The following is a 127,078-nucleotide window of genomic DNA, read 5'->3' as shown; positions in this document are numbered from 1 at the left end:
TGAAAATCAGCAGTAAGGGCCAATCACCAGGATGTGCCAGACACCAAGGATCAGGGAGGCTTCTGTTGGCTTAGTGAGGTAAATCTAGCTAAGACTCCTAGAGATGAAGGAGATGGATCCTGAAGTAGCCAATTCATGTAGACAAGAAGGACTCCCATTGGGGGGGATAAAGACAGCAACCGACCCACAGAACCTGTGTCCTGTCTACAAGATATGCAGGGATGGAGAAAATTCCCACCCAATGAATGGCCCAAATTGAGACCGATTCCACAGCCAAGAATCAATCAATGCCAGTGTGGTTTGTCGAATACGCTTGGCTTAGGGAGTGGCAATGTAAGGTGGTGTTGCTTCATTGGAGTAGTTGTGGCCTTGTTGGAATATGCGTGACCATGTTGTAGGAAGTGTGTTACTATGGGGGTGGGCTTGGAAACCTTCTTCCTAGCTTCCTGGAAGTCAGTCTACTGAACAAAAGGTAGAACTTTCAGCTCTTCCAGTGTCATGTCTGTCCGGGTGCTGCCATGCTTCCAGCAATGATGATAATGGACTGAACCTCTGAACCTGTGAGCCAGCTTCATTTAAATGTCAGTTACAAGAGGAGACATGGTCAGGGAATGTCTCCACAGCAATGAAACCCTAAGATGAAAGGAAAATTATACAGATTTAAGGTTTAAAAATATGAAGTTAAAAGAAAATTCAGACTCAGGACTAAACACTGTGAAAAGCAAGTCCAGGCAGCCCTGCCCTGCCACTAAGACTAACAGACCATAAAGATAAAGAAAAGGAATGCAGGAACCAGCCCGAGTTATCAGGACTGACTCAAACCATCTGGCAGAAGGGCACCTCCCCCAGCTTACTAGAGTCACACCTTAACCAGATGTCCTTCAAACCCTGATACGCCCCTAGCTCCTAAGATCCTGTACGCTCTAGTCAATACGTACTCTCCTGCTGTGCTGTAATCTCACTGCCATGTTTAAATGAGCCAATCACTTATAGCCGCGCCAGAAATTAGCCAAGTGTGTGTAACCGCACCAACCCCCCTAGCCTTCCCTATATAAACCCCCGAGTTTGGAAGCTCGGGGTCGATTCCTCTGTCTCCTGTGTGAGATACGTGTCGACCCGGGATCCTGCTAAGACCCGGGATCTCGTTAATAAAGCTACCTCTTGCTGTTACATCAAAAAAAAAAAAAAAAAGAAAGAAAGAAAGAAAGAAAGAAAGAAAGAAAGAAAGAAAGAAAGAAAGAAAGAAATTAGGAGGAGGAATGGGGTACTGCTGTGATAGGCCTGACTAAGCTTTTGATTGGAGGAATGTGGATGGGAAGCCTTGGTAAAGTAGCACAATGCTTCAAATGGGGCTAATTGGACATAGTAGTAGAAGCATGGAAGTCAGCTTTCCTGAGTCACTTTTGAACTGAGGACCTAGCTCAAGAGGTTTCAGAGAAGAAAACTTTAGTATGTGGCCTATGGGTGTTGTGATTATTTTCAAGAATGTGGCTGTGGTTTCCTATTGTCTGAAGAGGCTATCTGAGGCTATCTGAGGTGAAGACATTTAGATTAATTGCTTTGAGAAAGAAAGTCTCAAAACAGCCTGGAATAACTACTATTTTGTGATTACTCATGTTCACTTTTATAAGGATCATTTTAATGAAAAGTAGCAAGCATAGAAAGGAAAAACTACAAAATGTACAGTTCAGATAGTAAAGGGGCACCAGAAAGAATGAAGCTTAATTCTGTTTTTGAGAAAATTAAATAGAATTAGGGGAGTGGTGACCTTGGAGCAAGAACCCACACAGCTAAATATATGCTCTTTCAGTTGAAGAATGGATAGTTGTATCTGAGCCTTATTATGACCTGGTTATTGTTTTGAATATGGACTTTAAGTCTGGAATGAATTATAATCCAGAAATGTGATCCAGATCTTAAGGCAGAGAGACACAGGCTTTTTTGATCCAGATCTTGATGCCTCCATCTCGGTGAGGCATGTCCCCAAGGACCATGTGTAGTGAACACTTAAGGCTTTTACAGAGATTTGCTCTGCCTGTTGCCCTCTTATCTTTCTTTCTGTTTTTAAAGATTTATTTATTTATTATGCATAAGTACACTATAGCTGTCTTCAGACACACCAGAAGAGGGCATGTGGTTGATGGGATTTGAACTCAGGACTCTGGAAGAGCAGTCAGTGCTCTTAAATGCTGAGCCATCTCTCCAGCCCCCTCTTATCTTTCTTAATCTAAGAAGTGTATGAAAATTTTAAGGGGATTTCCCATCCCTCACTGGGCAGCATCAATGGCACTTTGAATCATAATAGTTGATCTCTTTCAAGCATTGTAGCTGGAGCAGATTAATGATTCAGCCATCACCCTCGAAAAGAACTTAGAGATATAAAATTGTCATCAATGAGTATGACCCTTAGAAAAAAGCATTTGGAGAAATACAATTGTTAGTGAAGCTAGGTTAAGATGTTTCTAGTACTGGCTCTGATATTGATTTTATATGAAAGGCAAGGGCTTTTTAAACTCAGGGTTCAAGAAAAATCTCTGTATTGGCAATGAGACTGGTGTGACTGATTTCTTATACCTAGTTTTGCCCTTAGTTTCCGGATATGTTTTAATAAGAATTATTGATCATAGATGTGTATTCTGAAGATTTAAATTAAATATGACTGATTTTTTTTATAAAAGTTTAGATTCGTGCTTTTTAAAGGTTTCTTATGATATTAGTTTTAAAGTAAAAAAATAAATCCTTTCTTTGTAAATGAATATTGCTGCCAGTCATGTGGATAGGATTATGACTGGGTCTTCAATTCAGTTCTGCTGATCAATATGTCTCCTTCTATTCCAATGCCATGCAGGCCTTTACTCAGGATTGTTTTTAAACTTGCACTGTATTCAAGTATGCTATCAAATTAGGAGAAAGTTCCATATATTGCTGAGTACAGGGTTCGCTTGCTTTTAATGTTAATGAGCTGGAGCATTTCTCTGATTAGTTTTTGTATAGAGGAACTGTTTATTGGTGAGAGAGAGACTGAAGTCTCTGACTTACTTTGTGAGGACCAATGTGTGGTAGAAGTGTTTCTTTTACAAAGGTGGGAGCTATTATGTTTAGGTCATAGATTTTAATAATTGAAATAGCATTGGTAAACTTTTATTTTGAATAGAATCCTTCCCCATCTCTTTTGATTAATTCTTCTCTGAAATCTAGTTTGTTAGATATTAAAATGGCTACACCATCCTTATTGTTAAGTCCATTTGCTTAGAATATTCACCTTTAGGAAATATGTATCCTTGATGTTGAACTGTATTTCTTGTATGCAGTGGAAGAATGGATTCTGTTTTAGCATCCCTTCTGTTCAGCTATACCTATTTATTGGTGAACTGAGGTCACTGATATTGAGAGATATCAATGAGCAGTGATTTTTAACTGCAAGTATTTTGTTGTTGATGTTGGTGTTGGTTGTGTGTGTGTGTGTGTGTGTGTGTGTGTGTGTCTTTCTTTTGGTTTTGTTGATAATGTGAGATTACTTATTTCCTATGTTTCATGTGTGTAACCTCCTCGGGTTAGAATTTTTCTTTCTAGCACCTTTTATAGGGCTGTGTTTATAGACAGATATTGTTTAAATATGACTACTTTATTATGGAATATTTTATTTCTCCATTTATGGTGATTGAAACATTTCTGGGTATAGTCATTTTGGCTGTTATCTGTTGGGCCTTAGGGTCTGTAGCACACGTGTCCAAGCCCTGCTGGCTTTTAGAGTATTGAGAAGACGTGTAATTCTAATAGGTCTGCACTCATATGTTATTGGGTTTCTTTGCTTCATTTTTCCATTTCAGCTTTTCATATTCTTTCTTTGTTCTGAACGTTTAGTATTTTGATTATTACATGGCAATGGGACTTAGGTTTTTGGAGCAATCCCTCTAGTATTTTGTATGCATCTTTTAATTTCATAAGGATCTTATTTAGGTAAGGAAAATTTCCTTATATGAATTTAGTGAAAATATTTTCTACACATTTGGCCTGATATTTTTCTCTTTTCTCTACTCCTTTTATTTGTAGTTTTTGTCCCAGAGTTCCGGGATTTTTTTTGTGCCAGGAAGTTTTGAGATTTAACAGTTTATTTGACTGGTGTATCCATTTCTTCTAGTAAGTCCTCAATTCCTGAGTTTCTTCCATCTCCACAATGTGGATGAACTGTGTTTCTGTAGTTCTCTGTTGCAGTCCTAAAGTTTTCATTTCCAGGATTCTGCGAATCTCTGCTTTCTTTATTTCTTCTATTTCCATGTTTAGACCTTGAACAATTTCACGTGTTCCTTTTAACTCTTTACCTTTTTGGTTTTTTTTTTTTTTTTTTTTTTGGTTTTGGTTTTTCTCTCATTGTTTGATTTCATTATCCTGGATTTATTTATTAGGGAATTATTCATTTTCTATTTACGAATCATCTTAATATCATTGACTTTAAGGTCTTTTTCTTTGCTTTCAGCTATGCTGGACTATTCAGGACCTGCTGTGGTAGGATAGCTTGGCTATGCTGCTGACATAATTCTCTGGCTGTTATTATGTTCCTATGCTGGTGTATAGGCATCTGCGTTTGAGGTGAATATCGGTCTACGTGCTAATATCTGGGGTTTGTCTTGTGTTGGTAGGAGTTTTCTTCCTGGCTTTCTTTTTTGTCTCTGGATTTTCAGAGAGTCTGTTGACTGTGTTGCCTTTTCTTTTGTTCAAGAAGGTATGTTTGCTGGTGGTGGAGGTTAGGGTAAGAGGAGTTCATTTTGAAGACCTGTCATCTAAGGGAACTATCTATAAAAGCTAGGTAATATAACAGCAATGAGGTATATTTAAGGAAAAAAATTCTATTGTGTGTATGTGTGTAATGTGATTATGGGTTTTTCGTGCCATGAGAGATATCTGCGGACCGGAAGACAACTTTGTGGAGTCTACTTTGGACATCTTTATATGATGATCAATGGTAGGTTGCCAGCTTTGCCCATGACAAACAATTCCCACTGAGTCTTCTCATTGATGCTCACATGTCATTACTTAAAACATTACTTCAGTAAAATATTATCTTCTTTTCAGATTGTAAACACTGTCATCTAAGGATGTAGAAAACAAGGCAATTTGAATAATAAATCCTGTTTTCAATGAAAATGATATATTGCTATCTTTTTGGGGGAATATGTTTGTTTATTGTGAGGTAAAAACACTTGTTCATAACAGTTTCTCAGAACCACAAATGAATGCCAGAGAACTGTCTCAGTGAGTAAAGTTTGTTGTTGCTAAGCCTGATGATGTTAGTTTAATGTCTTGGACACCTATATTACTCCTATAGATTTTTCCCTTTTCAGATTTCAACATATGTACACCCACACCGGCACATAAAAAATGGTTTTAAAAACCAAATAAAGGTCAGTGAGGTCATTTGACTGAATGACTCCCTGGGATTCATATCATAATCCCACATATATTAAGCATATAAAAGACAACAGGGACTGGAGAGATGGCTCAGTGCTTAAGAGCACTGACTGTTCTTCCAGAGGTCCTGAGTTCAAATCCCAGCAAATACATGATGGCTCATAATCATCTGTAATGATATCTGATGCCCTTTTCTGGTGTGTCTGAATACAGCTGCAGTATACTTATATATAATAAACAAATCTTTTAAAAAAAGATAGAGAACAACTTGTCCTCTTCACTGCACATTTACACCATGGCACAGGTGTACATGAGGTCAGATATTTTTAATTGCATGAGATTAAAAAATCTTAGTAATAATCCAAATAGCGAGTGCCGCAGACCACCCAGGGGAGTGTATCAGCAGAGGGACCAAGGCTTGGATTTCAGGTAGAGAACGGATTCTGCGTGACAGACAGACACAAACTCGAGGTGTGTGCTGCTGTGAAAAGCTTTACTTCTTAGCATAGATTTAAGCAGTTAGAACAGGTACATCATAATTGGCAATCATCCAGCTCTTATTCATCACCCTACCAAATGTCCCTTGCAAGGAGGAAAGCTGAACGTACAGTCTAGGAAACAATTCTCAGCTGCAAACAATAGTTTAGAAAACTGCAGTTATACTGCCAGACTTGTGGGCACCAGATATACATTCAACATTTACCTTTGTTTTCATAAAATTTAAACTCTATATGTATGGCCCCTCAGAATAATATGGAAACTTTTGGAACCATTCTATAATTTCTTTCATTTCTTGCTCAATGTTAGCTTCTCTTTTCCTTCTAGATATCTCTTGATAAGTTTGTTCAACTTGTAGGAACTTATCCATGATCTTTCTAAAAGAGTCACTACTATTCTGAATCATGCTAAACAAAACATTCCCAAAAGGGGGAAAATACTTTTCTGGAACAGTCATGTCCTTAATAGCTGCAATTAATTTCTCTCCTATTTGCTGGGAACTAATGGGTGCAGCAGTTGAATTCATCGCAGACATTGAGTTCATCAGGATCATGATGGTGTGAGACGTTTCCATCTCTGAACTTTCAGTTCCTAAGACATCTAAAGGTATATGACCATCTTCCCACACTGCTATATTCTTAAAATCAGATATTGTTGACAGGCTTAAAGTTGCTAAGATGACCAAGGTTAAAACACAGAAGGCACCTCCACTGCATGCATAGACCCTAGTCATCATCTTTTTGTAGGGAGACTGCCAGGGACCTCCAGGAGGCCAAGCCATTTCAGGCACATGCCTCTGTTCTGAATAGAAACAAAGCACAAGAGCTTCATGTCACATAGACTCCATTGGAGTGGGTGTGGCAAGTGAGAATACATGAATTGATTTGCCTGTTTAAATTATTATTGTAGAATTCCAAGAAATATTACTGTTCATCAAAACAGTGAAGGTTCCTTAGTGAATCTTATTTTATCCTTTCATTCTCCAATTCAAAAGATAGGTCATTTTAAAAATACATCTCAGCTGGCCTTAGAGGTGTGTTCCTGTAACCCTAGCACCTGGGAGACAGTGGCAGGCCAATAGGCCAGTATCTCTTAGTTTGAGACTAGCATAGTCCATGTAGTGAATTCTGTGACAGCTATGGATATATAGAAATATCCTGTCTCAAAAGGATTTCATAAAGGAACAATATATTTCAAATTATGGAAATTTTTCTACATTAATCTGACTGAAGTCTGACTGGTTTCAACAAAACCTTTTGTTATCTTTACTCACATTAAGAGAACTCTGTTAATAATGAAAATAATCAATGGGGAAAGTCCATCCCCAGAGGGCTAGAAATCTACTGAATCCTTCAACAAACTTCTATTCAAGCCATACCTTCAAATGACAGGAAAGTGAGGAGTAATGGAACATCTTCATCCTCTGCATTCAAAAGGGATATATAAAAGCTAGAGGGATAGTAGTACTTTTCCCATTGCATAGCCAAGTTTGGTTCCTAGCATCCACAACTTTGGCATGAAACTACCTGTATTTCTAGGTCCAGGATATATGACATATTCTTCTGGTCTTCTAGAGCACCAGATGTGCAAATGGTGAGAAGACATGCATGTTTGATTCCCTAGTATGGAAAGGATTTTTCTTCATGTTTATGTCATTTATTTTTAAAAATTCATTTTAGTTTAATTTAGCTGGAAAAGGTTTCCCACTGTGTATACCAATTGCCTACCTCATGTCAGAGTAGGCCAACAGAAAGTGTTTGATCCCCCATGATTGGAGTTGCCAATAGTTTTGAGCCATCCCTGAGGTGTTAGAAATCAAAGGTAGGCCCTGTGGTTGAGCAGCCAGTGCTCTTATGGATTAAGCCCTCTACTAAGACCCATGAGCATGTCATTAATCGTAGTGAGGTGTGAATAGTTGCTCCTCTGTTCATGTTTACCTCAGCCCTAACAAGCCAGAATATAACAGAATATAAGATTTATAGCTTCAAAAAGTAAATTAGACTTGGTGTTTAAGGATGTTTCCCAACCCAAATCTCCACCACATGTTGGAAGAATATATATATATATTCATATATATGTGAATAATACAAATATTTAAATAGTGGTTGACCACTTGACCAAAGCCACAAATTCAAGATAACTTGAGTTTATCTCATATGTTGTAAATAGGCAGCAAAGGAAACTCACAAGGAAATATGTCAGGTGAACCTATGCTGAAGTTTATGCCCACTTTAAGGAGAGAAAAAGGATCTTGCAGGCATGAAGACCAACTTGTCTGAATGGGATTGTATTCTGCTTCATCATGCTTTCAAAACATTCATTTGGTTGCCCTGAATGTTGAAGACTCCAAATGACATGGACTTTGTTCTCAGGAGAAGTTGAGAATTAGACAGAAGTCACTGTAAGTTTGGGGAAATCAAGCACTTACAAAGAGTAGAGAGGACCTATTAGGGAGGGAGCTTTGGCTGTGAAAGAAGAAGCATAAAGGCCATAGAGCAATCCTTGAAGTGCACCATAGGACAATCTGGCTTCTACAGTATATTATTGTTTTGTTTTGCCTTGTCCTGTTTGTTATCCACACAGCCTTTGCCACGTCTTCCAGTTTTTCCTCTTCTTTGCAACAACCTAACCATAACTTGTTCCCAGCATTCTCTAGGGGGGGTCAGGTATAAACTACCCAGATTTGCAAGAAGCGGAAAGTGATGGATGGCCTATTGAAGCTCTGTGGTTGGGCTTTGTTTTTTCTGTTGCTTATCACAAGTCAGTCTGGCTCTGTCCTTCTCAACTCTTATTGCTCTAGGTTTCACTAATCCCTGCATTTAAGTTCAGCTCACATTAGGTATTTATAAAGACTATATAATGATAGGGTCATCCCTTGGAAATGGGTCCTACACAACATTCATGACAGAGAGAGAGAGAGAGAGAGAGAGAGAGAGAGAGAGAGAGAGAGAGAGAGAATGTGTGTGTGTGTGTGTGTCTGTAGCAGAACTGGTACTAGAAGACAGACATGTGCATGTGCTAGAGAAACACACTACCTCTGAACTATATCCTCAATCGTTATACTTGTTACTGTGAGACAGGGTCTTAATAATTTGCCTAAACCTATTCTTGACACCCACTTATGACTCTAACACTAGCAAATAATAGAATTATCTATGCAGATAAAATCTTGAATTTTACTTTTTTATATGATTTTGAATATAGAGTATATTTAATGAGATTAGCAGTTATCTATGTTTCTGTCCATGTACATTGTTCTCTCTGGGATAAGTTTCTTTAATATTTTGCCTGAATTCTTTCAGGAATCCTTTCAAGATGCTAAAGTTTTAGTGAAGGTACCTTGAAAGGACCTTGTACTGTACATTCCTCACAAGTGTACTCATCAAAATAAATATTAGAGCAGGAAAATACACTCCTAACCTTGCAATAATTGTTCCAATTGCAAGGTAATTATCTTTCTATAGCTTTCTGCCTGGTATGCTATTTTAAGTTAATTAATTAACTCAGTTTACTACCCAATATATTCTCCCCTCTCCTTCTTGACTCCCTCTCACAACTCTTCTTCATATTTCTTCCCCCTTTTCCTGTGAATAAGGGGAACCCCAACATCACTGCCCCTCCTGCCCACATCAGATACTGCAAGACTAGACACATCATCTCTCACTGAGGGCAGACAAGGAAGCCCACTTAGGGTAACTGGATGGACAGGTAGGCAAAAATTCAGGGATGGATCCCGTTCCGGTTCGAGGAGCCCAAATGAAAACAAACCTGATCATCTGCTACCTATGTGCTGGGGGCCTAGGTTTAATCCATGTTCCATTTTAGCTTGGTAGTTCAGTCTCTGAGAGCTCCCAAGGGTCCAGGTTAGTTGATTCTCTTGGTCTTCCAATGGAGTCCCTATTCTCTCCAAGTCCCTCAATTCTTTCACTGATTCGTTCACAAGACTCCCAGAGCTCCATCTAATGTTTGGCTATGGATCTCTGCGTCTGTTTAGTCAACAGTTAGGTGAAGCCTTTCAGAGGACAGTTATGCTAGGATGCTGTCTACAAGCTTAACAGTGTCATTAATAGTATCAGGGTGGCATACTTAGGACTTCATTGTTGTGAAGGGACATAATGGCCACAGCAACTCTTTTAAGGAACAACATTTTGCCTACAGGTGTAGAGTTTTATTCCATTATTAATTGGGTGAGAAGAATGGCAGCATCCAGGCAGGAATGGTACTGGAGAAGATGACAGTTCAACATCTTATTCAGAGGAAGATAAAAGAAAACTGATTCCAAAAAACTAAGAGGAAGGTCCCAAGGCCACAATACAGTGACACACATCCTACAAGGCCACACCTACTCCATCAAGGCAACACCTCCTATTAATGACACACCCTAGCATACTCAAACCACCATATTCCACCCCCTGGCCCCAACGGAGGCTTGTTCAAATATATGAGTCCATGATGACCATACCTAGCAAGAGCATGATGAAAAATACATTTAGTCCAACATCAAATGTCCCATAGTCTATAAAATTGCAAAGTTCAAAGCCTCATGAGATTCATGCAATCTTTAAACTATAATCCTTTAGGGAATCAAAAGAAAAAAAGCAGATCACATATCGCCAACATCCTGCAGGATATACATGACCATTCCAAAACATCATAGTGAAGAAATAATGAACCAAAGCAAGACAGAAAACCATCTGGACAAACTCCAAACTCTACTTTCAATGTTCAATATCAAAGTCCTCTTCAGATCTTGAACTCTTTTATCCTTCTTGACTGCTGTTGGCAGATCAGCAGCAGCAAACCTCATTCTCTTGGGACAGTTCCATTTGCTGTTAACACTTTTCCTCGATAGGTATCCAATCTTTCTGACATCTCTACCATTTTGGGGTATCCAATGCAACTTCAATGTTTCCACTTCTGGTCCCAATATCTGAGATACAAACATGAACTTCTGGGCTTGTCCAAAGGTCTTAGATTACTTCTCCAGCTCAATTCTCTATAGAAACCCAGGATCTGGTTGACTCCACTTGACTAAATTCTGTGTTCTTGGTGATCATCCCATGGTACTGGCATCTCTAATATTCTGGGGTCTTCTGGTTCAACCAGGTTTCACCAGTAGCCTCTCCTAGGCTCCCTTCATGGTGCTAATCAATTGTTTTGCATGACTTGTTCAGCCATGGGAAGTCAACTGCAGCTGAGGCTTCCCAACCAAGCCTCAACTGCTCTCCCTGATCCCTTCAGACCATCAAAAGCAGTACAACCTGGGAGATCCTTACGCATTACCAAGTCCAGCTGGTACATGAGGCTATCTCTAGAACACAGCTTTCTTTGTATGTACTCTCAGAAAACCCTTCCCAAAAGATTTCACCTCAATGATGTGTGTCTCTCCTTAATAACCACTAATTTCTTAGCTCCAGTTACACTTCAATAATTGTCCCACATAATTCTATTTTTGACCCCAAAGCCAGATCCACACAGCTGAAGATGACAAGTTCTGCTGCTTGCTGAAGCTGGAATATGCCCCCATGTTCTATTACATTATCACCAACTTTCTGTTTGCTAACTGTTTCACTGCCTAAGCTTGGCTGACATGGACCTTGCTCTATAGAGTAAACTTGAACTTAGAGATCTGCATGTCTCTGTCTTCTGATTCTGGGGTTAAAGGCATGAACCACCACATAAGCACCTAAGCTTTTCTTTATACGGAACACATGATGCTCCAAACTGGCCAAGAACTTGGAGATCTCCTTCTCTGTGTACTGGGATTAAAAGTATGTACCACCATGCCTGACCTAAAATTTTCATGGCCAATATTCCTCAAGATCTGGATAAAAACCCTGTCTTCCTGCCTTAAGAACTGGATCACAGGTATGTCTCCCATTTCTAGATTATAATTCATTCCATATTAAAAGTTCAAATGAAAACAATAACCAGGTCATAATTAGGCTTAGATATAACTATCCTGAAAAAGCATATATTTAGCTGTGTGGGTTCTTGCTCCAAGGTCACCACTCCCCTAATTCTATTTAATTTTCTCAAAAACAAGATTAAGCTTCATTCTTCCTGGTGCTCCTTTACTATCTGAACTGTACATTTTCTATTTTTTCCTTTCTATGCTTGCTACTTTTCATAAAAATGATCCTTATAAAAGTGATCATGAGTAATCACACAATAGTTATACCAGGCTGTTATGAGACTTTCTTTCTCAGAACAATTAATCTAAATGTCTTCACCTTAGCCTCAGATAGCCTCTTCAGACAATAGGAAACCACAGCCACATTCTTGAAAATAATCACAACACCCCTAGGCCACATACTAAAGTTTTCTTCTCTGAAACCTCTTGAGCTAGATCCTCAGTTCAAAAGTGACTCAGGAAAGCTGTCTTCCATGCTTCTACTACTATGTCCCATTAGCCCCAATTGAAGCATTGTGCTACTTTACCAAGGCTTCCCATCCACATTCCTCCAATCAAAAGCTTAGTCAGGTCTATCACAGCAATACCCCATTCCACCAACTAATTTCTATCTTAGGGTTTGATTACTGTGGAGACATTCCCTGACCATGACTCCTCTTGTAACTGACATTTAAATGAAGCTGGCTCACAGGTTCAGAGGTTCAGTCCATTATCATCATTGCTGGAAGCGTGGCAGCACCCAGACAGACATGACACTGGAAGAGCTGAAAGTTCTACCTTTTGTTCAGTAGACTGACTTCCAGGAAGCTAGGAAGAAGGTTTCCAAGCCCACCACCATAGTAACACACTTCCTACAACATGGTCACGCATATTCCAACAAGGCCACAACTACTCCAATGAAGCAACACCACCTAACATTGCCACTCCCTAAGCCAAGCATATTCGACAAACCACACTGGCATTGATTGATTCTTGGCTGTGGAATTGGTCTCAATTTGGGTCATTCATTGGGTGGGAATTTTCTCCATCCCTGCATATCTTGTAGACAGGACACAGGTTCTGTGGGTCGGTTGCTGTCTTTATCCCCCCCAATGGGAGTCCTTCCTGTCTACATGAATTGGCTACTTCAGGATCCATCTCCTTCATCTCTAGGAGTCTTAGCTAGATTTACCTCACTAAGCCAACAGAAGCCTCCCTGATCCTTGGTGTCTGGCACATCCTGGTGATTGGCCCTTACTGCTGATTTTCATTCTCTCTCTCTTGCTTTCTCTATGTCTGATACTCATCTCATCCTGCTCCCCTACCAATTTCCTCTCCACTCAGTTCCCTCCCTCCCTCTATTGCCAATATCTTTTTACTTACCTTCTTAGGAAAATTCTGGTTTTTTGGTTTTTTTGTGGGGTGGTGGTGCGATTCTTTTGATCATAGTGTAGTTAACCTATACTTTATGAGTAATGTCCATGTAAAGTAAATACATAGCATGCATGAACTCTTTTGTGTCTCAGTTACCTCACTCAGGATTATATTTTCTTCTTACATTCATTTGCCTGCAAAATTCATGATATCATTTTATTTTTAATAGCTGAATAGTATAACACAAGTGAGAAAACAGGTGATAAGTCAGTATTAGCTTACTTAAGTATATTTCTCTACTTGTAATTATTAAATGTGGGAGGACTTTCACAATTTTTCTACCTCAAATTGCCAGGATTTTTATTGTGTTAAGGAAAGTCTAATCTGTTTTGCATCCTCTGCCTTATAAAATTATTTTTTCATACATGGTATTTACACTCAATTTATTTGTTTGTTTTGATCTGATCTGTCAGAGCCTAAAAATTGTCAGTACTGCATGGTCTCTGTCATTCACCTTGAATTACATGTACGTTCTATAATCTCATCCACAACTCTCTTAATTTTAAAATGTTATCTCAAGATATTTTGATATGTTCCTACTTAGATATTAAAAAAAAACTTGTATGCCTTCAGCCTCTGGTATCTACGACCATTATTTTACAACTCAGAGATTTCTTTTTCTAGAAATCTCTAAACCACCTTAGGATAGCTCAAACTCTATTAGATACCCCACTTCTCTCTGTTTCTCCATCTGTCTTTGTTTCTGTCTCTCCCTCTCTCGCCCTCTCTCTCCCTCTCCCTCTCATCCCCCTCCTCCATATGCCATTTCCATTACATTCATTAAAAGGGAACTATTATTTATTATAGGTGCTAGGGCAGAAGATAAAATATTTACTGGGTTTTTTTTATATAAAATCTTCACTAATAACTTAGTTGTGGGTTTTAACTCTCCATTAACCTGTAGCGCTTGACAAGTGGTAAATGTTTAGCCAGATAATTATTCCTAATAGATATGCATGTGAACATTCTCTGTTTTAAACTACTTATTCAATTTATGATTTTAATTTAATTAATTTATAAAGTTTTGTGAACTTTTTACCACTTGATCACGTATTCTGAAAGATGTATAAGTGCTGAAAACAGAGAGAAGAGATCATCATCAGGATTCATTGTGCTTTTCCCTTTTTCTCTTAGAGAGTTTTCATAGGAAACTTTTTACAACTCAGAAATAAATGGTAAATTCACTTTTCAAAGTGTCCTTTTTTCTTCCTTGGGACTTTAACTAACAGACTGAAAGATAGAACCCTGCATTTCCTGTGGAGATAGAACAAAGGCTGCATTACTTAATCCCCCTCTGTTAGACTACAGGTGTTAATTGCCTAAGCCAGAGGCTTTTAATCCTCAGAATCAGCAAGAAAAATTTTAAGACTTTTAGCAGTTATCATTATTACTATATAAACCATGCTGACCCAAAAACATCACAGAGGTCTTCCTGCCTCTGCTTTCTGAGTACCTGGATTATTATAAAAATGAATTATTAGTAGGTGAAAATTAATACAAAAGTGAAAATTAGTGATACAAGTTAAATAGCTAAGACTTATTTGTATATTGAATTACATTGAATACTTGGCACCCAAGAGAACTAAAGTAATTACTTTATATAAATATGCATAGAAATGGCATACTTGTTTGTGCTATTCCTTAAATTTTGTATATGGAAAGATAGAAAGTAACATGAACCCATAGAAATAAGTGATAAATATTAAAATTATGATCCGTTTGGTGAATTGAGTAAGCAGCAACTGTAATTATGCTTTATGCTTATTACATAAGCATATAACATAAAGCTATAAACATGTTTGCAAAACCCATGTTACAAATGCTGATAGGTTCATATGTTTAATAGTGTGGCAAGAAACTGGAGGAGTTAGGAAGAATTAGGTCTATATTACTAGAGTATAATTATATATTTTTTACTGACACAAAAAAACATAAGTAAATTTAATGAAATAGGTTTAAAGTATCATGTCACAACTTGCTATGCTATAGGTTTGTAATATATATTCTCTAGAAAATATCTTTTTATTCTTAACCTTACATATCTAACATATTCAACATATGAAAAATATTCTTTGTGTCCATTGTTGGCAGGCATGAACAACAGAACAAAAATAATTTTTCCCAATGAATTCTTCACTGAACAGTAACTTCTTTACAGCTCCCTTAAAGGACTCATTTCTCAGACTATAGATAACAGGGTTGAGGGTTGGGGGTAGTACAGTGTAAAAAATAGAAAGTATGAAGTCTAAAGCAGCTGAAGAGTCTGAGGTTGTGTTTAGAAAGGCACAAATGCCTGTTGAAAGAAAAAATGAAACAACAAAGAGATGGGGCAGGCAGGTAGAGAAGACCTTAGATTGACCCTCTGCAGAGGGAATCCTGAGAACTGTAGAGAATATCTGGCCATAGGAGAAGGCAATCCCCATGAAGCAGGCAAAAACCAATACAGACATGAAAGCAGTCACTTTCACTACTCCAAAATAATCATTAAAGCAAGAGATCTTGAGCAACTGGGGGACATCACAGAAGAACTGGTGAATTATTTTGTCCCCACAGAATCTGATAGAGAGTGTACTTGCTGTGTATAATGTTCCTGTGAGGCTTCCACTTAGCCACACAGCTACCACAGCCCAAGTGCACTTTCTGGGACTCATGATGACCTCATAGTGCAGTGGGAGGCAGATGGCCACATAGCGGTCATAAGACATCATTGTGAGAATGGCCAATTCACTCCAGGCCAAAGCAGTGAAGAAAAAAACCTGCATCATGCACTGGCCATATGATATGTAGCCACTTTGAGCCAGTGAACTATAAACATACTGGGGAATTGTGACAGAGAAGGATGAGAAGTCCAGAATGGAAAGATGCTTCAGAAAGTAATACATTGGAGACTGGAGCTGTGGGTCCAGTGTTGTGATGGTGATAATGATGAAGTTACCTGCTGAGCCCAATAGGTATGTCACCAAGAAGAGCAAAGCCTGTAAGATCTGAAGTTCATGGTTGTCAGAGAACCCCATGAGGAGAAATCCACTCATCGTGGTTATGTTTCGTGCAGTCATTTTGAGAATAAATTTGTGGTAACAGCTAGAAAGTAAAAATGTTTATACAATGCAATAATATATATACAATATGTGTATATAGTATATAACATAGAATATAGAATGATATATAATGTGTAACATAACATAATATACAATATGTAGTATATAATTAATATATGATATAATATGTGACATATGTATAATTAGTTTATAATCTATAATATATTCTGTATAGTGTATAATGTATAGTGTATACTATATAATGTATCCTATATACTGTATAATGCACAATGTATAAAAAAATTATACATAAATGTTCTCTTTTCTCTGTTCCAGTGGCTAATGTTTAAGAAATTGCAGTTCATCAAGCTTGAAAACTTGAAAAATATACTTTCAATGGTGTAAATCATCAGGATAAAGGAGTTCTCCTGTGATGAAGCTTAGACTTTTTGATACTTAGGTAGTAGGAAGAAGTGAATACAAGCATCAACAACTCATCTTTATTGTCATTGAATAAGGTTTTGCTTTCTCTAAAAACATTTCAATTTCCACCAGTGAAACCTATGACTTTCAAGTCACAATAGAAATACAATTATGAGATATTGGCTAAAGTTTTCTGTATTTACACGTTGTGTACTACTGTGTTCCATTTTGTGTACCTCTATATTATAGCAGAAAATCTACTTGTGGACAGGTGATACAGATCTAGCAAACGATCTGCTCATTACCATAAAAGGTACATACAGTTGTGCTAAGAGACTAATCAGATAGAGCATCCTACCGTTTTTCTATTTTCTTTTTAAGAGGAGAACCAAGCCCAGAGTTTTAAACTTTCTCGGCAAGCACTCTAACCTTATTTCTATTTTTAAATGACATTTTTTAAAGTATGCAACAAAACTTACATTTTCAAGAAAATATGTGTCATTTTCCAATTTGGTGTCTAAGTTGATGATCTGGTGCACAGTTGGTATAAAAAAATACAAAACCAATAAACATGAAAAAAAAACCCTTCTTTTGAGTTGTATATGTGTATGTGTTTTGGTGTGTATATACATGTGCCTACTTGTGTCTGAGTTAATCATCTTGTAGAACTGGTTTTTGTGAGAATTCTGAATCTTGAGATTAAAACAGTTCCTCTCTTTTTTAAGCTCAGAGGAATAGCCATTTAGAGCTTGTCTCTTCGGAAATAGTGCAGACTCTGGCTGCCTTCCTCACACTCCTTTTCTAGAATAAACCCAATATCTGAGTATTCTATTTCTACAATTTTCTTATGAAGACCTGTTTTAAGATTGTAATAAAGCCTTGTCCTACAGCTTTGCCCTAATTCAACCATGGGGGTCAGTAGCTTCTGTTCATTGGTTGGGTGTAAATATCTGCATCTGACTCTTTCACCTGCTTGTTGGGTCTTTCAGAGGTCAGTCATGGTAGGTCCCCTTTTATGGATGCTCCATAGCCTTAGTAATGGTGTCAGGTCTTGAGGCTTGCCCTTGAGCTGGATTCATTTTTGGGCCTGTTGCTGGACTTTCTTTTCCTCAGGCTCTTCTCTATTTCCATCACTGAAGTTATTTCAGACAGGAACACTTATGGGTCAGAGTTTTGACTGTAGGATGGCTACCCCATCCCTCACTTGATGTCCTGTCTTTCTCCTAGACGTGGGCTCTGCAAGTTCCCTCTCCCTATATGTAGGTCATTCCATCTAGGGTCCAACCCTTTGAGTCCTGAGGGTCTTTTCACCTCCTAGGTTTCTGGTACATTCTAGAGGGTCTTCCCAACCCCCTATTTCCCTAAGTCATCTCTTTTCATTCTTTCTGCTGTTTCTCAGGTTTTCAGTCCTTTCTCCTACCGAACACCAGATCATGTACTCCGTTCCCCTTGACCTCCATCCCCTTTCCATCCTAAGTCCCTCCGTCTCCCACTTGTGAGGAGGGAGACCCTGTAAGAGGACCAACAATCTCAATTAACCTGGACCCTGGAGATCTCTCAGACCCTCAATCACCAACCAGGCAACATATACGAGCTGATATGAGGTCCCCAACATATATACAGCAGAGGACTACAGGGTCTGGGTTCAGTCAGAGAAGATGCACCTAACCCTCAAGCAACAGGAGGACTCAGGGAGTTTAAAGGTCTGATAAGGTGGGTGGAGTGGGGACATCCTGGTGGAGACAGGGTGTGCGGGGAGGAGATATGGGATGTGGAACAGTTAGAGGGTGGAATGGGAGGGGAATAAAATGTGGAGTGTAAAAATAAATAAATAAATAAATAAATAAATAAACAAACAAACAAATAAGAAAGAAAAAAGATGGTAATAAAGCATCAGTGAATTAAAAGTTTTAAAATATACTTAGCTGCCACACTGGAAACGCTCTTGGCTTTCAATCCATAAAAACAATCTCTTGAGATTCATCATATCAAAAGGTTTTCATCAACGCCACAAACCATATAACATCAGAAAAACTGAACACTGTAAGGTTGCCTCTAACATTTTCTATCTTTCTCATTTCTGTTGTGTTGTAACTGGTAAAATATCATCAGAATTATTGTTTCTTATTTCTATTTACATTTTCGTCAAACTGGACAAGGAGGTGACAAGAGACTGAGAATCTAAACTCATTCAGCACTGAGTTTTATAAAGCAGAAATTCTGGTAATTTTCAGCAAAATTTGTATTTGATCTACACAAGTGGTTTTATTTTTATTAATCTAAACATTTTAAGATCTACTTTATATGAAGAACTTATGTTTCAAACATTTTTTATAACAACTGAAATGTGAAATTCATACAGTGGTCTTTTAGATATACACCAAAATTTTTTAGCCAAAAATATAACTATCAAGAAAAGTCATGAATGGCTTTGGGGAAAACAGTTTTTTGTTTGTTTTGTTTTGTTTTTAGAACATGTAACACTCAAAGCTTTATCTCTACTGCTTACCTCAGACAGTGTTTTAAACATAGTTTTCCTAATTCTTCAGTTACATAAACAAATTACATATCAACATTTCCTGTTTATGCTTCTCTTGCATATTATTTTAAAACTGACATGAATCACATTTGTGGTTTTTATTAATCTCATTTTCAGTAAGGTGAGCTTCTTTCTTCCTTGATTTAATTATACGTTTGCTGTTTTAACCTTCATTTAAAGAGTAATTTACTGTAAGGATTTATAGAATACCTACCTGACATTTGTCCTTTAATATTGGAAAACTCCAGGATTTCTTGATGTGTAGACATCTATTCAAACTGATCACTATCTGTGACATTACTTTTCCACAACCATAGAGTTTTAAAATGTGCCATTGAAGACATTTATTATTATTTTTTTTCTTTGAGAGGTGGAGCTTTTAAAGTAGAAGCCAAACTGAATGACAGATGTGCCTCATTTCCTCTATTCCTTTGTCACTTGGAACTTGGATCCATTGAAATGGTCACCCAGTGGCCAGGTGATTCGGTGAGGCTGGGGTTTTATTGCCAGTTCAGGGGTTCCTAAAGTAGCAGATCTGAGAATCTACTGGGGAGGAGGTTTCAACCTAGAGAGCAGAGCCTCAACACTTAGCAATTCTGGTTCACAAGGTCACAGTGACACCCAGAAGGCTGTACACTTACCAGGCTCCTTATTGTTGCTGTTGGTATGAGCATCATGTAGTAATCCACCCTTACTTAAAGCTTCATCTTATTTGGGGACACTGTGAGATGGTTTTGAACATATGCTCCGTACCTAATAGACGAATCATGAAAATTCATATATTTCAGTGTAAAAGTTTGAATTTACAAATATATTACACCTATTTCTGTACTCTTTACCCAAAGAGATGAAGTGTGCAACATTGCAGTGTCCTACAGCAACATATACACATACCCCAGAGCAATGCCAGCTAGTAATATAGACAGGTAAGAGATAGCAGCATTAGATCAGAAACATTACCTTAAAATAATTTCTCCAATGCTTCCTACCAAATCCTTATTCAGGGCTGTAGCCTTATGTATGCAGCTATGTTTCTTTTTAATTTCTTTCTTTTGGCTACTTTGTGAGATGTTTTGTTTTGTTTTCTTTTGTTTTGTTTCTTTGTTTGTTTGATCTCCCTCCTACCAATATCTTCTCTGGGTCAGATCACCTTCCTCTGCTTCAATTGTCATCAAATGTCTTCCCTTCTCAGTCTGCTGGCCCAATTCACTTACAACTACCTCTATTTTTCACTCTGCTCAGTCTCTTTTCTTCTTTTCCCTACTAAGTCTTTTTCTTTCTGTATAAATAGTCTTCTCTGACACTACTCCTACTCCTACTCCTCCCTACTCCTCAGTCCTACTACTCTCTCTTTCTCTCAGCCTCTGTTGGGTTTTTATATCCTGCCACCCCTGTTCCCAGAAGTCCAAGAGCCAACTGACACTGTAATGCATAGAATCATTAAAGGGCTAGGCTCATAAAATATTTCATACTACATAGACTAACAATATAAAATTGATGATAGTCAAAGTTGATTATAGTCAAAAACAAGTTTTATGAAATTGAGTAAAAGGCGTGCAATATAGAAGCCAGTACTGCAGTTTACTCATCAACCCTTATCTCTTTTTCTTCATCGTAGTAATAGAGCACGTGTCCCAACAAACCTTTCAACATGGCTGGGCATTCACCTTATTTACACCTTATTTACTTCTAGTAGGTAGATGTGAAACATCTACTTCAAGGCAGGACTCACAGATATCTTATGTAATTTTTGTTTAAAAACCAGACACACAACTATCATTTAACCAAAAGATTGCATACATATTATATTTGGGCCATGAAAATGAAAGTCACTACTGCACAAGTATTCAGTTTGCTTGTTTTTAATAGCCTCAAGCTGGAAAAAATCTAAATTTTACTTAATGGCTAAACATTAAGTATGTATAGTGCATCTGTATTACAGCATACCACTCAAAAACAGGAAGAGAAAGGTATATGTATACACATGTGAACAGTGGCAAATAACCAAAAGTCAACATCAGAGGTTCACATGAGGGTTGGGGATTTAGCTCAGTGGTAGAGCGCTTGCCTAGCAAGCGCAAGACCCTGGGTTCGGTCCCCAGCTTCGAAAAAAAGAAAAGAAAAAAGAAGTTCCCATGATGCATAACTATGTGTTTATAATTCCTGAAATAGAAATGGTCCGAAGATGGAGAAAATATATTTGATTGATAAGGACTGCAATGTGGTAGGGAAGAAAGAAGAATATAACTATATAAGGGGTAAAACCACAGGTATGCCTGTGGTGATAAAATAGTTATATCTCAACTGAGGTGGCAGCTGTATTGCTACATACATGTAAGGATCTGTACTAATTTGCAATTTCTGAGAATCTAGGATAATTATAAAACTTAAATGAATATGATTCTACTGAACATTCTCATTTTCATTTCATATTTCTCCATGTGCTAGCTGAACAGGGAGGACACAGTAAACACTATAATGGAAACAATCTACCCTTTCATAATGGTATACTGCACAATTTTAGACATCACTATTTTCAACAGTAGATAAACTCTGAAAAACGATAATAGATATTTCTTTCTCCTGAGTCCTGTGCTGGTTAAATTTTGTCAGTTTAGCACAAGCTAGGATCATCTAGAATGAGGAAAACTCAACTGAGAAAATGCTTCATTATGCTGGCCTGTAAGCAAGACTGTGGATGCAAGTTCTTAATTAATGATTGAGGTGGCATTGCACAGTCCTCTGTGGATGGAGCCACTCCTGGACAAGTGTTTCTGGGTTGTAGAAGAAAGCAAGCTGGACAAGCCCTGGAGAGAAAGCATCACTTCTCCATGACTTATGCTTCAGTTTCTGCTTCCAGATTCCTGCCTTGAGCCTTTTCACTAATTTCTGGCTAAACATTCAACACCTGTCACAGCTCTACAGGTGAATGGAGAGTTAAAACCCATAACTAAGTTATTAGTGAAGTTTTTATAGATAAACCCAGTCAATATTTTATCTTCTACCCTAGTACATATAATAAATCATAGTTCCATTTGTTCATGAATGTAATGGAAATGGCATATGTATCATACACATACATACGCATGTATGTTTACTTGTCAGAGAGAGGAGGAGGGGGAGAGAGAAAGAGAGCGGGGAGAGGAACAAACACACAGAGAGAAACAAAGGGAAGTGGGGTATCTAATAGAGTTTGAGCAATCCTAGGGTGGTTTAGAGATTTCTAGAAAAAGAATATCTGGTAGTAAAATAATGGTCAAAGATACCAGAAGCTAAAGACATAAAAGTTTTTTTAAATATAAGTAGGAAAATATCAAAATACTTTGAGATAACATTGTAAAATTAAGAGAGTTGTGGATGAGATTATAGAACTTACATGTACTTCAAGGTGAATGGCAGAGTCCATGCAGTACTGGCAATTATTAGGCTCTGGCAGATCAGATAGAAACAAACAAATAGATTGAGTGTAAATACCAAATATGAAACAATAATTTTATAAGGTCAAAAGATGCAAAGAAAATAAGACTTTCCTTAAAACAACAAGAATCCTGGCAATTTGAGGTAAAAAAGAATTGTGGAAGTCCTTCCACATCTAATAATTACAAGTAGAGAAATATACCTAAGTAAGCTAATGCTGACTTATCACCTGTTTTCTCAATTGTCACCCTTGGACAACTTGTAGCTCTGTTTCTACCAAGTGTAAACTTTCTTCCTGTCTTGTAGAAGGAAGGCTTACTTGATTAAAAAATAAAGTTATTGGCTCTGTAACTGGATATGTTAGTTTTGTCTTTGACATGGAGGGTAAACATTCACAAAGCAGTCTATGATAAATATGTTAAAAATAAGAAGCCAAAAATAATACAAATGTAATAAAATTACTTAAAGGAGTATTGCAGCAAACATAGTCACTGAGGATTTATACAAATCACTATGAAAAAATTAAAGTATTAAATCTAGAATAGCCTTTTAAATATGGTAGTGTGGTTAGAATAGAAGAATAAAAAAGGAGATTTTGTAAGTGTTAAATAGCCAAAAATTATTATATTTGAGTTATAAAATTGTGTGGCTAGAGAGAAACAATTACATGTATAATTAATTGAATCTAATTCCTATCATATTTTCATGTCGCATCAACAGAAACTGAAGAAATTGAAAAAAAAAATCAGACTTTACTCCAAATCCTATACTCCTCATAAATGGAAAATTTAGACAAAATGGAGAATTTTCTAGACAGACACCACATACTAAAGTTAAGTTAATATCAGTTAATCTAAATATTAACTTAAGGAAATAGAACCAGTTATTAAATACCTCCCAACCAAAAAATGCCAGATGTTTTTAGTGGGGAATTATATCAGACCTTCAAACAAGAGCTAATACTAATACGTCTCAAAGTATTCCAGAAAAGGGAAACAGAAGGAATACCACAATTAGTCTGATACCTAAACAACACAAAGGCCCAAAATAGAAAGACATGGCCCATTCCCAAACATAATAAAGATAATGTACACCAAGCCAGTAGTTAATATTAAGTTAAATGGACAGGAACTTAAAGCAATTCCACTAAAATTAGGGACAAGACAATAGTATCCATGCTCCCTGTAATATTTCGATATAGTACATGAACTTCTACCAGGAGCAATAAGGGAGGAGTCAAAATATCACTATTCACAGAAGATATGATAGTATACATAAGTGATTCCAAAAACTCTACCAGAGAAGTCCTATAGCTGATAAATACTTTGAGCAAAGTGGATGGATAGAAAAGTAACCCAGAGAAAACACTAGCCCTTCGTTATTCACATGAAAAACTGGTTGAGGCATACATCCTGAGACTTCAGGACAGACTGCCACCTCTGCACACTTCTGCCCATGTCCCTGGTCCCAGAGGAAACTGCACAGTGCCTCTGGACACAGGGATATAGGAACAGACAGGTGCCAGTACCCGCAGTTCTTGTCTGTGCCCAGGACCGAACTGAACCGGCCAAACAGCTCCTTGCATCCCAACCCCATGGCGGAGAGAGGTGGACCCTCTGAAGTGGGGATACTCCTGAGAAATCAGAGAAGACTACACTCTGCCCACAGTCCAGACCCAAGAGGGAATCGCATAGCGCCAACTGTGCCCGTGGGTGCAAGGACCTACAAGCAATCAGGGGCAGGACACTTTGATTCCTCCCCGCACCTAGATCTCAAAGACAGTCTCCAGAAGCATCAACACACCTGAAATCAGAGCACCTGTTCTCAGGAAAGGCTGAAAGAAAACAGGAATATATATAACTATACAGGAGTGCTGACATGGAGGCCTACAGCAGGGTCAAGTTACTCTCAGAGACAGCAAGACAAGCCAACACCAGAGACAACCTGATGGCTAGAGGCAAGCAGAGGAACCTAAACAACAAAAACCAAGACGACTTGGCATCATCAGAGCTCAGTTCTCCCACCAAGGAAAATACTGGATATCCAAACACACCAGAAAAGCAAGATTTAGATTTAAAATCACATGTTTTTTTTTTTATAACGATAGAGGATTTTAAGACAGACATAAAGAATTCCCTTAAAGAAATGCAGGAAACACAAGTAAACAAATAGAAACCCTTAGAGAAGAAACACAAAAATCCCTGAAAGAAGTATAGGAAAGCACAACCAAACAGGTCAATGCATTGAAATTGGAAATAGGAAAAATAAAGAAAGCACAAAGGGAGACAACCCTGAATATAGAAAACCTAAGGAAGAGACAAGGAGCCATAGATACAAGCATCACAAACAGAATACAAGAGATAGAAGAGAGAATCTCAGGGGCAGAAGGTGCCATGGAACACATCAGCACAACTGTCAAAGATAATATAAAACGCAAAAAGCTCCTAGCCCAAAACATAGAAGAAATACAGGACACAAGGAGATGATCAAATCTAAAAATAATAAGTATGGAAGAAAGTAAACACTCCCAACTTAAAGGGCCAGTAAATATATTAAAAAAATTATAGAAGAAAGCTTCCTTAACCTAAAGAAAGAGATGTCCATAAACATACAAGAAGCCTACAGAACACCGAATAGATTGGACCAGAAGAGAAATTCCTCCAATCACATAATAATTAAAAAACCAAATGCACAAAACAAAGAATACTAAAAGCAGTAAGCATAAAAGGTCAAGTGACATATAAAGGCAGACCTATCAGAATTACACCAGATTTCTCACCAGAGACTGAAAGCCAGAAGATCCTGGACAGATGTCATACAGACCCTAAGAGAACACAAATGCCAGCCCAAGTAACTGTATCCAGCAAAACTCTCAATTAACATAGATGGAGAAACAGAGATATTCCATGACAAAACCAAATTTATACAATATCTTTCTACAAATCCAGTCCTACAAAGGATAATAGATGGAAAACTCCAACACAAGGAGAGAAACTACACCATACAGAAAGCAAGAATATAATTTCCTTGCAATGAAGCCAAAAGAGAGACAAAGAAACATAATTCTACCTCTAACAATGAAAATAACAGGAAGCGAAAATCACTATTCCTTAATTTCTCGCAACATCAATGGATTCAATTCCCCAATAAAAAGACATAGACTAATTGACTAGAAACGTAAATGGACCCAGCATTTTGCTGCATGCAGGAAACACACCTCAGAGACAAAGACAGACACTACCTCAGATTAAAAGGCTGGAAAACAATATTCCAAGCAAATGGCCTGAAGAAACAAGTTGGAGTTGCCATTCTAATATCAAATAAAATTGACTTTCAAACAAAAGTCACTAAAGAAAACAAGGAAGGACACTTCATATCCAGCAAAGAAAAAATCCACCAAGATGAACATTCAATCCTAAGTATCTATGGTCCTAATGCAAAGGGTACCTAAATCAATAAAAGAAACCTTACTAAAGCTCAAAGCACACATTGTACCTCACATGATAATAGTAGGAGACTTCAACACACCACTCTCATCAATGGACAGATCATGGAAACAGAAATTAAACAGAAACATAGAGAAAATAACAGAACTTATGAACCAGATGGATTTAACAGATATTTATAGACCATTCCATCCTAAATCAAAAGGATATACTTTCTTCTCAGCACCTCATGGAACCTTCTCCCAAAATGACCATATAATCGGTCACAAAACAGGCCTCAACAGATAAAGGAAGATAGAAATAATCCCATGTATCCTATCAGATCACCACAGGCTGAGATAGGTCTTCAATAACAACAATAATGACAGAAAGTCCAAGAATACATGGAAGTTGAACAATGCTCTACTCAATGACAACTTGGTTAAGGGAGACATAAAGAAAGAAAGTAAAGACTTCTTAGAATTTAATGAAAATGAAGATACAACATTCCGAAACTTATAGGACACAGTGAAAGTGGTACTAAGACGAAAACTCATAGTTCTGAATGCCTGCAAAAAGAAACAGGAAAGAGCATATGTCACAAGCTGGACACCACAGCTGAAAGCTCTACAATGAAAAGAAATCAATAAATCCAAGAGGAGTAGAAGGCAGGAAATAATCAAACTCAGGGCTGAAATCAACCAAGTAGAAATGAAAAGGACTATACAAACAATCAACAAAACCAGGAGCTGGTTCTTTGAGAAAATCAACAAGATAGATAAACCCTAAGCTAGACTAAACAGAGCTAACAAACAGTGTATCCAAATTAACAAAATCAGAAATGAGAAGGGAGACATAACAACAGAATCTTAACATATTTAAAAAAATCATCAGATCCCACTACAAAGGACTATATTCAACTAAATGGGAAAATCTGAAGGAAATGGACAATTTTCTAGACAGATACCAGGTCCCAAAGTTAAATCAGGAACAAATAAACAATTAAACAACCCCATAACTCCTAAAGAAATAGAAGCAGTTATTAAAAGTCTCCCTACCAAAAAGACCCCAGGTCCAGATGGGTTCAGTGCAGAATTATATCAGACCTTCATAGAAGACCTCATACCAATACTGTCCAAACTATTCCACAAAATAGAAACAGACAGAGCACTACCAATTCCTTGTATGAAGCCTCAATTACTCTTATACAGAAACCACACAAAGACCCAACAAAGAAAGAGAACTTCAGACCAATTTCCCTTGTGAATATTGATGCAAAAATACTCAATAAAATTCTTGCAAACCTAATCCGAGAACACATCAAAATGATCATCCATCATGATCAAGTAGGCTTCATCCCAGGATTTGCAAGGATGGTGTAGTATTAGAAAATTCATCAATGTAATCCATTACATAAACAAACTCAAAAATGAGAACCACATGATCATTTCATTAGATGCTGAGAAAGCATTTGACAAAATTTAACACCCCTTCATGATAAAAGTCCTGGAAGGATCAGGCTCATATCTAAACATAGTAAGCAATATAGAGCAAACCGGTAGCTAACATCAAACTAAATGGAGAGAAACTTGAAGTAATCCCACTAAAATCAGGGATTAGACAAGGCTGTCCACTCTCTCCCTACTTATTCAATATAGTACTCAAAGTCCTAGCCAGGGCAATCAGACAGCAAAAGGAGGTCAACAGGAAACAAATTGGAAGGGAAAAAAAATCAAAATATCACTATTTGCAGATGATATGATAGTGTACTTAAGTGACCCCAAAAGTTCCACCAGAGAACTAGTTAACGTGATAAACAACTTCAGCAAAGTGTCAGGGTATAAAATTAACTAAAACAAATCAGTAGCCTTCTTCTACTCAAAGGATAAACAGGCTGAGAAAGAAATTAGGGAAATGACACCCTTCGTGATAGTCCCAAATAATATAAAATAACGTGATATGACTTTAACCAAGCAAGTTAAAGATATGTATGACAAGAACTTCAAGTCTCTGAAGAAAGAAATTGAGGAAGATCTCAGAAGATGGAAAGATCCCCCATGCTCATGGATTGTCAGGATTGATATAATAAAGATGGCCATTTTGCCAAAAGCAATCTCCAGATTCAATGCAATCTCCATCAAAATTCCTATTCAATTCTTTATAGAGATAGAAAGAGCAATTTGCAAATTCATCTGGAATAACAAAAAACCCAGGATAACGAAAACTATACTCAACAATAAAAGAACTTCTGGGGTAATCACCATCCTTGACTTTAAGCAGTATTACAGAGGAATAGTCATAAAAATTGTATGGTATTTGTAAAGAGACAGGCAGATAGATCAGTGGAACAGAATTGAAGACCCAGAAATGAACCCACACACCTATGGTCACTTGATCTTTGACAAAGGAACCAAAACCATCCAATGGAAAAAAGATAGTATTTTCAACAAATGGTGCTGGTTCAACTGAATGTCAGCATGTAAAAGAATGCCAATCCATCCATTCTTATCACCATGTACAAAGCTTAAGTACAAGTGGATCAAGGATCTCCACATCAAACCAGATACACTCAAACTAATAGAAAAAAAAGTGGGGAAGATTCTCGAACACATGGGCACTGGGAAAAATTTCATGAACAAAACACCAATGACGGGGCTGGAGAGATAGCTCAGTGGTTAAGAGTACTGACAGCTCTTCCGGGTGTCCTGAGTTCAAATCCCAGCAACCACATGGTGGCTCACAACTGTCTGTAATGAGATCTGATGCCCTCTTCTGGTGTGTCTGAAGACAGCTACAGTGTACTTATATATAATAAATAAATAAATCTTTAAAACAAAACAAAACAAAAAACACCAATGACTTATGCTCTAAGACCAAGAATCGCCAAATGGAACCTCATAAAACTGAAAAGTTTCTGTAAGGCAAAAGACAATGTCATTAGGACAAAATGGCAACCAACAGATTGGGAAAAGATCTTTACCAATCCTACATCTGATAGAGGGCTAATATCCAAAATATACAAAGAACTCAAGAAGTTAGACTCCAGAGAGACAAATAACCCTATTAAAAAATGGGATACAGGGGTTGGGGATTTAGCTCAGTGGTAGAGCGCTTGCCTAGCAAGCGCAATGCCCTGGGTTCGGTCCCCAACTCCGAAAAAAAGAAAAAAAAATGGGATACAGAGAGAAACAAAACATTCTCAGCTGAAGATTATCGAATGGCCAAAAACCACCTAAAGAAATGTTCGACATCCTTAGTCATCAGGGAATAGCAATTCAAAACAACCCTGAGATTTCACCTCACACCAGTCAGAATGGCTAAGATCAAAAACTCAGGTGACAACAAAGCTGGCGAGGATGTGGAGAAAGAGGAACACTCCTCCATTGTTGGTGGGATTGCAGACTGGTACAACCATTCTGGAAATCAATCTGGAGGTTCCTCAGAAAATTGGACATTCCACTACCTGAGGACCCAGCTATACCTCTCCTGGGCATATACCCAAATGATGCTCCAACATACAACAAAGACACATGCTCCACTATGTTTATAGCAGCCTTATTTATAATAGCCAGAAGCTGGAAAGAACCCAGATGCCTGTCAACAGAGGAATGGATTCAAAAAATGTGTTACCTCTACACAATGGATACTACTCAGCAATCAAAAACAAAGACTTCATGAAATTCATAGGCAAATGGAATCAACTAGAAAATATCATCCTGAGTGAGGTAACTCAGTCACAGAAAAACACACTTGGTATGCACTCATTGATAAGTGGATATTAGCCAAAAAGCTCAAATTACCCAAGATGCAATCCACAGACCACAGGAAGCTCAAGAAAAAGGATGATCAAAATGCCTTATTCCCCATCCTTCTTAAAAGGCGGAATAGGGGCTGGGGATTTAGCTCAGTGGTAGAGCGCTTACCTAGGAAGCACAAGGCCCTGGGTTCGGTCCCCAGCTCCGAAAAAAAAGAACCAAAAAAAAAAAAGGCGGAATAAATATCCATAGGAGGGGATATGAAAGGAACGTTTAGAGCAGCCTCTCAAGGAAAGGCTATTCAGAGCCTGACCCACTTGTGGCAAATATATATGCAGTCACCAAAACTAGATAAGATTGATGAAGCTAAAAAAATGTATGCTGAAAGGGACCAGTTATAGATCTCTCCTGAGAGATATATCCAGAGCATGTCCAATACAGAGGTCAATGCTAGCAGCAAACCACCGAACTGAGAATAGGACCCTCTTTGGGGGAATTAGAGGAAGGATTGAAAGAGTTGAAGGAGCTTGCAACTCCATAAAAACAATAATTCCAACCAACCAGAGTTTCCAGGGACTAAACCACTACGGAAAGACTATACATAGATTGACCCAGGGCTCCAATTGCATATGTAGCAGAGAATAGCCTTGTTGGAGCACAAGCAGAAGGGGTAGCCCTTGGTCCTGCCAAGGTTAGACCCCCCAGTGCAAGGGAATATGGGGGCAGCAGCAAGAGGGGTGTATTGGGGGAATACCTGTATTGGGGAGGGGGAAGGGAGGAGATCGGGGCTTATGGACAGGAAACCGGGAAGGGGAATAACATTTGAAATGTAAGTAAAGAAATATATCTAATAAAAAAATTTAAAAAGGAAAAAATCTAAAATTTTTTTAAAAAATCAGTCATATCTAATTTAAATCCTCAGAATATACTTCTATGATCAATAATTCTTAGTAAATCATATCAGGAAGCTAAGAGCAAAACTATGTATAAGAAATCAATCACCACCAGTCCAGCCTCATTGCCAATACAGTCATTCTTCTGGATCTCTGACCTTAAAGAGCCCATGCCTTTCATGTAAAATCAATATCAGAGCCAGAAGTAGAAACATCTTAACCTAGCTTCACTAACAATTGTATTTCTCCAAATGCTTTCTCAGGGTCATGGTCATTGATGACAATTTTAGATCTCTAAGTTCTTTTCTAGGGTGATGACTGAATTATTAATCTGCTCCAGAAACAGTGCTTAAAAGAGATCAACCATTATGATTGAAAGTGCCAATGATGCTGCCCAGTGAGGGATAGGCAGCCCCCTTAAAATTTTCATACACTTCTTAGATTAAGAAAGATAAGTGGGGGCTGGAGAGATGGCTCAGCCTTTAAGAGCACCGACTGCCCTTCCAGAGGTCCTGAGTTTAAATCCTAGCAACCCCATGTTGGCTCACAACCATTTGTAATGAGCTCTGATGCCCTCTTCTGGTGTGTCTGAACACAGCTACAGTGTACTTATATATAATGATTAAATAAATCTTAAGAAAGAAAGGAAGAAAGAAAGAAAGGAAGGAAGGAAGGAAGAAAGAAAGAAAGAAAGAAAGAAAGAAAGAAAGAAGGAAAGAAAGAAGGAAAGAAAGAAAGAAGGAAAGAAAGAAAGAAAAGAGGGCAACAGGCAGAGCAAATCTCTGTAAAAGCCTTAACTGTTCACTACACATGGTCCTCGGAAACATGCCTCACCAAGATGCAAGCATTGTGGCTCTGCTGATAAGTGGGCTACACTCTACAAGTTCTAAAGCAGTTTGTTATTCTGCATTCATTGACCTTGGCAATGTTCCATGACAAAATCAAACTTTAACAATGTCCTTACCTTGGATAGAATGTCAAATACCATACTTAATAGATAGGGAGAACGTGGGCAGCTTTGTCTTGTCCCCGATTTCAGTGGATTTGCTTTAAATTTCTCTCCATTTAGCTTGGTTTTGGCTACTGGCTTATTGTATATTGCTTTGAATATGTTTACGTAAGTGTCTTGTATACCTGATCTCTCTCACACTCTTTTTTTTTTTTGGTTCTTTTTTTTCGGAGCTGGGGACCGAACCCAGGGCCTTGCGCTTCCTAGGTAAGTGCTCTACCACTGAGCTAAATCCCCAGCCCCTCTCTCACATTTTTAAAATTAGGGAGTGTTAGATTTTGTTGAAGGCTTTTTCAGAATCGAATGAGATGATCATATAAATTTTTTCATTCAGTTTCCTTATACAGTTGATTTTATTGATGGATTTTCATATATTGAACCATCCCTGCATCCCACAAGAAATCAATAATTACATAGCAAAAAAAGAACAAAAAAAAGTACACACATACAAACACACACACACACACACACACACACTCTAAATATAAAAAAGAAACGAACAAAATCCTTACCACCAACATCAAAATAACATGAACATAATTCATTCCTCATTAATATCTTTAAATGGCAATTGACTTTATTCAACAACAACAAAAAAAAAAAGAGAGGCTAGCAGAATGAGTGTAAAAACAGGATCCATCCTCCTGTTGCGTGCAAGAAACATATTTCAACACCAAATGTGGACATGACCTGAGAATAAAGGCCTGGAAAAAGTTTTCCAAACAAACAGACCCAAGAACAAGTTGAATAGCTATTCTAATTTCTAATTAAGTTGGCTTTCAACTGAAAGTAATCAAAAGAGATGGGGAAGGACACATATGCATCAGAGAAAAAAATCCACCAAAATGACATCTCAATTCTGAACATCTATGCTTCAAAGACAAAGGCAGCCACATTCACAAGAAAAACATTGCTGAAGCTTAAGTATCATATGGAACCCCACATACTAATAGTGAGAGATATCAACATCCCACTCTCACCAATGGACAATTTTTGTCATTAAGACAAAAATTAAGAAATGATTTAACTAATAGAAGTTTTGAATCAAATAGAACAGAATATATTGAATATTTCATACACACACACACACACACACACACACACACACACACACACACACACACACCAGAATATACTTTCTTCTTAGCATGTCATCCACCATGATCTAATAACTTTCCTCTCAAGGATCCAAGAGTGGTTCAACATATGAAAATCCATCAATGTAATCCACCATATAAACAAACTGAAAGAAAAAACCCACATCATTATCTCATTATGATAGGTAGAAGTTTTAAGGTTGGCCCCCTACACAAAAATTTAGAGCAGAAGAAAGAAACTGGTGGGGCCCTGGAACTGCAATTACACCAGCCAGTTTGACAACTCTCTCCCAGGAACAAGCTGACCATAAAGTTAAACAATCTTGAGAAACAGGAAGCTCCTCCTTGTGATTTTTCACTGGTATTCTCAACATTTTCCAATGACGCCATCCCTACCCCCTTAAGTTGTGGTTTCTTCCTTTAAATTCCCCTTCTCTTAGCTACTGGTGGTCGAACTCCACTGCCCCTGCAAGGGATATGAGTCTCAACCCTAGTGCACTGGTTCCTATCAATAAACCTCGTGAAAATTACAGCAAGGGTGGTCTTACATGAGTTCTTGGGGGCTCGTGTCATCCTGAGACTTGAGTGAGGGTCTTCCCGCTCTGGGGGTCTTTCAGTTAGATACTGAAAAATATTTGACAAAATCTAGCACTCTTTCATGTTAAAAGTCTTGAAGATATCAGGATGTAAGGCACATACCTAAACACAAGTAGGCAATATACAGCAGGCCAACAGTCTACATCAAATTAAAGGAGAGAAACTTGAAATAATTACACAAAACTAGAGGACAGGAGAAGGCTGTCCACTTTCCCTGTATCTTTTCAACAAAATACTTAAAGTTCTAACTACAGCGATGAGACTGCCAAAGGAGATCAAGATACATATTTGAAAAGAAGAAGTCAATGTATTGCTATTCACAGATGATAAGTAAAGGTTATATAAGTGACTCCAAAATTCAACCTACAGCTAAGAACCTACAGAGAACTACTAAAGCTAAAAAAAAACCACCTTGAGCTAAGAGTATAGATACAAACCTAACTCAAAATAATCAGTAGCCCTCCTTTATACAAACAACTAATAGGCTGAGGGAAAAATAATCTTCACAATAGCCCCAAATAATATAAAATCCCTTGGTGTAACTCTAACTAACCAGGAAAAGACTTGTATGATAAGAACTTCAAGTCTCTAAAGGAAGAAATTTGAGGAAGATATCAGGAGATGGAAAGATATTCCATGCTCATGGATTGGTAGGATTAACATAGTAAGAATGACCATCTTACTGTCAGGCGTGACATGGTTACCAATGAGCTTGCGTGACAGTTTTCGCTTCGGGAGCAAGGTCAACATGACAGGCATCTCTGGTTATCTACCGTACAGATGGTGTTACTCTCTCTTGTATGCTTGACTGATTTGCCTTTTTATATATCTCAATAGTCCTCAAATATAACTTTGATAAGACTTTCTGGGAAAGGGCTTGAGGCTAGAGAAGGAAATGGCTTGGATGTGTATTAGAACAAAATGTATCCCTAGCTATTCAAAGAGTCAACTCAGACATAATGGGACAAGGCGTTCTGGATATGGAACCTGGATGCGGTAATTGTTCTCTGAGAAATTTTAACCAACTCATGATAATTACGTTGTATCAGGAAATATTTGAAGTAGGAAATATTTTTGACAAATGTGAAATTTTAGTAGTTAAGAGCATTGAATATCTCAAGGTAAAGTAACACTGGGCCTGGGTCACAAAGGACATAGATGTCCATACATAATACAAGAAATAAGATGGAGGAAAGAAATAGCTTAGTCTACTGAACTGGTGAGTAATGATGAGAGCCTGCAGGAGGGGAGATATGTATTAATAGACAATTTGATGAAGAAATATCGTTGGGGAAAACTGTTTCTGGAATTTCCATCCCCAACCACACACAATCCAGCTATTCTAATTATGAGCAATAAGCCTGATTGGGCAGATAAACAGAACACTTAACTGGCATTAAGGCACCTTGCTATTTATGGTTTGTCCTGGCCTCGTGGCTCTCATCCATCATGGCTTCCTTCTGCTCAGTCCTCTTTCCATCCCCTCTCATCTTTTGCCTCTCTACCTACCCACCCTCTCAAACCACCAGTCTCATCTTTCCCTTCCACTGGCCAATCACATGCTCAAACTTTTATTGGCCAGTTAAAGTAGAGACAAGGTTCACAGGAGAGCATGTAAATATGTGATGTACTTCTACTCAGAGGCAACCTCTTTTGAGGAAGCAGAATTAACATCATAATACAAACAGCATCAGGACAACCCACAGCAGAAAACAGAAAGATAAGGGTTTGTTTTTGTTTTTGTTTTTGTTTTGTTTTGTTTTTTTGTTTTTTGTTTTTTGTTTTTTTTTTTAAAAAAAAGGATCAGTAGAAGAACTGATCCCAGCGAAGGGTTCCTTGGATTAGTGAATTGCCCTTTTGGAAAGAATAGAACATTGATTTGCCCGGACTTGCCTGCCTAAAGAATTTAAAATAGATGTTCTTAGAGTTAGAATTTGGGCTTATGAAGGACCCCTGGGGGAAGCTGCAAGAGGAATAAGCTTTAAGATAGCATTTGGAAAAGAGTTTGTAAAGCCTTGTAGAAACGGATAGTTGGATGAGCTTAATACAGGGATTTTGCAACTAGAAAAAAAAAATCACTCCAACAGAGGAAACAAGACCTAGAAACACAAATATAGTATGAATTTATCTATAAATGGTATTAACTATTAGGAAAATGATATTCAAACTACAATCCACAGACCCAAAGAGGATATGGGAAAAGAAGAGGCATATAAGTGGAATGCATGGATCTCTGTAGAAAAGGAAAATAGAATAGATTCTATGGATGAATTGGGGTGACGGAGGACAGGAGTTGTGGATCAGCTGGGGAGATGAAAACAGACAGTACAGTGCAGAGAAAAACAGTTCGAATTAGAGGACATTTCAGGTTAGGGTAGAAACTTAGTTCACTAGAAACTTCCTAGAGTCTAGAGTGTGACCTTTGTCAGGACTCATTCTAATGGAGAATAGCCTGACAAGGTAATCCTTTGCAGTTAGGCAGGACATCAGTGGCAGGAAAGGGGTACATTCAGTTGAGTTGTTATCTGAGTAGGTCAAATGGACATCCTCAAAGGAGCCGGGCAATTGATAGGACAAAGAGTATAAAACCTGGGGTGAGGAAGTCTTGAACAAGCTTTCTCTTATGCTATGTTAGATTCTAAAAAGGAATACCATCTTCTACAATACCTACATGGGGGGAGTGGAAGAACTCTATGGGGTCAGCAGAAACTATCTTATAATGGAACACACACAGGAGGATTCTAATCAAACAGTGCTGCACAAGGGGAACTCAAGGTATCTCCAGAACATTCCTTTCCAAGGCTACAGTGTCCTTGGAACTGAAAACCACAGCCAGATGTGGTGGGAAGTGTGATATTCTTGGAATCTGAAACAACCGCTCCCAAAGGCACTGGCCCCAGACTATTCCCAGCTCTCCTAAGCATATTCCTAGTTTCAGAGAAGGAGCTCTGTTTTATCCCTCTATCTCAGGGTTTTAGGGAAAGCTCCCAAGTTACTGGCCGTGCCAAACATGTTCCAGCTTCTTCTATGTCATTTTCCATACATGCAGACCTCAGGGAAAGGCTACCTTGATCAGCCATCACTCAACAGAATAGTGTTTTCTGACCATTTCAAATAGGTATCACCTGGTATCATCTTGCCCATGTAGCTTAACTATGCTTTTCTCAAGAAGAAAATTGAACCTTTGTGGCATACCAGGCCATAATGTTGATTATGATCCTGTAATGCCACATTGAGCAGCTTGCTAGAACTCTCTGATATGGGAATAGACCTAGTGGCTGTTTGCAAATCACGGTTCTTTCCTTTTTTATGGTTTAGAGACATATTTCTGGGCAATCCTGGTCAACAAACATGTATCCTATCATTCTAATCTCTAGTGGCCTGGTTAGCATAGTACTTATCTGTGAAGTGTTTTACAGTCCTCCCTCAGCTAAATTCTACTTGGTGTGACTTACTATATCCTAAACATTGGCATTTGGTCTAGGCTCTACCCCAAAGTTATCTAGCAACAGCTAGTTGTGCCTGACTCACTATAAAAGGGGCTGTTTGCCCTCTCCTCTCTCTTGCCTTCTTGTTCTTGTCCTGTCCTCTTGTTCCTATTCCCTCACTCTCCCCATTCTTCTCCCTTCTTTGTCTACATGTTCATGATTGTCCTCTACTCCTCCACTCTCTGTCTCTACTACACTCTCAACTCTCCTCCCCATACTGTGAATTTTATTCTATACTCTGCTGTCATATGACTGGTCCCTCACGGGAAGGGATGCCTTAACATGGGCCTGCAGAGGCACCCCCTTCCCTCACACTTTACTGCAAATCCAACAAACATATTCCTTCTCTTTATTTTTATAAAACACAACACTAAGCATTAGTAAGTCCTTTAAATCTTCAATTCTACTCTTTTACACCAGAATTCAATACTGGATTGCTACCTAACACATGAGATGCATCTTCCCACAAAATAAACTCCAACTATATCTTACACCTTAATGTGAAATGCTAAGGGCAGAAAATGTAGAAACTATGGTTCTCCAAGTTTTGTATCCTGCCAAGCCACTGTGCAGATGCAGCCCCCACAGTGAAGTTATTCAGAGGCTACCTCTGGGTTCAGGAGTAGTTAGAACCACAAGGGACTCTACAGATGACAGCAGGTTCCCACCTACTCCAGGGAAAGACCCACCAAACCAGCTCCTGCAGCTCAGGCCCCCTGCTCCTCCACAAAGTTGGCAGTGACCCTGTGCTCACCATGTTGCCTGATTGCACTTCACAGCACCCGGCCACAGGAATCAGAGCATTGCACACCAAACCACTCAAGCCAGTTCAGCAACTAGGTGGAACCAGCCTCCAACTTGCACACAGAAGAACCTTCCTCCTCTTTGACTGGCAGGTCTGTCTGAAGGATCTGATTGGCCAGTGTGTCTTAGGTGACATGAGCACTTCCCTAGGGTTTGAGCTTGCCAGAATTCCAGGCTAAAGGCAGAATTTTCTGAATCTTCTGGGATTCAGTACTTCAGTAGCCTTTTTGTCCTCCAATAGCTTACCCATCTGTCTTTCAACCCAGGCCCAGAGAGGACCCACTACTCCTGCTTATGCTGCTCAGCTGCCAGCTTCTCCCTTTTCTGGGCATTGAGCTTATACTCACTAGGACTTCAAAGATTTCCTGAGCTTCCCTCACAGGACTCAGTAGGTATTTCCCATTCTTCCTCCTGGAATCAAGATAGATGGTAGGCATAGCCCATTATTCAACTTGCAACTTACTTTGATTATATCAGATTGCAATATCAATTTTTATCTATACCATTTAAAAGAATGGTATGAAAAGTGTTGAGAATTTTGTGGTCAGCAAGATCTATTGGCTACGTAAAGACTTTTTTTTTTTTAAATATCTCAGACTGTCTCAGACCTGATCTCAAGTAGCAGGATTAGTGCATACATTACCTGCCTTGTGTATCTTACCAAACTCCTACTTTTTGTCTGTAGCCAAGATCTTCAGGGGTCTTCCTCAGTCAAATCTTCTTTTCTTTTCTTTTTCGTTTTTTATTTTATTGGACATTTTATTTATCTACATTTCAAATGTTATCCCCTTTCCCAGTTCTGCTCTGAAACCCCTCATCCCATCCTCCCACACCCTGCTTTTATGAGGGTGCTCCCCCACCCACCCATCCACTTCCTCCTCCCTGCCCTAGTATTCCCTTACACTGGGCATTGAGACTTCCCAGGACCAAGGGCCTCTCCTACCACGGGTGTCCAACAAAGCCATGTATACTCTTTGGTTGGTGGTTTATTCCCTGGGAACTCTGGGGTGTCTGGTTGGCTGATATTATTGTTCTTCCTATGGGCAACAAACCCCTTCAGCTTCTTCAGTTCTTCTAACTCCTTCTCTGGGAACCCCATGCTCAGTCCAATGGTTGACTGCAAGTATCCACCTCTATATTTGTCAGGCTCTGGCAGAGCCTCTCAGGACACAGCAATATCAGGCTCCTGTCAGAAAGCACTTCTTGGCATCCACAATAATGTCTGGGTTTGGTATCTGTAGATGGGATGTATCCTCAGATTGGGCAGTCTCTGGATGGCCTTTCCTTCAGTCTCTGCTGGCAAACTCCAAACTCCACATCTCTATGTCCGATGTCAAAGTGCTCTTCACATCTCTAACTCCTTTCATACTTGTTGACTGCTGTTGGCAGATCTGGCATTCAGCAACAACAAACTTCAGTCTCTCAGGCTGGTTCCACTCCTTATTAGCAACTTTCCTCCTCTGGTATTCCACATTTCTGACATCTTTAACATCTTGTGTTATCCAAAGCCAGCTTCAACATTCTCCCTTCTTTTTCCAATGTGTAGGATCCAAACATGAATTTCTAGGCTCACGCAAATGGCTTGGATCACTTCTCCAGCACGGTCCTCTGTAGCACTCCAGGGTCTGGTTGACTCCTCTCCACAACTTTTGCTATACTTGGTGTTCATCCCATGGTACTGGCATCTCTAATGAGCTGGGGTCTATTGCTGCCACTAGACTTTACCAATAGCCTCTCATGGTGTCAAGGCCCCTTCCTGGTGTCAAATTCTTTTGCATGACCCATTCAGTTCAGGACAGCAACTACAACTGAGGCTACACCTTCACCAATGGCCTTCTATGGCCTCTTACACTGTCAAGCCTCAGCTTCATGCCTTCAAAACCAGTACCACCTGGGTGATTCTTATATATTACCAAGTCCAGCTGCAGCATGAGGTACAACGCTGGCTATCTCTGGAACATAGCTTCTTTGTTCACTCAGAAAACAGTTCCCAGAGGATTTCATGTCAGTGATGTAGTTGTCTTCTTAATCAACATTAATTTATTAAGTCCAGAGGAAATTTTAGTAACCACACAACAGAATTTATACCAGGTTTTTTTTTGAGACTTCTTTTGTTAAAGCAATTGATTTAAATCTCTTCACCTTAGCCTCAGGTAGACTCCTCAGACATTGGAAAATGCAGTCACATTCTACACCAAAATAACACAAAAACAGTCTCTAGGCCATATACTAAAAGTGTTTTCATCTGAAACCCCTTGAGCTAGGTCCGCACAGTTCAAAACACACTCAAGAGCACTGTCTTCCATGCTTCTACTGGTATGGCCTATCAAGCTCCACTTGAAGCATTCTGCTGCTTTACAAAGTGGCAAAATCCATTCCTCCAAACAAAATCATGGACAGAGCTATCACAGCAATACATCATTCCTGGCACCAACTTCTGTTTTAGGGGGTCATTTTTGTGAAGAGACACCCTGACTACAGCAACTATTATGAAGGACAAAAATTAATTGGACTTTGCTTACAGGTTCAGAGGTTCAATCTGGAAACATGGCAGTATCCAGCAGGATATGGTGCTGGAGAAGCTGAGAGTTTTGGCAGCTAGAAGACTGACTTCCAGGAAGTTAGGAGGTACATCTCAAAGCCCACTCTCACAGTGCTGTACTCTCTCCGAGATGGCTACACCTACTTCAACAAAATAACACCTTCCAATATTGCCACTCTGTAGGCCAATGATACTGAAATACCTAATAGAAATTGGTCTTGTCAATTGGATGGGTCTCAATTTGGGACACCCATTTGTAGGCCTTTTTCTACATCTTTGCTCCATCTTTGTACCTGCACATCTTGTAGACAGGACAAATTTTGGGTCCAATACTTTGTGGTTGGTTTGCTGTCCTGATCCCTCTACTGGGAGTCTTTCCCGGTCACCAGAATTGGCCACTACAGAATCCATATCTCCCATTTTTAGGAATCTCAGTTAGAATCACCTTCATAGGCCACTGGGGCCTTGTGCCATGGTAGATCTTGGCCATTTGTACTTGTAAACTCACAGCACCTATGATTGCTACAGGACATCTAGAGAAAACAAGTCAAGCAAAAGCCTAGCATAGATGGAATAGGTGATCTCTAAGCCTATCTTACTGAGAAGCCTGTGTCAGTGGATAGTTGGTGTGAAGTGATGGCGGTGGTTAACCTTTATTGAGGATATGGCCACTGGCTTCTATACATTAGTGGATACTCAATTCCATCAGTTCAGCAATTTATTATGAGATTGCTCCAATGCAAAAGTCTAAGAAAATATTGAACTGTACCATCATGGGTGTCAGTAAGACTTTAAAAACTAATAAATTGCATTCACTGATGAGATAGACAGAGTGATCAAACAGTGGAAAGTTTATAGCTATATGGTTTGAACAACTAGGTAGAAAATATTTACTTAGAAGATAAGAGAATGAACACACACACACACACACACACACACACACACAAAGAATGAAAAATCAGTTGGAGAAACTTTGGTAAGTGGCTAATTGTGTTTACTAAGCTCATTATTTACAGTACTAAATGCTATGGGTTTACAATGGTCCATGCTCATCAAATAAAAATTTTCACTATAAATTAACCCCATCTTATCTTAGTCAAAGAAACTAGAACCTCTATGATGTAATTGCAATAATTTACTGTCAATTTTTTTAAAAGATTTGTTTTATTTATGTTTTACAAGTACACTATAGCTGTCTTCAGACACTCCAGAAGAGGGTATCAGGTCCTATTACAAATGGTTGTGAGCCACCATGTGGTTGCTGGGAATTGAACTCAGGGCTTCTGGAAGAACAGTCAGTGCTCTTGACCACTGAGCAATGGCTCCAGCCCCTACTGCCAATTTATTATTTTCCTTTAGTCTTTTAAATATCTTTCAATGAAAGCACAAGAACATATATAATTAAACATACCAAAGACCAGCTTTGGCAGCAGAGGGTAAACTGAGGCAGTCAGACAATGAGGGATTAGTGCTAATAGCAGCTGACAGAGGTAGATCAGATAACTATAGCGGTTGCTGTCTATGGCAGTCAGCAGTTTATGAAGAGAAAGAGAAACTTCACACACACACACATACACACACACATACACACTGGGTAGATAAAAAAAGCAGAGTCTAATAACTTTATATATACAATTACATACATTCAAGTACATATTCATACAACATATATGTATGCAGACCTACAGACAGACATATGCATACTTACACGTAAAATGGTTAGGACAGATCTCCTGCAACTAGGCTCCAAGCATTTCACAAATATACATACATACACATATATACATAAGTGGTGGATGAAGGAAGCTCTAACACATACACAGACAGTCTTTCCATATATATATTTATATAGACTTGATGGATGGAACAAAATTCCAATATATTCTCCCACAGACCTTGCACATATACATATATACCTATAGTTAATGGATGGAAGGAATACTATTCCAATCCTCATTCATATAAACCTACACATATTCATACATACACATAGTTGATGGGTGGAAGGAAAAATGTTCCAAAGACCACACTTTATTTTTCTTCCATAGCTTACATATCCTAGAAAAATCTTTTAAACAGTATACAATTACTGGGTTATTATGTTTTCTTCTAGTAAGTGATTATGAAATACTGGTGTGTTTCCCAGTACCTTTACAAGAAATATCATTATGTAGTACAGATAAAGAAAAAAAATTATTCCTCAAACTCCATGTACATTGATCAAGTCCAGCATGGCTTGGTGGGGCCAGATTGGCATGGTTTCTGCCAGCAAAACATGGACAGCAGATGTGCACCTGCAAGACTGTCTACAGCTGCCATGGGCATAAAACTGGTTTCTATAATAATGTACATATTTTAATTTCTCCATTTAGGAACCTCCTCCCTTTTAACATTAATGACACCATGATAATCAGACAACATGTGTCCAGTAGGCAAAGTGTGGCTAGTGTTGTAGCAGAATGATAAACACTGGGACCTTCAGGACAGCCCTTAAGGTCGTAGAAAGAACTTTAAAAACATGGGTTCAAAATATATAATTTTCAATTATGTAAAATATAAGCATGCAATATGAATTATGAGTGGTTTCATGACTCTATAAGAACAAAGATAACTAACTACACTATGAGCCACCTTGTCAGAAAGATAAAAAGCAAGCAGATGCCTGAGTTCATGTCAGCCTGGGACACAGTGAGTCCAGGGCTAGGTGTGGTAGAAATCGTAATATCAGGGCAGAGTTCTACTCAGCTACTTTATCATCTGTGCCTAACAGAAGCAGGTAGATCTCCGAATTCTTTTGCAAAGTTAAAAGAAAGTGTGTGCCTGCTGGTGTCACCAGACGCTGATTCTTAGGGTAATCAAAGGAAACCTGAGGTAAATAGCTGGATTGCTATGTAAAATAAAGAAAGGAATGGGATTATGCTCTGCAGGAGATCAGCTATCCAGAGAATTGTTTAGAATAGCAAGAGAGAACTGCTTGGAGAACTGGCAGGAGAGGAAACAGAGAGAGGAGAGAGAGAGAGAGAGAGAGAGAGAGAGAGAGAGAGAGAGAGAGAGAGAGAGAGAGAGAGAGAGAGAGAGAGGAGAGAGAGAGAGAGAAAGAGGAGAGAGAGAGAGAGGAGAGAGAGGAGAGAGAGAGAAAGAGGAGAGAGAGAGAGAGAGAGAGAGAGAGAGAGAGAGAGAGAGAGAGAGAGAGAGACTAGCTGTCTGGAGATCTCCAGAGAAAGCATATCAGACAGGAAGAAAGCAGGCTGGAAAGTTTTCTCCAGCAGAGCAAGTCTTCCACTTTGGACCCGCAATTTGATTTTCAGTCCTTTGTTTTCACCTCTCTCAGATACTTCAAAACCCCTTTCCATATTGAGGCTGGTCCTTGGCATACATTCATACACCACTTGGGAAGTAGCCAAACCAGCATTTAGTAGATTAAATTAGGTGTCACCACTCAGTAATTGTCAAAGCAGAATAAAATGACCAGTCTTCATTTCATTTTTTTGTAAGTTGGTTGTGGATAAGCTTAAATTGGTTGTACTACATTTAATGTCTATATTGATATCTTCTTTGACCCAGTGGTCATTGAGTAAGGAGTTCTTCAGTTTACATGATTCGTTAGGCTTTTTAGTGTTTCTGTTACTGCTGAAGTCCAGCTCTCATCTATGGTGATGTGATTACATGCAAGGGGTTCTTTCAAACTTTTTGTATCTGTTGAGGCCTGAGGTACTTTCTACCCCAGGTTTTCTATTCCTGATGTTTCCTGTCCACAAAATTCTAGGTCACTTGTGGTTCTGACTTCTGTTAAGAGCGTCCCTGCAGGTGTCAGAAAAAGACTTGAAAATGCTAAGAGATAAGAGTGATAACCCAATGCAGATTTTATCAATCTGGATCAGACTTGGGGTGTGGGGTGGAGTGTAATACTAAGCAGTTCATTGCCAGCATATTTAAAACACTCTACAATCTGCAGGATGATTTCCAGGCATCAATAAGTCCAATTAGTCCAGTTCTAGGTGTACAATAATGCTTAAGATGTAACTACCTAGAACCTGTTTTTCCAAGTACATGTGACAAAGAGAGTGGGTTCTATAGCTAAAAGACCTAGAATTTAATGTGGTCTCTGACCAGTAGCATAGAGGTCAGCAGGCCATAATGTACATGTGAGATCTCCATAAGGATGGGTAAGAGTGTAGGGAAGAAAGAGTCTGGGATAATCATTCTTGGGAATTTGGCTAAGGTGTGCCTCTACAGCAAAAGGTAAGTGAGGTCTGCCTCCACAGATAGCAAAAGGGTCACCAGAGCATTAAGAAAATCTACTCTCGGCGTGTTGGATAGAATGCAGGTGTTTCTTCTCTTTCACTGAGAATAGGACCCTGTGTATTTGACATTCCTGGTTTCTCTAGTGATCTGTGGATACAAGGACTTTTGTGCCCCCAACAACCTGTTGTTCATTAAAGAGTGGATATCTCCTGTCCATGGGAGTATTAGCCTCAGGCAAAGATGAGTTCATATTTGGCTATCCAATGCATCTTTGCTAGTCCTGAAACCATATAAAAACGACTAACAGAAATGTGTTCAGGGTTGGGGATTTAGCTCAGTGGTAGAGCGCTTGCCTAGCAAGCACAAGGCCCTGGGTTCGGTCCCCAGCTCCGAAGAAAAAAAGAAAAAAAGAGAAATGTGTTCAGCAAGTTTTATCCATATTTTTGAGCATACTTACTCACACATACTTGACAAGGAAAAATTGTCGGGGAGGAATCTGTGAAAGATTGAGAGGGGACTGAAAAGGAGAAAGCGATGTAACATATTTCAATTAAAATGTATAAAAAGAACGTTTTAAGCTACAGAGATAGCTTAGCAATTGGGTCCTGGTTTTGAGGATCCAGGTTCCATCCCCAGAAACCACGCCGTAGCCAACAATTTGCTGGGATCCAGTTCCAGGCATCTCCTTCCTTCGTTTGGTCTCTGTTTTACTATACACAGACACATACCGTCAGACATCCATATATGCATGAAAATTAAAATGAAGTTTAAAATATAGAATTGTGCAGAGTGATGTCACAGCCCTGAGACAGATAACAGTGAGAGCTAATTATAATGAAGTCTTTTATGTCCTTCATGGAAGCAGCTATGGTCTTCCTCTGGGCCAGCCAGATTAGAGGCTAAGTAATTCAGCAAAGCTGTTTCCTTGATATTCTCTGAATTTGTGTTCTCTGTCTTTAGTATATGTGAGAATTGTGGCATTGATAAACCTATTAGATCTTACATAATAATCAACAGGGAGCAATATCTCCGGAGCAATCTACTTTCACTGTGTTATTTACTGGATTTTCAGCTAAGACCTTTTAGTTAAAGGTGACCATTGCAGAGGCATATCTACCCATCATTTTTAGAAATTACATATGTGTCTACTGACCTTGACATAAGAACACCCTTAAATATCTCTGCTTTGACATTGTGACTATGTTCAGCAGAGGATTTGACTCAGCATTTATAGGAGTAGGCTAACCTATATGTGAATGTATCCAGACTACCCCAGTAAAATCCCAATGCTTCTTTTCTAGAAGGAAACCACTGCTTTGGAAATGACTCCAGTGCTCTCCTTGCCTGTCACTCAGAAAAAATTCAGTTCTTATGTCTTGGCTGATGTGATGGCTGTTCTTGGTAATCAAACTGATGACATGTGGAGCTAACTAAAACCGAGAGTTTGGGTACTGCGGGGAATTTTTCTTAATGACAACTTTTGAAGAGGGAAAACCCTTGTTTAATCTGGATATTTTCAGGTGATGAGATCCACATTTAATCGAGACCACAATTTCCTGTGGTAGCCTAGATATATAAAGGACATTAAAGATGATATCGTGATCTATCTCTGGGTAGCCAGTTGTTCTTCTTCTTCTTTTTCTTCCTCCTCCTCCAGCTGCTCCTCTTCCTCTTCCTCCTCTTCCTTCTCCTCTTCCTCTTCCTCCTTCTCCTCCTTCTCCTCGTCTTCTTCTTTAATTGTATTAGGGCCTACTTCATTGGAATTCTGGTATATTCTGAAGATGAACTGAGGACCCAGCCACATGGACTGAACCATCACTGGATTCTTCAATTGTCCCTTGGTATCAAGCCACTCTTAGAGACTAGTTGGGCCACAACCTGTAAGCCATTCTAGTAATTCCACTTTCTACATATATTAAGACACATATTAGCAGTTCTGTTCATCTGGAGAACCTTCACTGATACCGCTGTTGATTTTTCTCCTCACTGCTGTGGACGTTGTGCCAGCTAACAATAGTGCTCCGCAGTATTTGCCATGTTTCCTGCTTTTCTCCCAGGGTTTTCTCATATATACCAGGTGAGAAGTACCAGCAGTTTCCCTGAACTCAGCCACGGGGGAAGGTGTAGAGGGGGATCAAAACTTCGTTTCCTAAAATCTCTTTAACTGTTAATATTCTGAGTAGCCTTCCACTTGTAGGACGGAATAATAACTTCACTGCAAATTGAGTAATGGGTTATGCATGCTATCTACCTTGATTCCATGAGAACAGGAAGTGCCCACTGAGTGCTGTGAGGGGAGCTCAGGCAATCTCTATAGTCCAGACCTGATGAGCCACCAGTTCAATGCCCAGAAAGGTGAGGACCTGCAGGCTGAGCAGTGCAAGGTGGAATGACGGTTCCTTTCTGGGCCTGGGTGGGAAGAGAGACATGTAAAGTATTAGAGTGAAAGACCCCCGGAGAGGACCTTTCCCTCCGGAGGAGTCCCAAACGCCCAATGACCGAGCCGAGTCCACTCGGATGCAATCAGCAAGAGGGTTTATTGGAAAACACAGGTACCTGCGGGCACACAGTCTCTTCGGAGGACTTGCGCGCCCAGCAGCTCCAGCATGGGGCTTTTATAGGGTTTGGGGAAGCAGAAGCGGGCGTACAGAAGCAGATGCATAGTTACGGGGATTGGTGGATTCAAACGAGGCACATAGACATGTTCACATATGATTGGCTATTTCACATGATGAGGTAATAAAGTATAGCTACACACATTGGCAGGTTTGGGGCGTCCTGAATGTCGGGGGCTGGGGGTTTATCTCTTCCTGCCAGGTGGCCTGTGAGTCAGATCCTGTACTCCTGGTCTGTTCTGCATTCCTTTCCTTTTATGGTCTGTTAGTTCTAGCAGCAGGGCGGGGCTGCCTGGACTTGCTTTTCACAGTGTTTAGTCCTGAGGTTGTGAATTTTGAAACATACTCTTTTAACTTCATATTTTTAAACCTTAAATCTGTATAATTTTCCTTTCAAGAGAAAAGGCAAAAGTGCCACTAAAATGGAAATCCCTGAAGATCTGTGAAAGGGTCTAGCTGTAGACAGGAAGTCTGGGCCCCGGAACCACTCAGCAGTTTGACCTCCAGCAAACTTAAACCCTACAGGAGGTAGGCATGTCACTCAAGACACACTGGCCAATCAGACCCTTCAGACAGACTTGCCAGTCAAAGAGGTAGAAGGTTCTTCCGCGTGCGAAGAGGCTTCTTTCCCTTAGTAGCTGAGCCTGCTTGAGTGGTTTATTGTGCTATCCTCTGATACCTGCTGCTGGGTGCTGTGAGGCGCAATCAGGAAGGCTCTGAAGTGGCAACATGGTGAGTACAGGGTCACTGCCAACTGTGGGGAGGAGCAAGGGGATGAACATCAGGAGCTCTTGTCTTGGGTATTTCCCAGGTGTATCTAGGAGCCAGCTGCCATATGCTTCCACCTGTAAGTTCCCCTGTGGTCCTAACCATTCCCTGGACCCTGAGATAACCTCTGAATAATTTCATTGTGGAGGCTGCATCTGTGCAAAGCGTTGGAACCAGTGGCTTGTGGGTGGAAACATACTTGGCAGGATGCCAAACTCAGAGGACCCTAGTTTCTATATATTCTGCCCCTAGCATTTCACATTAAAGTGTAAACTCCTCTTGGAGTTAACGTGGGGGAAATTGCATCTCATGTTTTAGGTAGCAATCCAGTATTAAACCCTGGTGTGAAAGAGTAGAATCGAAGATGTAAAGGATTTTTGTTGCTTAGAAGATAGTAAGTTACACCAAGTAGAATTTAGCTGAGGGAGGACTGCCTTTAAAACACTCCGCAGATAAGTAGTATTCTAACCATGCCTGTTAGAGATTAAAGTACCAGGATACACATGTTTGTTCCCCAGGATTGCCCAGAAATATGTCTCTAAACCATAAAAAAGGAAACAACCCTGATTTGCAAACAGCCACAAGGTCTAGGTCTATCCCCAGATCAGAGAGCTCTAGCATGTTGCTCAGTGTGGCATTACTGGATCACAATAAACAATATGGCCTGGTGTTCCACAAAGGTTCAGTTTTCTTCTTGAGAAAAGCATAGTTCTGCCATGTGGTTAAGATGACTTGGTGATAACTATTGGAAATGGCAAAAAAAAAAAAAAAAAAAAAAAAAAAAAAAAAAAAGCACCATTGTGGTGAGTGCCGGCCTGATCAAGCCAGGCTTTCCCTGAGGTCCCCATGTATGGAAAATGACATAGCTCCTTCTGAAACCCAGAAACATGCTTGGTAGAGCCAGTCAAAGTCTGGGGCCTAGGCCTTGGGTGCTTTCCCCAATGCCCTGATTTATAGACATAAAATAGAGCTCTCTAATTCCAGGAATATGCTTAGGAGAGATGGTAATGGTCTTGGGCCAGCACCTTTTGCAGGGTTGCTTCAGATTCTGAGAACATAACTCTTCCCATCACATGTGGCTGTGGTTATCAGTCACAAGAACACTATATGCTTGGACAGGAATGTTCTTGAGATACCCTGAGTTTCCCTGATGCAGCACTGTTTCATTAGAATCCTGGTTCTGTCCTATTATGTGATCATTTCTGCTAACTTCATAGAAGTCTTCCATTTCCTACTATTTCCCAGGATCATACATAGCATAAGACATAGCTTGTGCAAGATCTCCCCACCCCAGTTCTTATACATTTTTGTCCACCGTCAACCTGGGTGGTTTAGGGATCTCCATTTGACCTCTTCAGACAACAACTCAAGTCAGTGTAACCCATTACCACCACTGAAGTCCTGCTTGACTACAGTGGATTACCAGTTCACACTCCTTATTCTCCATAACAGTAAGTCCTTACTAAGGCACCCACAAGATTCTAGGAAGTTTCTAGTGCTCTAAGTTTCTACGCTAACCTGAAATGTCCCCTAATTCAAGCTGGTTCTTTCTGCACTTTAATGTCTTCCTACATCCATCCACCTGATCTTTTCATTCCTGTCCTCAGTCACTCACATTCACCCACAGAATCTTTTCTATTTTCCCCTTCTAGGGAGATCCCTTCTTCTTTTCCTATATCCTTTCTGAGTCTGTGGATTGTAGACAGAGTACTATTTACCTAATATCATTTATATGTGAATACATACGATATTTGTGTTTTTAGGTCTTGGTTCCCTCTCCTGTGATGACTTTTGTTTTCTAGTTACATCTACTTTCCTGTAAATTTCATGATGTTCCCACCCCAGGGCCAGAATGTTTTATGTATTCACTTAACATCTTGATTCCACCCCCATCTCCTCCAGGCCCTGACCATGCAGCCCCTTACCCTATTCCACTTCCCATCTTCTCTTGGAGGCTGAAGGACACCTGTGTGTGTACCACCACCCTGGCACATCAAGTCTGTGCAGGATTTGACTCATCATCTCCCACTGAAGAAAATGCAGCCCAGTTTGGGGAACAGGATCCACAGATGGGCAACAGCTTCAGGGGAGCTCACGTGAACACCAAACTGCACCTCTGCTACACATATGTGCGGAGTGCCTAAGTTCAGACCCCGTAATGCTTTTTGGTTGGTGGTCGAGTCTCTGAGAACCCACAGGGTACAGGTTAGTTGATTCTGTTAATCTTCCTGTGGAGTTCCTATCACTCAGGTCTTCAGGAAGACTTATTGACCCCATCCAATATTTGGCAATCTCTATCTGTTTCAGTCACCTGCTGAGTGGAGCCTCTCAGAGGTCAACTATGGTAACCTTCTGACTGCCAGCATAAGAAGGTACCATTAATACTGTCAGGGTTTGATACTTGCTCTGGGATAGGTCTCAACTTGGGCCAGTTTGTTGGTTGGCCATCCCCTCCAGTCTCTGCTCCATCTCTGTCCCAGCATTTCTTAGAAACAGGACAAATGTTGGGTCAAAAGTTTTGTTAGTGGGCTGGTGTCCTTATAGCTCCACTGTGGGTGAAGTGGCTGCTTCAAGTTCCATATCTCCATTGCTAAGAGTCTCAGCTAAAGTCAAACCCATAGACTCCTGGTAGACTCACCCATCCCAGATCTCTGTCAAGTCCTAGAGATGGCACCCACCCTTGCTAGTTGCTGATTACCATTCATTCTCTTGGCCCTCTGGCCCTCTTTCTTGTCTACCCCCCTCAAGTGATTTTAAACCCCCACATTCCCCTTCCCATCCCCTCTTCCACTATTGTATTCCCCCTTATAAGTGAAACTCAAGCATCCTTGCTTTGGCCTTTCTTCCTGTTCAGTTTCTTTGGTTCTGTGTAGTGTAGTGTGAGTATGTTGTACTTTATGGCTACTGTCCACTTTTAAGTGAGTACATACAATGCATATTCTTTTGGGTCTCAGTTACCTCACTCAGAATGATCTTTTCTAGTTCCATCTAGTTGCCTGCAAAATTTACAATGTCCTTGTTTTTAACAGTTGAGTATTGTTCCATTGTATAAATTAACCACATTTTCTGTATGCATTCTTTGGTTGAGGGGCATCTGGGTTATTTCCAATTACAGCTGCTATGAACATAGTGGAACATATGTCCTTGTGGAGCATCTTTTAGGTATATGGCCAGGAGCCGTACAGATGGGTCTTCAGGTAGAACTATTACCAGTTTTCTGAGAAACCACCAGATAGATATGCAGAGTCATTGTAGAGGTTTGCACTCCCACCAGCAATGGAGAAGTATTCCCTTCTCTCCACATCCTCACCAGTATGGGCCGTCTCTTTTGAGTTTTTTTTAATCTTAGCCAATTTGTTGTTTGTAAGGTGGAATCATTTCAGAGTCATTTTGATTTGCATTTCTCTGATGAAGTAGGGAGTTGAACATTCCTTTATTCTTCCTTGGACACTCAACATGGATATTAGCCCTCTGTCAGATGTAGTGTTGTTAGAGATGTTTTCCTAGTCTGTCAACTGCCCTTATGTCCTACTGACAGTGTCCTTTGCTTTACAAAAGATTTTCAACTTCATGAGTTCCCATTTATCAACTGTTGGCCTTAGTGCCTGATCCACTGGTGTTCTGTTCAGGAAGTCGTATCCTATACCGATTTATATTTTCACTGGTAAAATGAGCCAATTTAAACCACATTACATTACATTAAAGGATGGTGACTTATTGAGAAGCTCCTGTTAGGCGAGTTCACTGATTCCAAGGACCAAGCCCAGGGAAATCCCCATGGGAAGGGAAAGAGATGACAAAGACTAGAAGAGAAAGTGAGGAGACCAAAATACCTGATTATATAGGGAAGAACCTCTGGGAGGAAGGTCACCCCAGCCTCTGGGCTGGAATGTTCAGGATGGGGGCAGGCTATACCAGGTAGGGATTGAGGGATGCTGGGAGAACCTGGAGGCCAGGTCAGTGTTGGTATGCAAAATATGCACCTCACTCCCTTGTCTCAGGGTCTGAACTCAAACAACAAAATATTGTAAGCTATTTCTCACTTTTTCTTCTGTTAGATTTAGTGTATCTAGATTTATGTTGAGGTCTTTGATCCACTTGGAATTGAGTTTTGTGTGCAGTGATAAATATGGATATATTTGCATTCTTCTACATGCGTACGTACAGTTAGACCAGAAACATTTGTTGAAGATCCTTTTTTTTCCTATTGTATGATTTTGCCTTCTTTGTGAAAAATCAAGTGTCCATAGTTATGTGGGTTTATTTTAGGATCTTTGATTCGATTTTATTGATCAACCTGTTTGTTTCTATTCCAATACCGCACGGTTTTTATTACTATTTTCTGTAATACAGCTTGAAGTCAGGGATGATGATACCTACAGAAGTTCTTTTATTATACAGCATCGTTTCAGGCATCAATTTTTTTTTCTGTTTTGTTTGTTTCTTATGAATTTGAGAATTGTTATTTCAAGGTCTGTGAAGAATTGTGTTGGAACTTTAATGGGAATAACATTGAATCTGTAGATTGCTTTTGGTTAGATACCAGGGACCAGCCACAGTTTTGGGGTCCTTGAGAATGGAAGGATTTCCTAGGCGCAAACTCAGAGTCTCAGGCAATGATGCAGGTGGGAAGCTGACAGGTGACTGACTTATTGCTGTTCTGAAACTACTTTTGGAGACAGTTCTCTCTCTCTCTCTCTCTCTCTCTCTCTCTCTCTCTCTCTCTCTCTCTCTCAATTCACCTTGGTCTTTTTTTTTTTTTTTTGTCAACCATAGAAGAGTTTATTACTCCAATGATTCGCACTGCTGAGTTGCAAGTCTAAGGCAGGCAGGTTGCCTGCCTTCCTGAAGGCACTCACCCCACCTCCCCCTCTTGGGGTATTCCACTTGGCCATGGACCCCCATAAACCTCTGAATGCATTTATTTAGACTTTTGCACATCTGCATATTTCCCTCTGAAAATGTTAACAGCCGTGTCCTGCCCACCCCATGGCCTGCCAGTCAAGACTTTCATGCTGCCTTGTAATTCTGAAAGAAATAGAATTGGTAGCAAGTCAGTCCTGAGTGATGTCAGGGTGGCCCCAGCAGCCTCCAGAGGGGCACTGTGGGGACAGTCTCAAGGTGTCTTCTGATGGGTGGGCACTGTGCAGCGTGTGGCAGTACCAGGCTGCCTACAGTTTGTCCAGGAAGTTGTCCAGCACTGGGATGCCCTCCTTCAGGCCTTCGCGCTTTCGGGTCTCAGCTACCACTTGGCTGAGGCAGCTGCTATTGTTAAAGGGGTCCCTAGGCAGGATCTGCCAGTGGTCAAACACACACTAGAGGAAGGCCTGGCCACCAGTATTAGATCGAAGGTCGGCAGTGAAGCCAAAGGACTCATTGACAAGCAGGTAGGCCTTGACCACAAACATGGGGGTCCTGGCCACCTGAGACTCCTCAAAGACATGGCCATGCTTCCTGTTCAGAACACCGTAGATGCCTCCTACCACTTGCTCAGGACACTGAATCTCCACCAGATAGATAGACTCCATGAAGCGGGGCTGTGCTGTCAGCACACTGGCATAGAGGCAGCAGTATTCTGTGGAGATGATCTGACCACCTCCCCGGTGGATGGCATCAGCATGCAGGGTCACATCATGAACATCAAGTCACACACCACTCATGTTCTCCTCACAAAGAGTACCCTCTTTAGTGGCCCACTGGAATCCAGCCACCACACTGTCTTTGATCTCATTCAGTAACTGTACGCCCTTGGTGATGTCAGTGAGAATGTTGGGACCAGTGCCATCAGGTCCAAAGCACCAGATCTTGTGGTCTTCAGCAACATCCCACTCATACTTTTTGACCAGGTAGCGGGCATGTGCCTTGAGCTCCTGGCAGCTAGATACCTTGCCTTTATAGATGTCCTATGCCAGGCCATTAGAGAAGGGCCTGGACTTCATGTACAGCCAGTTATGCTTATTGGGGGACTTGACAGACACAGCACGTTGGCCTCCTCACTGACTGTCTCCCGGTAGGACATGACAGGATCAGATTTCTTGATGGGGATACAGGCATGGTCCTCTTCCAGGTCCTTAAGGCAGATCTCCAGGTCTCCCTGGCACCAGTAATGATGTGCTCTCCAGACTTCTCAATGAGGCACTGCACCATTGGGTCAGACTTAGCCAGCTGCTTCTGCCCCTCCACCAGCTTGGGCAGGTCAACTGGGTTCTTAGCCTCCACTGCCACCCTGACAGCAGCGCTGATGCTGAATTTTATCACCTGTTTGTTGTGAGCGTGCTCAAAGGTGATGATAGTCCCGGTCTTCACAAGGAACTGGTCCACTCTGACCAGCCCTACAATGTTTTCACAGGGCACATCCTCAATCATTTCCACATAGCAGCCCATCATTAGAATGGTCCTTTAGTAGGGCTTCAGGTACAGGTCCTCCTTCTTCCCAGGCATATAGTTTGGGCCCATGTTCTGGACCTTCAGGCCCATGGACACCACCCTAGAGAACACTCTACAAAAAGGCATAGAAGCAGCCATTGTCAGAGGTTAGCACCATCTTAGAAGTGTACATCATAAGGGGGCACTTGGGGTCGCAGCTCTTAATGCCCATGGCAGCCTCGTCATCAGGTGGCCCCTCGTACAGCAGCTCACAACGGTACTTCTGTGCAGTCACAGGGGATGGCAAGTAAATGGTGATCATCTGCAGCAGGACATCCCCCATGGGCAGCCAGCGGCACATCACAGTTTTCAGCAGTGGTTTGCCCTCCTTGTCCTTGTCCTCGCTGTCCAGCTTGATGTCCAGCTTCTCAATCACCTTGGCTGTCTCCTCCTTTATGAAGTTCATCAAACACCTTGAAGATGGGGTCCAGGATGAGCTGGCAGAAGGTTCCAGGGAAGTTTCTTCCCATCTGGGCTATTGGCTGACTTGCTGAACTTGCCATTGGCCGGGTCAAAGTACTAGTCTCCCACAGCTTTTTCATCATACATTCTACTTTCTTGGCCCACTCAGCTGCACCCAGCTGGCCCTCACCCTTGGCTGCAAACTTGGCCACATACATCTCTGTAAACTGCTTCAGAGTGAAGACCCAGCCGTGCAGGCCAGAACCAAAGCCTACAGTGCCCAGGACAGGATCGATCATGATATTGCCCATGGACCCACTCTTGCCCTTGCCATAGGTGGAGATGATGACATTGACGTTCTCCACAATACACTAGAAGGTTTGGTAGAGCTCCTTGGCCTCCAGCTGCAGCTCTAGCAGGGCCCAGTTCATCTTGTTCATCATCAGCATGGGCTTGATGTGCTCAGCCATGACCTGCCACAGCACTGTCTCTGTCTGTGCATATATACCAGACACACAGTCCACCACCATCAGCGCTCCATCAGTGACATGCAAAGCAGCAGTCACCTCTGAGGAGAAGTCCATGTGACCTGGAGAGTCGATGAAATTGATGAGGAAGCCCGGGCCACCATTGCTCCGCTTAAGGAAGTTCAGGTCGTTCTCAGAGAGCTCATAAAAGTGGGAGATGGTGGTGGACTTGATTGTGATGCAGCACCCCTGCTCATCCTTGCGAGTGTCAGTGAAGCATGTCTCTCTGGCACAAGCAAAGGCGATGATGCCCACCTTGCACACAAGGGAGTCTGTCAGTGTGGACTTGCCGTGAGCGATGACTTATATGTTCTGGATGTTGGCGTTCTTGTCTATGATGGCAAGGATCTGATCCACTGTGAAGTTTACCATTGTGGCGGATGATGTTGGATTCTCAGATATAGAGGTGAACAAGGAAGTGCACCGACGATGATGGCAGCTGCAGAGGAAGAGCCACCTTAGTCTTTTATTAGTTACAAACTTTTTCCCCTCCCCCACATGAACTTTTTGTTATACAATAAAACATAGAGAAAAGTCTTTTTATAGTTTTCCTTATTTTTCCTGAAAAACCTTACATAACTATATCACTAGAAAACATAATGAACACACAAAGTTACAGTTTAGTGTTTGATAAAGCAAGTTATATATTAACTTATAACTATCAGAAAAAGCTCTGGGGTGCAGAGCTAAACAAAGAATTCTCAGCTGAGGAATCTCAAATGGTTGAGAAGTACCTAAAGAAATGTTCAACATCCATAGTCATCAGGGAAATGCAAATTAAAACAACCCTGAGATTCTACTTCACACCAGTCAGAATGGCTAAGATCAATAACTCAGGTAACAACAGATGCTGTCGAGGATGTGGAAAAAGAAGAATACTCCTCAATTGTTGGTTGGATTGCAAACTGGTACAACCACTCTGAAAATCAGTCTGGCATTTCCTTAGAAAATTGGACATAGTACTACCTGAGGACATAGCTATTCCACTCCTGGGTATATACCCAAAAGATGCTCCAACATACAACAAAGACATATGTTCCACTATGTTCATAGCAGCCTTAATTATAGTAACAAGAAGGTGGAAAGACCCCAGATGCCCTTCAACAGAGGAATGGATTCAGAAAATGTGGTACATCTACACAATGGAGTACTACTCAGCTATCAAAAACAATGACTTCATGAAATTCATCGGTAAATGGATGGAACTAGAAAATATCATCCTGAGTGAAGTAACACAATCAAAAAAAAAATACACATGGTATGCACTCACTGATATTAGCCCAAACGCTTGGATTACCCAATACAATCCACAGACCACATAAAGCTCAAGAAGAAGGATGGCCAAAGTGTGGATGCTTCATTCCTTCTTAGAAGGGGTAACAAAAATATTCATAGGAGGGGATACGGAGACAAAGTTTGGGGTAGAGGCCATTCAGAACCTGCCCCACCAGCACATATACACATAGCCACCAAACCCAGTCACTATTGGGGATGACAAGAGATGCTTGCTGACAGGAGCCTTATATAGCTGTCTCCTGAGAGGCTCTGCCAGAGCATGACAAATACAGAAGCGTATGCTCACAGCCAACCATTGAACTGAGAACAGGGTCCCCATTGGAGGAGTTAGAGAAAGGATTGAAGGAGCTGAAGGGGTTAGCAACCCTGTAAGAACAACAATACCAATCAACCAGAGCTCCCAGGGACAAAACCACCATCTAAAGAGTACACGTGGAGCCACCCTCATAGAGGAAGGGGGAGTGGGGACAGTCTAGGAGGTTTAGGGATGGGAAACTGAGAAAGGGGATAACATTTGAAATGTAAATAAATAAAAAAATCCAATAGGGCATAAACTTGCAATTACATCATTATCATGAGAACATGAAGGTGCTAAACAGGTCAAGGTAATGTTAATATTTTTAACTTGTTTAAATTTGCAAATCTCTGTATGAAGTTTATCCAAGTATCCATTTCTACAGTGCTTTTCAAACACTTTTCCAAATGCTATATTAATTCCTCTTGCAGCTTCCCCCAGGGCTCTTCCACAAGCCCAAATTTTATCTCTTAAAACTTGCACCCTAATTTCTTTAGGCAGGCAATGCCATAGGGTCAAATCAATATGTATCTTTTTTTTTTCCCAGGAAGGCAATTCACTAATCCAAGGACTCCCTCACTGGGTTCAATTCTTCTACTCATTTTTTAAAAGTCTTTTTTATTATAAATACATCTTTCTGCTTTATGTTGGGGGTTGTCCTGATGTTGTTTTCTGATGATAATTCTGCTTCCTCAAAAGAGGTTGCCTCTGACAAGCAGTCCATCATTTACTCAGGTTATCTCATGTGAACCTACTCCCCATTTTAACTGGTCAGTACAGGCTAGAGCCTGTGATTGGGCAGTGGAGGGGAAAGGTGTGACTGGAGGATTGAGAATGGGGGCAGGTAGAGAAGCAGAAGAAGATGAGAGGGGGGAAGGAGAGAAGACTGAAGAAGAGCAGGAGGAAGCCATGATGGACAAGAACCATGTGGCCAGGAGAAACCACAAGTAGCAAGGGCTGTTATAGCTGGTGAATAAGTTAGTATAGTGTTAGTCCTGCTCAGTCTAAGCTTATAGCTTATAATTATAATGACTGGGTTGTGTGTTTATTATATGGGTTTATGGGGTTGTAAATTTCAGCAATAATTTTCCCCAATAATATTTCTGGATTAAGTTTTCTCTTAATAGAGGTGTCTCCTCCTGGGGATTCTCTCCATTGCTCTCTAGTTTAGTAGATCCAGTTCTTTCTTCCTCCAGGGCGCTCTGCCTGTAGTTGAGGACTCAGTCACAGATGAATCTGGAAGAGAAGACTAGATGGAGATGGTCTGCAGTATCTACAAGAGGCATAGAAAGGGGAGAGGAAGCTGTTCACTAGGGGAAACCTCGAGTATTGGGTCTCAATTAACAGAGAATGGGGAAGCTCGGAAGGCATCCTGCCCAGTCCCATACCCAACACCTTTTTTTTTAAAAGATTTATTTTTTTTAATGTATATAAGTACACTTTCACTGTCTTCAGACACACGAGAAGAGGGCATTGGATCCCATTACAGACGGTTGTGAGCCACCATGTGGTTGTTGGGAATTGAACTCAGGACCTTTGGAAGAGCAGTCAGTGCTCTTAACCGTTGAGCCATCTCTCCAGCCCCCATACCCAGCATCTTAATACTGAGGCATCAGGTTCCCATTGAACATTTATTTACTTCTATATTTACTTAGGTTTTTGTTGTTATTAATCTGTGAAAGACTTTTTGTTTCTTGGAATAAAAGTACTAGCTACACTGGGCAGGGCGCTCAGCAAATATTCTTTTTCTGTTTGATCTGAGCTCAGATACCAACACCCAACCCAAGTTGGGAGGCTCATAACTGCCTGCTACTCCGGATCCAGGGGATTTGACACCTTCTTCTCTGGTGTATCCTGTGTACTCACATGGAAAAAGGTCTCTCTCACACACACGAACATATGCTTAAAAAGTAGAATAGACTTGCTTCCAAAAGTGCTTATAAGTTATAAATCAATTAGTGCAAGACAAGCTGTTTAGGTGTATAATACAAATACACAGGTTTTTTTAAAAAAAAAAACAAAAAAAACTTTGCTTTGTTGCATTTGGTTTGCACAGACATATATCCAGTCATCAGTCATTCCAAACAAAATGGTGTCTAAGTGTTCCTAGTAGACATCCTATTTTTAATCATAAGAGAATGAGATACTTTTACTAGTCTAAATCATTTACTCTAATGTTGAATCAGTTTTATGCTTTAAGCCAATCTCTCCAACTGCAATAGCCCTCCACCCATGATCCAGTTTTTATTACTATCAAAGGAGTAAACCAGAATGCATGGTGTGAGTGCTGGCCAGTGATTCCTTTGATATTGGTTTTGATTATAATCTTATAATTCTTGTTTTTTTTTTGTTTTTTTTGTTTTTGGTTCTTTTTTTCGGAGCTGGGGACCGAACCCAGGGCCTTGCGCTTCCTAGGCAAGCGCTCTACCACTGAGCTAAATCCCCAACCACATAATTCTTGTTTTAACAACTATATGATATTTACGTCTGTCTTTGTATCTTCTTTTAACAATGATACTATGCATGTTGTATGATTTTATTAATTATACTCTTATTATATTGCTGTACCTCTGAAAAATTATAGACCTTCACCTATTTTCATCTTCTGAAAATTTACTATATTATGTTATGAGTTCCTTGAAATTTTGTCCATTTGTGGACCTTGTGGAGAAATATCTTTTTTTTTTTAATCATTTTTTTTTTATTAACTTGAGTATTTCTTATATACATTTTGAGTGTTATTCCCTTTCCCGGTTTCTGGGCAAACAACCCCCTCCCCCCTCCCCTTCCCTACCTCCCAACCCTCCCCCCATTGCCGCCCTCCCCCCATAGACTAGTTCACTGGGGGTTCAGTCTTAGCAGGACCCAGGGCTTCCCCTTCCACTGGTGCTCTTACTAGGATATTCATTGCTACCTATGGGGTCAGAGTCCAGGGTCAGTCCATGTATAGTCTTTAGGTAGTGGCTTAGTCCCTGGAAGCTCTGGTTGCTTGGCATTGTTGTACTTTTGGGGTCTTCAGCCCCTTCAAGCTCTTCCAGTTCTTTCTCTGATTCCTTCAATGGGGGACCTATTCTCAGTTCAGTGGTTTGCTGCTGGCATTCGCCTCTGTATTTGCTGTATTCTGGCTGTGTCTCTCAGGAGCGATCTACATCCGGCTCCTGTCTGTCTGCACTTCTTTGCTTCATCCATTTTGTCTAATTGGGTGGCTGTATATGTATGGGCCACATGTGGGGCAGGCTCTGAATGGGTGTTCCTTCAGTCTCTGTTTTAATCTTTGCCTCTCCCTTCCCTGCCAAGGGTATTCTTTTTCCTCATTTAAAGAAGGAGTGAAGCATTCACATTTTGATCATCCGTCTTGAGTTTCATTTGTTCTAGGCATCTAGGGTAATTCAAGCATTTGGGCTAATAGCCACTTATCAATGAGTGCATACCATGTATGTCTTTCTGTGATTGGGTTAGCTCACTCAGGATGATATTTTCCAGTTCCAACCATTTGCCTACGAATTTCATAAACTCGTTGTTTTTGATAGCTGAGTAATATTCCATTGTGTAGATGTACCACATTTTCTGTATCCATTCCTCTGTTGAAGGGCATCTGGGTTCTTTCCATTTTCTGGCTATTATAAATAAGGCTGCGATGAACATAGTGGAGCACGTGTCTCTTTTATATGTTGAGGCATCTTTTGGGTATATGCCCAAGAGAGGTATAGCTGGATCCTCAGGCAGTTCAATGTCCAATTTTCTGAGGAACCTCCAGACTGATTTCCAGAATGGTTTTACCAGTCTGCAATCCCACCAACAATGGAGGAGTGTTCCTCTTTCTCCACATCCTCGCCAGCATCTGCTGTCACCTGAGTTTTTGATCTTAGCCAATCGCACTGGTGTGAGGTGAAGTCTCAGGGTTGTTTTGATTTGCATTTCCCTTATGACTAAAGATGTTGAACATTTCTTTAGGTGTTTCTCAGCCAATCGACATTCCTCAGCTGTGAATTCTTTGTTTAGCTCTGAACCCCATTTTTTAATAGGGTTATTTGTTTCCCTGCGGTCTAACTTCTTGAGTTCTTTGTATATTTTGGATATAAGGCCTCTATCTGTTGAAGGATTGGTAAAGATCTTTTCCCAATCTGTTGGTTGCCGTTTTGTCCTATCCACAGTGTCCTTTGCCTTACAGAAGCTTTGCAGTTTTATGAGATCCCATTTGTCGATTCTTGATCTTAGAGCATAAGCCATTGGTGTTTTGTTCAGGAAATTTTTTCCAGTGCCCATGTGTTCCAGATGCTTCCCTAGTTTTTCATCTATTAGTTTGAGTGTGTCTGGTTTGATGTGGAGGTCCTTGATCCACTTGGACTTAAGCTTTGTACAGGGTGATAAGCATGGATCGAACTGCATTCTTCTACATGTTGCCCTCCAGTTGAACCAGCACCATTTGCTGAAAATGCTATCTTTTTTCCATTGGATGGTTTTGGCTCCTTTGTCAAAAATCAAGTGACCATAGGTGTGTGGGTTCATTTCTGGGTCTTCAATTCTATTCCATTGGTCTATCTGTCTGTCTCTGTACCAATACCATGCAGTTTTTATCACTATTGCTCTGTAATACTGCTTGAGTTCAGGGATAGTGATTCCCCCTGAAGTCCTTTTATTGTTGAGGATAGCTTTAGCTATCCTGGGTTTTTTGTTATTCCAGATGAATTTGCAAATTGTTCTGTCTAACTCTTTGAAGAATTGGATTGGTATTTTGATGGGGATTGCATTGAATCTGTAAATTGCTTTTGGTAAAATGGCCATTTTTACTATATTAATCCTGCCAATCCATGAGCATGGGAGATCTTTCCATCTTCTGAGGTCTTCTTCAATTTCTTTCCTCAGTGTCTTGAAGTTCTTATTGTACAGATCTTTTACTTGCTTGGTTAAAGTCACACCGAGGTACTTTACATTATTTGGGTCTATTATGAAGGGTGTCGTTTCCCTAATTTCTTTCTCGGCTTGTTTCTCTTTTGTATAGAGGAAGGCAACTGATTTATTTGAGTTAATTTTATACCCAGCCACTTTGCTGAAGTTGTTTATCAGCTTTAGTAGTTCTCTGGTGGAACTTTTGGGATCACTTAAATATACTATCATGTCATCTGCAAATAGTGATATTTTGACCTCTTCTTTTCCGATCTGTTATCCCCTTGATCTCCTTTTGTTGTCTGATTGCTCTGGCTAGAACTTCAAGAACTATATTGAATAAGTAGGGAGAGAGTAGGCAGCCTTGTCTAGTCCCTGATTTTAGTGGGATTGCTTCAAGTTTCTCTCCATTTAGTTTAATGTTAGCAACTGGTTTGCTGTATATGGCTTTTACTATGTTTAGGTATGGGCCTTGAATTCCTATTCTTTCCAGGACTTTTATCATGAAGGGGTGTTGAATTTTGTCAAATGCTTTCTCAGCATCTAATGAAATGATCATGTGGTTCTTTTCTTTCAGTTTGTTTATATAATGGATCACGTTGATGGTTTTCCGTATATTAAACCATCCCTGCATGCCTGGGATGAAGCCTACTTGATCATGGTGGATGATTGTTTTGATGTGCTCTTGAATTCGGTTTGCCAGAATTTTATTGAGTATTTTTGCGTCGATATTCATAAGGGAAATTGGTCTGAAGTTCTCTTTCTTTGTTGTGTCTTTGTGTGGTTTAGGTATAAGAGTAATTGTGGCTTCGTAGAAGGAATTCGGTAGGGCTCCATCTGTTTCAATTTTGTGGAATAGTTTGGATAATATTGGTATGAGGTCTTCTATGAAGGTTTGATAGAATTCTGCACTAAACCCGTCTGGACCTGGACTCTTTTTGGTTGGGAGACCTTTAATGACTGCTTCTATTTCCTTAGGAGTTATGGGGTTGTTTAACTGGTTTATCTGTTCCTGATTTAACTTCGATACCTGGTATCTGTCTAGGAAATTGTCCATTTCCTGAAGATTTTCAAATTTTGTTGAATATAGGTTTTTATAGTAAGATCTGATGATTTTTTGAATTTCCTCTGAATCTGTAGTTATGTCTCCCTTTTCATTTCTGATTTTGTTAATTTGGACGCACTCTCTGTGTCCTCTCGTTAGTCTGGCTAAGGGTTTATCTATCTTGTTGATTTTCTCAAAGAACCAACTTTTGGTTCTGTTGATTCTTTCTATGGTCCTTTTTGTTTCTACTTGGTTGATTTCAGCTCTGAGTTTGATTATTTCCTGCCTTCTACTCCTCCTGGGTGTATTTGCTTCTTTTTGTTCTAGAGCTTTTAGGTGTGCTGTCAAGCTGCTGACATATGCTCTTTCCTGTTTCTTTCTGCAGGCACTCAGCGCTATGAGTTTTCCTCTTAGCACAGCTTTCATTGTGTCCCATAAGTTTGAGTATGTTGTATCTTCATTTTCATTAAATTCTAAAAAGTTTTTAATTTCTTTCTTTATTTCTTCCTTGACCAGGTTATCATTGAGTAGAGCATTGTTCAATTTCCACGTATATGTGGGCATTCTTCCCTTATTGTTATTGAAGACCAGTTTTAGGCCGTGGTGGTCCGATAGCACGCATGGGATTATTTCTATCTTTCTGTACCTGTTGAGGCCCGTTTTTTGACCAATTATATGGTCAATTTTGGAGAAAGTACCATGAGGAGCTGAGAAGAAGGTATATCCTTTTGCTTTAGGATAGAATGTTCTATAAATATCCGTTAAGTCCATTTGGCTCATGACTTCTCTTAGTCTGTCGACATCACTGTTTAATTTCTGTTTCCATGATCTGTCCATTGATGAGAGTGGGGTGTTGAAATCTCCCACTATTATTGTGTGAGGTGCAATGTGTGTTTTGAGCTTTAGTAAGGTTTCTTTTACGTATGTAGGTGCCCTTGTATTTGGGGCATAGATATTTAGGATTGAGAGTTCATCTTGGTGGATTTTTCCTTTGATGAATATGAAGTGTCCTTCCTTACCTTTTTTGATGACTTTTAGTTGGAAATTGATTTTATTTGATATTAGAATGGCTACTCCAGCTTGCTTTTTCTGACCATTTGCTTGGAAAGTTGTTTTCCAGCCTTTCACTCTGAGGTAGTGTCTGTCTTTGTCTCTGAGGTGTGTTTCCTGTAGGCAGCAGAATGCAGGGTCCTCGTTGCATATCCAGTTTGTTAATCTATGTCTTTTTATTGGGGAGTTGAGGCCATTGATATTGAGAGATATTAAGGAATAGTGATTATTGTTTCCCTTTATATTCATATTTGGATGTGAGGTTATGTTTGTGTGCTTTCATTCTCTTTGTTTTGTTGCCAAGACGATTAGTTTCTTGCTTCTTCTAGGGTATAGCTTGCCTCCTTATGTTGGGCTTTACCATTTATTATCCTTTGTAGTGCTGGATTTGTAGAAAGATACTGTGTAAATTTGGTTTTGTCATGGAATATCTTGGTTTCTCCATCAATGTTAATTGAGAGTTTTGCTGGATACAGTAACCTGGGCTGGCATTTGTGTTCTCTTAGGGTCTGTATGACATCAGTCCAGGATCTTCTGGCCTTCATAGTTTCTGGCGAGAAGTCTGGTGTGATTCTGATAGGTCTCCCTTTATATGTTACTTGACCTTTTTCCCTTACTGATTTTAATATTCTATCTTTATTTTGTGTGTTTGGTGTTTTGACAATTATGTGACGGGAGGTGTTTCTTTTCTGGTCCAATCTATTTGGAGTTCTGTAGGCTTCTTGTATGTCTATGGGTATCTCTTTACGTTAGGGAAGTTGTCTTCTATGATTTTGTTGAAGATATTTACTGGTCCTTTGAGCTGGGAGTCTTCACTCTCTTCTATACCTATTATCTTTAGGTTTGATCTTCTCATTGAGTCCTGGATTTCCTGTATGTTTTGGACCAGTAGCTTTTTCTGCTTTACATTATCTTTGACAGTTGAGTCAATGATTTCTATGGAATCTTCTGCTCCTGAGATTCTCTGTTCCATCTCTTGTATTCTGTTGGTGAAGCTTGTATCTACAGCTCCTTGTCTCTTCTTTTGGTTTTCTATATCCAGGGTTGTTTCCATGTGTTCTTTCTTGATTGCTTCTATTTCCATTTTTAATTCCTTCAACTGTTTTATTGTGTTTTCCTGGAATTCTTTCAGGGATTTTTGCGATTCCTCTCTGTAGGCTTCTACTTGTTTATTAATGTTTTCCTGTGTTTCCCTAAGTGTCTTCATGTCTTTCTTGAAGTCCTCCAGCATCATGATCAAATATGATTTTGAAACTAGATCTTGCTTTTCTGATGTGTTTGGATATTCCATGTTTGTTTTGGTGGGAGAATTGGGCTCCGATGATGGCATGTAGTCTTGGTTTCTGTTGCTTGGGTTCCTGCGCTTGCCTCTCGCCATCAGATTATCTCTAGTGTTACTTTGTTCTGCTATTTCTGACAGTGGCTAGACTGTCCTATAAGCCTGTGTGTCAGGAGTGCTGTAGACCTGTTTTCCTCTCTTTCAGTCAGTTATGGGGACAGAGTGTTCTGCTTTCGGGCGTGTAGTTTTTCCTCTCTACAGGTCTTCAGCTGTTCCTGTGGGCCTGTGTCTTGAGTTCACCAGGCAGCTTTCTTGCAGCAGAAAATTTGGTCTTACCTGTGGTCCTGAGGCTCAAGTTCGCTCGTGGGGTGCTGCCCAGGGGCTCTCTGCAGCGGCAGCAACCAGGAAGACCTGTGCCGCCCCTTCTGGGAGCTTCAGTGCACCAGGGTTCCAGATGGCCTTTGGTGTTTTCCTCTGGTGTCCGAGATGTGTGTTCAGGGAGCAGTCTCTTCTGGTTTCCCAGGCTTGCCTGCCTCTCTGAAGGTTTAGCTCTCCCTCCCACGGGATTTGGGTGCAGAGAACTGTTTATCCGGTCTGTTTCTTTCAGGTTCTGGCGGTGTCTCAGGCAGGTGTCCTGCAGCTCCTGGGCCCTCCCCCACGGGAGCCCAGAGGCCTTATACAGTTTCCTCTTGGGCCAGGGATGTGGGCAGGGGTGAGCAGTGTTGGTGGTCTCTTCCGCTCTGCAGCCTCAGGAGTGCCCACCTGACCAGGCGGTTGGGTCTCTCTCTCACCGGGTCTGGGAGCAGAGAGCTGCTGCGGGCCGGGATCCGCGGGTGTGGGACTTCCGGTAAACACAGAACGTGCCTGGTCCTAGAGAAATTCTGCTTCCGTGTGTCCCAAGCTCACCAGGCAGCTTTCTTGCAGCAGAAAATTTGGTCTTACCTGTGGTCCCGAGGCTCAGGTTCGCTCGTGGGGTGCTGCCCAGGGGCTCTCTGCAGCGGCAGCAACCAGGAAGACCTGTGCCGCCCCTTCCGGCGTGGAGAAATATCTTAAGTTTTCTCTTTTGATCCTAAAGAGTTGTCTATCTTCCTTCCTTGGCAAATCTTTGTTTCCAGTTGTTGCAGTCATCAATGTTTGCCTTTTTGCTACTTAAGTGATTGATATGGTTAACACAGTGGTTCTGAGTATTTAAAATGTTTGTTTTATTATTGTCTCCATGCTAATAAGTTCAATTCTCAATATTTCAGATATCTATGGGAGCCCCAAATGAGGGAGTGGCCCCATCAGAATGGCTAGTTGTTATGTCTGAGAGATTGTGTTTACTGTTGACTGATGTGGGAAATCTTTTCCACTGTAGATGGCAATATCCCTAAGCAAGTAGGCCTGGACTGGATGAGAGAGCTAGCTGAGCATGAGACAGTGACCAAACAAGAGCTCAAGCCAGAAAACAATGTTTATCCATTCTTCTTGTCTTCCTTTTCTACCTCGAGTTTCTATCCTAAGCTCCCAAAATGATTGACTATTACCTGACAGATCCATCCAAAAAAACCCATTCATAACCTGAGATGCTTTTGGTTAGAAGATTTAACCACAACAACAGAGAAGCAAGTTAGAATGAAAAAGGTACACAAAACGTGATTTTTGCTGCTAGACAGAATCTGGAAGTGTTTGTTCTCTTTTCGAAGAATGCTGAAAATATCAAGAATTGAGATGGCAGGCTGGAGAGATGGCTCAGAGGTTAAGAGCACTGACTGCTCTTCCAGAGGACTTGAGTTCAATTCCCAGCAACCACATGGTGGCTCACAACCATCTGGAATGGGATCCGATGCCCTCTTCTGGTGTGTCTGAAGATAGCGACAGTGTACGCATATACATAAAATAATAAATAAATCTTAAAAAATATTTCTGAGTGAAGTTAGAATAAAAGAAAAAAGAATTGAGATGGCGAAGAGCATAGAGAGCTTTATACTTTAGTCAGCACCTTAGGACGTCAGTGAAAATAGACTTCATGAAAAATTTCTATTTTGGAACAAAACATTTCTTTTTTTTTTTTTTTATTAACTTGAGTATTTCTTATATACATTTCGAGTGTTATTCCCTTTCCCGGTTTCCGGGCAAACATCCCCCTCCCCCCTCCCCTTCCTTATGGGTGTTCCCCTCCCAACCCTCCCACCATTGCCGCCCTCCCCCCATAGACTAGTTCACTGGGGGTTCAGTCTTAGCAGGACCCAGGGCTTCCCCTTCCACTGGTGCTCTTACTAGGATATTCATTGCTACCTATGGGGTCAGAGTCCAGGGTCAGTCCATGTATAGTCTTTAGGTAGTGGCTTAGTCCCTGGAAGCTCTGGTTGCTTGGCATTGTTGTACTTTTGGGGTCTCGAGCCCCTTCAAGCTCTTCCAGTTCTTTCTCTGATTCCTTCAATAGGGGACCTATTTTCAGTTCAGTGGTTTGCTGCTGGCATTCGCCTCTGTATTTGCTGTATTCTGGCTGTGTCTCTCAGGAGCGATCTACATCCGGCTCCTGTCGGTCTGCACTTCTTTGCTTCATCCATCTAGTCCAATTGGGTGGCTGTATATGTATGGGCCAAATGTGGGACAGGCTCTGAATGGGTGTTCCTTCAGTCTCTGTTTTAATCTTTGCCTCTCCCTTCCCTGCCAAGGGTATTCTTTTTCCTCATTTAAAGAAGGAGTGAAGCATTCACATTTTGATCATCCGTCTTGAGTTTCGTTTGTTCTAGGGATCTAGGGTAATTCAAGCATTTGGGCTAATAGCCACTTATCAATGAGTGCATACCATGTATGTCTTTCTGTGATTGGGTTAGTTCACTCAGGATGATATTTTCCAGTTCCAACCATTTGCCTACGAATTTCATAAACTCGTTGTTTTTGATAGCTGAGTAGTATTCCATTGTGTAGATGTACCACATTTTCTGTATCCATTCCTCTGTTGAAGGGCATCTGGGTTCTTTCCATTTTCTGGCTATTATAAATAAGGCTGCGATGAACATAGTGGAGCACGTGTCTCTTTTATATGTTGAGGCATCTTTTGGGTATATGCCCAAGAGAGATATAGCTGGATCCTCAGGCAGTTCAATGTCCAATTTTCTGAGGAACCTCCAGACTGATTTCCAGAATGGTTTTACCAGTCTGCAATCCCACCAACAATGGAGGAGTGTTCCTCTTTCTCCACAACCTCGCCAGCATCTGCTGTCACCTGAGTTATTGATCTTAGCCATTCTCACTGGTGTGAGGTGAAATCTCAGGGTTGTTTTGATTTGCATTTCCCTTATGACTAAAGATGTTGAACATTTCTTTAGGTGTTTCTCAGCCATTCGGCATTCCTCAGCTGTGAATTCTTTGTTTAGCTCTGAACCCCATTTTTTAATAGGGTTATTTGTTTCCCTGCGGTCTAACTTCTTGAGTTCTTTGTATATTTTGGATATAAGGCCTCTATCTGTTGTAGGGTTGGTAAAGATCTTTTCCCAATCTGTTGGTTGCCGTTTTGTCCTAACCACAGTGTTCTTTGCCTTACAGAAGCTTTGCAGTTTTATGAGATCCCATTTGCCAATTCTTGATCTTAGAGCATAAGCCATTGGTGTTTTGTTCAGGAAATTTTTTCCAGTGCCCATGTGTTCCAGATGCTTCCCTAGTTTTTCTTCTATTAGTTTGAGTGTGTCTGGTTTGATGTGGAGGTCCTTGATCCACTTCGACTTAAGCTTTGTACAGGGTGATAAGCATGGATCGATCTGCATTCTTCTACATGTTGCCCTCCAGTTGAACCAGACCTCATACCAATTTTATCCAAACTATTCCACAAAATTGAAACAGATGGAGCCCTACCGAATTCCTTCTACGAATCTACAATTACTCTTATACCTAAACCACACAAAGACACAACAAAGAAAGAGAACTTCAGACCAATTTCCCTTATGAATATCGACGCAAAAATACTCAATAAAATTCTGGCAAACCGAATTCAAGAGCACATCAAAACAATCATCCACCATGATCAAGTAGGCTTCATCCCAGGCATGCAGGGATGGTTTAATATACGGAAAACCATCAACGTGATCCATTATATAAACAAACTGAAAGAACAGAACCACATGATCATTTCATTAGATGCTGAGAAAGCATTTGACAAAATTCAACACCCCTTCATGATAAAAGTCCTGGAAAGAATAGGAATTCAAGGCCCATACCTAAACATAGTAAAAGCCATATACAGCAAACCAGTTGCTAACATTAAACTAAATGGAGAGAAACTTGAAGCAATCCCACTAAAATCAGGGACTAGACAAGGCTGCCCACTCTCTCCCTACTTATTCAATATAGTTCTTGAAGTTCTAGCCAGAGCAATCAGACAACAAAAGGAGATCAAAGGGATACAGATCGGAAAAGAAGAGGTCAAAATATCACTATTTGCAGATGATATGATAGTATATTTAAGTGATCCCAAAAGTTCCACCAGAGAACTACTAAAGCTGATAAACAACTTCAGCAAAGTGGCTGGGTATAAAATTAACTCAAATAAATCAGTTGCCTTCCTCTATACAAAAGAGAAACAAGCCGAGAAAGAAATTAGGGAAACGACACCCTTCATAATAGACCCAAATAATATAAAGTACCTCGGTGTGACTTTAACCAAGCAAGTAAAACATTTCTTATTATGTCCATATCCTGAGAAATTGAGTAAGGCAGAATTAAAAAAAAAATAATGGACTGATTTCTTAGACGCAATATTTAATCTGTTTAATGGGCATTATTAGTGACTCGTTCAGGACTACAGTGAAAAAAAAGCAACAAGGGCAGAAACAAATACAACATCTGTGATTTGTTCAGAAAAATCAGCAATAGGTAGTTTTTGAAATGGCCTAAAAAGTGTGTGATGAGTAACACTCCCTCCTGCTATGTCTTAAATTAATAGAATGAGTAAGCAAAGTGGATTCTAGTCCCAGAAAGGAATTTCTTATAAAACCTACTGCAGCTGTGGTCCAAGCATACTGTTACATCCCAATTTAAAAGCTGAACTTTGCAAGATTATCCATGCTGTACTGGTTCTGCTAACAAGAAAGATGTAAAATTCAAAGCCAGGTGTTTTTCTCTGGTTTTCGTTCAGCATTGTTCTAGGCCCCTATGTTTGTCAGAGTCAGAACCACAGTTTAACAAACAAACAAAAAGAAACCTGTGAGTTCCTTGCCTGAAGGTATGAGCATGAAGCCTGAGTTGCATTTTGAGAACACAATTTGTTGAGATACCTAAGCTAAGAGAAATCTGCCATGGGGAAATAGACATAGGAAATGGATTTACCCAAGCTGATAGAAGTATGAGAGGTTGCAGGGATAGGGCCATCTAAACCCTTTGAAACTGAAGCCCCATGTGTCTGAGACAGACCTACAGGGTTTGGTGTTTATCCTGCTGGATTTCATGCCTCTGTCCAGTCTTCCCTTACTATGCACACATTGCTCTCTATTGAAATGGGAAAGGTAATCCTGTGCTATTGTCTGCTGGAAAGATGTAATTTATTTTCTGATTTTACAAGATGTGGTAGTGAAGAGATTACTGTGAATATCAGAAGAGACTTTGACATTTGAACAGCGTACAAGCTGTTGCAGACTATTAGAATCATTGAAGTTAAATGAAATGTATTTTCTTCTGGGATGACCATGAGACTATAGTGGCCAGAGGCAGAATGTGGTTGATTGAATCAAAAGCTCCTGAAAGACTATACATGGACTGACCCTGGGCTCCAACCTCAAAGGTAGCAATGAATAGCCTAGGAAGAGCACCAGTGGAAGGGGAAGCCCTTGGTTCTGCCAAGTCTGAACCCCCAGTGAACGTGATTGTTGCTGGGAGGATGGTAATGGGAGGAGGATGGGGAGGGGAACACCCATAGAGAAGGGGAGGGGGAGGAGGGAGGGGGATGTTGGCCGGGAAGGGGAATAACAATCGAAATGTAAATAAAAAATACTCAAGTTAATAAAGATTAAAAAAAGCTCCCAAATAGGATGGTGTCTTTGAACTCTTGTCTCTCCTTTGTATCTTTCTTTAGGGACCTCATGGAAACTTTTCTAGGAGGCTTTTTATATTTCTTATTAGGAATGGGATTTGGGTATCTGTAGACTTAAACCATTTCCTGTTTTTTGTGTCTGTTGTGTTGTGATTGAAACTGATTAATAAGCTTCCTTATGCTGTCATACCTTCATGACATGATAGTCTCTATCCTTAAATCACATAAGATACAGTAGAAGCAATTGCTAGTCAGTGCTAAGCTATTTTGTTATCCCAATGCTTTTTACATTTTTAGTTTTGTTGTTTTTTGGTTTTGTTTTTGAAGATAAAGTTTCTCTGTGTAGCCATGTTTGTCCTCTAAGCAGGTTTGTAGATGAGAAGGCCAATAACTTAGAGCTTCTCCTGACTCTGTCTCCAGAGTGCTGGGATTGTATGTAAGTGCCAAGTCTTTCATGGCCTCAAGGGACAGTGGTTTCTACCCCTGGAGCAGAGCCAACATACTTGGGACTCCAAGAATTTGATAGTTGCCATTTGTAAGTTTCGTTTTTATTATATGTATAATTTACTTTATGTTCCTCCTCCTCATTAAGGATTTCATCTTCATGAAAATTAGGTACAGCAGTAGTCCAGGAGTTGAAAGCGTGTCTATGTTCCTCACCAAAAATGTTAATTATTGATACTTTCAGGACAGTCTAGAATAAAGAACTCTGAAAACATGAGTTCAAAAATATACAGTTTCTCAACTGTATAAAATAAAAGGATGCTATATGAATTGTATTAGAACTTCACAGATGTAGGAGAACAAAGGCAACTTCACTATGAATCAGCTTGTCAGAAAGTAAGAAAAGTGAGAAAGAGATTTAGGGAGTGGTAATTTCAAGGTAGAATCCAGTCCAACTAAACTTATTTTCTGTACTTACAAAGATTGGCAGATCTCTTGAATTCTTATCTAAGAGGAAAAGAAAAAAGAATGTACTTGCTGTCCTTGTGGTCAGGGAATGCTGATTCATGGACTAATCAAAGGGGAACCTGGGGAGGACAGTTGAAATGTAAATAAAACATAAGGCTTTGGTTTGCAAGAGCTGTCTCCAGCTGAACTTGGGCTGTTAGTTTGCACCCATGTTTCGGCTTCAATTTCTTTTTTTTTCTTCTGCTGTTCCCAAACACCTCTTCCCCAGAATCACTCTCTAAGCCAAGGCTGGTCTTTAGCCTGTTGGCCAACATAGCCTGGCTTTTTCTTTTCTTTTTTTTTTTTTTTCTTTTTTTTTTAATTAACTTGAGTATTTCTTATATACATTTCTTTTTTTTTTTAATTTATTTAATACTTAATAATAATTCTTTGGTTTCCGAGCAAACATCCCCCTCCCCCCTCCCCTTCCTTATGGGTGTTCCCCTCCCAACCCTCCCCCCATTGCCACCCTCCCCCCAACAGTCTAGTTCACTGGGGGTTCAGTCTTAGCAGGACCCAGGGCTTCCCCTTCCACTGGTGCTCTTACTAGGATATTCATTGCTACCTATGAGGTCAGAGTCCAGGGTCAGTCCATGTATAGTCTTTAGGTAGTGGCTTAGTCCCTGGAAGCTCTGGTTTCTTGGCATTGTTGTACATATGGGGTCTCGAGCCCCTTCAAGCTCTTCCAGTTCTTTCTCTGATTCCTTCAACGGGGGTCCTATTCTCAGTTCAGTGGTTTGCTGCTGGCATTCGCCTCTGTATTTGCTGTATTCTGGCTGTGTCTCTCAGGAGCGATCTACATCCGGCTCCTGTCTGTCTGCACTTCTTTGCTTCATCCATCTTGTCTAATTGGGTGGCTGTATATGTATGGGCCACATGTGGGGCAGGCTCTGAATGGGTGTTCCTTCTGTGTCTGTTTTAATCTTTGCCTCTCTCTTCCCTGCCAAGGGTATTCTTGTTCCCCTTTTAGAGAAGGAGTGAAGCATTCACATTTTGATCATCCGTCTTGAGTTTCATTTGTTCTAGGGATCTAGGGTAATTCAAGCATTTGGGCTAATAGCCACTTATCAGTGAGTGCATACCATGTATGTCTTTCTGTGATTGGGTTAGCTCACTCAGGATGATATTTTCCAGTTCCAACCATTTGCCTACGAATTTCATAAAGCCGTTGTTTTTGATAGCTGAGTAATATTCCATTGTGTAGATGTACCACATTTTCTGTATCCATTCCTCTGTTGAAGGGCATCTGGGTTCTTTCCAGTTTCTGGCTATTATAAATAAGGCTGCGATGAACATAGTGGAGCACGTGTCTTTTTTATATGTTGGGGCATCTTTTGGGTATATGCCCAAGAGAGGTATAGCTGGATCCTCAGGCAGTTCAATGTCCAATTTTCTGAGGAACCTCCAGACTGATTTCCAGAATGGTTGTACCAGTTTGAAATCCCACCAACAATGGAGGCTTTTTCTTTTTCTTTATATTACCGGCTCATGGGCCTGTAGTGTATTATTTTGCACATGTCAAAAATGAGTTGCTGTGCTGACCTTCATCCACATTTTAGATTTTGAAATTTAACAGAAATCATATTCTGTTCCCAGGCTGGCATATAATCATGTCATTAATACTACCTGAGCCTTCTGACTGATTGGATTGTAGTGCGTTCCATTTATCTTATCTGTTGTGTTTTTAAGAAATGTTTCGGGGTTGGGGATTTAGCTCAAGGCCCTGGGTTCGGTCCCCAGCTCCAAAAAAAAAGAAAAAAGAAAAAAAAAACAAAACAAGAAATGTTTCAATGAATGTGAATATGAGTATTTAGCTTGCATTCATGAATATGTACCTCATGCTTGCCTGATTGGCCCTCAAAATAGTCACAGAAGATGACTGCAGAACCCCCTAATGTTGGGATAATGGATAGTTGTGAGCCTACATGTAAGTACTGGTAATTGAACTCAATTATTAGCAAACCAGTAAGAACTCCTCTCTTCTGAGCCATCTCTCCTCCCGCTCTATGTTATTTAGGATTAACATTTTCATTGCTAATATTTTCATCTGTGTACTTATAATTGTTTAAACATGCATTTCCTTTAAGTAAGATTTTTTTGGGGGGGTTTGTTTTGTTTTTTTTTTTCTTTATTAACTTGTGTATTTCTTATTTACATTTCGGTTGTTATTCCCTTTCCCGGTTTCCAGGCCAACATCCTCCTCCCCTTCTATCTGGGTGTTCCCCTCCCCATCCTCCCCCCATTACCGCCCTCCCCCCAACAATCACGTTCACTGGGGGTTCAGTCTTAGCAGGACTAAGGGCTTCCCCTTCCACTGGTGCTTAGTAAGATGTTATTAATGTCATAGTATAAAATGGGCCATTTCAAGGTTCTAGAATGTATAAATTTTTGAGGAACTTCAATAAAGAACTCTTAACATTTTTCTATATTTTTAATTCATTTGATTGATTTTGGCAGGCGAATTAGAGTCTTATTATATTCCACTGGCTGTCATGGAACTCATTGCATAGACCAGGCTGGCATCCAATTCTATAAGATAACATCTGCCTCTGCCTCCAGAATAATGGGATTGAAGACATGAACCCATACACCCAACTTGCCCATCGATTTTTTCCTAGTTAGTAATGGTTGATACCATTTCTCTGATGTGTGTCCAGTCCTGTTTACTTCTCGGTCTCTGTCTGTCTGGCATTTCTCTTGGAAGGCTATATTCTATTCAGATGGCACAGAAATTACAGAAGTGAACCTTATTATTCATAGTCCTTCAGAAATAATTTCGGGATTACATTAGTACTTCTGTATCAAACAAGTGGGAAGGACCAGAATTATACAAATATATTGTCAGTGAGCAGATATTTAAACTGATGTTGGAATCGTTTACACCTTTGTGTTTTACACCTGTATGGGATATTTTAGAGTGTGGTGACCTATGATGATGTGCGTGTGAACTTCACCCTGGACGAATGGACTTTACTGGATCCTTCAGAGAAGAGTCTTTACAGAGATGTGATGCTGGAGACCTACAGGAATCTCACTGCTATAGGTAAGTCAATAAATTTCCTTTCACTTTTTAAAATGAAGGGACAATAGTTACTGATACTGTTCTTTGATTTTAATTGAGAATGAGGAAGAATGAAGTATATGAATTAAATATGGCTCTAAGGTTCACTGGAGATACTAACTTAAATTTGGCCTAATTTCCAATAATCTGTTATAAATTTTCTGTCACTATATTTCAGGCTACAACTGGGAAGATGACAATATCAAAGAACATTTTCAAAGTTCTAGAAGGCATGGAAGGTAATTTTCCTGTGTAAGTTGGTTGGAATATGCCTCTGAAGAAATTGTAATGTTCCCTTCAGGTTTTAAAGAAAAGTGATAGTGTGAAAAAGCACTGCTTTAAGTGTTATCAATGTTTATTAAGTTTTCACAAAACCATAACCTCAGTCTCAGGTATCTGATTTGTGTTTCCAATGCATTGTTGTAAGAAAGAAAGAAGGATACAATGCCTTAATTGATAACAGCATTTGTATCATAGTTCCATTACATTATGCTGTAGAAATGGTAATCTGTTTAATCCCATACCACTTAGATATTGCAAAAAGTATACACATTGAATAGTTGATAAGTATATGTGGGAAATCTTCTAATAGGTAAATAGTCCATAGTAAAGCTAGCAATATTCATATATGTGTAGTAACATTGCTAACTTTAAGTGAGAAGAGGATAGTTTATGAAAGTCAAGAATGTTATTTTGGAGAAATCTTTATCCATATACCTCATGTCTGTGAGGAAGACATCTTTTGTAAAATGCAATGTGGAATCCTTTCACTTCTTATTCTTCTTTATAGAAAGGTATATTATATGTAACAATTTATACAGGCCATGTGAGCACAGGGATATTGAAAGAATCAATGTATTCCTCTCTCTTAGTACAATTAGAAGATATGTAGTAGTCCCCACATTGAATAGAATTTGGTAATATGATATAAGTTTAAAATTATTTGGTTTTCCATCCATATACTCACACTGCAGAAAATCCCTTTCATACTAGCAATGTGGAAATTCTTTTCTGTTTGTCCTGGTTCACATTGTAAATGCAGTATACAGATGTAGTGTATTTCATACTGAAAGGAAATTTATGAATGCATTCAGTGTAGTAAAGTTCTGAGCTTTTATGATTCACTTCAGTATGTGAAAAATTTCATCTAGATAAAGGATGCTATAAATGTGAGCCAATTAATGCTCTGACTAACACAGGTATCTTCAAAGATGCAAAACAACCCATAATGTAGGGGAATACCATGAATGTAAACACGTTTTAAGTTCTCAAGACCTGATTCCTCTTACCATTAGAACAAATTATAAAATTAATTTGTACAGATAGAAAGATTCATCAGTATAATGAATGCGGTAAACCTTTTTCATGTGCTAATTGTCTTTGCAGGCATGAGAGAAGTCAGAGTGGAGAGAAACCCTATGCATGTAACCATTGTGGTAAAGGATTTCCATATCCCAGTGCTCTCCAAGCACATAAAAGGACACACAGTGGAGAGAAACCCTATGAATGTAAACAATGTGGTAAAGCCTTTGCATATTATAATAGTCTCCAAGTACATCAAAGGACACACACTGGAGAAAAACCCTATGAATGTAACCAATGTGGTAAAGACTTTACATATTATAATAGTCTCCAAATGCATAAAAAAACTCATAGTAGAGAGAAACCGTATGGATGTGATCAATGTGGTAAAGCCTTTGCATATAGCACCCATTTTCGAAGGCATAAAAGAATTCATACTGGAGAGAAACCCTATGAATGTTACCAATGTGGTAAAGCCTTTGCATATGCCAAGAGTCTCCAAGTACATCAAAGATCACACACTGGAGAGAAACCCTATAAATGTTACCAATGTGGTAAAGCCTTTACATATCGCAGTGGTTTCCAAGTACATAAAAGATCACACACTGGAGAGAAACCCTATGTATGTAAGCAATGCGGTAAAGCCTTTGCATGTAGCAGTCATTTTCGAAGGCATAAAAGAATTCATACTGGAGAGAAACCTTATAATTGTAACCAATGTGGTAAAGCCTTTGCATGTAGCAGTCATTTTCAAAGGCATAAAAGAATTCATACTGGAGAGAAACCTTATAATTGTAACCAGTGTGGTAAAGCCTTTGCATGTAGCAGTCATTTTCAAAGGCATAAAAGAATTCATACTGGAGAGAAACCTTATAATTGTAACCAGTGTGGTAAAGCCTTTGCATATAAAAGTAATCTCCAAATTCATAGAGTAACACACACTGGAGAGAAACCCTATGGATATAATCAATGCTGTAAAGACTTTGTGAGTCAGAGTCATCTCCTAAAACATAAAAAAACACATACTGGAGAGAAACCGTACAAATGTAACCAATGTGGTAGAGCCTTTCCATATTACAATGGTCTCTGAGTACATAAAAAAAGCATACCCTGGAGGGAAACCCTCTGAATGTAATTAATGTAGTAAAGCCTTTGTACATCATAATAGTCTCCAAATACATAAAAGAACACATAGTGGAAAGAAACCCTATGAAGTATCCAATGTGGTGAAACCTTTGCATATCACAGTATTCTCCAAAAACGAAAAAGAAGACACAGAAGACAACCTGTATGAATGTAATCAATGCAATAAAGCTTTCATAAATCAGAATTGTCTCCTCCTATATTAAAAAAAAACATATACTGGAGAAAAAGCCTATGAATGTTATCAATGTGGTAAAGCTTTTCTTAGTCAGAGTCATTGAGAACATAAAAGATAGTGTGATAAAATCTTTCATTGTCATCATCTTTAGAGGCATGAACAAATTCATACTAGAGAGAAACCATATGAATGTATTTGATTATGGTGAACTTTTACACAATTATATAGTCACTATCATGAAAAAATTCATACTGGAGAAAAATTCTGTGAGTATGAGCAATGTGTTAAGGCCTTTGTGTTATAGTCCACTGAGATTCAACACTATGCAAGCACCAGGTCAATGCCAATGACAAGAACTTATTTCAATCAAGCTACTACTGACTGATTAGGATACAAATCAAACTCAGGAGCTGAACCGTGACACAAATATTCCTATCCCCAAGCCAGAAGATTTAAAAAAAAAACATTTTAGCTTAAAAATCAAAAACATCCTTGCCAAGTTATATCTACATTTTCTCAACAATCAAGATTTAGGGATAGGGACTGTCCTTATGTAGCAAATCTATGTTAACTGATGCAGAATAGAGGTCCTATAGTGTAACCGATAATATCCATTATTTCTTTTGTATTTAGGGACAGTCACCATGTTTTTAGGAACAAAACATGAATAGCATAAGCTGTAATTAGGAAAAGTCAATTTTAGGGGAACAAAGGATAAAAAATTGAAGCTGGTGTGGTACTTGGAAGTCCCCACCTCCCCGAGAACCTCAAGAGATGAACTTAGTTTTACCCTGTGATGAAACGGAAGCTAATTAAAAAAAAAAAAGGCAATACTTAGAAGTTTCTTTTGCTTCTTCCTAACATTTGCATTTTACTGTCATCTTCAGTGACACAAAAGGATACATATTGGAGAAAAACCCTACAAATGTAAGCAATGCCATAGACCCTCTCCACCATATAGTTACCTACTAATACACAAAAGAACACGCCTTAGTGAGAAACCCTACGAATGTAACCAATGTGGTAAAGCCTTTCCAGGACACAGTCCTCTCCTAACCCCTAAAAGAATACACACAGGAGGAGCATCATGTAAGCACTAAAAGCTTTCTGCACTGCTCGTGTTCTCTGTCCACCTTGCTCTAGCAGGAGGGAGCTGAAACAAGGCTGTGGTCACAGACAATGCAACCTGCCCCATCCACAAGGTCCATTTGAATCTCTCCTACATGAATCAGATACTGACCAACAAAAACCAGAGGGTCTGCATGGTGCATTTGAGGAACTTAGGGATGTTGGGCAACGGAAGCACTCTAGAAGAGATAGTTCATCAAATCCTCCCAGAAGCGATGCTGAATTCCCTGACAGCGTTCTTTGAAAACCCTGTAGACAAACTTTATATCCTGGAAGGCTATGATGTCTCCTTCAAGGTGGCGTGCTCACCATTAAGCTGAATAGGGATCTAGGAACTATGAAACCAACAAGCAGAACCCAAAGAAGCAAATCTCGCTATCTTCTCCCTCCAGTGGCCCCATGACTGGACCAGGAAGAATTTGGTGTACTCGTATGCCAGTATGTCTCTACATGAGCTGCTGGCCAGGAAGCTGACTGAAAATTAAGCACCAAACCGAACTTGTCTTCATTGGCCTATTCTGGAAAAGGCATTTGACTACCTGCCAGATTCAAAGACACGAGAAAGTATTAGGCGAAGACCATAGCCTCCTTCTATAGCTGATTGTCTGTTTTCCCATGCCTGCTTCTGAGGACAGTTATAGTGTGTGTGGCTGCCTTTGAAAAAACTTTGTTACCTTGTCCTCTCCCCCAAAAATGGACACTAGAGAGAAACCCTAAGAATGTAACCAGTATTAAAGACTATATTTCTTAGCGGTCTTTGAATACATAAAAGAATGAATACTGGTTAGAAACCCTACAAATGTAATCAATGTGATAAAGCCTTTTCACCACACACATACCTATCAATACATAAAAGAACACGTAATGAAGATATGTGCCTATAGACAAGCAATGTGGGAAAGCCTTTGCATATAACAGTAGTCATTGAAATTATGAGGAAAAGCCATTCCACAGAGAAACACCAGGAATGTTGTCATTGTGGCGAAACTTCGCACTTCGTGGTAACTTTATACAAGAGTAAAACCTTTAGTTTGTAATCAGTCTGTTAAAGACCGTGTATATCACACTAGTCTTTGAAGATCTGAAAGAACATATGCTAAATGGAATCTATAAATATAAAGTATTTGGTAAGACCTTTTGTTGACACATTTCCTTTCACTTATACAAGATCATTCTGGGATGAGCCTCTGACAGGCGTCTATCATCTATTCAAGCATTATGATGTTGTTCCTCATTTTGTTTCTACTTGAAAGTACATGTGGACAAAAGCCCTGTGAATTTAATGAATAAGGTAACCCTTTTATATTTTACAATTTTCTTCAATTACATGAAAAAATTTAGGTGTAAAGCTTTATGGGTATGTATTAGTGCCTTATCTCTTCTGTAAAATAAAACTCTAAAGCAACTTAGAAAACAGTTTAGTTTGGCTTATGTTTCCAGAGGGTTATGGGGTCAGGATGAAAGTGGCATTGCAACAAGTGTCGCATGGCAGCTAAAGCAGAAAGTTCAGAGCTCATATCTGCAACCTGAAGCATGACGTGTGGAGAGTGGGAGCCAAAAATGATGTGTTGATGTAAACACTTAAGCCCACTCCCAGTGACATATTTCCCTCAGAAGGGCACTATTTCTTAAATCTCTCCGAAGGAAACCACCAACTGAGAAGGACTTGAAGCCTACATTCTTGCTATCTCTTTCATGAACCAATACATAAAGAAAAACTCTAGGTAAACTTTAAGGTACCTTAACACCTGAGTTACTGGAATGAATCCTTACAAAAGGCAAGCATCATGTGATGTCAGTGCGTCTGGCCTCTGTGTGTATATGTTTATGAATGCTGGTTCCCATGAATATTAATTAGACCCTTTGATCTTCTTGGAGGAAGAATTAAAGGAAGCTTTCAAAAACCTGACCTCGGTCCTGGGGATGAAATTATCTTAATTGCTCAGCCATGTCTCTAGCCTTGTAAATAGTTTAAAGACTTTGTATGTCTTCATGATGTCAGGACATAGGAAAGAACTCATATAAGAGGAAAAAACCTATTCTTGTAAACAATTTGATGCAGGCATTAGACATCATAGTTGTCTTCAATTTCAAGGGGGAAAAAAGCGTGTTTTATCACTTTTCATCATAGCCTTGAAGGAAGTAAATCATTTACCATGTCCATTCAAGTGTAACGGAGATCACCAATTCTTGTCCAGTTCTGCATGGCCATGGGAAAGTCAGCTTGAAATCATCCCCACCCCTGGAGCAGAGCTAGCAGGGTGCTGGCCTTCACAAGTGTTGACAGTTACTGTGGACCTAGGGCTTGCTTGTATAATGATGTACATAATTCACTTCATGTTTCTCCTTTTGGAAATATTTTCCCTCCCATGGTTATTTGGGTAATGTTCTTACTGCCATGGTGAACGGCTCCATGATAATTAGAAACAGAACGAGTCCAGAAGTCAAGTGTGTGTTTATGTTCCTCAACAAAAATGCCTCATGCTGTGTTAAAAATTGTACTTGCTGCCATTTCGAAGAATCTAAGGGCTAAGGTCCTAAAGTGGTGATTTGTAGGATAATCAAAAGGAATTTTCGAGTTTATATGTGAGTAAAAGACTGTGATTGGGTTTGCAAGAGCTAAATTGTCGGTGATCGTCACAAAGCTCTCTCAAGCAGAACACATGGCTGTTAGCTTCTTCCCATGATTGACTTTTATGTGGAAGCTCTCTGCCTGCTAAGAAAATTATCTAGAAATGCTAGATAATATAACAACAATGAGGTTTATTGAAGGAAAAATAATTGTTTTTTGTATGTGTGTGTAATGTTATGGGTTTTAATGCCATGACACATATCTGCAGACTGGAAGACACCTTTGTGGGATCTATTTGGACATCTTTATATGACAATCACTAGGAGATTGCCAGCTTTACACATCACAGACACTTCCCAGTGAGGTATCTCATTGATGCTCAAATAGGATTAGTTATTAAGTAAAATACTGTCTTCTTTTCAGAATGTAAATATTGTCATCTAAGAATGGAGAAAACCAGACAAATTGAATAGTAAAACCTATTTGGAAATTAAAATGGTATATTGCTATCTGTTGGGGGAAATGTGTTTGTTTATTGTTAATAGTAAATACTTGTTCATAACAGTTGCTCAGAACCAGAAATGAATGCCAGAGAATTGTCTCAATGGGTAAAGTTGGTTGTTGCTAAGCCTGATGACCTAAGTTTAATGTCCAGGAGACCCATATTACTCCTACAGATTTTTCTCTTCTTTTCAGATTATAACACTTGTTCTGTAGCATATGCACACTCACACACCAGCACATACAAAAATTAATTTTTAAATCTCAAAAAGGGCCCATGAGGTCACATGAGCCAAATCACTTCCTGGGATTCATTTCTAGTACTCACATTGGGGAAGTAGATAATAGCAATAAATTGTCCTCCAACTGCCACATGTACACCATGGCACAGGTCTGTGTACACAAGCACAGTGCAAACATTTTTAAATGAATAAGATTAACAAAGCAAAGTAATAACCCAATTAGTGAGAATACATGAATTGAATACATAATTTACCAGTTTAAATTATTATTGTAGAACTTCAAGAAGTATTGCTGTTCATCATAACAATGAAGGTTCCTTTGTGAACCTTTTTTGTTTTCATATTTTTGTTGGATATTTTATCTGCATTTCAAATATTATCCCCCTTCCTGGTTCCCGCTCTGGAAACCTCCTATTACATCCCCCCAACCCCCTACCTCCATGAGGGTGCTCCCCCACCCACTTCCTCCCACCTCCTGGCCCTGGCATTCCCCTACACTGGGGCATCTAGACTCCTGTCTCAGGCTTTTATTGCTTTGAACAGACACCATGACCAATGTAAGTTTTATAAGGGACATTTAATTGGGGCTGACCTACAGGTTCAGAGGTTCAGTCCATTATCATCAAGGTGGGAGCATCGCAGCATCCAGGCAGGCATGGTGCAGGAGGAGCTGAGTTCTACATCTTCACCCAAAGGAAGCCAGGAACAGCTTGAGCATCCTCAGGCAGACAGGAGGAGGGTCTCCAAGCCCACCCCAACAGTGGCAGACTTCCTCAAACAAGGCCACACATTCTAATAGTGCCACACCCTGGGCCAAGCATATGCAAACCATCACACCTTCACAGGACCAAGGGCCTTTTCTCCCATTGATGCCTGACAAGGCCATCCTCTGCTACATATGCGGCCAGAGCAATGGGTCCGTCCGTGTGTACTCAACTCTTTAGTTGGTGGTTTAGTCCCTGGGAGTTTTGGGAGGTCTATTGAATGACAATGACATGGCCATATTGCTTTGTAATAATAAGTCATTTATGTGTCAATTAACAACATAGAGCTGAGGCACTTGCCTTCTAAAATCCCCATGAAGAAGTATGGCTACAGACAGACCCTTACAGCTGAATGCAGTTCTGCCAGATGCCTGAACACAGTAATAAACAATAGTGGAATATGTGGAGATTTTGTCTTTCAGTAATAATCCAACTTTGCTAATTTTTCTCAAATGTGTGATAGCTCAATAGCTCAAACATGTTGGTAATACTTGTTAGTTTTCATATAATTTAAATCGTATACAATTACTTTTCTTTTGTAGTAAGTTTCATAAGAATGATAGTCCCTTATTTTATAGAGGGAAAATAATTCTTCAGTCTCTATTTCTATTATTCGGGCCTTTTTTGTACCCAAATTTTGTATATAGTATACTGAGTCTTACATTTTGACATCTGTAATAACAAAAGTTAGTCACTCTAGATTTTTAATATACAACGACTGTGGCTGATCACCAGGCCCTTTTAAACCTACTAAGTGCTGTGAGGGGAGCTCAGCCGATCTCTGAAGTCAGGACCTGGTGAGCAGAGACTCAATGCCAAGAAAGGGGAGGAGATGGCTGCAGAGCAGTGGAAGCTGGAGTGGTGGGTTCATTCTGGGTCTGGGTGGGAAGACAGATGGGTAAGGTATTGGAGAACAGGCAAAGGTGCTGTGAAATGCAAATCTCTGAAGATTCGGGAAAAGGTCCGCCTTTTGATTGGAAGTCTGGGACAAGAAGTACTCAGCTTGAGACCTCCAGCAAGCTTCAACACTAGGGGAGGTGCTCGTGTCACTCAAGACACATTCACCAATCAGACCCTTAGGAACGACCTGCCAGTCAAAGAGGAGGAAGGTTCTTCCGGGTTGCAGGAGGAGGAGGCTGGTTTAACTTAGTTGCCTGAGTGGTTTGGCGTGCTCTGCTCTGATTCCTGTTGTTTGGTGCTCTGAGGTGCAATCTGACAAGCTCCGAAGTTTCAACATGGTAAGCACGTGGAGGATCAGAGGGCTGGGCTGTGGAAGCTGGCTTGGTGAGACTTTCCGTGGGGTTCTTTGTGTTCCATCCACTCTCTAGACCCAGCAGTAGCCTCTGAATAACTTCCCTGTGGGGCCTGCATCTGCATAGTGGCTTGTGTAGAAACATCCTTCGCAGGATACCAAACTCGGAGAACCCTAGTTTCTACATATTCTGCTCTTAGCATTTCCCATTAAGGTGTAAGCTCCACCTGGAGTTAACTTCGTGGAAGTTGCATATCACGTGTTGGGTAGCAATCACAGTATTAAACTCTGGTGTAAAAGAGTAGAATTGAAGATGTAAAGGATTTACTAGTGCCGAGGAGAGAGTAAGTCACATCAAGTAGAATTTACTTGAGGGAAGACTGCCTGTAAAAGACTCCACAGTTGTGCTAACCAGGCCTGTTAGACATTAGAGTGCTAGGATACACATGTTTGTTCACCAGGATTGCCCAGAAATAGGGCTCCAAATCATATGAAACAACCCTGATTTACACTAGCCCCATCCCCATATCGGAGAGCTCTAACAAGCTCCCCAATGTGATATTACTGGATCACAATAAACATGATGGCCTGGTGTGCCACAAAGGTTCAGTTTTCTTCTAGAAAAAAAAAAAAAAAGCATAGTTCTGCTACATGGGCAAGATGACACCTGGTGGAAATTGTTTGAAATGCTAAAACAGCACCGTTTTGATGAGTCCTGGCCTGATCAAGCCAGGCTTTCCCTGACGTCCCTATGTATGGAGAATGACATAGCTCCTTCTAAAACCCTTGAACATGCTTGTTAGAGCCAGTAACAGTCTGTTGCCTCGGCCTTGGTTTCCTTCCCCAAGGCCCCGAGGTATGGAGATAAAACAGAGCTCCTTCTCTAAAACCTTAACTATGCTTGGGAAAGCTGGTAATGGACTGGGGCCAGACACTGAGAACACAATACCATTAATACTGTCAGAGTTTAGTGCTTGCCCCTGGGATAGGTCTCTAGTTGGTCCAGTTATTTGGTTGGCCATTTCCTCAGTCCCTGCTCCATCTCTGTCCCCGCATTTCTTATAGACAGGACAAAATTTTGTGGGTGGAATGGAGTCCTTATCACTCCACTGTTGTTCCTGCCTGGCTACGGAAAGTAGGCACTTCACGTTCCATATCCCCATTGCTAGGAGTCTCAGCTTAAGTCACCCCATAGACTCCTGATAGCCTCTCCCTCCTATCCAGGATCTCTGACTAGTCCTTGAGATGGTACCCACCCATCCCGGTCTCCGATTTCCAATCATTCTCTTGGTCTTTGGGCCCTCTTTCCTATATCTCCCTACAAATTAGTTTGAATCCCCACATTCCCCTTCCTATTCCCTCCAGTCCCCTCCCTTCATCTGCCACTTAAAACTATTTTCTTCCCCCTTCTAAGTGAACTTCAAGCTTCCTTTCTTGGGCCTTTTTTCTTGTTTAGCTTCTTTGGGTCTCTGGATTGTATTGTGTGAATCCTGTATCTTATGGCTATTATCCACTTTTAAGTGAATAAGTACTATACATGTTCTTTTGGGTCACGATTACCTCACTCACAATGATCTTTTATACTTTCACCTAGTTGCCTGCAAAATCCTTGTTTTTAATAGCTGAGTAGTATTCCATTGTGTAAATGAACCACATTTTCTGTTTACATTCTTCAGATGAAGTGCATCTGGGTTGTTTCCAGTTTTTGCCTGTTATCAATAAAGCTGCTATACACATAGTGGAGCACATGTCCTTGTAGTATGGTAGAGCATTTGGGTCATTGTTCTCTTAACTTCTTGAGTTCTTTATATATTTAGAATATTAGCGCTCTGGTGGATGCAGGGTTGTTGTAGATTTTTTCCCCCAGTTTATAGAGTCCTGTTTTGTCTTATTGATAGTGGTCCTTGTGAAAGACCTCCGGAGAGGACCTTTCCCTCAGGAGGAGACCCAAGCGCCCAATGACCGAGCCGAGTCCACTCAGTAATCAGTAAGAGTGCAATCAGTAAGAGGGTTGTTGGAAAACACAGGTACCTGTGGGCACACAGTCTCTTCGGAGGACTTGTGCGCCCAGCAGCTCCAGCATGGGGCTTTTATAGGGTTTGGGGAAGCAGAAGCGGGCATACAGAAGCAGATGCATAGTTACAGGGATTGGTGGATTCAAACGAGGCATATAGACATGTTCACATATGATTGGCTATTTCACATGATGAGGTAATAAGGTATAGCTACACACATTGGCAGGTTTGGGGCGTCCTGAATGTCGGGGGCTGGGGACTTATCTCTTCCTGCCAGGTGGCCTGTGAGTCAGATCCTGTACTCCTGGTCTGTTCTGCATTCCTTTTCTTTTATGGTCTGTTAGTTCTAGCGGCAGGGCGGGGCTGCCTGGACTTGATTTTCAAAGTGTTTAGTCCTGAGTTTGTGAATTTTGAAACATACTCTTTTAACTTCATATTTTTAAACCTTAAATCTGTATAATTTTCCTTTCACTTGCCCTACAGAAGCTTTTTAGTTTCATGAATTCCCATTCTTAGTACCTGAATCATTGGTTTTCTGTTCAGGGTGTTGTGTCCTGTACCTACTGGTAAGTAATATCTTCACTGGTAAAATGATCCAATTTATATTAAAGGAAGATTTATCGGGAAACTACTCACAGGCAAGTTCACTTGTTCCAAGACCCAAAGCCCTGGAATTCACCATGGGAAGGTAGAAAGGGGAAAGAGAAAGCCATGTGAAGAGAGAGGGAGAAAAGGGAAAGAATTGAAGTGAGTATGGGGAAAACAAAAAGTCTAGATTATATAGGGAAGAGAGCCTCTGGGAAGAAGGACAGCCTATTCCCTGGGCTGGAATGTTCAGGGTAAGGTGCAGGCTATGGCAGGTAGGGACTGAGGAATTCGGGAGGAACCTGGGAGCTGGGTCTGCTTTGGTATGCAAAACATGCAACTCCCTCCCACAGGCTCTGAAACCAAATAACAAAGTAGTCAAGGCTGTTTCCCACTTTCTCTATTAGATTTAGTGTATCTGAATTTATGCTGCGTTCTTTGATCCACTTGGAATTGAGTTTTGTATGCAGTGATAAATATGGATCTATTTGCATTCCTCTACATGCATACCTCCAGTTTGACCAGAAACATTTGTTGAAGATGCTTTCATTTTTCCATTGTATACCTTTTGCCTTTGTGAAATATCATGTCCATAGCTGTGTTGGTTTATTCAATGGACTTTGTCTTGATTCCATCGATCAGCCTCTCTTTTTCTATGCCTGGCTTTGTTTTGTTTTTTCTATATTAACTTGAGAATTGTTCTTTCAAGTTCTGTACAGAATTGTGTTGGAATTCTGATGGGAATCGTATTGAATCTGTAGATGGCTTTTGGATGCCAAGGACTGTTTAGTTTTAGGGTTCTTTTCTTTTCTTTTCTTTTTCTTTTTCTTTTTCTTTTTCTTTTTTTTTTTTTTTTTTTTTTTTTTTTTGGAGCTGGGGACCAAACCCAGGGCCTTGTGCTTGCTAGGCAAGCGCTCTACGACTGAGCTAAATCCCCAGCCCTTTAGGGTTCTTAAGAATGGGAGGATTGTATAGGTGTGAAATCAGAGTTGGCATTGATGCAGGTGTGAGCTGGCAGGTGACTCATTGCTGTTCTGAAACTGCTCTTGGAGACAGCTGTGGTCAGTTTCTCTGTCTCTGTCTCTGTGTGTGTGTCTCTCTCTCTGGCTCTGTCTCTATCTCTTTTTCTCAGTTTTTTCTTCTCTCTGATTTTTCGTCAGACTTTTATTTTTTTGCTCTATAGCAATATATGATACAGAAACCTTTTTATAATTTTCCTTGAGCCCATTATTTTTCCTGAAAAACTATATGATGATATCACCAGAAAACATACTACACACAGAAAGTCACAGTTCAGTGTCTGCTATAGCAAGTTATACATCATTAACTTTTTACTCTCAGAAAAAGCTCCAAATTATTTGTCATCTGGGTATAAACTTAAGGTTATAGAGTTATCATGAGAACATAAAGGTGCTAAACGGGTCAGGCCCAAAGTAGTTTGTTCTTAAATATATCAAAGTCATTTGCTTCTCTAGTAATGACCTCAGTCCCTTTCCCTTAAATTTTTAACGTTTAATTTGAGGACTAATATGATATAGAAAAAGGCTAAACAGGCAAGCATACATGTAAGATCAACACCTGTACACTAGAAAACCAGAGGTGCATACTTTAAAGCTGACTTCACTCCCGCAGCCAAAACTGTCATGCAGACTCATTGGCAACCTTGTCATGCCTGACAATAAGTTGGCCGTTTTTACTTTGTTAATCCTGCCAATCCATGAGCATGGGAGATTTTCCATCTTCTGATATCTTCCTCAGTTTTTTGCTTCGGAGACTTGAAGTTCTTTACATACGTGTCTTTCACTTGCCTGGTTAGAGTTGCACCAAGGTATTTTATATTATTTGTGGCTTTTGTAAAGGGTGTCATTTCCCAGATACCTTGCTGATCCCCTTTGTCATTTGTATAAAGAGGGATACTGGTTATCTCGAGTTAGTTTTGTATCCATCCACTTAGCTCAAGGTGTTTTTCAGCTGTAGGAGTTTCCTTGTAGAATTTGGGGGTCACTTCTATATGCCACTACCATGTCATCTGTGAATAGTGATACATTGAGTTCTTCTTTTCCGATATGTATCTCCTTGATCGCCTTTGGCTGTCCGATTGCTCTAGCTAGAACTTTAAGTACTATGTCGAAAAGATATGGGGAGAATGAACAGCCTTGTCCTCCATTTTAGTGGAATTGTTTTAAGTTTCTCTCCCTTTAATTTGATGTTGACTTGTAGGCCTGCCATGTTTTGCTTTAATTGTGAGTAGAAATATGTCTTGCATCCCAAATCACTCCAAGACTTTCAACATGAAGGGGTATTAGATATTTTCAAATCTTTTTTATCATCTAATGAGATGATGTGTTTTTTATATCAGCTTGTTTGGTGCATTACGTAGATGGATTTTCACATATTGAACCATCCCTGCACCCCTGGGATGAAGTCTACTCGATCTTCATGGTGGATGATGTTTTTGATGTGTTCTTGGATTGTATTTGTTAGCGTTTTAATGAGAATTTTTTCTACCAATGTTCATAAGGGAAATTGGTCAGAAATCCTTTCTTTGTTGAGTCTTTGTGTGGTTTAGGTGTCAGGATAAGAGTATCCTCATAGAATGAGTTTGGCAATGTTCCTTCTGTTTCTATTTTGTGGAATAGTTTGAGGAGTAAAAGCCTTGTAGAATTATGTGTTAAAACTCTCTGAACTTGGGTCTTTTTTGGTTGGGAAAGTTTTAATAATTGCTTGTCTTTATTTAGGAGTTATAGCACTATTTATATAGTTTATTTTGGTCTAAATGTGGTAAGTTTTATCTATCGACAAACTTATTCATTTTCTTTAGGCCTTTTAATTTTGTGGAATACATGTTTTTTTTTTTTCACCTGCGAGCCCATAGTTTTTATTTTAATCTAGGAAGTTATAAAAATAACAATACTACATCACTTTCTAACTCACAAAGCAGCGTTAGTCTTTTGCTTTCTAATTCCTTTCGTTTCTCTTTTTTTTTTATCTTTTTTTCTTTATTTCTTTTTTTATTAACCTGAGTATTTCGAGTGTTATTCCCTTTCCCGGTTTCAGGGCAAACATCCCCCTAATCCCTCCCCCTCCCCTTCTTTATGGGTGTTCCCCTCTCCATCCTCCCCCCATTACCGCCCTCCCCCCAACAATCACGTTCACTGGGGGTTCAGTCTTAGCAGGACCAAGGGCTTCCCTTCCACTGGTGCTCTTACTAGGCTATTCATTGCTACCTATGAGGTTGGAGCCCAGGGTCAGTCCATGTATAGTCTTTGGGTAGTGGCTTAGTCCCTGGAAGCTCTGGTTGGTTGGCATTGTTGTTCATATGGGGTCTCGAGCTCCTTCAAGCTCTTCCAGTTCTTTCTCTGATTCCTTCAACGGGGGTCCCGTTCTCAGTTCAGTGGTTTACTGCTGGCATTCGCCTCTGTATTTGCTGTATTCTGGCTGTGTCTCTCAGGAGGAATACATGTTTTTAAAGTAAGACCTAATGATTCTTTGAATTTCCTCAGTGTCCATGGTTAGGTATCCCTTTTTATTTACTGATTTTGTTCATTTGGGTACTGTCTGTCTGTCTGCCTTTTATGTTCTTTGTCTAAGGGTTTGTCTATCTTGTTAATTTTGTCAAAGAACCAGCTCTTGGTTTTGAAGATCTTTGTATTATTCTCTTTGTTTCTGGTTGATTAATTTCAGCCCTGAGTTTGATTATTTCTTGTTGTCTACTCCTCTTGTGTGGGTTTGGCTCTGTTTGCTCTAGAGCTTCCAGATATGCTGTTAAGTTGCTAGTATGGGATCTTTTCAGTTTCTTTATGAAAGCACTTCGTGCTGTGAAATTCCTCTTAGAACTGCTTTCCTTGTGCCCCGTAAGTTTGGATATGCCGTGCCTTCATTTTCATTGAATTCTAGATAGTTTTTTAATTAAAAAAAAAAATCTCTTCTTTGACCCAGTGGTTATAGAGTAGAGCTGATGAGTTTCCATGAGTTTATAGACATTCTGTTGTTTCCGCTGTTGAAGTCCGGTTTTAATCTATGGTGATCTGATAAGATCCAATGGTTAGGTCAGTCTTCCTGTAGATTTGTTTAGTGAGGGAGTATATTGTCATTTTAGAAGTTTTATGAGGTACTAAGATGAAATTTGCATATGTATACATATGTGTATGTGTGAAATGCTTCGATTGTTTGTTTGAACTTTTCTCCATCCATTTGATGTGTGAATACATAAATGTCTGTACATCCATCTGTCTGCCTCCCTCTCTGTCTCTATACATGTATAGTTTTATGTATGCATTTATATGTATGAACTTACTGGTGTCTTCATTTTACTTCAGTCTCTCTCTCTCTGTGTGTATAAGAATTTTCTGTCTTTTGTTTTCTTTCTCACTTGACCCTAAGCAATGAGTTCTGAATTTTTCATTGGCCAACAGTACTGCCAGTCCCAGTGCAACAAGCTTTGTTTCCTCAGAGAAAAGTCTGCTGAGTAATTTCTCTAATAACTACAATAGGCAGCAGGTCCCTTTGCTTGGTGGCTCATCAACCCCCTTTAGCCCCTCTTTACTGAGCTCCATCAGCTGCTTGCTTTGGTTTGCTCCCCAAACTCCTGATTGTCAAAGCTGGTCTGTGACATCCTTGACATTTTTTGACAGACTATCTTGTTTTTATCTGTCTATAATGATTGAATTTTTTTCTGGGGGACTGGAGGCAGAATTCGGAGGTATGATCTGTGTGAAGGGATAATGTAAGAAGAGGGGTGCTGGTTAATATAGGGATATAAATGAATAAATAAGTAAATTATTTTTTTACAAAAAGAATGTTTTGCTTTGAACTCTGAGCTGACATCTGTGGTCCCTTAGGGTTTGCAAGATATCTTTCCAGGACCTCCTAGCTTTTAGTATCTCTGTTTGGGAGTCAGTTATAATTCTGATAGGTCTGCATTTACATATTACTTGTCCCTTTTCACTTGGTGCTTTTAATATTCTTTCTTTGCTCTGTACATTTAGTTTTGATTATTATTTTGCGAGAAGGTGTTTTTTTCTAGTCCAATTTCTTTGGTGCTCTGTGAGTTTCATGTATCTCTTTGTTTATGTTAAGGAAATTTTCCTCCATGATTTTGTTGATTATATTTTCTGAACCTATGATCTGGGAATCTTCTTCTATTCCTACTATTCATAGGTTTCATTTTTCATTGTCTCTAATTTCCTGGATGTTTTGAGTTAAAAACTTTTCAGATTTGGCATTTCTTTGACTAGTATATCAGTTTCTTCCTATCATATTTTCTACACCTAAGATTCTCTCCTCAATCTCTTGTATTTCTTGGTGATGCTTTTTTCTTTAGTTCCTGTTTTCTTTGCTAGGTTTTCAACCCTCTGGGTTGCACCTGTGTTTTCTTTTTTACTTCTATTTCCCTCTTCTGAGGTTGAACATTTTTACTAATTTCCTTCACCTATTTGATTGCATTTTCTGTATTTCTTCATATTTCATTTCCTCTTTAAAGTTCTCCACAAGTTTGATTGTATTTTACTGTATTTCTTTAAGGATTTTATTTATTTCCTCTTTAAATGTCTGTCTTCTTCATAAAAGGAGACTTAAGGTCATTTTCTTGCTTTTCTTTTTTCTTTTTAATTTTTTGTTGTTTAATTTTTTTTTTAATTTATTTATCATGTTTAAGTACACTGTAGCTGTCTTCAGACACACCAGAAGAGGGCATCGGATCTCATTACAGATGGTTGTGAGCCACCAGGTGGTTGCTGGGATTTGAACTCAGGACCTCTGGTAGAGCAGTCAGTGCTCTTAACCACTGAGCCATCACTCCAGCCCCACAATCTTTATCCATTTTTCAGTTGAGAGAAATCTCACTTGTTTTCAGTTTCTGTCTAGTGCGATTAAAGCTCCTATGAACAGTTGAGCAAGTGTTCTCGTGGTAGGATGGAGTATATTTGGGGTATATTGTTTTCTATTCCACCAGCGGGATTGGAATGTTCCCCTTTTCCACATCCTTGCCACAATGACATGTCACTTGTATTATTGACCATTCTGACAAGTGTAAAATTGTAATCTCAAAGCAGTTTTGATTGCATTTCCATATGTTGAACATTTCCTTAAATATATCTCAGCCATTTGAGAGTCCTCTGTTGAGAATTCTGTTTAGATCTGCACCCCATTTTTTCAATTGTGGTTTTTGCTCTTGAATATGTATTTTCTTATAATTCTTTATACATTTGTAATTAGGCCTCTATCTATTGTGGAGTTGGTAAAAATCTTTTCCCATTTCTTAAGCTGTCTCTATGTCCTACTGCCTGTGTTTTTTGCCTTACCGAGGCTTTTTAGTTACATGAGGTCGCATTTATTAGTTGTTGGTCTTAGTACCTACACTATAGGTGTATTGTTCAGAAGGTTATCTCCTGTTCCAGTACCTTCAGGGCTGCTCTCCTCTTTCTCTTATATCAGTTTTAGTGTGTATGATTTTATTTTGAGGCCTTTGATCCAGCTGGAATTGAGTTTTATGGAGGGTGATGTATATGGATTTATTTGTAATCATCTACATTCAGAGCTGACTCATGAACATGAGAGAGTTTCACATATTTTTCAATTATTTCCTTCAAGGAATTGAAATTTTTAACAAAGACATCTTTGACTTGCTCTCTTAGATTAGCTCCAACATATTATATCTATTTGAGGATGTTGTGAAAAGTGTTATTTGCTCCATATTTTTCAGTCCATTTGTCATTTCTGTAGAGGATGGCAACTGATTTTATTTGTGTTAATATTAGATCTAGCCACTTTCCTGGAAGTGTTTATCAGCTGTAGGACTTTGATAGTGGAATTTTTGGGATCACTTATTTATGCTATCATATCATCTGCCAATTCTTTTCCAAATTATATCTCTTTATCTCTTTTCATTGTTTTATTGCTTTTAAGTACTATACTGAATACATAAGGAGAGAGTGGACAGCTTTATCTCGCTCCTCTTTTCAGTGGAATTGTTTTCAGTTCCTCTCCATTTAACTTGATGTTGAGTATAGGCTTTCTGTAAATGACCTTTATTATGTTTAGGTCTATCCCTTGTATTTCTAATCTATTCAATTCTTTTCTGAATTGGTGTATTTTTGTCCAAGGCTTGTGTGGTATCTACTGAAGTGATCCTGTGATTTTTTTCCCCCCCTGATAGTTTTTTAAAATGGTGGATTACATTTCCTGATTTTCATATGTTGAAAAATTCCTGCACCTCTGTGATGAAACCTCCTTGAACATTGTGAGTCATTTTAATCTGTTGTTTGATTCTGTTTGTGGGTATTTTATTGGGCAATTCCGCACCTATGTTATGAGAAACAATGGTCTGTAAAAACCGTGTTAAGTTTTTATTTGCTTAGAATTTGGGGTAATCGTAGCTTCATGAAATGAATTGGGTAATGTTCTTTCTGTTTCTGCTTTGTAGAATACCTTGAGCTGTCTTGGCGTTCAGTCTCCTTTGAAAGTCAGATTGAATTTTGCACTGAAACCATCCAGCCCTTAGTTTTTTGGTTGGGAGTATTCTAATGAATTCTTCTGTTGTCTTTAGCAAGTGGTACCTATTCTGTTTTGTTTGTTTGTTTGTTTGTTTGCTTTTGGGTTTTTTTTTTTTGTCTTTTTCAAAGAATCAACTCTATTTTATTGTTTCTTTGTATTGTTCTCTGTCCTTTTAGGTTGATTTCAACCCTCAATTTATTAATTACTTTCTGTCTGTAATCACACCACACCTTTTAGCTATGCTTTCTTCATTTGGTTCTACAGCTCACAGGTTCTACTAAGTTGCTAGGAAGAGATTTCTCTAAATTCTGTACGCATACACTAAACGCTTTCCTCTTTTCACTACTTTCCTTGGGTTTCATAAGTTTATGTAGTTTACGTTGTATATTAATTTTTACTGAATTCTAGAAAATCTTTAATATTCTTTCTTTATTTCTATCTTCACCCATTTTTTATTTTGTGGAGAGCTGTTTAGTTTCCGTGGGTTTCTAAGCTTTCTGATGCTTCTGTTGTTGGTGCTGTGAAGCTTTCCTCCTTGGGGATCTGATAGGCACAGTGGTGTTATTTCAAGTTCCTTGTATATTTTAAGATTTATACTGTATTCTATTATGTCATCACTTTCGGAGAAAGTTCCATATGTTCTTGAGAATAGGGTATATTTATTCTTTTACGTTTAGGTGGTATGTTTTGTAAATATCAGTTGTGCTATTTGCTTTTTAATGTTAATTACCCGGAACATTTCTCTGTGTAGTTTTTGTCTGGAGAACCTGTTCATTAGTGAGAGAGAGACATTAGAGTCTCCAACTATCAATGAGTGAGGATCAATGTGTGACAGAATGTTTCTTTTTTTTTTTCTTAATGATTTTTTAAAAATATTTTTTAATTTGTTATGTATATGAGTACATTGTCACTGTCTTCAGACACACCTAGGGAAGGCATCAGATTCCATTACAAATGGTTGTGAGCCACCATGTGGTTGCTGGGAATTGAACTCAGGACCTCTGGAAGAGCAGTAAGTGCTCTTAAATACTGAGTCATCTCTCCAACCCCAGAAGTGTTTCTTTCACAACAGTGGAACCTCTTAAGTTTCAGTCATAGATGTTAATAATTAAAATGTTATCTTGGTAAACTTTTATTTTGAATATATAGATTCTTTTCCCATCTCTTTTGATTAAGTTTTGTTTGTCTCTATTATTAGAAATTGAAATGGCTACACCAGCTTGACCCTTAGGTCCATTTGCTTGGAATATCTTTTTCCAACCTTTTTCCTTGAGATAATGCCAAGGTAAGCCAGGGTGTGGCCAGGTATTTAGAGGTCGATTAGAAATTACATTGTATCTACATACCTCAAAGTGCAGGACAGGTAGAATAAATAAATAAAACTCTAAAAGAGACCCTGACCAAATTGACCATGGAGACTGGCGCAGACTGGGTGGCACTCCTTCCCTCTTGCTCTCTTCAGAACAAGAAATATCCCTTCCAGATTCACCCTTACCCGTTTTGAGATCTTATATGGGGCCTCGGCTCCTCTGACTGTATTAGATGATGTTACTGAACCAACATGTCATAGTTATAATGATTTGCATGCCAGGCTAAAAGACCTACAGGTAATACAGAAAGAAATCTGCTCACAGCTGGCAGCAGCCTGTGCCCCGGAGACACCTGAGACATCTCATCAGTTCCAGGTCGGAGACTCGGCTACATACGACAACACCGAGCCTAGATACTTGAGCCTCACTGGAAAGGACCGTACTTGGTGCTGCTGACCACTCTGACAGCCATCAAGTCTCAGCCCTCACCAGCCGCGTACTAGCTGTTGGGGCTGAGAGCTGGGACTTAGAGGGACATTCAGATCTTCAAAAAGCTCCCTAGACTTGCACATCAGATAAGTGGATACATCAGAGACGTGACTGGGAGGTTGCTATAATGCTCACTTGAGGAGTGTGCTTTAGAAACAAGAATTTCATGTTTGCCCTGGGTTCCATCGGGATAGGTATGGGGATAGGCTTGATTTCTATTGCAAATGATGTAAACATTGCATATGTTAGTACTCCTAACACTTCTTGGGACTGCGCCTCAGGGATCACAACCTGCATAAGTTTAGAAGTTCTAAAGGGCAGTCATGACCTTTGTGTGTAGGTTCAGATAGTGTCCAGATTGGAATCCTGATGCTAAACACTTAGTAAGACACAAAAGAGAGTTGAGAATTACTTAGGGCTATCTTAAGGCTGAGTCTAGGTGCTGCAAGGGCAGCTACAAGGACATCTGCTGTTGCCCTGCAACACAAGGCTTATGGAGAATTCAGAACTGCCATTGACTTAGATATAAAAAGAGTAAAAAAGACTTTTTAGCTGACCTCCAAGAATCCCTAACCTCCCTCTTAGAGGTAGTCCTTCAGAATAGGAGAAGATTAGACCTGATATTCCTTAAAGAAGGAGGTCACTGTGCTACACTAAAAGAAGACTGTTGCTTCTATGTAGACCATTCAGGAGTAATTAAAGGCTCCATGAGTAAACTTAAAAAGAGGTTAGACAAAAGACAGAGAGACAGAGACCATCAGGGATGGTTCAAGAGCTGGTTTAGTAGATCTCCTTGGATGACTACTCTGATATCTTCCCTTATGGGACCCTTCTTAGTTTTGCTTCTGCTTCTGATTATAGGTGCATGTGTGTTAAATAAACTAGTTACCTTCATTAGAGAAAGAGTGAGTGCTATTCAGATTTTGATGTTACACCAACAATATCCTGCTTTAGGAGGACAAGAAAGTCATGATATTATGAAGATACTGAAATTTAGTTCTATGATTAGAACTAGCCACTAGAAGAAGTGGGAAATGAAAGGTAGAAGTTTTAAGTTTGCCTCTACCCCTAGACAAAGGTTCAGAGTAGAAGAAATAAACCAGTTAGGCCCTGGGATTGTATGTTCCAGGAAGCTTCTCCTAGGGCCATAGAATAGGTAATTACATTGGCCGGTTCGACAACTCTCTCCCAGGAACTAGCTGACCATAAAGTTAGATTAAAATCTTAGAGAACAATCTTGAGAAGCAGGAAGCTTCTCCCAGGAACTAGCGGTTCATAAAGTTAAACAATCTTGAGAAACATGAAGCTCCTCTTTATGATTTTTCACTGGTATTCTCAACATTTTCTAATGACACCCTCCCTACCCCCTTGGGTTGTGGTTTCTTCCTTTAAATTCCCCTTCTCTTAGCTACTGGTGGTCGAACTCCACTGCCCCTGCAAGGGATGAGTCTCGACCCCAGTGCACTGGTTCCTATCAATAAACCTTGTCTAAATTACAGCAAGGATGGTCTTACGTGAGTTCTTGGGGGGATCGTGTCATCCCAAGACTTCAGTGAGGGTCTCCCCGCCCTGGGGGTCAGTGACAGCTCACAAGTGGCTGTAATTTCAGTCTCAGGGGATCCGACACCCTTTTCAGCTCCCTGGGCACTAGGCATGCATGTGGTGCACAGATATACATGCAGGTAAAACACTGACGCTTGTAAAACAAAAAGCATAAAAACAGAATGGCAGTTCTTGGTTGATATAATTTGATTTACATGAATACTCATAGTGACAATCATAGTCAAATAAACATTTTATTGATCTATAATGCAATCAAAGACACAGAAAGTGATATGATCATCTGAGTCACTTAAAATCTATTTATTTCAAAAATGCAATAAATATACAAATTAATAAAATTAGTATAATCACATATAGCTGAAAAATAATACCTTCCACATATTTGTTAAGCTTTTATAAATATTGCAGCTTGTAGTTAGTTGGTTTTGTAGGTGTTCATTTCCAGATATTAGCCCATAAACTCATAAATTCACGCAGAATACACTACAGGAGCTTAGGCTTTTTCTGTTGCATCCAGGCAGGTTGCTCTCTGGTTTTCTTGTCCGATCGTTTTTCTCTATGTATATTACAAGGATAGTTTTGCTCTTACAGTGCTTTATATTTTCCATATGCCTATGAGTTCTCTTGGAAAGAATCTTGCCTTAACTTTCTTCTTTAAAAAAACCAATGGTATGTTGGGTAAGAAGGGATTCTTCAGGTTTTGACCAGCTGATGTGTAATGTGGGAACCAAGCAGACAAAAGCTATCTTAGAAAGCATCAGGTGACTGGGACTTCCCACTGGGGAGCTTCACAAGAATTTGCTGAGTAAACACCCTATTCAAGAAGTGTTGGGACTGCAGTAGGGGCAGGACCCTCCACTACCCCCTCTGTGTGCCAAAGATATCTCCCTGCCCAAGCCACCTCCCTGATAGAGCTTGAATGTATGTCATATGCTTACTAGCCAATAGATTTAAAGGTCAATATGCTTAGCCAATAAGTTTAAACTGTAACCTTGCTGATGTAATTTGTACCCCTAAAAAGTATAAAAAGTGTATGCCTTTGTTCTTGGGGGTCGCCTCTGCCCTAAAAGCAGAACAACCCCAGTGCACTGGATCAGAAAACCTCTTGTTTATTGCATCGATCTCTGTCTCTGTGTCTCTGTGAGTGGGATATCCAGAATGTAGGGAATATTTCATTTTTGAAGATCATTTTTGAAGCTATTTCCTAATGTCTGCACTATCAGTGTTGTAGATTTTCAAATGCATGGCCAAATGAAAAGCTATTCAGGGACTAAGCATGCCTTATACCTACTTGAGGATGTTTTATCTTTTTGAAGGAACTCAGAAGAAGGGGATGGGGGTTGGGATTAGGGACTCTGTGGGGGAAGAGAGGAAGGAGGACAGCATTTGAGACATAAAAAATTAATGAAATAAATAAATATAAAAAATAAAGCAGAAATCAAATTGTATAAAAACAGTACTGTTTTACATCTTACCCCAAATCCAGAATTTTATATTCTATAATCAATCTAATGACTAATTCTCAAAAAATCAGGAAATTGAAAAAAATTAAAATATTACAAGTCCCACAATAGGTTGACCAGATCATAAACAGCAGTGTTTCTAGTACTGTACATCTTCTATGCCAGTATCCAGTCCAGAAATCCAGTTGACATTTAGTTATTATATATCTTAAGTTATTCTATTCTGTGATAATTCATTACTATTTTTATCTTCTGTGACCACACCTTTGAAGAGAAATAATTATTTTGCTAGAATGTCTCTGAATTTGGATTTGTCTAGTGATTTCTCTCTTTTACATTGAGATTATATGTATTTGGCACAGCTACCAAAATGTGTTTCCTGCTTTGCTTTTCTCAGTTCAGCATCAGGGGAATGCCTGCCATCTTAACAACGCCTGGCTAAGGAGCAATGAAATTATTTTAAACTATTTTCCTTTTGTAGTTAAAAATATTTTAATGTATTTTTCTTTTGTGTTTCCTTTTAAAGTAATAGAAGTCATAGGAGAATTAATTAGAGACTATGGAAATATCGTGTGTCTCTTCAAAACTTTAGGCATTGTTTTCAGCATCTCGGTCATTTTTTTTCCCAACGCTTTGTGCTTAATGGTCCTTACTGCATGTAAGTAGACTGAGAACAATGAGCCTGAGGAGTATATAATTAGTGTCATTCTGTTTGGGTGACTCATGCCTAAAACAGTACTGTAGTTTTAGTGTCATGGTAATTTATTTTTTAATTTCTTCTAAACTTTCTGAACACTTACTTTGGAATTTTATTTTTGTTTAATATTACACATAGAGACCCAAGATTCTAATTTTATTTTGTGTATTATAGTAACTTCTACCATTAGTTGTTTTGGTGTTCAAATTTCTTCAACTTGAAGCCATTGAAAGCTCTTCCTTGTTGGCTCCTGTATCTTTTCAGCATGTTGCATGTGCTTCATGATTTTGATGGTTTGTTATCTTATATTTGAAATGACCCTACCTCTTCTCCAAGGAACTCTGGTTTTTTTTTTTTTTTTTCTTTTTCCTTGTGGAATAACAACCAGAATCTAATTATCTGACACTAGCTGACCTTTTAAATTAGTCTTCTATCACTTGTAAACCTACTTCAGTTCCTGTATATGGTGTGTGTGTGTGTGTGTGTGTGTGTGTGTGTGTGTGTGTGTGTGTTTATCTGAAACTACGATGTTGATTTTGAGAATCACCTGGCTGAAGTTCTTTTCCAGAACCCTGCTAGAAATCATAAAAGGGAGGAAAAATGACTCCTGTTCCAACAATCATAGGCCCTGGGTGCCCAAAGACTGGAGTGTAGACTGACGTACCTAATGGTACACAAAGCTGAAGCTAACAATTCACTGCCCTGAAAACTACTTAGCTGTTCCAGTCCAATGCAATGAATTTACATGTGCTGAGGAATATGGAATTGTAGCATAACAGGCTGAGACCACTTAGAAGCAATTTCCTGGAAGACCTCCAAATGTATGTCAATTCATCTGCACATACATAAATTTATACATTTTTGAAAAATCTTGCAACTATACCAATAATTCTTTGCTTACCTTTGTTTCTTTTCCTGTAATGCCACTAGTATTTCCTTTAAAATCATTTATATCTTAGAAAATGCTGATGATAATTTCTCATACTTTTGTTTGTAGCATATAGTTTCAAAAGTTGACATATTGGTTATTGGAATGTGTGTAAAGAGAATCCACAAAAGAACTATTTAATTCTATGTTACATGTGTATAAAATTACATCAGAAGAATTTGAAGATTTTTATGAGAAGAAATACCCTGCTTCATAGAGCTATTAAGGCATCGAGTGCCATGTTTTGAGAACCTGTGTAGAGTCCAGAGGTATCAGGTATATCAGGGCTGGACAATGGCTAAGAATGGATACAGAGAGTTTTCAAGGCTACTGAGACATTAACATGTGGTTTAAACTCTGCCCAGGTGAAAAGCACTGGATTAATCTACTAAAGTTATTTAGTATCAAGCATACTTTACCATTATTTTCAATTAAAAATGGTGCTGAATGAAGAGAATACTCTAAAACAAAGTTATGTTTCTTAAAGATTGTTTTAAGACAGCCAGAAAGAGCACAGTGGTTTTGTTTTCTTTCTTTCATAGACTATGTACCCTTTTGAAAGAACACTTTGGGATCCTCGATTACCTATTCATTATCAGAACTTTCTTCAGACCCAGAGTTTTTCTCAGTGCTGCCTTGACTTCCTTGTTCCTTAGGCTATAGATGATAGGGTTCAGCATGGATGTCACTGCTGTGTAGAAGAGAGCCAAGAGTTTATCAATTCCTGGTGAATGGCTAGATTTGGGCCTCAAGTAGTTAATGGATCCTGAGCCATAGAAGAGTGTGACTACAAGTAGGTGGGACGAACAGGTGGAAAAAGCTTTATGGCGCCCCTCAGGTGAAGGCATCACGAGCACTGCGACCAGAATTCTGACATAAGAATAAATGATCAGTAAAAACGGACTAGATATACAGAGGATTGCTACCACAAAGATGGCAGCCTCATTTTGGGATGTATCTCCACAGGCAAGTGCCAGGAGAGGTGGAAGGTCACAGAAGAAGTGGTCTATCTCACAGGGTCCACAGAAGTTCAAGGAGAAAATAAAATTGGTTTGTCCCAACCCCACAATGCAACCTGTTCCCCATGAAACAATTGCCAAATGGGCACATACCCCACGACTCATTCGGGTTGCATAGTGGAGTGGGGAGCATATGGCTATACAGCGGTCAAAGGCCATGGCCGCCAATAGGCAGCACTCACTTATACCAAAAAGTGTGAAGAAAAACATCTGTGTGGCACATCCCTCCCGAGAGATCCCTCGGGCCTCACTCACAAGGCTCTGCAGCATCTTGGGTATGACAGAAAAAGTATAGCCAATCTCCAGGAGAGACAAGTTGGCTAGAAAGAAGTACATGGGGGTGTGTAGAACTGTACTGGTACAGATGGTAAGGGCTATGAGAGCATTTCCTGTTAGTGATACTAAGAACATGAGCAGGATGAGGGTGAACAGGAGGAAGCATTCTCCAGGGACCTCAGAGAACTTGGCAAATGCAAAGCGTTTGACAGACACGCTGTTCTCCTGCCACAGAGAACAGTTGACACTCATCTCCTGGAAGACAGAACAGTAAGTCATTAGAAGGACTTTTGCAGATGAGGGATATTAATCCTTTTAATACTTTTAGAGCCTCAGTTACATCCGAGACAGAGTCTTTCTCTGCAGTCATAAAATCAAAGCTTAGAAACAGTTTATTCTCACAGATTTTCACATCTAATACTTTCTCTCTTAACATCAAGGGGTTTTGCAAAGTGTACATTGAGTCAAGTGTCCAAATATTTGCAAAAGATGGTGGAAACTTGTAGTCCTGGCACTAATGAAGCTCAGAGGCTTACCATAGGTCTAAGTTCAGCTTCACATGTTGCATAAGCTATCACTCAAATAAAATAAAAGAAAAAACATTGATTGTATCTCAATTTTTTACCCACTCTTCTAATTAACTAGTTATCAGTGTTATGCAGAAAAACTGATCAGCCCACTCATCTATCTCTATGCTTTCCCATTGCCACAGATACAATCTCTTCAACCATTCTCTGTGGGTATTGGGCCCAGATTATTCTCTGGTTGCTATTACCAGTATTCAGATCCACACATTAAAGGTACTTATTTCCTCAAGATTCATCTTTTATTCAAGGCATAGTAAAATCAAATAACCATCCAATCAATAAATGTTACTGGTTTTAATACATAGAATTAAAGGCAGGGCACATCTCGATGTCTGCACAGTAATGTGGTGTTTGGAGAAGCTTCTTAAGATGCATAAGCTGAGCCATGAAAGAAAAGAAGGATCAACCAAACGGCACCATAGCCCATCAGACCGCAACCCTCAATATGGCAGCTGACATCTGTCACTTAATAGTTCCTCTTTATAGAACATGTTTTCTTAGTGAGAGTATCACTGCTTACACATTAAATTTCTGTCTTCTTAATATTGTCCATGATATTCTATGAATCAGACTATCGAGTTAAATAAAGAATAAGTTAAGAAAAAAAAGAGTAAAAGGTGTCTTGATATGTAGCCCAGGCTAACCTGAATGAAACTCCTAATTCCTCTCCCTCAGTCTCTTGAATGTGAGTATTCTAAGAGCAAGACATGGTGCCAGGCTTGATAGAAATTTCTTCCTATCTTCATCTCAGCATCTTACATTACAATTCCATCAAACTACCTGTATTTCTGTATACATAGTATCTATACACTTCATTCCTCTTTGCTCGTTTTTGCATAGGGCAGCTGCTGTGGGCTTGCTTGGTTACTTACATGGAAAACTGTTCAGTTCCAGCACAGCCTTGTCTGTTTTCCGGATAACATCCATCTCTTCTGCCTACAGTTACGCTCTGTTTTTCACACTGTAACTGCTGAAGTATTCTTTAGCACTCTGGTGGTAACTACTTCTCGTTTTGTTCACACTGTAGCCTTATACAGAGACTGAGTATGGACTTCAAAGTTCTTACATTTTTACCATCCTTACCAATCCATGAGTTCTCATGTAATGAGAAGCTCCAGTGTTTAGCTCCTTACGTATTCTGCCTGTCCCTTCCCACTATATCCTCTGAAGTTCAGTCATTTGTCCCTCAAATTTTGGAGATGCAGCAAACTCATTTTTCTCCCAGCCTGATACCTTTCTCCTTCAAATGAGATGAACTTTTCTGTTTTGTGAGGTGGATATGTCTTTGCTGAAGTTTGGGTTTCCTTGCCAAAAATTTGAATACACCATTTTTTTCCCAACAAGGGTAGAATAGGAGATATCACCAGCATGTTAGGCCCTCTCTCTATTCACTTGATATAATGAAATGTCATAGGTTATACTCTATTGTATGTGAGTAGATCAGCTCATGATTGATCCACAAGTCAAATAAGGGCCTCAGTGTTTCCAAATTATAAATAAACATGTTACCTATGTTCATAAATACATGTAAGACATATGTATATGCCATATACACATGTGTGCCTGTATATTCATGCAGAAACACAGACACAGAGAAGCACAATAGAGTAGAGCAAGGGGAGATTTTTGCATGAGTTACAATGTTAATGTAAACAACAATGCAGGGTAACAGCATTTGTTCACACTCTGTTTCTCCATTTGGTCACTTATAAAAGGGACTGAGAAAAAAATGTATTCCCCATGAGGTTGCTGCAGTGTGAATTAAGTTAATTTTCCAAGTCCCTTAAGTTGATCAGGTGCTGAATGCTTATCAACTACACAGGACATGAGCATGTGTATATGTCTACCCACAACCACTTTAGATTTATCTTTGTGTACACTCTATTTTGGAGAATTTCTCACCATAATGCATACTTTTGATCACTATCACTATTCTTCCATTAGGGATAATGGAAACCACCCCTCCAAAACAACAAAACAATAAAAGCAAAACAATACACAGTTTTCTCACTGGGGAAGGGGATATAGTTATCTATAATAGCTTATTAGATCTATTAGATTAGATCTGCACCCATTCATGCAAAAGTTCTAAAAATCTAAGCATAGAGAACACAGGACCGACTTAAAGCTCTGACAACTATGAAGCAGGAAGTCTGTTCTACGTATTTGACCTCTCAATGGGCTCTGCTCTTGTAGAAAATTTCTGAAATGCAGAGGATTCTATTATGATTCATTTTACACTTATTTTGATGTACTATAAATATTTCTCTGTACTGAATTAAAACAAAACAAAACACCAAATAAACAACCCTCCCAAAGCCAACACCAAAAACGGCTATTTTTTAATCTGAAATATTTTCTAAGCACCTTGCTTTTCATTAAGAGTTTCTGTATTTGTATAGGTAGCACTCTAGTTAGAGAGGGTTAACTTTCTCCCAATTAAATTTCCAGAAAATTAGCTTGAAACCCAGAATGTTATATTTTAATTTAATTTACATAATAAAGATGATTTGCTCAGAAGGAGTATCAAGATTCTTGAGAAACAAGTGTCACAACACTCTGATGTAGATATCCCATCTCTTCCTCATTTCTTATATTTTCTTGACCTAAATTTTGGGTTCACTATTTCCTTATAAGCACCACATGATGTAATACTCCCCATCTTTCTAGTTGAGCTGTTTGAACTGGTTTCCTACCAATAATCAGCTCTATTTTATACATAGGCATTCAGTGTTATAAAAATCAGGTGTGCATTTAAGCCCTGGTAAGATTCTGAAGTTTCATATCACAAGCTGTGTTTTTATTGGCAACTATACATATGTAACAGATGGTACATGACATCAGAGGACCTTGAAATCTTACCGTCTTGGCTTTGCATGATACCTTACAAAGCCCCAAAATAAAACTCAAGCATACTCGACATAGCTCTGCTTTGGGAATGGTACAGGTATAAAAGATACCATTTTTCCATGATGTTACAAGGTTAGAAATGTTCGCTGGTGGGTTCAGTCCCTTATCTGATCTTTTAAGGCCACCACACACTGTTAGAAAATTTTCTGTACACTGTATGTGTCTGTATGTAGAAATTCTCATGAGGTGTTCATCTTCACTATCATATAGTAACTATTTCTAAAATTCTATAACAGTACACACAACTTGTGTAGATCAATCAGGAAAACATTATTAGGAGGCTCACCCCTGACTTCCCAGGTTCCTACTATTCACTCACCTAGTGACATTTATGCAGCTGAGTGGCAATTTAGTTCAACACAATAGAAACCGTGGGATCACTTGACTGAATTACAATGTACTGTATAACCTAAATATGACAGTAATAAGTCAATTCTAATTTACATTGAAATAAGCGATTAACACAATACACAACTGTTTTCTGAGAGGGATACTGGAGTCTGCATAAACTTTAACAGCTTTCAAAGGAAGAGATAATAATTACAATAACAAGAATGGAAAATGGTTTGAGAATCAGATGTCATTTTATATACTTTAATTCACTCTCCTCAGGCTTAATCTTGAAAAATCAACTGTGACACCTACCTCAATTCACAATATATGAAGAGATAAAAAGGTAGTTTCTATGTCTTAGTAGCCACTCCTGGATTTCTGTTAATCCTCTCCTTACAACATATAGGGAACGTACACCACCCCCATCTTCTCTACATTGTATTGAAAAGCTTTGGTTATAGTCAGAAACCATGCCTGATGTCAAGAGAATTGTCTCTCTCAGTTGAGAGCATCATGTCCTTCCAGGCAGTATGCAATATCTCTCTCTCTCTCTCTCTCTCTCTCACACACACACACACACACACACACACACACACACACACACGCTTTACAATTCCCATTATATGCATTTTCTGCTTTCCTAGAGAACAATGAGCTGTAAACATATTATACAGAAATTGTTCTGTCTTCTGAGTCTTTTTCTCTCACTCTCCCCAGGAGACTCACCATCTCTTCTCACTGGTGAGTTGCAGAAAGCTTCTCATTGGCCTCCTGAAAATCCTTATGGATAGGACTATAGCTCTGTGCATTGGAGTTGAATTCTGCAACAGCCCTTTCTCCTGAGAAATAGTTCTATCACAGAACATCCGAATCATACCATCTATAAGGGAGTATGGCAATAAGCTAATCCTCTTCCTACTGAATCAAATTTGCCACACTGATGACAAAGATCCAACATATGGCTAGACACTGAGTTTTGATTTTGTTTTGAATATTATTTCTTGTTAGAGATAGCTGAGGAAATATTTCATTCACATCATAGTATATTTCATCACACTGTGGGTTTGCTGTGGATGCTAATTATTTCTTTCTGTTACTAAGTTACCATTTGTTTTTTAAAAATCATGAAAATATTTTGGATTTTATGAAATGAATTTTTCATCACTTACAATAAGTATGTGTTACTGATATTATATACCTCTTGATTTCTAAGAAAAATCACACGGTGTGTAAATTATTCTATACTGCTGTACTCAGTCCCTACTGTTATGTGGTAGGTGATTGCTGTTCTTATTGCTTTATCTTTGATACAGGGAGGGTGCTATAAGTTTTATTTTTATGAGAGGTCTGTTTGGCTTCATGAAAGGAGGTACTATTGACCTGATTTGGGCAACAGAAATAGAGGGGTTAGTATATGTCCAACTATCTTACTGAGTAGTTTGAGGGTTATTATCTATTCTGTCTTAAGTGGTTGACAGAATCCATCAAAAAATGTTGGTTGCAAAGCCAGATGGGAGAATATAGAGTGCTGATCATATCCTAGACACGATCCTGATAACTTGGAAAGAAAGAAGCCACTCTCTACCCAAATAAACATTTGGTCTACTCAACCATAAAGAGACTAAAACCAGGTTATGACAGCACCAGCTAAGCTTCTGTTTCTCCATCAGAGAACTTGCTTCTCAGAAATCATGTGATGGCAGTTGGTCTAACTGATAGGCTTGGAAAATTCCTGCCTTCTCCAGAGTGCTTTGGTATTTTAAATTGGTGTGCATTTACTTTTGCCTGTCTTCAATCAGGTCTGCATATGTAAATTAGGTACATTTTCTCCCCTGTCCCTTTTTCTCCCCTCACCTGTCTGTAGCTCTATAAACTAGCCCTGCCATTTCAGTTTACAAGCTGTCCTCTGATTCAGTCTCCTGGAATTTTTAAAATTTTTTTTGCATTTGTAATGTTTTTTTTAATTTTTATTAGATATATTTCTTTACTTACATTTCAAATGTAACTCCCCTTCCCGGTTTCGTGTCCATAAGCCCCCAACCCCTCCACTCTCCCTCCCCCATACAGGTATTCCCCCTATACATCTCCCTTATTACCCACCCCAATATTCCCCAGCACTGGAAGTCCAACCTTGGCAGGACCAAGGGCTTCCCCTTCCACTGGTGCCCCAACAAGGCTATTCTCTACTACATATGCAGTTGGAGCCCTGGGTCAGTACATGTATAGTCTTTCACTAGTGGTTTAGTCCCTGGAAGCTCTGGTTGGTTGACATTGTTGTTCATATGGGGTTGCAAACTCCTTCAACTCTTTCAATCCTTCTTCTAATTCCCTCCCAGGGGGTCCTATTCTCAGTTCGATGGTTTGCTGCTAGCATTAACCTCTGTATTGGACATGCTCTAGATGTGACTCTCAGGAGTGATGTATATCCGGTCCCTTTCAGCATGCATTTTTTTAGCTTCATCAATCTTATCTAATTTTGGTGGCTGTATATATATGGGCCACATGTGGGTCAGGCTTTGAATGGCCATTCCTTGAGTCGCTGCTCTAAACTTTGCTTCCATATCCCCTCCTACGGATATTTTTTCCCCTTTTAAGAAGAAGTGGGAGCATCTGCATTTTGGTCATCTTTCTTGAGCTTCCTGTGGTCTGTGGATTGCATATTGGGTAATTTGAGCTTTTTGGGTAATATCCACTTATACCAACCATACCTACCACCACCGAGAGCCTGATCCCCAGTTCCTCTAAGCACCCAGAGACCACTGCTGTGCAACAGCTGATTCTGGGTAAGGACCCACAAAAAGTTCAGCTATTCAAGGATTTTACTTCATGAACACTATTTAAGATAAATGCAGATCTTGTGTTTCTACATCAAACTGTTATGGTAGCTTTTGATTCAAGAACTTTGTGTATATAATGACATAAGGGAAATATTACCACAAGAGAGTTAATTTATTTTATCATATTATAATATAGTATAATAAAAATAGAAATCAGTAGAAGGAGAGTACAGGAACTGTAAAATCACTTGGATTTGAAAAAGACACATTTTTAGTCTATCATTGAAAGGATCAGGAAGTAATTTGAAAGTTCCTAGAATTAAATTCAAGTGAACATATAATGTTCATAATTTTTCACAAACACATAAATGCACTCCTGAGAGGAAATTCTGAGATGGACCTTGCACAGGAATAACTGACTTTAAATCAATCATGGGACTTCTGTTAGACTGACAAGGTGATATTTCCCATGATAGTTTGAGTTGAGAATATCTAAGAATGAATAGAATCTGAAGTTCATCAAACCTTGTGATAGGAAGGTCTGCCTCAAATTGTTTGAGGAAGCCAAGGCTGAAAGAGTCCCTTCAATAGCTGATATTGTATTTCAACAGTAAGCAGATGCAGTTTTTTTTGTGACTTCCTAAAGCACTAGTGTTTGCAGCATCCGGTTTTGACATGATAGCTATCCAGTTGATGGCCTAGCTTATGTTCTTTGCCTTAGTTAGGCTCCTGATGCTAAAATCAAACACTATGATCATCATCAACTTGGGAAGGAGGATGGTTATTTCATTTCACAATTTTTAGTCAGTATGTCATCCAGGCAAGTCAGGGAAGGAACTCAGCAAGAATCTGGAAGTAAGAATTGATGCAGGGGAGCATAGAGGACTGCTGCTTACTGGCTTACTCAATCATATCTTGCTCAGTCTGTACCTAGGACCACCACCCAAGAGGCAATGGGGGCCTATGGACAGGAAACAGGGAAGGGGAATAACGTTTTAAATCTAAGTAAAGAAATATATCTAATAAAAAATTTTAAAGAAGAAAGATAGGTACATCCATTAAATGTCTCAACATGATAGTTTTTTAATTGTGAAATCGTCATCACCTATATTTCTCTTCTCTAATGCATATGCCTTTTTAGATATGACATCAAATGAACTGGCCCTTCTCTTTTAGATCTTCTGAAAGTTATCACTGAGAGAATTATCTGTTCATACACAATTTCTTCATGAAACTCAGGCTGATTGCATGTTTATCAGCTGTGATTTATGGCTGATGTCAACAAGCCTTTGTCCTCTATGTTCCTAAATGCATCTGTAACGATGTCCTTCTGCATTTGTCTTTTTTTCCTTTTCTTTTTTTTTTTCTTTTTTGGAGCTGGGGAACGAACCCAGGGCCTTGCACTTGCTAGGCAAGTGCTCTACCACTGAGCTAAATCCCCAACCCTGCATTTGTCTTAATATCTTGTTTTTATAAGTTATTAAAAAATATTACCCAACAAAGGACTTTAGGCAAATAAATTGGAAGAAAGTAGTCTCAAACAACTCTGACCTGTGTGGTTTGCTTTGTGAGTTTTTAAGAGTTTGTATGTGAAGCCTCTAAGTTATGTTCTCATTATATATAGACTACAAATTATGTCATAAAGGCAGCTGTTCCATGAGAATCAGGTTGTTAATCTTGATTTGCTCAGAGTAAGAAATTTATTTTCATTTTTTTTTTACAGTCCTAGTTCAGAATGTGACTTGACAGCCTGGAATTATCTCATAGTAAAGACCTGCCTGTGCAGAATCAGTGATCACAATGCAGGTTCCCAGAAGATTTTGCTCTTGGTCACTCTCATGCCTGGTGATAATTGCCCTATTAGGAATATAGGGATCCCTAGGTCCCAGTTTAGGCTGATATCATTTCCTGCTGCAGTGACACACTTTAGTATCCACTAGCTCTGGGCAGAGCACTCACATCTGATATTTGGCCCTGGATTCCAAGATTCATTTTCAGAATCTAGTTTCTGGAAAGCATCACCTTCTCAGCCTGGGAAAGTAATCAAAAGGATGAGGGGACAAAAGTTTCAGAGGTGAGGAAATAATAACCATACATTTTTCTTTTGCTCATCTCTCTATACTACAACTCTCTAGCAAGAAAACTATTATTTTCATCAACTGCTAACTCAACTTTCTTTAAATGATTCAGTTAATGTTTACATGTCTTTTTTTAATGCTAGGATTTAAAGTATTTCTGAATTATATAGTAAATTAAATTTCACTATAAAATCGGATTTGAAATAATTCACATTTTAAGTTACCTTTAATTTGAAAAACACACATTCAGCAATGAAAAAAGCAGATATATAAACAAAATAGATCACTTCTATATTTGAAAGGATTTCTTTATGACTTAGATTTCTAAAATTCTTTCCAATTTTAGAGTTTTCTGAAGAGCAAACAATGTGAAGTTCTTTCTGATGCAGCAATAGTGTTGTTTGTCCGTGGGCTACTGAGGAGGCAGTCTATGGCTTTTAGTGCTCATGTTCATGGACGATAACTATGTTCCCTTGACTTTGAATCTTTGTATTTTTGAAAACTATGAAGAATGAAACACATTGCATTCATATTAGATACATACATTTAAAATGTGAGTAAATTAAGGTATTCATGCCCTCTGGTTTCTCAACAAGGTTGAGTTAAATAAATACATTTGGACATGATGACAATGTCAGAGGAAAAACTTGAAAATATGATATATAGTAGTAGGTATCTCCCAAAAAAACTCTAAGATATCTGGGAAATTTTATTTTACATCATTATGATATAAAATACTGTTTCACACAATTTCTAAGGACACTCAAGTACACTGACTGAAGAATGTGGAGAGTACAGAGGTAGGGAATGAACACATATCTTTTTCAATAAATATGTATGAATGAAGGAGTTCAGGTCCCAACTTGAATACGGTGAATGTATAACATGCAGACTATTGTCCAGGGATGGATTTTTCATACATGGATTCTGCTGGAAAGAAATTAGTGTCACTACTTTAACAGTGTTAGCCACATTCTTCAATCTTTATAAATTGAATTGAAATTTTCAAGTTTTTAACTTTATTTTTCAATAAATTTGAATATATTACCATATAAATATAAGCATTGAATTAGATAATTGAAGGAACATTATGTTATCATACCATATATTTAATAGATGCTTTAAGCAACAGTCGCTAGTTCAGAGAGGAAAGTAGGGAGGGTAAGAATTTAATGAAATAGTAAAGATATCAGCTTATCAAAAATACTTTTATGTGTATTCTGTTGTTTTAAAATAGTCATTTCAGATAATAAGAAAAAGATTAAAAACAACATTTATACTCATTAAACATTTCCCTCCCCTTTTAAGACATGTGGTTTGCTCTGTGAAATGGGCTTATGTGTAAATTTACATGGTTACTAACAAAGCACCTGAGGGTTTCAGGAGGAATGCTCAGAGACTGACCGTGCTCTTGAAGTAATGTAAGTGGAATATCTTCTGAAAACAGAAAGGAGGGTAAAAATTGTACTGAACCTTGAAGTAATTGATAGTGTGTGAAGTTGTTTTTTTTTAGAAATAATTTTACATTGATGAATTCCTATTTTTATTTTATTCTTATGGTCATAAGAGATCAAGTAATGAAGGGTTATAGCCAAAAGATAAGTGACTACCTATAAGGCTTTCTGTCTAGGATAGTCAAAAAAAATCTTTGATAAAACACAAATGAAATCGGAAATCAAGGGGTTTTACTCCAGATAGAATATACACTTCTATGAAAATGGCATCATATAGCACAGTATCATGTACAATGTATATACACAAACATTTAAAGGACCTAAGTAAAGTAAGAAATCCATTGGGCTCTTATCCCCTATTGCTTGTACACCGTGAAGCTAAAATAATAAGGAAAATAGTTTATTAACACAGCGATTAAAAATGAAAATTCGAGTCATAGTATTATAAAAAATACACAACTCTAAAATAATTTTATAAGGCTCTAAAATATTCAGAATTAACAAGAATACTCTATGCTGACTGTTAAAATACTCTAGACTGCCTATTTCCATATTATAAGAAAAATTCTGCCAAAATTTTCCACCCATGAAATCTATCAGTTAAGTCATTACAGCTGTGTTCTTTGTTCTTAGCATGGTGTTTATAAATATACATTTAAAGTAGAGAAATAGAGTATCCCGTCCTGCTATTTTTCTCTCTAAATGCATCTTTCTTACTTTTTCTCACGACACAGCTGGATACCTACCAAGAGTTTATTTATGTATTTGAGTTATCTCTTTCTACTTTTGCTGACGATCTTACAAGGGCCGCTGAGGAAGTAAAGGGTAAATTTCCTGAAAGAACAATTGAGGCAACTTGGAAGAACTGAGCAGTTATTGATTGTTGAGTATTTTTTCACATGATCAGTTTTGAAGTTCTGAAAATTTCTAAAACTTTTTTTTTCTTTTTCAGATTGTAGTATAATTACATCATTTCCTCATTCCCTTTCCTTCCTCCATATCCTTCAATATACTGTTCTTGCTCTCTTTAAACTCCATGGCGTTTTTTCATTAATTGTTACATGTATACATAAATTTAAGTGTGTGTGCGTGTGTGTGTGCGTGCGCGTGTGTGTGTGCGTGTGTGTGTGTGCGTGTGTGTGTGTGCGTGTGTGTGTGTGCGTGTGTGTGTGTGTGTGTGTGTGTGTGTGTGTGTGTATCCTACTCAGGCTCAGTCTGTATAAAGTTACTCCTATGTGTTTTTAGGACTGACCGTTTGGAATTGATTAACCAATTCGTGTGCTCTTCTCTAGGTAAGACTATTTCTCACACTCTTCTCCTTTCTTGTTTGTAGTTCTATGTGTAGCTCTGTACATAAATGGTTCTCAGTGCATTCTTTATTCTCTGAGTTTCCTCCTGGAAATCAATCTCTTCTCTCCCCGGCCACTCTCTTCTGCCTCTTTCCTCTGTAGAACAATTACCATCTTCTACCTTTAGGGTTCATGAATCTCAGGAGGATTTCTGATCCGAATGTATTTCTGCATTTGTCGCCCTCCTTTTCGTGAGTAGAGTGATGACAATTAACAAGAGCTTGAGCGGTGATTTCATCCTGGTGGGCTTCTCTGATCAGCCACGACTTGAAAAGATCCTCTTTGTGGTGGTGCTGATCTCCTACCTCCTGACACTGGTAGGCAACACAGCGATCATCCTCGTTTCCTGTTTGGATTCTGCGCTCCAAACGCCCATGTACTATTTCCTTACCAACCTTTCTTTCGTTGACATCTGCTTTTCCACCAGCATTGTTCCTCAGCTGCTGTGGAACCTCCACGGTCCAGCCAAGACAATTACTGCCACAGGCTGCGCTATTCAGCTTTATGTGTCTCTGGCTCTGGGGTCCACCGAGTGTGTCCTCCTCGCAGTTATGGCATTTGATCGCTATGCTGCTGTTTGCCGACCACTTCACTATGCTACCGTTATGCACCCACGGCTCTGCCAGTCTCTTGCAGGAATAGCATGGCTGAGCGGAGTGGGCAACACACTGATTCAGGGCACCATCACCCTCCGCCTGCCTCGCTGTGGGAACCACAGGATTTATCACTTCATCTGTGAGGTTCCTGCCATGATCAAGTTAGCGTGTGTAGACATTCACGCCAACGAAGTGCAGTTATTCATGGCTTCTTTGGTGCTGCTTCTCCTTCCCTTGACACTCATCTTGGTATCATATGGGTGCATTACCCAAGCACTGATGAGGTTAAGGTCGGCTCTAACCTGGGGCAAAGCTCTTGGAACCTGTGGATCCCACCTGATGGTAGTGGTACTATTTTATGGCACAATCACCGCTGTCTATATCCAGCCTAACAGCTCCTATGCACACAGTCGGGGGAAGTTTATCACCCTTCTGTATACCGTGGTTATTCCTACTCTAAACCCCCTCATTTACACTTTAAGAAACAAAGATGTGAAGGGAGCTTTGAAGAGGCTGGTGAGGAAAGATAAAAGCACTGGAAAGCAAATTCTTTCCAAGTAGAGATGTAGTTCTGTCTGTCCGCACAATGATGAAAGTGCTGATCCAGATAAATCATCTAGGGTAGCCTTGACATAAATACTCCAAAACTAAACTCACAGGTTTCTCTGGAGTGATGCAAGCAAGGACACCACTCCCCTAATTATCACAGTCAGAGATGTCCCGTCTAGACCTGACAATTAGATTATCTAATAAACTGAAAACAACATTTGCTGTGGTCAAGATTCCTGCAATTTTTTTCTTTTACTTTCTTAAGGGTTACTCTTTTATTAATAATCCTGGTTTGTATTAGATTAAGTATGTCTACTGGATTATCTCTTTTGTATAAAGATAAAGTATATTCACAACTAGAAGTCTTCGAGGCATTCCGTACTAGGATGTTTTTGTGAACCCAGTGACATAGGGCCCCCTCCATTCTTGGACCAGTGTCCCCTGGTAATGTCCTAGTCTAAAATAGACACCTGGGTTCTCCCTCGCTGGTCTGCTCCAGTGGGTCTATGAGTGGAGTTTTGTTCATTTTTACACCTGGTAATTTTCTCAAAGTATTTCAATTGGATGGTGATTCCTGAGCTTTGATTTCTGTATTCAGAATATTAGGTAATATTTATCATATGATCTTAGAAATCCAATTTATCTCAGGAAAAACCAGACATGAAATCTGAGCCTAACCCATTTAGAGAGAAAGAAGGGGGAAAGGAGTCTCCCCTAATATTGTATTCTAATGTCTGTAGTGAATATATTTTTCCTATGGAAGTTGTAGGATTGAGAGATTCAGAGTTATTTGTCCTTATGATTTTTAATGGCATCTCCTCTGTGCTTTTTCATTTGCACTGTGATTAATCTCACTGATGAAGATCATCACTCTTCTATACCACTCTGATTTTTAAAAAAATGAATATCTGTTATATGCTCAATATTTGTCAATATCTGAGAAAACAAATTGGTGTAACAAAGGCCATCTACTACACCATTATTTCCTATACTTTTCACTTTTATAGAATATGTCTGCAAGGGGAACTATAAAGGGCTTATGAATTCTGAGGTTCCCATATTCGGTATTCTCTATTTAGTTTATAAAATTCTTTTAAGTGTTTTTGTGATGTGAAACCCATGTTCTTTTCTATTTGTATTATTTGGCTAAGTAAAGGAGAGGTAAAAAACCTTATAGAATTATAAGTTGAGCAAATTAAGGAGAAAATATTGTTCTTAAAGCTATATAAACACAAATCTAAAAGTCATACCAATTGTCTTTATTTTTGTCTTATTAACATTCAAATATTAAATTAACTAATCCATTAATATCATTAAAAAGTAAGCTTGATTATTGAAATTGGTCGAATAGTTTTTATGTCACTGTCTTGTTTATAGTGAGATTGTTAATGTGCTGGTGTTTTCACTTACATCTACAACAGAGTTTACCCAATACTTAGAGCTTCTATCTGATTCCAAGATTCCAGGCATTGTTAAACAGCCAACACTATTAATGAAAATCAAAGGGAAGAAACAGCACTAAGATCCCAATAGATGAAGACATTTCAAATAAAAGTAAAGCCTTTTGATTTAATATTACTACAAAGATCTAGGAATTGAGACAGTATGACGTTTTCAGTATTATGAAAGCAGGATAGATCAGTGGTTCAAAATAGAGGGCCAGCCATGAATACTTGACATTCACAGCATCTTTGTGATTGCTTCTTTACTTTTTGATGTATCCATTTAAAATATGTATCCTATTTTATCAATGCACATGTGTGTCTATGTGCACATATATACAGATGCCAGAATTTGTGGTCTCACTAGAACTGAAACTGTCTTGTATGTGTACTGAGAAAGATGTGAATGAAACTCAGGTCTTGTGTGAGAACGGTATGCACACTTAAGTGCTGAGGCACCATCCTCAGTCCCTTGATGGCATTTGGTATTATCAACATCCCTCTTAGAAATGTTTTTGATGAACCCCTAAGGTTTTGTTATGCTTTCCTCTTTATTGTTATTTTTGGATAACAAGAACTGTTTTTATGACTAAAGTTGTTTTAGACCATTTTGCACATGTATCAATGCACATTGACTACTCTCATTCATTGTAATTTTTCATTGGCCAGTGGGTAGTTGGAGGAATATGCAGCTTAAATTCTATGTTGTAGGGAATTTTCTTAATTTTAATTCGTGGAGGAGAACCAAGAGCTCATGACTGGTACAATTCCTACGTAGATAAGCCTGTGTTTTATAAGAAATATACCTGAATATGAGCCTAAAGGGAAACCATCAAGCAACATGCTTCTGTAGTTTGTTTTAGTCCCTGTCTATAGCTTTCAGCTGAGTTCCTGCTATGGCTTCCCTTGATTGACTGACAGTTAGCTGGAAGAATAAGATGAAATAAAAGATGTAAATTATACTTTTATTTCCTCAGATGATGAGATAAGATGAGAGCAGTAAACAAGCTGTGTGAATACACTGCTTGGGCTGAGCCCAGACCATTTTCTTCTCTGTTCTAACTATCCCTAGGCCTAGGCCTGGAAGCTTCTAGCCACCATACAATCTAATCTTCCAAGCTGACTGATTCAGTACACCATCTCTCAGCTTCTGACTGAATTGCTCTGCTTGATCCCATATTAATTTTAGTCATATGTTCTAATATTCTGTCTATTTCTCTGGTTCATTCTGTCTTTACCTGTGTCTAACTTCTTCTCTATGCAACCTGTCTTTGTGAAACTGTCCTGCTAAGACTCTTTACTCCTGCACATTTTACCACACTGCTACTACCTTTCTCTTTCGCTGCTTTTTCCCATTAATTAATTTATTTATATGCTTTACATCCTGACACAGCCTCTGCCTTCTCTCACTGCTCCCCTCACATGTCCCCCTCCCCATCTCTCCCTCCCTTCACCCCTGTCTCTTGCTGCTCCTTAAGTAGGCTCTCCTTCCTGTCCATTCTCATGAGAGTTTGGCAGATCCTATGTCTGATTCATTCTGTCAAGGTTTTCTCTGGTTCATCACTTTGTCTGCTTCTTGATTAGACTTTGATGTCACTTTCAAACATTGCTGCTTCCTTCTAGAAAATGATCTTACCTCCATTCTTAGGGATTAAAGGTGTTTATTCAGCGGATGTCTATTGCAGCAAGATCACACTGTAATCCAAGGCATGTCCGCATTCCATCTGGGTCATACAGACCTAAAAATTCTTTGGATGTGGTCCCTTGCTAAAGCAGCCATGTTGCTGGATTAAAATTCCTCTACATCGGGGTTGGGGATTTAGCTCAGTGGTAGAGCACTTGCCTAGGAACCACAAGGCCCTGGGTTCGGTCCCCAGCTCCGAAAAAAAGACCAAAAAAAAAAAAATTCCTCTACATCTTCCCTACTTTCTCTTTAAGCTAAAAATTTCACACAGTTTAACAAATTATCAACCCCACAAACTTAACACTCCGAATGTCCTCATGAAGATCAGTTGATGAGATAAGCCTTCATAACTGTGATCCCGATCATCCTTCATTCAGCAAATGTCTATTTCAGCATCAAGGTTTTTCAGCCTGCCAGTCTGATGAACAATCTGTCTGTTTTCAGTTTGTTGAGCTGTCTCCATGCTCAGTTGGTGGAGTTGGGAGGGTGTGTGTGTTTGTGATCAGCTTTATATGTCACCTGTGTTGCTGTCTTTCAGTGCCTCTTCTTCCTTCCTTGAGTTCCGCTATCATTGGAAACCCAGATCGGATCTTTATCAACTTTGATGGAACCCATAGTCTTTCATCACCTGTGGAAATATAGACAAAACCTCTTCTCTCATGTTATACATTTCCTGACTTCCATTCTGAGGGTAAAACAACTTTAAAGTACACAGATTAATCTAATTCGATATTTTCTTCTATAATCCACTATCTTTCAGCAGCTTTGTATACAGCAGTTGTTCCTGCCTCAAAAGTAAGAATTGAGGGGATAGAAACTTAACTTGAAAGAACCACCACAGTACTTACTGCAACAGTGCCTACTGGTGTAAACCCCTCCCTACTTACAACTACAATCTATATATACTTCCTCTCAAAAGAGGTTGAAAAACTGTATGATAAGAAAAAGTGGATATACAATGAGAAAAATTATCTATGATAGTACTGTTAGGGTCTAGGTAAAATGTTAAGTCCTAGGTAACTGTTACCTGGCTAGCCTGCCATTTTTATGCTGTTACTAATGTTATAAGGAAACCGTCATATGTTATTTCTGCTACTACAAGGAAACTTTCTCATCCCCAAGTTGATTGTATATTCTGTTATATTTGTTGCCCTGGGAAACCAGTTACAATAAAAGTCAGTTAGAATGGCTTTGTGTAGTTAGCCACAATAAGCTTGGTCCTGAACCAACCAACCAGCAGCATTTCCTGCACATGTGTATAAGCTTGTATTACCATACACTATTATAAAGGCACTGTTGTCTTTATAAGCTGTTCCTGAGATGGGCCCCAAAACAAGAGAGAGACCTGAAACTATTTGGAATAAGACTTCCATTTCTGAGAAGTTGAGTAAAATTTCAGTACCTGGCTGGGAACCTGATATCCTATTTGGCAAAAGGCAAGTGGGTGGGTAAGGCAAGTTAAGACATGAACACCAACACCAATGGCATATGCTCTAAAATCAAGAATTGACAAATAGGATCTCATAAAACTGCAAAGCTTCTGTCATTAGGACAAAACGGCAACCAACAGATTGGGAAAGATCTTTACCAATCCTACATCTGTTAGAGGGCTAATATCCCATATATACAAAGTTGTTAGAGAGTCAAAGAAACCTATTAAAAAATGGGGCACAGAGCTAAACAAAGATTTCTCAGCTGAGGAAAATCCAATGACTGAGAAATTCCTAAAGAAATATTCAACATCCTTAGTCATCACGGAAATGCAAATCAAAACAACTCTTGAGATTCTACCTCATACCAGTCAGAATGGCTAAGATCAAAAACTCATGTGATTACAGATGCTGTTGGAGATGTTGAGAATTGTTGAAAAAAAGGAACACTCCTCCATTGTTGGTGGGATTACAACCACTCTGGAAATCAGTCTGGCAGTTCCTCAGAAAATTGGATATAGTAATACCTGAGGACCCAGCTATACCACTCCTGGGCATATACCCAAATGATGCTCCAACTTATAAAAAGGACACATGCTCCACTATATTGATACTAGCCTTATTTATAATAGCCAGAAGCTGCAAAGAACCCATATGCCCTTCAATAGAGGAATGGATAAAAACAATATGGTTCATCTACACAATGGAGTACTACTCAGCTCTCAGAAGTAATGACTTCATGAAATTCATAGGCAAATGGATGGAACTAGAAAATACCATCCTGAGTGAGGTAACCCAATCACAAAAAAACATACATGGTATGCACTCACTCATAAGTGGATATTAGCCAAGATTACCCAAGATACAATCCACAGACCACTTGAAGCTCAAGAAGAAGGATGACCAAAGTCCAGATACTTCTGTCCTTCCTAAAAGGAGGAACAAAAATATTTATAGGTCTCCACCTATATGGAGACAAATTTCATAGCAGAGCCTGAAGGAATGGCTATTTAGAGCCTGCCGTACCTGGGGATCCAGCCCATATACATCCAGCCATCAAACCCAAACAATATTGTTGATGCCAAGAAGTGCGTGCTTACAGGAGCCTGATACAGCTGTCTCCTGAGAGGCTCTGCCAGTACATGACAAATACAGAGGCGAATGCTAGCAGCAAACCATTGAACTGAGAATGGGGTCCCCATTGGAGGAGTTAGAGAGGGGATTGAAGAAGCTGAAGGGATTTGCAACCCCATAAGACCAACAATACCAACCATCCAGAGTTCCCAGGGACTAAACCACTACCCAAGAGTACACACTGACAGACCCATGGCTCCAGCTTCATATGTAGCAGAGGACAGCCTTGTTGGGAGGAGAAGTGCATTGGTCCTGCCAATGCCGGACCTCCCAGTGTAGGGGATGGTAGGGTGGGGATGTGGGAAGGGGTAGGTGGTTAGGGAGGGGGAAAACCCTCATAGTAGATGGGGGAGGGGTGTGGGATGGGAGGTTATGTATGGGAAACTGGGAAAGTAGATGACATTTGAAATTTAAATTAAAAAAATATCCAATAAAAAATCTGCATTCCAACAATCCTGTTACTGTAAAATAAATGGATTTTTTTGATATATCTGATCTACCAAGTTAAATCAAGATGAAGTAAATAATTTTAAAAGACCTGTAACCCCTACTGAAATAGAGACAGAATTTAAGTGGAACAGTTGGAGGGTGGACCTTGAGGGGGATAATGTCTGGATTGTAAAACATAAGATTAAATAATAATAATAATAATAATAATAATAATAATAATAATAATAATAATAATAATATCATCCCAGGGTAGGGAAAAACACAGGGTCAAATAAATTCAGAATGGAATTCTACCAAATCTTCAAATGACTAATGCCAATATTCTTAAAATAGTGAACAAATGGCGATGAAAGAAACATTTCCTAATTATTTTTCTTAACCAACTATTATACTACCATTGTGCATTACAATATTACTGTGGATTAAAACCCACACAAAGACGTCTCAAAAATAGTAAATTACAGAGCAATATCCACTATTTATAGATGCAAATTTTCTCAATAAAAGTTACAAACTCAATTCAAGAACACATCAAATTTGTCCACTCATATCAAGTTAGCTTCTTCCCAATGATGCAGACATGTTCGACATACATAAATCAACGAGCAGAATCCACCCCATAAACAAACCCCACAGAATCATATAATTAGATTCAGAAAACATCTTTGACAAAAATCCTATTTCCCTTCATGATAAAAGTCCTGAACAGATTAGGGGTATAAGGTACATACTTCAACATAGTAATGGCAATATATCCCATACCTAAAACCAATCTAAATGGAGAGAAGCTCAAAACATTTCCACTAAAACCAGGATCAAGGAAAGGTTGTCCACTATCTCCATACCTATTCAGTATAGTGTTTGTCATCTTAGCTAGAGCAATTAGACAGCCGAGGGAGAGCAAAGGGCTACAAATAGGAAGGCCTGATACACTGAGAGACTGTGATGGCATGCAGAAGACCTGAACAGATTTAAGCTAGACAAAATCCTAGCAGTGAGAATGAAAGGTAGACACAAAGTCCCATCCCTCACCAATAAACTGTTTGCAATTGGTAGCTACTGGGAAAGGGAAAGTGGTTTTCTCTCATGTAGCTACCATGGGGTATATCAACCACACTCCAGGGCAGACCTAACACAAAACAGACTCCCTGTTGGGGTGTGTGTGTGAACGTGTGCATGTACGCATGCTTGTCGTTTTGCTTTGTTTTTCTGTCTTACTGAATTTGCTCTTTTAGCTTACCTGACTTGATTTTTATTCCTTTTCATTTTTGTTGTTGCTGTTGCTTTTCTTGCTTTGCTTTTTATTTTAGAGAAAGGAAGACTATGAAGTTGGGTGGGTAGGGAAATGGAGATGATATAGAAGAACTTGGGGCAGGACAAAGAGTATGATCAAAATATATTCTAGGGAAGTCCCACACCCGCGGATCCCGGCCCGCAGCAGCTCTCTGCTCCCAGACCCGGTGAGAGAGAGACCCAACCGCCTGGTCAGGTGGGCACTCCTGAGGCTGCAGAGTGGAAGAGACCACCAACACTGCTCACCCCTGCCCACATCCCTGGCCCAAGAGGAAACTGTATAAGGCCTCTGGGCTCCCGTGGGGGAGGGCCCAGGAGCGGCAGGACCCCTGTGCCTGAGACACCGCCGGAACCTGAGGGAAACAGACCGGATAAACAGTTCTCTGCACCCAAATCCCGTGGGAGGGAGAGCTAAACCTTCAGAGAGGCAGACAAGCCTGGGAAACCAGAAGAGACTGCTCCCTGCACACACATCTCGGACGCCAGAGGAAAAAGCCAAAGACCATCTGGAACCCTGGTGCACTGAAGCTCCCGGAAGGGGCGGCACAGGTCTTCCTGGTTGCTGCCGGTGCAGAGAGCCCGTGGGCAGCACCCCACGAGCGAACTTGAGCCTCAGGACCACAGGTAAGACCAAATTTTCTGCTGCAAGAAAGCTGCCTGGTGAACTCAAGACACAGGCCCACAGGAACAGCTGAAGACCTGTAGAGAGGAAAAACTACACGCCCGAAAGCAGAACACTCTGTCCCCATAACTGACTGAAAGAGAGGAAAACAGGTCTACAACACTCCTGACACACAGGCTTATAGGACAGTCTAGCCACTGTCAGAAATAGCAGAACAAAGTAACACTAGAGATAATCTGATGGCGAGAGGCAAGCGCAGGAACACAAGCAACTGAAACCAAGACTACATGGCATCATCGGAGCCCAATTCTCCCACCAAAGCAAACACGGAATATCCAAACACACCAGAAAAGCAAGATCTACTTTCAAAATCATATTTGATCATGATGCTGGAGGACTTCAAGAAAGACATGAAGAACTCCCTTAGAGAACAAGTAGAAGCCTACAGAGAGGAATCGCAAAAATGCCTGAAAGAATCTCAAAAATCCATGAAAGAATTCCAGGAAAACATAAATAAAAAAGTAGAAGCCCATAGAGAGGAGACACAAAAATCCCTGAAAGAATTCCAGGAAAACACAATCAAACAGTTGAAGGAATTAAAAATGGAAATAGAAGCAATCAAGAAAGAACACATGGAAACAACCCTGGATATAGAAAACCAAAAGAAGAAACAAGGAGCTGTAGATACAAGCTTCACCAACAGAATACAAGAGATGGAAGAGAGAATCTCAGGAGCAGAAGATTCCATAGAAATCATTGACTCAACTGTCAAAGATAATGTAAAGCGGAAAAAGATACTGGTCCAAAACATACAGGAAATCCAGGACTCAATGAGAAGATCAAACCTAAGGATAATAGGTATAGAAGAGAGTGAAGACTCCCAGCTCAAAGGACCAGTAAATATCTTCAACAAAATCATAGAAGAAAACTTCCCTAACCTAAAAAAAGAGATACCCATAGGCATACAAGAAGCCTACAGAACTCCAAATAGATTGGACCAGAAAAGAAACACCTCCCGTCACATAATTGTCAAAACACCAAACGCACAAAATAAAGAAAGAATATTAAAAGCAGTAAGGGAAAAAGGTCAAGTAACATATAAAGGGAGACCTATCAGAATCACACCAGACTTCTCGCCAGAAACTATGAAGGACAGAAGATCCTGGACTGATGTCATACAGACCCTAAGAGAACACAAATGCCAGCCCAGGTTACTGTATCCAGCAAAACTCTCAATTAACATTGATGGAGAAACCAAGATATTCCATGACAAAACCAAATTTACACAATATCTTTCCACAAATCCAGCACTACAAAGGATAATAAATGGTAAAGCCCAACATAAGGAGGCAAGCTATACCCTAGAAGAAGCAAGAAACTAATCGTCTTGGCAACAAAACAAAGAGAATGAAAGCACACAAACATAACCTCACATCCAAATATGAATATAAAGGGAAACAATAATCACTATTCCTTAATATCTCTCAATATCCATGGCCTCAACTCCCCAATAAAAAGACATAGATTAACAAACTGGATACGCAACGAGGACCCTGCATTCTGCTGCCTACAGGAAACACACCTCAGAGACAAAGACAGACACTACCTCAGAGTGAAAGGCTGGAAAACAACTTTCCAAGCAAATGGTCAGAAGAAGCAAGCTGGAGTAGCCATTCTAATATCAAATAAAATCAACTTTCAACTAAAAGTCATCAAAAAAGATAAGGAAGGACACTTCATATTCATCAAAGGAAAAATCCACCAAGATGAACTCTCAATCCTAAATATCTATGCCCCAAATACAAGGGCACCTACATACGTAAAAGAAACCTTACTAAAGCTCAAAACACACATTGCACCTCACACAATAATAGTGGGAGATTTCAACACCCCACTCTCATCAATGGACAGATCATGGAAACAGAAATTAAACAGTGATGTAGACAGACTAAGAGAAGTCATGAGCCAAATGGACTTAACGGATATTTATAGAACATTCTATCCTAAAGCAAAAGGATATACCTTCTTCTCAGCTCCTCATGGTACTTTCTCCAAAATTGACCATATAATTGGTCAAAAAACGGGCCTCAACAGGTACAGAAAGATAGAAATAATCCCATGCGTGCTATCGGACCACCACGGCCTAAAACTGGTCTTCAATAACAATAAGGGAAGAATGCCCACATATACGTGGAAATTGAACAATGCTCTACTCAATGATAACCTGGTCAAGGAAGAAATAAAGAAATTAAAAACTTTTTAGAATTTAAAGAAATGAAGATACAACATACCCAAACTTATGGGACACAATGAAAGCTGTGCTAAGAGGAAAACTCATAGCGCTGAGTGCCTGCAGAAAGAAACAGGAAAGAGCATATGTCAGCAGCTTGACAGCACACCTAAAAGCTCTAGAACAAAAAGAAGCAAATACACCCAGGAGGAGTAGAAGGCAGGAAATAATCAAACTCAGAGCTGAAATCAACCAAGTAGAAACAAAAAGGACCATAGAAAGACTCAACAGAACCAAAAGTTGGTTCTTTGAGAAAATCAACAAGATAGATAAACCCTTAGCCAGACTAACGAGAGGACACAGAGAGTGCGTCCAAATTAACAAAATCAGAAATGAAAAGGGAGACATAACTACAGATTCAGAGGAAACTCAAAAAATCATCAGATCTTACTATAAAAACCTATATTCAACAAAATTTGAAAATCTTCAGGAAATGGACAATTTCCTAGACAGATACCAGGTATCGAAGTTAAATCAGGAACAGATAAACCAGTTAAACAACCCCATAACTCCTAAGGAAATAGAAGCAGTCATTAAACGTCTCCCAACCAAAAAGAGCCCAGGTCCAGACGGGTTTAGTGCAGAATTCTATCAAACCTTCATAGAAGACCTCATACCAATATTATCCAAACTATTCTACAAAATTGAAACAGATGGAGCACTACCGAATTCCTTCTACGAAGCCACAATTACTCTTATACCTAAACCACACAAAGAAACAACAAAGAAAGAGAACTTCAGACCAATTTCCCTTATGAATATCGATGCAAAAATACTCAATAAAATTCTGGCAAACCGAATTCAAGAGCACATCAAAACAATCATCCACCATGATCAAGTAGGCTTCATCCCAGGCATGCAGGGATGGTTTAATATACGGAAAACCATCAACGTGATCCATTATATAAACAAACTGAAAGAACAGAACCACATGATCATTTCATTAGATGCTGAGAAAGCATTTGACAAAATTCAACACCCCTTCATGATAAAAGTCCTGGAAAGAATAGGAATTCAAGGCCCATACCTAAACATAGTAAAAGCCATATACAGCAAACCAGTTGCTAACATTAAACTAAATGGAGAGAAACTTGAAGCAATCCCACTAAAATCAGGGACTAGACAAGGCTGCCCACTCTCTCCCTACTTATTCAATATAGTTCTTGAAGTTCTAGCCAGAGCAATCAGACAACAAAAGGAGATCAAGGGGATACAGATCGGAAAAGAAGAGGTCAAAATATCACTATTTGCAGATGACATGATAGTATATTTAAGTAATCCCAAAAGTTCCACCAGAGAACTACTAAAGCTGATAAACAACTTCAGCAAAGTGGCTGGGTATAAAATTAACTCAAATAAATCAGTTGCCTTCCTCTATACAAAAGAGAAACAAGCCGAGAAAGAAATTAGGGAAACGACAACCTTCATAATAGACCCAAATAATATAAAGTACCTCGGTGTGACTTTAACCAAGCAAGTAAAAGATCTGTACAATAAGAACTTCAAGACACTGAGGAAAGAAATTGAAGAAGACCTCAGAAGATGGAGAGATCTCCCATGCTCATGGATTGGCAGGATTAATATAGTAAAAATGGCCATTTTACCAAAAGCAATCTACAGATTCAATGCAATCCCCATCAAAATACCAATCCAATTCTTCAAAGAGTTAGACAGAACAATTTGCAAATTCATCTGGAATAACAAAAAACCCAGGATAGCTAAAGCTATCCTCAACAATAAAAGGACTTCAGGGGGAATCACTATCCCTGAACTCAAGCAGTATTACAGAGCAATAGTGATAAAAACTGCATGGTATTGGTACAGAGACAGACAGATAGACCAATGGAATAGAATTGAAGACCCAGAAATGAACCCACACACCTATGGTCACTTGATTTTTGACAAAGGAGCCAAAACCATCCAATGGAAAAAAGATAGCATTTTCAGCAAATGGTGCTGGTTCAACTGGAGGGCAACATGTAGAAGAATGCAGATCGATCCATGCTTATCACCCTGTACAAAGCTTAAGTCCAAGTGGATCAAGGACCTCCACATCAAAGC

General features: G+C 39.4%; 4 protein-coding genes and 1 pseudogene across 5 annotated transcripts; 2 read left to right on the top strand and 3 right to left on the bottom strand.

The window, feature by feature from the left end:
- Nucleotides 1-15,285: 15,285 nt before the first annotated feature.
- Nucleotides 15,286-16,290, bottom strand: Or14j5e (olfactory receptor family 14 subfamily J member 5E). Its single transcript, NM_001000275.1, is given in 1 exon segment — nt 15,286-16,290. A coding segment is annotated over 1 exon segment (1,005 nt).
- Nucleotides 16,291-47,740: 31,450 nt separating this feature from the next.
- Zfp950l3 (zinc finger protein 950 like 3) lies at nt 47,741-77,746 on the top strand. Its single transcript, XM_087598458.1, has 4 exons — nt 47,741-47,853; nt 74,974-75,100; nt 75,297-75,357; nt 76,505-77,746. Exons 1-4 carry the CDS (start codon nt 47,851-47,853, stop codon nt 77,508-77,510), a joined length of 1,197 nt encoding a protein of 398 aa, XP_087454584.1. The 5' UTR covers nt 47,741-47,850; the 3' UTR covers nt 77,511-77,746.
- Eef2-ps5 (eukaryotic translation elongation factor 2, pseudogene 5) lies at nt 52,701-55,803 on the bottom strand (annotated as a pseudogene).
- Nucleotides 77,747-101,325: 23,579 nt separating the features above from the next.
- On the bottom strand, nt 101,326-102,359 carry Or10al7 (olfactory receptor family 10 subfamily AL member 7). Of its 2 annotated transcripts, XM_087597277.1 has the most exons (2): nt 101,952-102,359; nt 101,326-101,531 (listed from the first exon to the last, which is right to left on the bottom strand). In XM_087597277.1, exons 1-2 carry the CDS (start codon nt 102,316-102,318, stop codon nt 101,326-101,328), a joined length of 573 nt encoding a protein of 190 aa, XP_087453403.1. In that variant the 5' UTR covers nt 102,319-102,359.
- An 11,371-nt stretch (nt 102,360-113,730) lies between these two features.
- Nucleotides 113,731-114,684, top strand: Or2g7 (olfactory receptor family 2 subfamily G member 7). The gene is given in 1 exon segment (NM_001001373.1): nt 113,731-114,684. A coding segment is annotated over 1 exon segment (954 nt).
- Nucleotides 114,685-127,078: the final 12,394 nt, after the last annotated feature.

The sequence above is a fragment of the Rattus norvegicus genome, chromosome 20 (assembly GCF_021556685.1).
Source record: "Rattus norvegicus strain SHRSP/BbbUtx chromosome 20, alternate assembly SHRSP_T2T, whole genome shotgun sequence".
In the NCBI taxonomy this organism is placed as follows: Eukaryota; Metazoa; Chordata; class Mammalia; order Rodentia; family Muridae; genus Rattus; species Rattus norvegicus.
This window is presented reverse-complemented; position numbering and strand designations above follow the sequence as displayed.

Coding starts and splice junctions, on each gene's coding strand:
- Zfp950l3 (XM_087598458.1), top strand. Junction 75,101..75,296: donor CAGGAATCTCACTGCTATAG/GTAAGTCAATAA, acceptor ACTATATTTCAG/GCTACAACTGGGAAGATGAC. Junction 75,358..76,504: donor AGTTCTAGAAGGCATGGAAG/GTAATTTTCCTG, acceptor TTGTCTTTGCAG/GCATGAGAGAAGTCAGAGTG.
- Or10al7 (XM_087597277.1), bottom strand. CDS start 102,318: ATGACTTACTGTTCTGTCTTCCAGGAGATGAGTGTCAACTGTTCTCTG. Junction 101,532..101,951: donor GTTTTTCTTCACACTTTTTG/GTATAAGTGAGT, acceptor ACCTACTTGTAG/TCACACTCTTCTATGGCTCA.